Source organism: Gymnoscopelus microlampas, assembly GCF_963454915.1.
Source record: "Gymnoscopelus microlampas genome assembly, chromosome: 22".
Lineage (NCBI taxonomy): Eukaryota > Metazoa > Chordata > Actinopteri > Myctophiformes > Myctophidae > Gymnoscopelus > Gymnoscopelus microlampas.
The window spans coordinates 15,508,302-15,645,123 of record NC_139959.1 but is presented as its reverse complement, the minus strand read 5'-3'; the positions used below and the strand labels follow the sequence as shown (position 1 = coordinate 15,645,123).

General features: G+C 42.1%; 1 protein-coding gene across 1 annotated transcript; it reads right to left on the bottom strand.

Annotated features, from left to right (window-relative positions):
• Positions 1-38,565: 38,565 nt before the first annotated feature.
• On the bottom strand, positions 38,566-134,645 carry dok6 (docking protein 6). Its single transcript, XM_084048940.1, has 8 exons — positions 134,562-134,645; positions 94,933-95,040; positions 83,934-84,048; positions 73,158-73,277; positions 60,914-61,103; positions 60,027-60,165; positions 54,521-54,626; positions 38,566-38,735 (listed from the first exon to the last, which is right to left on the bottom strand). Exons 1-8 carry the CDS (start codon positions 134,625-134,627, stop codon positions 38,581-38,583), a joined length of 999 nt encoding a protein of 332 aa, XP_083905066.1. The 5' UTR covers positions 134,628-134,645; the 3' UTR covers positions 38,566-38,580.
• Between the last annotated feature and the right edge of the window lie 2,177 nt (positions 134,646-136,822).

Here is a 136,822-nt window from a genome sequence, read left to right as displayed (position 1 = left end):
TCAAGCATTTGTGTCCACAGTAAGATTAATTATAAAAGGTGTGAATGGAGTTTTTAGGTGAAAGCGTTGTTTGAGGTGCCAAAACTTTTAGAGGAGTACATTTCTAAACCTATGAAACTTTTCAAAGATTTGTTTTCAGGCAAACATTGTTCACAGTAAGATGAACATTTTAAAGTTTGAATGGGGTTTCTAGGTGTAAGTATGTAGGACTAATAGCCTGCCAAAGTTTGTACTTTTCCCCCTAAAATCTATAAAAGCAGTGATTGTCAATGGCAAAATGGACCTCAAAAAAACACTTTCACCTAGAAACTCTTGTCCATTTTATTAGTCCTACATACTTACACCGAGAAACCCCATTCAAACTTTAAAATGTTCATCTTACTGTGAACAATGTTTGCCTGAAAACAAATGAAATGAAATGTTTCATTGGTTTGTTGGAAATGTACTCCTCTAAAAGTGTTGGCACCTCAAACAACGCTTTCACCTAGAAACTCCATTCACACTTGTTATAATTCATCTTACTGTGGACACAAATGCTTGAACTTTTTACTTTGAAATGTTTTGTAGTTTTTGAGATATTTAACTTTAAGCGCCCAATGCATTGTCAATGGCAATGGATATAGAGCACCGAAGTCTTACGTCACTGCCAGTAGAGGGCGCTGTTCCAGGGTTACTGTGGACATGTATGCTTGAGATTGACACAGTGGTTCTTGCTTATCATGTTCACTTGCGTGCTATTCACTGAAAGATTAGATAAAGGTAAAAGCGGCAGGTAAAAGTTGGAGAAAAGATCTGGCTGGAATTGAACCGGGATCCTTCTGGTTGCAAGCCCTGTATCTAAACCACTGCACCACAACGGTTCATGCTCGTGTTGTTCACTTGCGTGCTGTTCACTGAAATGTTAGATAAAGGTAAAAGCCCCAGGTAAAAGTTGGAAAGATGTCCTTGCGGGATTTGAACTCAGGACCTTCTGTATACAAGGCCTGTATCTTAACCACTGCTCCACCATGGTTCATGCTTTCTCTGGTCTCTTGCACGCTCTTAACTGAAAGATCAGATAAAGGTGCAAGAGTCTGGTAAAAGTTGGAAAACTGTCCTTGCAGGATTTGAACTCAGGCCCTTCTATGACTGATCTGTAAGCACTAAAAGACAAATCTGGGGTCGAGCAGGAAAGTTATATAATGAAGCTTTAAATAATAGAGTATTTCAGTGTGAGTGTTGAGTGTTGCTGTGGCGGTCTAATGGTCTGACTTCATGAGTGACAGTGGCTCAGGGGCAGAGTGGCCGGTAGAGCAGCAGGATGGCAACAGTGAGGTTCCCAGTTTGATCCCGGTCTCCCCCGGAGTTAGTGTCAAAGTGTCCTTGAGCAAGACGCTGAACCCATAATTGCTCTCTATGAGCAGGTTGGTGCCTTGCATTGTTTTCTCCACCATCGGTGGGTGAATGTAATGCACATTCTATGTAAAACTCTTTGCATAAAAGCGCTATATAAATGCACCATTTACTTTCAGCATGCAGCATAATGCAGCTTTAAAGGAGAATTCCGTTCATTTTAAGTGTTATGTTTGATGTGCGTCAAATCACTTACCAACGTAGAAATGAAAATCGCGTGACTCGACAGATCCCCCTATCGACCCCCACCGTTGGCATGATAGTAGGATGCTGGATAGCCCAAATTCGCCTATTTTAACAAATGCAAAGTCTGTTTTTTTGCTTCTAGTACTCATTGTTGAGTCCCATGATAATGTAACAGGCGCTAAAACTCCGAGAAGCTAACGGCTAATAACAGAACGAGCTAATGCTGGGGCTGCTTATCTCTCTGCATGGCAGCCCCAGGTTGCCAGGTCGGGAGAGAAACCGGCAACCAGCATTAGCTCGTTCTGTTATTAGCCGTTAGCTTCTCGGAGTTTTAGCGCCTGTTACATTATCATGGGACTCAACAATGAGTACTAGAAGCAAAAAAACAGACTTTGCATTTGTTAAAATAGGCGAATTTGGGCTATCCAGCATCCTACTATCGTGCCAACGGTGGGGGTCGATAGGGGGATCTGTCGAGTCACGCGATTTTCATTTCTACGTTGGTAAGTGATTTGACGCACATCAAACATAACAGTTAAAATGAACGGAATTCTCCTTTAAATGCTGAAGTATTTCAACAGAGATTCCATGTTCAAATCAGCATTTCAATGTAACTTTACCAACTAAAGGCTTATATACAAAATAATGCTTCAACGGTATTAAAACACATTTGCTGAGTGGTGGTGAAGTGGTCTAATCCAGTGGCGCCGGAGCCTGTTTAATTAAAGGACAATTTGTCCCCCCAACTTTTCAGTCCAGCCCAAAAAAAAAAAAAAAAGTTTTTTTTAAATTATTTTTTATAAATAATAAAATCAGTCCAGTCCCCCGCACCTCGCGACCACCGCGCGCGCGAGGCGAACCGAATTAACCGAAATAACCGCATTATCCCCCCCCAAAATCAACAAATCCACCCGAAATAACCGCAAAATTTTCGCGCGCTTCGCGCGCACGCGCCCGTGGTCCACATGCACGCGCGCTTCGTGTCCCGGATTTGTCCCCCCATCTCATATTCCGTTCCGGCGCCCATGGTCTAATCTCAGCAAAGAGATTCTATGTTCAAATCCCAGTCCTCCTGTACAGTAGATCTATGCTGGAATATTAGAACTTAACTTTACTAACTGCTGGCTAACATACAAAAGAACGCCTCAAGAGTACTAAGAGACACAAGCTGTGAGAGACTCAGTGGTAGTGTAGTGGTGTAATGATCAGACTCTTCCATGTTCAAATTCCTGCCCTCAGCCCTCCTATAGTTCAATGCTCGAATTTTCATGGCTAAAATACAAAAGAATGCTTCAATAGTCCTAAGAGACAAGAGCTGTGAGTGCCTTGCAGGGTGGTAGTGTAATGGTCTAATGTACTGACTTTCATCACAGAGGTTTCATGTTCAAATCCTTGTCCTCCTATAGTTCAATGTTGGAGTACTTTGGAATTTTCAAGGCTAAAATACTAAATATCAACTCAAAAGCATTAGAAGACACCTGCTGAGGGCCCAACGATGCCTTGGTGCAATGGTGTGATGTGCTTGATCGGTTGCCTCTGCAGTTTGCAGGTTTAAGTCCCGTTTCCATCAAGGTACTGGAGGACCACCGCACATATCCCCCTGTTTCCTTAGAAGTAACGGTGGGCGGTTATGTTTGAAAGAACTCTGTCCAGTGGACTTGTTATGGAAATAAATGATTATTGATTATATTTTGTACCACCGACCGCATAAGTGAAAAATGATTCCAGATTTATTCGACAAGCTGCTTGTTAACTTATCTTCTAACATCAAAGACAAGTGTCCCAATGGGGTTTTGAACCTAGGTTTAAAATTTCACTGGCAGTTGCACTAGTAGTTGGCTAAAGCACCAGGCCCACTAGGGAGCAGACATGCAGCTATTGGTCATTTATACCAAGCTCATGCAATGTCATTGGGCATCCAGGTGTCAATCAACTCTAGTCAACATAGCAGGTTCTGAGAGGGGGTGGACCTAAAAAAAAAAAGCAGGAAGGAAGACAGTCTGAGAGAGAGAGAGAGAAACAGGTGAAAACAGAGATGTTTATACATTCAATAATCTTGTAGATGAAGAGCTAGGGATTAATATCAGTCATCAGCATGTTTATGTGTTTGGAGCTGGGTTTTCACTCCAGCTGACAATAATAACTACAAGATGGACTTGTGGCTGGTCAACTAACACACTAGCCTGGAGGAGAAGAGAGAGTGTGAGACATTTCAACACGTTTCTGAGTGAGTATGGACGCTATCTGAGAACTGTAATGACATGGACATTTAGTTAAAGTATAGGACCTTTAGAGCCCTAGAAGGCTCTGACAGACAGACATGTGGGGTACTGGGTTCTCCAGCACACAGACAGACAGACAGACAGACAGACAGTAAAAGTACGAAAGTATTGGTATCAAAATGTGTTTAAAGTACCAAAAGTAAAAGTACTAAAATGTTTGAAAATAGCAGATCTACAAGCTCAGGACGCGTTTTGAGCTTGTAGATCTGCTATTTTCAAGTAGCCTAGGTTTAAAATGGGCTGAAGTGGTTAATGTATGTTTTATAATGTAATCATTTATATCTGCATTTCTGCAATGTAACTAACAACTAAAGTTTTCAAATAATTGTAGTGGACTAAAAGTACAATATTTGCCTCTGAGATGTAGTGGAGTAGAAGTAAAAGTATAGACAATTGGAATTACTCCAGTAAAGTCAAAGTACCTCAAAATTGTACTTAGGTACTGATAAAGTAGATAAAAGAGCTGATAAGGGTCGTAAATCCTGCTCTATGTTAATTAAAACTATTTGTAGTTAAACAGCTGAAAAACCCAGTGTAAAAAGGATGAGACGAAATCAAAGACAGACACAGGCCGGTTCTCAAATTAAAAGGTTGACATTGTATTAAGAGAAAGAATCAATCCACGAGGCACCGTACAGCAAAAATATCTCTCTGACTAAACAGTCAATGATCACAACAGTTATACACAAAGTAAGTTGTTATCAGCTCTGACGATGACATCTAGCCATGAGGAGCCTTGCTCGTAGGTTGAGACTTTGGCGAGACCTTGGCTCTGACCGGCGTCGCTGGAGGTGTTGTGGCTTTGTCATGTTAACTCCAAGGAGCTGTTATTTTGTTCCTCCAGAGATAATCAGTGACCTTGGCTGGGCCTGTGCGCTGTGCAACTCAAAACACATGCAGTCTCTAGAGGAAAGGAGAGAACTAATACTAGGATTAGTTCCAGACCACCTTGAACTTAATAAAATCATAGCATTGGTAGGCAAACTTGAGTTATGCAGAGATGGCACATTAAAATAGGATATAATGGCATATATATCAATATTGTCGACAAAATACATAGTTTTATACCTATCAGGTACAGTACTTGAGTAAATGTACTTAGTTACTTTACACCACTGACTATGAGTACAGACAATATGACGATTACTGTTTAAAATGTTTCCTTTGGACTGGATGGTCCTTCATGTTAGAATCTTTTGGGGGGTCCTTGACATGAAAACGTTTCATGTCAACATACGTTTTTTTCAAAAACTGATTTAGAAGACATTTGTCGAATCCCCAGAAGCAAATAATTGAGTTACAAATGTTCCCCTTAAAAATAAACATTGAATATATATATATATATATATATATATATATATATATATATATATATAGTTTTTTTTTTTTTCAAGGATTCGCACAAATGTCATGATTTTTTCAAAAATATTTTTGAATACAAGTATACAATAATGGTTAAAGTGGTGACACAGATGTGTTCCCGGTCTTAATGGATTAATGTTAGTTGTTAACTTCTTTGAACACAGTTGCACATTAGAGGTGCAATCTGAATCACTCACAAAGGGCCGTAGTTGACCCAACATACCACAGGCGGGCGCTAAACTATAATAACCTTCCCCACCACCCCACAAGCCCCAGTGTGACCCCTCTGGCTGCTCTGTCTATGGCTGTAGGATCTGATCATTATTCTACTGTTGCAAAAGAGCAACAGTGAAATGAGTGGATTATAAATATCACTGTGTGCATCGGTTTGTGACCTATGACCTTTGTGTTTGACCTCAGTGTGGATCCATTGTTGAGGGAGTGGATTAGGATCCTGATGCAGAGAACTCCACCTTCTATAGACCATAGTATATTATTTTTTGTGGATTATTGGTGTCATTAATTTATTCTTATATTTAAATTATTTGCCATATGCAATTTTTGTTTACAAAGCCTAAAAGCTAAACATAAATGTAATTTATACATTCCAATGTTCACAGAAAAAAAGACAATACAATTGTTAATCTCAATTATTTGTAAGACAATTAATGGTCAAGTGGAATTGCATGATCATGATAGTTAATGATCTAGGATCTGATCCTTATACTCCTTACTATTGGTTGATTGTAACAGTTGTAAACACTCTGTTTCTCTCTCCACCCCCTGCCACTCAGGTTGAAGAGCCTCGCTGCATGTCTGGCTGACATCTCACAGTGGATGTCTTGTCTTTTCACCACCTTAAGCTGAACCCAGACAGGACCGAGCTTCTCTTCTTCCTAGGTAAGTCCTGCCCCATGCAGGATCTCACTATTTCCATAGACCAGTGGTTCTCAACCAGTGGTCCTTGGGGGGGGTACCAGGGGGTCAATCATTTTAACCACTTAGCTTTAGCTATTCAAGAATAGCAGATATACAAGCTCATAGTGCGGCACAGACTGCCCCGCTATGAGCTTGTAAATCTGCTATTTTTGAAAAAATGAAAATGTTTGCTAATTTTTGAATATATATTTTTAAGCACATTTGTAATTCAAATCTTTGCTTCTGGGGGTCCCTGGCACAAAAACAATTCAGATGGGTGTCCGTGGCCAAATGTATATCAATTTAGGGGTCGTTGGCATGAAAAAGGTTGAAAACCCCTGCCATAGACAACTCCCTGGTGGCCTCTGTTGGTGTTGTACTGGACAGTCAGCTCTCATTCAGAACCTTTGTGTTGTCCTGGACAGTCAGCTGTAATTCAAGGCACACATTGCAGCGGCCACTCCATCCTGTAGGTTTACACTCTATAACATTGGAAGGATCAGACCCTTCCTCACCCAGGAGTCAGCCCAGCTCCTTATCCTGGCTTCAGTCATATCAAAACTTGACTACTGTAACTCGCTCCTTACTGGCCTCCCGGCATGTGGACTTAAGCCCCATCAAATAAAGCGTGCCTGGTCTTCAACTAGCTAACTAGTTTTCAGGTCTCCCTCCATTGGCTCCCAGTTGCTGCCTGCACCGAGTACAAAACACTGATGCTGGCCTACAAAGCAACCAAAGTCATAGTCCCCCCCATACCTTCATAAAGCCTGATCCAACCCTACAACCCCTCCCTGCTCACTCAGATCAGCTAGCACAGGGAAGCTGTCAGAACCTTCTCTAAAACATCCGGGACAACGCTCCACACGTCCCAGACTCTTCTCCCTTCTGGCTCCCAAGCTGTGGAATGAACTCCCCATTGCAGTTAGAACTGCAGACTCACTTCCAATGTTCCGTCATAATCTGAAGACTCACCTCTTCAGACTGAGCCTCAGCCCTTATAGCACTTCACTTTCCCCATACTCCTTCAGTCATTATTTCCACCATAACCAGCTTACATTAGTAACTACAAAGTGGGCTGTGGCTGGTCGACTAACACAGTGGTTCTCGGGGTCCCCAGCTAGTTTAATACCTGCAAAAAAAGAAAGAAAGAAAAAGACCATTACTCCATCAAAAACAAACTATACTATGAAAACTTGTCAAACATTGGCCAAATTGTCAAATAATATAAGAAAGAAGTAACTCCTACAATTCCAAAGGGTGGGGGAGGTTTGTTACTTAGGCTTGTTTTTTCTTGACCACAATGTTAAAAATGTTAATTTAGATAGCATGATATTTAGACAGATACTAGGTTCATTGTTTACCTGGTATCCTATAGTTTCAATGTACAGATAAAATTGTGTGGCAGATCAAACTTTCTCATAGATTTCACAGATAGCTTCATAGACTTGTTTGACAGCACTGTCATCAGTGTTGTGTTGCATTCATGTTAATGTATTAGTGTATTTTCAATACTTACAAAACTTGACAGTTTGGCTCTGTGCTGCTCATTTTCCCCTCTACACCAAATGTCTGGGATGCGTTGTGAGCTTGTAGATTGGCTATTTTACGGCGAATGTTTCGACCAGAATAGGGATGCTAAATAGGGTTCAAGTGGTTAACCCATTAAAACCGTGAAAAGCATCTGTGTCATTTTAGATGTTGCTATGTACTGTATGTACATAGCAACAGGATGTTTGTTTTAATTTTTGGGAAAATTAGGAAGATTTTCTGAAAATGTAGGTTAGGATTTAGAAGGCGTTTTTAGCGTTGTGTGTGTGTGTGTGTGTGTGTGTGTGTGTGTGTGTGTGTGTGTGTGTGTGTGTGTGTGTGTGTGTGTGTGTGTGTGTGTGTGTGTGTGTGTGTGTGTGTGTGTGTGTGTGTGTGTGTGTGCGTGCGTGCGTGAGACATGTGTATGAGGTGTGTGTGTGTGTGTGTGTGTGTGTGTGTGTGTGTGTGTGTGTGTGTGTGTGTGTGTGTGTGTGTGTGTGTGTGTGTGTGTGTGTGTGTGTGTGTGTGTGTGTGTGTGTGCGTGCGTGCGTGCGTGCGTGCGTGCGTGCGTGCGTGCGCACGCACGCACACTTAACCCTTAACCCTTTTAGACCGGGAACACATCTGTGTCATTTTAAGATTTCTTTGGCTATTCAAAAATAGCAGATATACAAGCTCATAGAGCGGCACCGAGTGCCGCGCTATGAGCTTGTAGATCTGCTATTTTTTTTAAATCGTGAAAATGTGTGCAAATCTTTGTATATATATATATATATATATTATTTTTTTTAAGGGGAACATTTGTAACTCAAATATTTGCTTCTGGGGGATTCGACTAATGTCTTCTAAATCCTAACAGTGAAACGTATGTTGACATGAAACCTTTTCATGTCAAGGTCCCCCAAAATGATATGTATTTGGCCGCAGACCCCCATCTCAAAATACGTTGTTCCACAGACCCCCCCCCCCCCCCCCGAAGCAAAGATTTGAGTTAAAATGTTCGCTTTAAAAAAAAATATATATATATACATTCAAAGATTTGCACAAATTTCACGATTTTTCACAAATATTTTTGAATATCCAAAGTATAAAATAATGGTTAAAGTGGTTACACAGAATTGTTCCTGGTCGTAATGGATTAATGTTAGTTGTTAACTTCTTTGAACACAGTTGTACATTAGAGGTGCAATCTGAATCACCCACAAAGGGCCGTAGTTGACCCAGCATACCACAGTTGGGCGCTAAACTATAATAATCTTCCTTTTTTTTTTTTTTGTAATGATATTCGAACTGTGGTGCCACTATATATGTATATGAATTGAATACCAAGGCCCTCATTGGAAACAAGTCCGCAAGGACTTTTATGAACGGACCTGTTAGACAAAGCATTTTAAATGTAACTGTGCTGTTTTACATTTTTTTTGCCTAATAAAATATTCAATCAATCAATCCCCACCACCCCACAGGCCCCAGTGTGACCGCTCTGGCTGCTCTGTCTATGGCTGTAGGTCAGGATCTGATCATTATTCTACTGTTGTAAAAGAGCAACAGTGAAATTAATTGATTGTAAATATCACTGTGTGCATCGGTTTGTGACCTACTGTATGACCTTTGTGTTTGACCTCAGTGTGGATCCATTGTTGAGGGAGTGGATTAGGATCCTGATGCAGGGAACTCCACCTTCTATAGACCATGCACACCCTGGTTGAATGCTACCAGAGGGTAAGAATTTAACCCTAGCACCACAAGAATATACCCTGACACCACCCTATATAACACCACACCCTGCCAGAATGTTACCAGAGGGTAAGAATTTAACCCAAACACCACACCCTGCCTGAGTGTTATCAAAGGATAAGACACCACAAAACGACACTATTTGAGATTAAAAACAGGTTCTATACACCCATATTGTTAAATGTAGGGTATGTGGCTTACTTTGGTTAAAATAAGTGTTACATAGCTCTATATTGTGATAGTACTCATTCCTATAGAGTGTTTGTTCAGCAAAAGGAGTCTCTCCCATGTCTCTCCAGCTCTTTATTAAACAGAAAATGCCTTTTCAGTGCTCTCTCCTGATTGGCTTACATTTTGTCACCTACCTGAAAATGTGCTATATTCTGTTATATATATATATATATATATATATATATTCTATAAGCTCACAACACATCGCAATGCGACACGTTGTGAGCTTGTAGATCGGCTATTTCCACTACTTTAAAAAAAAAAAAAAGAGAAAATGATTAAATAGGGCCTATTTTGGCCATAGTATATTATTTATTTTGATTATTGGTATCATTCATTTCTTTGTATATTTAAGTTATATGCCATATGCAATTTCTGTTTGCAAAGCCTAAAAGCTAAACATACATTAACGTAATTTATATATTCCAATGTTCACAGAAAAAAGACAATTAAATTGTTGATCACAATTATTTGTAAGACAATTAATCGTCAAGTGGAATTTCATGATAGTCACTGATCTAGGATCTGATCCTTAGGCCTATACTCCTTACTATTGGTTGATTGTAACAGTTGTAAATACTCTGTTTCTCTCTCCACCCCCTGCCACTCAGGTTGAAGAGTGCATCGCTGCATGTCTGGCTGACATCTCACAGTGGATGTCTTCTCACCACCTTAAGCTGAACCCAGACAAGACCAAGGTTCTCTTCTTCCCAGGTAAGTCCTGCCCCATGTAGGATCTCACTATTTCCATAGACAAACTCCCTGGTGGCTTCTGTTGGTGTTGTCCTGGACAGTCTCATTCAAGGCACACATGCAGCGGCCACTTGATCCTGTAGGTTTACACTCTATATAACATTCGAAGGATCAGACCCTTCCCTACCCAGGAATCAGCCCAGCTCCTTATCCTGGCTTCAGTCATCTCAAAACTTGTAACTCGCTCCTTACTGGCCTCCCGGTATGTGCACTTAAGCCCCATCAAATAAAGCATGCCTGTTCTTCAACTAGCCAAAGTTTTCAGGTCTCCCCCCTTTTCAGCTCCCTCCATTGGCTCCCAGTTGTTGCCTGCACCGAGTACAAAACACTGATGCTGGCCTACAAAGCAACCAAAGTCATAGCCCCCCCCCCCCCCCATACCTTCACAAAGCCTGATCCAACCCTGCAACCCCTCCCGCTCACTCAGATTAGCTAACACAGGGAAGCTGTCAGAACCTTCCCTAAAACATCCGGGACAACGCTCCACACGTCCCAGACTCTTCTCCCTTCTGGCTCCCAAACTGTGGAATGAACTCCCCATTGCAGTTAGAACTGCAGACTCACTTCCAATATTCCGTCGTAATCTGAAGACTCAACTCTTCAGACTGAACCTCAGCCCTTAGCACTTCACTCTGTGGGACCCCACATGATTTTGGGGGGGTCCCCAGCTAGTTTAATACCTAAAAAAGTAAAGAAAGAAAAGAAAAAGACCCTTACTCCATCAAAATTAATCAACAAACTATACTATAAAAACTGGTCAAACATTGGCCAAATTGGCAAATAATATAAGAAAGAAGCAAACATTTTGAAAATAGCCGATCTACAAGCTCACAACGCCTCAGTTGCGAGTGTGAGGCGTTGTGAGCTTGTAAATCTGCTATTTTCACAATATTTATCTGTGGAACCAAGTCAAACTAAATGTCATGCCTCAACTCCTACAATTCCAAATGCTTATCAGGGTGGTGGGGTCCCCAGTTCAAATATAATTATTTTGGGCGGTCACGGCCTGAAAAGGTTCCTATCACACAAAGATTTGGTGGCCCCCCTGTAGTAACTCTGAGGACCCCTTTGGGTCCCGGACCCCCTGTTGAAGACCCATGGTTTAGACTGATGCTAGGTTCTTGGTTTACCTGTGATCCTAGTGTACTGAGGCACTACACTGTCTCACTGCATTCTACAGTATGTACTGTATGTGTTTATCTTGCTTAATGTGAGTCGCTCTGGATAAGAGAGTCTGTCACTGATCTAGGATTTGATCCTTACTCCTTCCTATTGGATGATTGTCATCAGTGGAGTGTTCTACCGTGTTACGTTGTATACGTCATATACCGTGCAGATCTTTGGGGAAAAAAGTGTATATTGTCTAGTTTCTACTAACCATTTCATCCATTGAAAACGCGCTAGCGTATACCCACGACCATGCGCATGTGGTCGTGGGTATATGCATTAAATAATTATCGTATACCCCCCTCAGTGCAGGCTGTGTGTGTGTGTGTGTGTGTGTGTGTGTGTGTGTGTGTGTGTGTGTGTGTGTGTGTGTGTGTGTGTGTGTGTGTGTGTGTGTGTGTGTGTGTGTGTGTGCGTGTGCGTGCGTGCGTGCGTGCGTGCGCACTTAATGTTACTTGTTAACTTCTTTGAACACAGTTGTACATTAGAGGTGAATTCTGAGTCACTCACAAAGGGCAGTAGTTGACCCAACATACCACAGGTGGACGCTAAACTATAATAACCTTCCACACCACCCCACAGGCCCCAGTGCGACGCTCTGGCTGCTCTGTCTATGGCTGTAGGATCTGATCATTATTCTACTGTTGTAAAAGAGCAACAGTGAAATTAATGGATTATAAATATCACTGTGTGCATCGGTTTGTGACCTGTATGACCTTTGTGTTTGACCTCAGTGTGGATCCATTTTGAGGGAGTTGATCAGGATCCTTATGCAGAGAACTCCACCTTCTATATAGACCATGCACACCCTGGTTGAATGCTACCAGAGGGTAAGAATTTAACCCTAGCACCACAAGAATATACCCTGACACCATCCTAACACCACACCCTGCCTGAGTGTTATCAAAGGACAAGACACCCATATTATTAATATTATTTTGGTTGGTTAATTGGAAATTGTATTAATTAATGTATTATTTATTTTTGTTTTTCTGTAATAATCACACACACACACACACACACACACACACACACACACACACACACACACACACACACACACACACACACACACACACACACACACACACACACACACACACACACACACACACTGATGTTTATTCATATGCATTTGTGTCAATAAAGATGTCTTGAAATCAAAACCCATCTTTTCATGGTTTTTGACGACATAGGGTTAGTTAGGTTCATGTTCATGTTTTTTGACAGTATTGTATTACAGTATGTTGTCATGGGATACTATGTGTGTCCTATGACATGAGTTATTTTTACTATATTGATGGTTATATTGAACATAGCATAGTATAAACATGAGGTTTTTATGTTGTAACAAAGACATTGAATGGAAGTGGTTGGCATCAATTCAATGTAAATTTCAAGTCAAACAGGCAGAATGCTGTCTAAAATCAGTTAAAAACAAAATGTAGTTGATAACTATAGGTTACTGACGTAACCCCGGTTTTATGATAATATAAGCGAGATGTCTCGCTATGGGAGAGCGCCCTCCGGCGTGATCACACAGAAGTACACCTTCATAAACTTCCAGACAATCCTATTGGCTGGACTGACCTTCCTCTGACTGGAGGTCCCGCCCTCCTCCTATATCAGTCAGTGGATGGGTCATTTTCCCTAATTCAAGATAACCTTTCTCTTCTCGTTCGTAAACAAGAAGGGTGTCTTTCGAGACATCTCGCTTATATTATCATAAAACCGGGGTTACGTCAGTAACCTATAGTTTTATTTCAAATATTTCACTCGATGTCTCGCTATGGGAGATATAGTACACTCCCTGATTGTTATCTCGAAGTCCAGAGCAACCAGCCTAGGGACTTGATCCCCGTGTCTGGAGGCTACACTAAGGACCGTACTGTATGCGCCACAGGGGCTGCAGTTACGTCCAAACTGTAGAACCTGGCAAATGTCAAGGCCTAAACCCAACATGCCACACTGCAGACATCTCAGATGGAGACCCCCCCGAAGAGGGCCCATGATGTCTCTATTTCCCTCGTAGAATGTGCCCTCCGTTTTACTGGGGCAGCATCCCACCACTGGAATTGGCTACTGAATAGCCTCTACAATCCAGTGGGAAAGTGTCTGTTATGCAATGGGCTAGCCCACTATCCGTGGAGCCCATGACACAAATAGCTGATCTGACTTTCTCAAAGCCTTTAGATCTGCCAATGCACATTTCCAAAGCCCGAACCGGACAAAGGCAATGTAACCTTTCATCCTCCTAAGAGGCGAAAAATAGGCGGGTGCAACGCACCCAAGGTCACAAGGACACTTGGTACCAAGGGGTTCTCTGGCCCACACCCAGGTTTGGGTCTGACAACCACCCCTGTAGCCCCTTCCTTGAACTGCGTACACTCAGCGTGTACTTGACAGTGCATGAAGATCACTGAGCTCTACAGTAGTCACCGAAGCCATCAGTAACATAGTCTTGATTGACAGTTGTTCTGTCAATCTGACACAGAGGCTCGAAAAGTGTTGGACAGGAGTCCAACACCCGGCTCAAATCCCAGGGCGAGACCGGGGACTTTTGACTCGGGAAGAGACGTTCTGTCCCTTCCATGAACCGACAAACCAGGCGGTGCTGACCCACCGTCTCGGCCCCAAGTAATATGGCAGGCTGAGATAGCCGCCAAGCAGACTTTATTGAGGAAAAAGCTCTGCCCCTATCCATCAGGTCCTGTAGAAGGACTCAATGGACTTTGGTATGGAACGGCACAGTGCGAGACGTCTCGCATCATGTCTCAAACCATTCTGGGGTGACCCCACGGCACTCAGATTCATCCCCTCATGGGCTGAGCCCAGAGAGTCAGATGTACTGGTCAGGGACAAAATAACTCGCCCCCTGCTAGCGTTAGCATGTTTCTGCGTAACGGAAGCAGCCATGAGCGGTCGTACAGGAGAGGTTTGACTGATACCCAGTGACCCCTTCTGGGGCCACCAGTATCACCATCAGCCCCTGGTCCCTCACTCTCACGAGTGTGGGAGCTAACAGGGACAGGCGCAGAGACCAGTCGTCTGAGATGAATCACAGATTCCTCCAGCGACACAGCGCTGACACACATTTCTCTGTGACCAACACACGACCGCAACTGCCCAGCCTGTCTTAGCGATACGGCTGAGGCCCTCATACCTGATATTCTCATGCACATTTTGAAGGAGACCCTCCGGCCCGTGCAAAATTGTGCCAGGCAGGACAAAAAGGACTGATCCTTTTCAGTGGCGGACTGGCTTTGAACAATAGTGAGTTCAGAGTCCTGCCTATGAAATTCGCTGTTTGTGCAGGCACCAACACGCAGTTGATCCTGAAAACTTGATTTCAGTAGGTGAGACACCACTTTCCGAGTATGCTGCCTTGCCGCTGATTTTTGAGTCGGCTTGTAGCAGCCCATCATTCTATGTAAGACGTTATGCGAGTGCCTTCTCTCCTCAGAGGGCCAATCGCAACCTGCGTGAATTCGACAAATACTCTGGGGCTGAGGACGTTACAAACGGTAGCACCGTGTATTCGTAATTTAACCTCAGAACCCTAACAACAGAGATTTCTGTGTGGTGGGTAAAAAAGGAGCATAGAATTAGGCGTCTTTTAGGTCTATCGATGTGAACCAGTCTCTCTGACGCACCATGCGGAGAGAACGGATTTGATAATATCCTGAATTTGAACACCTTTAGATACTGATTGAGGGCTCTTAGGTCCAGTATCGGACGCAGCCCCCCCCCCCCTTCTTTTTGACCAGGAATAGCACGAATAGAGCCCGCTGTTAGCTTGGTCTCTTGGTATTTCCTGTACAGTTCGTTTTCCTAACAGGGAGAATTATCTTCCTGTAGAAAGTCGCCCGCCTGTCCCCTGCTTATGAGAAGATCGCTTCCACTAGCTTGGGGAGGTCTCGAGGCGAACTGTAGTATACATCCCTGGATATAGAGTGCAGCACCTACTGTGGTGTGTTGCACCTTATCCATTCCGATATCATACAGTGGGGTTCCTACAACACTGGTTAGGCTCGATTGTGGTGCCATGGCGCCATATAGTGGTTGAACAGAGTCGACCGTGAGCCGTTCCCTTGGGGACAGGGCGTAATCGCCATCTCTTCATGGCGAGTATTCGCCCCGCTACCCTGAAGTGTCTGTGAGACCTCTGCGGTAGCGAGCGTGTGTCCCTTATGTTCTGGTTTTGTCCTGTTTCATTTCTTTTTGCCGTGCCCCTGAAATTCAGGCTGTAACGGTTTGAATTTTATTGGAGAAACAGGTAGAGAGGGTTCAATTTCCAATAACCACTCTGATGTCTTGCCAAGGAGACATCGTGGTCATAGTATCATCGAACCGGGGTTACAGTCGTAACTCATGTTTATATTCACACAACATTATCCACATAATGTATAGTGTGTAAAGTTATTCTCTCTTCCATCGGGCGGCGGAGCGTGTTCGCCTCGCCCACCAGGCCATCCGAACTCCAGGACCACCAGAGAGAGAGGGGGAGGCGGTGTCCACCGTCTCCTCCTGACATAGTCCCAGCCATGTCCCTCTCCTTTCTGTATTTCACTCTTGTAGAGTAGCTACCCGAGGCCTGCCTCTGGCTGGCTAGGGTGCTCCTCCTGGCCTGTAAGCTGCAAGCGAGAACGCCTGCCATTTAGGCGATGCGTGCTTCGCAATGGATTTGGGCTCTCGTGTCAGAGCCGTGGCTTCTGACGTGAGGTGTGTGGCCACCCCTTCTTCCACGGGTAGCGGAAGAGTAGGGCTCAGCCCAGGACACGTCAACTGTTGTCCCAGTGCTGGTTGCCAACAGGAGTAGGCATTAAAACCGTTCTCTCATACTGGCCGCGGCTCGTGGCTATAGGCTACGCCGCTGGCAACTCGAGGTCGAGTATGAGTCGTGGGGAGAGGCTCGTTTTACTGGCCAGTCGCCTGCTCAATGACCTGGTTATAGGGGACATAATCTGTACCCCGGAGTAACTTTTGGGCCTCGTCCATGTCCTCTTCCTAACTTGGTGTAGAAGGGACTGGAAATGTTTGGCCCGCTTTTCTGACGAACCTAGGTTCGGTTAGTCCACATACTTATGCGGAACGGACCTTCCTCACACGGCCCTCGGGCTGCGTGGGTTGGTCCCAGGCAAATAACACATGAGTTGTGTTCATCGTGACCCGACATTCTATTCCCGCAGACCCCGCACTCTTTCGAGGGACAGGGGTCCCTTCGTTGCTGGACTGCAGCGGTCATTGTTCACAACACGCGTGGAGCTTGTTTGTGGCAAGGTCTGTAAACAGGGGAGTCGTGTATGGGAGAAAAACTTTCTAAGCTTTTATTGTCCCAGAGAAACAACACGATGTCGGTTTTAGCGTGTAGCTAACTGTAGCCTGCCCAGCTGGTAGTTTATGATGCTAGCTGGTGGCTTGCAGAGCTGAAAGAGAAACACTAGGAGCGTTTAACGCTAGTGTGTTTGCTCGGTTTTAGCTCGTGGCTACGAGGCCACTTTAGAGACGAAAACACGATGTGAAGCAGTGATGCTGTCATGTTTTACTCAGTGATAGCACGTCGTGTGCAAAACGTGTTGCTAGTGGGAGCTTTAAGCTCACCGATGGCAACGTGCTAAGCAAGCCGGTAGCATATTATGCTAGCTGGCGGCGTACAGGACTGTCTCTGAAGGAATACAGTAGGAGCGTACTACGCTGGTGTTTGCCCGGTGTTTAGTTTGTGGCTAAAACCCCTTCTGGGAGAAAACACGATGTGAAGCAGGTTATGCTGTCGTGTTTACTCTGTGTTAGCACGCAGTGTGTAACGTGTTGCTGGTAGGAGCTTGTTTTAAGCTTCACCGATGGCAACGCACTAAGCTAGCTGGCAGCGTATTAAGCTGGTCAGAGAAAAGACACATTTAAGAGTGTAAACGCTGGTGTGTTTGTTCAGTGTTTTAGCTCTTGGCTAAGAAACACCTCGGAGAAAAACCACGATGTAAAGCAGGGACGCTGTCGTGTTTGCTATAGCTTGCCAGACGTGTTGTTAGTGGGAGTTTATTAAGCTCACTGGTGACAACATGCTAAAAACTAGCTGGTGTCTTATGGCGCTAGCTGGTGGCGTGCAGAGCTGACCCGGAGAAAGCACACTAAGAGCGGACGACGCTGGTGTTTTTACTCGGTGTTAGCTTGTGGGTGAGAAGTCACCCCGGAGAAAAACACGATGTTAAGGTGTCGTGTTTACCCTGTGTTAGCATGGTAGCCTGCAAGAAGTGTCGCTAGTGGGAGCTTGTTAAGCTCTCGGTGACGACATGCTACGCTAGCCGGTAGTATTATGATACTACTACCCGGTGGCGTCCCACACTCTTTTCTGCGGGACCGGGGCTCTTGGACCCGGTCCTGCTCCTCAGAGTTGTGGAGGCCACGTTCACGTTAAGCGTTTTAAGCTTTAGGGAACAGAACAGGGAGGAGGGAAAAAACGAAAACACAGGGGTTGAGCGGACTATGCTCACATGTTTGTTTTTCCCTAGCTAGCTCATGGCTAACTGTGGCTAGCAGTCTGTGGGGCTGAGGAGAGCTCAGGGCTCTCCCTCTGGCAACCTGCTGCTAGGCTTGAAAGAAACAAACACTGGGGCCGAGTATATTATACTGGCGTGTTGTTCTTTACAGCTAGCTCAGGGCTAGCTGTGGCTAGTAATCAGGGTGAGACTAGGGAGAGTGTATTAAACTTGTCCTTCGAATCACGATTACTATGTAAGCAGACTATGCTTTCTTTTTAGCTTAATAAGCTTGGCTATGGAACGTATTAAGTTCCTAGCAGGGCAACTTGCGATATTATCACAGGTTTTGTAAAGAAAGTCAACACCTACCATCAGTAGCGTCTCGCGGTCCGGGATATTATCCTGTCCTGTTGAGACTTTCGCCGTACTGACTTCATAAGGTGGACTGAGAAGGTGCTTCCTCGATCGCGAACGAGAAGAGAAACTGAATTAGGGAAAATGACCCATCCACTGACTGATATAGGAGGAGGGCGGGACCTCCAGTCAGAGGAAGGTCAGTCCAGCCAATAGGATTGTCTGGAAGTTTATGAAGGTGTACTTCTGTGTGATCACGCCGGAGGGCGCTCTCCCATAGCGAGACATCGAGTGAAATATTTGAAATAAAACTATGTGGCTCAGCTTATAATTAATTGTTCATTAAGGTGACATGCTGCATGCCATGAGTGATATATACATATTTTCAGTTAAACTCATTTCAGATAATCAGAGAGAAGTTTACGTATGGGTGTAATGCCACACTGTCTGACAACCTTATAGCCGCTAATTATTTTTAATGTAAGCTAATGTGTTTGATTAGAAAATAACTTGAAAAGTTTTGGTCATCTAAAACTAATAATCAAATGACTTAAATATGACGAAAAAACTAAACACCACATTAATAAATATAATATTAATATGGAAATATTTAAACATTTGAATATTTGTATCTTTTGACCTGCCATCTCTGCCTTCAATGTCAAATATCACCTAAAATATTAGTTTAATGTGAAAGGCTTGGTGGCGTGAAGGTGTAGCACAGGATTTGTGTGCAGAAGGTTGGGGGTTTGAATCCTGGCTATAGCAGTTCTGGATTTTGTGTTCATAAGAAGGAGGATGGATTTAGCCCGCCTTCCTCGGGTTGTAGAGGGAGGGGCTTAATTTAAAAAAATAAAATAAACTTTTTTCCCTTTTTCTTACTCAACTTCCTGCCTCCTTTCATCTCTGCCATCTTGAGCCGTGCCTCCTTTCATCTCTGCCATCTTGAGCCGTGCCTCCTTTCATCTCCGCCATCTTGAGCCGTGCCTCCTTTCATCTCCGCCATCTTGAGCCGTGCCTCCTTTCATCTCCGCCATCTTGAGCCGTGTCTCCTTTCATCTCTGCCGTCTTGAGCCGTTGCTGTGGGAATCTCGTTCGTATCATTTCTCTCACTGGTCGTCACCATGGTCCGAGTCTCTCTTTTACCATCTTTCTCAGTTTCGCTTTTACCATCTTTCGGGATTTCTCTTTTACCATCTTTCGGGGTTTCTCTTTCACCATCTTTCGGGGTTTCTCTTTCACCATCTTTCGGGATTTCTCTTTCATCATCTGTGAGGTTTGAACTCACAGTCTTTGCACTCCGAGGCGTTGATCTTAACCACTCTGCCACAGTGGTTCATACTTAATCTGTTCTCTTGCTTGTTAAGTGAAGGATTAGAGGTACAGGTACAAGAGCCAAATACAAACTTGGAAAAATGTCCTGGCTGGGTTTGAACAGGGAACCTTCTGGTTATAAGTCCTATGTCTAAACCGCTATACCACAGTGGTTCTTGCCAACTCTATTCCCTTGCGTGGGTGGTATTTACTGAAAGATTAGATAAAGGTGCAAGAGTCAGGTAAAAGTTGGGAAAATGTCCTAGTTGGATTTGAACTGGGAACCTTCTGGTTACAAGTCCTGTATTTAAACCACTACACCACAGTGGTTCTTGCTAACTCTGTTCACTTGCGTGGGTGGTATTCACTGAAAGATTAGATGAAGGTGCAAGAGTCAGGTAAAAGTTGGAAAAATGTCCTAGCTGGATTTGAACTGGGAACCTTCTGGTTACAAGTCCTGTATTTAAACCACTACACCACAGTGGTTCTTGCTAACTCTGTTCACTTGTGTGGGTGGTATTCACTGAAAGATTAGATAAAGGTGCAAGAGTCAGGTAAAAGTTGGAAAAATGTCCTAGCTGGATTTGAACTGGGAACCTTATAGTTAAAAGTCTTGTATCTAAAGCACTGCACTACAGTAGTTCTTCCTTATTCTGTTCACTTGCTCGGTCTTGACTGGAAGATTAGATAAAGGCGCCAGGTAAAAGTTGGGGAACAAAATATGCTAGCCGAATTTGAACTGGGAACCTCCTGCTTGCAAGGCCTGTATCTAAACCACTGCACTACAGTGGTTCTTACTTATTCTGTTCACTTGCGTGGGTCGTATTCACTGAAAGATTAGATAAAAGTGCAAGAGTCAGGTAAAAGTTGGAAAAATGTCCTAGCTGGATTTGAACTGGGAACCTTCTAGTTACAAGTCCTGTATTTAAACAACTACACCACAGTGGTTCTTGCTAACTCTGTTCACTTGCGTGGGTGGTATTCACTGAAAGATTAGATAAAGGTGCAAGAGTCAGGTAAAAGTTGAAAAAATGTCCTGGCTGGGTTTGAACTGGGAACCTTCTAGTTACAAGTCCTGTATTTAAACCACTACACCACAGTGGTTCTTGCTAACTCTGTTCACTTGCGTGGGTGGTATTCACTGAAAGATTAGATAAAGGTGCAAGAGTCAGGTAAAAGTTGAAAAAATGTCCTGGCTGGGTTTGAACTGGGAACCTTCTGGTTACAAGTCCTGTATTTAAACCACTACACCACAGTGGTTCTTGCTAACTCTGTTCACTTGTGTGGGTCGTATTCACTGAAAGATTAGATAAAGGTGCAAGAGTCAGGTAAAAGTTGAAAAAATGTCCTGGCTGGGTTTGAACTGGGAATCTTCTGGTTACAAGTCCTGTATTTAAACCACTACACCACAGTTGTTCTTGCTAACTCTGTTCACTTGCGTGGGTGGTATTCACTGAAAGATTAGATGAAGGTGCAAGAGTCAGGTAAAAGTTGGAAAAATGTCCTAGCTGGATTTGAACTGGGAACCTTCTGGTTACAAGTCCTGTATTTAAACCACTACACCACAGTGGTTCTTGCTAACTCTGTTCACTTGTGTGGGTGGGATTCACTGAAAGATTAGATAAAGGTGCAAGAGTCAGGTAAAAGTTGGAAAAATGTCCTAGCTGGATTTGAACTGGGAACCTTATAGTTAAAAGTCTTGTATCTAAAGCACTGCACTACAGTAGTTCTTCCTTATTCTGTTCACTTGCTCGGTCTTGACTGGAAGATTAGATAAAGGAGCCAAGTAAAAGTTGGGGAACAAAATATGCTAGCCGAATTTGAACTGGGAACCTCCTGCTTGCAAGGCCTGTATCTAAACCACTGCACTACAGTGGTTCTTACTTATTCTGTTCACTTGCGTGGGTCGTATTCACTGAAAGATTAGATAAAAGTGCAAGAGTCAGGTAAAAGTTGGAAAAATGTCCTAGCTGGATTTGAACTGGGAACCTTCTAGTTACAAGTCCTGTATTTAAACAACTACACCACAGTGGTTCTTGCTAACTCTGTTCACTTGCGTGGGTGGTATTCACTGAAAGATTAGATAAAGGTGCAAGAGTCAGGTAAAAGTTGAAAAAATGTCCTGGCTGGGTTTGAACTGGGAACCTTCTAGTTACAAGTCCTGTATTTAAACCACTACACCACAGTGGTTCTTGCTAACTCTGTTCACTTGCGTGGGTGGTATTCACTGAAAGATTAGATAAAGGTGCAAGAGTCAGGTAAAAGTTGAAAAAATGTCCTGGCTGGGTTTGAACTGGGAACCTTCTGGTTACAAGTCCTGTATTTAAACCACTACACCACAGTGGTTCTTGCTAACTCTGTTCACTTGTGTGGGTCGTATTCACTGAAAGATTAGATAAAGGTGCAAGAGTCAGGTAAAAGTTGAAAAAATGTCCTGGCTGGGTTTGAACTGGGAATCTTCTGGTTACAAGTCCTGTATTTAAACCACTACACCACAGTTGTTCTTGCTAACTCTGTTCACTTGCGTGGGTGGTATTCACTGAAAGATTAGATGAAGGTGCAAGAGTCAGGTAAAAGTTGGAAAAATGTCCTAGCTGGATTTGAACTGGGAACCTTCTGGTTACAAGTCCTGTATTTAAACCACTACACCACAGTGGTTCTTGCTAACTCTGTTCACTTGTGTGGGTGGGATTCACTGAAAGATTAGATAAAGGTGCAAGAGTCAGGTAAAAGTTGGAAAAATGTCCTAGCTGGATTTGAACTGGGAACCTTATAGTTAAAAGTCTTGTATCTAAAGCACTGCACTACAGTAGTTCTTCCTTATTCTGTTCACTTGCTCGGTCTTGACTGGAAGATTAGATAAAGGAGCCAAGTAAAAGTTGGGGAACAAAATATGCTAGCCGAATTTGAACTGGGAACCTCCTGCTTGCAAGGCCTGTATCTAAACCACTGCACTACAGTGGTTCTTACTTATTCTGTTCACTTGCGTGGGTCGTATTCACTGAAAGATTAGATAAAAGTGCAAGAGTCAGGTAAAAGTTGGAAAAATGTCCTAGCTGGATTTGAACTGGGAACCTTCTAGTTACAAGTCCTGTATTTAAACAACTACACCACAGTGGTTCTTGCTAACTCTGTTCACTTGCGTGGGTGGTATTCACTGAAAGATTAGATAAAGGTGCAAGAGTCAGGTAAAAGTTGAAAAAATGTCCTGGCTGGGTTTGAACTGGGAACCTTCTAGTTACAAGTCCTGTATTCAGTGCCGGCTGCAGACAGTAATAAGCAGGGGGGCATTAATTATCCTAGGGGGGGCACCTGCCTGTCCCTCACGCACGCGCGCGCAGCGCGCGTGCGTGATGGACCCGTGCGCGCCGGCGCGAAGCGCCGGCGCGCGATTTTTTTCGGTTATTGGATGGATATTTTACTTTTTTGGGGTGTTTTGTAACTCTATTTCGGTTAATTCGGTTCATTTACCTTGCCCCTATATGCACCAACAACAAATACAATTACAGCATTAGGCCTATAATGTCTTTAATGTAATGTCGGCATTGCATCTCCACAGGCACAGACTCCACAGCGGGAGAAAAAAAAGGCAGGCTATACTGCGCTGCGCTGCGCTGCGCTGCTTGAAAAAAAAAATAATAATAAAAACATCTGGCCAATCTGAACTGGGGGGGCACAAAGTCTAATCTGGGGGGGCATTGCCCCCCAATGCCCCCCCATAGGGCCGACACTGCCTGTATTTAAACCACTACACCACAGTGGTTCTTGCTAACTCTGTTCACTTGCATGGGTGGTATTCACTGAAAGGTTAGATAAAGGTGCAAGAGTCAGGTAAAAGTTGAAAAAATGTCCTGGCTGGGTTTGAACTGGGAACCTTCTGGTTACAAGTCCTGTATTTAAACCACTACACCACAGTGGTTCTTGCTAACTCTGTTCACTTGTGTGGGTCGTATTCACTGAAAGATTAGATAAAGGTGCAAGAGTCAGGTAAAAGTTGAAAAAATGTCCTGGCTGGGTTTGAACTGGGAATCTTCTGGTTACAAGTCCTGTATTTAAACCACTAGACCACAGTTGTTCTTGCTAACTCTGTTCACTTGCGTGGGTGGTATTCACTGAAAGATTAGATGAAGGTGCAAGAGTCAGGTAAAAGTTGGAAAAATGTCCTAGCTGGATTTGAACTGGGAACCTTCTGGTTACAAGTCCTGTATTTAAACCACTACACCACAGTGGTTCTTGCTAACACTGTTCACTTGTGTGGGTGGTATTCACTGAAAGATTAGATAAAGGTGCAAGAGTCAGGTAAAAGTTGGAAAAATGTCCTAGCTGGATTTGAACTGGGAACCTTATAGTTAAAAGTCTTGTATCTAAAGCACTGCACTACAGTAGTTCTTCCTTATTCTGTTCACTTGCTCGGTCTTGACTGGAAGATTAGATAAAGGCGCCAGGTAAAAGTTGGGGAACAAAATATGCTAGCCGAATTTGAACTGGGAACCTCCTGCTTGCAAGGCCTGTATCTAAACCACTGCACTACAGTGGTTCTTACTTATTCTGTTCACTTGCGTGGGTCGTATTCACTGAAAGATTAGATAAAAGTGCAAGAGTCAGGTAAAAGTTGGAAAAATGTCCTAGCTGGATTTGAACTGGGAACCTTCTAGTTACAAGTCCTGTATTTAAACAACTACACCACAGTGGTTCTTGCTAACTCTGTTCACTTGCGTGGGTGGTATTCACTGAAAGATTAGATAAAGGTGCAAGAGTCAGGTAAAAGTTGAAAAAATGTCCTGGCTGGGTTTGAACTGGGAACCTTCTGGTTACAAGTCCTGTATTTAAACCACTACACCACAGTGGTTCTTGCTAACTCTGTTCACTTGTGTGGGTCGTATTCACTGAAAGATTAGATAAAGGTGCAAGAGTCAGGTAAAAGTTGAAAAAATGTCCTGGCTGGGTTTGAACTGGGAATCTTCTGGTTACAAGTCCTGTATTTAAACCACTACACCACAGTTGTTCTTGCTAACTCTGTTCACTTGCGTGGGTGGTATTCACTGAAAGATTAGATAAAGGTGCAAGAGTCAGGTAAAAGTTGGAAAAATGTCCTAGCTGGATTTGAACTGGGAACCTTATAGTTAAAAGTCTTGTATCTAAAGCACTGCACTACAGTAGTTCTTCCTTATTCTGTTCACTTGCTCGGTCTTGACTGGAAGATTAGATAAAGGCGCCAGGTAAAAGTTGGGGAACAAAATATGCTAGCCGAATTTGAACTGGGAACCTCCTGCTTGCAAGGCCTGTATCTAAACCACTACACAGTGGTTCTTACTTATTCTGTTCACTTGCGTGGGTCGTATTCACTGAAAGATTAGATAAAAGTGCAAGAGTCAGGTAAAAGTTGGAAAAATGTCCTAGCTGGATTTGAACTGGGAACCTTCTAGTTACAAGTCCTGTATTTAAACCACTACACCACAGTGGTTCTTGCTAACTCTGTTCACTTGCGTGGGTGGTATTCACTGAAAGATTAGATAAAGGTGCAAGAGTCAGGTAAAAGTCGGAAAAATGTCCTAGTTGGATTTGAACTGGGAACCTTCTGGTTATAAGTCCTGTATCTAAACCGCTGCATCACAGTGGTTCTTTCTCATTCTGTTCAGTTGCGTGGTATTCACTGAAAGATTAAATAAAGGTGCAAGAGTCAGGTAAGATTTGTCCTAGTTGGATTTGAACTGGGAACCTACTGGTTACAAGTCAACTTTTGTAAAATTAAATGTCCCCCTCTCGGGTATCCAGCAATACGGCAGAAGAACAAGACTCAAGGGTCCAGCGATGGCAGCAATAATCACCTAGAAATTATCTCTGTAAAACTTTAGCTGGGAAGAGGTCTTTCAGACATAACCCCCCACCTTTAACTATCAGGAAACCGGGGAGGGACGCAGTCTCCCCGATGGTCCTCCGTGTACATTGATGGCATGGGACTTGAACCTGCAAACTGTCTGTAGCAGAGGCAACCGATCAAGATAAACCAAACCCTACCAATGCGCCAACGCACCTTTGGGCCCTCAGCAGGTGTCTTCTAGTGCTTTTGACTTGCTTTTTTTGTATTTTAGCCTTGAAAACGTCAAAGTACTACAACATTGAAATATGGGACAACTGGGATTTCAACATGGAACCTCTGTGCTGAGAGTCTGATCACTAAAGGTGCAGGAGTCAGGTAAAAGTTTGAAAAGTGTCCTTATCGGATTTGAACAAGCGACCTTCTGATTATGAACCCTGTATCTAAACCACTGCACCACAGCAGTTCCTACTTATTCTGTTAACTTGCGTGGTATTCACTAAAATATTAGATAGAGGTAAAAGCCTTGGCATCATATTCACTTGCAATTTATTTTTAAAAAGGACAAACTTTGGCAGGCTACTAGTCCTACATACTTGCCCCTAGAACCCCCCTTCAAACCTTAAATGTTTATCTTAATAACATGACATGTTTGTCTGAAAAGGAATCTTTGAAATGTTTCTTAGTTTTAGAATTGTACTCCTTTAAAAGTTCAGAGATTTATAATGGAGGCCGATGGAAGATTTTGGAACCTCAAAAAAACACTTTCACCTAGAAACTCCACTCCAACTCCAATGTCTTGCTCAGTGACGCCGCAACATGTGTCCTGGCCTGGAATCGAACCAGGGGCCTATTACACGAAAGGAGAATTAAATAAGCCTGTATTTAAGTCAAATCCAGGTTTGACAAAGTCTGGTCCGTACAGCCTGGTTTATTCCGTTTCATGAACGCCAAGCCAGGCTGAAAAGGAGCGACTTTGTCGAGCTAGACCTTGTCTAGCCCCTAGCCACTTGTTGAGTCCCAAGACTCAAGACCCAAAAGAGTCTTGAATCAAGACCGAGGATCCCGGGGAGACATCAAATTTCTCTTTTGGGTCTTGAGTCCCAACTCAAGACCCAAAAGAGAAATTTGATGTCTCCCCGGGATCCTCTGTCTTGACTCAAGACCCAAAATAGAAATTTTATGTCATACGAGGAAGTAAAATGTATAATAAGCAAGAAAGGAAACCCGGCTGCAATAAATTGATCCAGGGAGAAAGCGTGGCAGAGTATTGCCGACAAATTAAATGCACAAGTCGTCCAAAAATATATACAATTTATATACAAGTCCATAAATATATAATTCAGTTAGGCTTAAACATGAGGAGTGTATAGTGAATGTTGGAATTATCGCCTACTAATCTACAATGCGATAGCCTATTATGCGCCATGCATCCAACCAATATGTCTGAGTCTGTGCTCAGGATCAGGAATGTGTCAAAAACAAAAAAAATCTCTGTGAATTCAAGGCTTCATGGAGTGTGTAAAACAAAAAATCACACCTGTGTGAAGGTAGCGGCGCCTTTGATATATTTTGTCATATGTGTTTCTACTAGAGAAACAATATTAAAAGGCTTCCAGTGGCACTAAATAGTGCCATTGGAAGCGAATCACCAAATGCATTCCAAGGTAAGTGGCAAAAACTGATCTGTCATAGCTGATAGAGTGGGTACCTAAAAAATAAACTTTAGGTACCCACTCTATCAGCTTCTATCTTCGTAGCTTTTTGTAGCAGATATACCTTTAGGTATAGAGCGGATATTAGCCCTCTATACCTGGCTTTTGCGTCAACGTTCTGATTGGTCAGGCTCGCCAAGGTTCTGATTGGTCAGGTCCGTCAACGTTCTGATTGGTCAGGTCCGTCAACGTTCTGATTGGTCACTATTCATGACATCACTATGTTACTATTCATGACATCACTATGATGTCATGAATAGTGACCAATCAGAACGTTGACGGACCTGACCAATCAGAACGTTGACGGACCTGACCAATCAGAACCTTGGCGAGCCTGACCAATCAGAACGTTGACGGACCTGACCAATCAGAACCTTGGCGAGCCTGACCAATCAGAACGTTGACGGACCTGACCAATCAGAACCTTGACGCAAAAGCCAGGTATAGACGGCTAATATCCGCTCTATACCTAAAGGTATCGAGCGGCTAGCGCCGCTAAAAATAAAGAAAGATTTGTATAAAACTTTAAAAAAGTGCCTTGCCAATGTGAAAAAAAATGTTCCCCCCAAATTTGTCGATACTTTCACACAATCTCAGGTATAGGAATCAAACCTATAACATTCTGGTTCACAGGCTTGGGACTCAAGACCCAAAAGAGAAATTTGATGTATCCCCGGGAGCCGGGACCCAAGCCTCAAGACTCTTGAGCTAAAAAGTTTGTGAACCACTGCCATTTAGAACAGTGGTTTTCAACCTTTTTCATGCCAAGGACCCCTAAATTGATATACATTTGGCTGGGGACCCTCTTCTGAAAATGTTTTGAGCCAGGGACCCCCAGAAGCAAAGATTTGAGTTAAAAATGTTCGCTTTAAAAATGTATATATATTTCAAAGATATGCACACATTTTCAAGATTTTTGAATAGCCAAAGCTAAGTGGTTAAAAATGATTGTGACGCTATCAGTGGCGTACCCACCGTAGAGGCAGGAACTAAAATCTCGCCTCCCCTAGAAAATGAAGTAAAAGACTGACTGAAAGACAGGCAGTGAAAAAATCCAAACAGAATAGTAGCCGTCAGACCATTAGCCCGCCTCCTCGTCCATTCACGCGGGCAGGCAGCTAATCACCACCGTATCCATTCAGCAGAGCGACCCTCGCCTATACACGAATCCACGGAGCGCTGCCCTGTAGGTGGCGCCGCCATCGCTGCGGTGTCAAACTCAGTCAGCTGCTGCTGCGGTTCTGTCCGTCTGTTCACGTTACTCTTTACCTGCTTGGCTGTTGGAGCAGCCATAAACTACGCAGGTTCGTCCCGATTTTCTGTACATCTTTGTAAAGTTAGTGTTAGTAAAAGTTAGTAAAAAGCAGGTAAAAGAGTAAACGTGAGCAGCCAGTGACTGCAGCTGACTGACACCGCGCAGCAGCAGCTGATCGAGTCTGACACCGCAGCAATGGCGGCGCCACCTACAGGGCAGCGCTCCATGGATTCGTGTATATAGTGATGCAAATGTATGCCTTTGTCTTCATGGGGTACCAGGAGTGCCAGGGTGGGGGGGGGGGGGGGGGGGGGGTCTGGGCCATCACCTACACTCACCTGGCATAAAAGGGGCTCTGAGAGAAGCTTGAGCCATTCATTACTAAACTACAAAAAAGAGTCAGGTAAAAGTAGCCACTTCATCTGTCTCTCTCCGCCCCCTTCCTTTGTCTAGCTCCGCCCCTCCTCTCTCACTCCGCCCCTTCCTCTGTCAAGCTCCGCCCCCTTCCTCTCTCTTTCTCCACCCCTTCCTCTCTAGCTCCACCCTTTTCCTCCCTCTCTCTGTAATATTTCAGCTGCCCGTTAATATTTTTTCTATAACCCCTCTTCTTTATTGTCTGGAAACCACAGGGGAATAATCCCCCACGCCCAGCCCACTCACGCATGGATGAGATGATCTTCGGTACCCGACACTGGCACGTCTTATTTCGACTAGTCCTGGCAATGCCAGTCAATGCCAGTCTAGTCCGGGAGTCAAAGGGTGATTTTTGGCTGAACGTGGTTTCGTTGGTTAAAGTTTTTTTCTCAACTGATTCTTGCTGCTGGGGGTCCCCTCTTAAGGATTCAAGAGGGTGCCCAGTGAAATTCCTTGGGCATTTTTTATTATTAACCCCTTAATGCCCAAAACACTAAAAAATCACCCAAAATAGACTTCTATGGTATTTCATGCAAAATACTTGATCTAAATGCTTAAATTTGGTTTCTACAGTGTGTATCCATGTAAGTGGATGTGTACAGTGCATTAGATTTAATATATATGCATTTTTTAATATTAACCCCTTCCTGCCCAGAACAACTTAATCTTTAAACTGTGATATTGTGAAATAGAACATGCACAGAAATCAAATCAAATGCATCAGATCTGCTTTCTACTAAGTCTAATAGTGGAACTGGTCATGTTTCCTTTTGGATGAATGCATATTAACCCTTTGAGGCCAACCATCTTTTAGTCATTAACCCTTAAATGCCCAAAACAAAAAAACTTTTTTTATGGCATTTTATGCAAACATATTGATTTAGCGCATCAAATTTGATTTCTACAGTGTTTATCAATGAACGTGGATGTGTAAAATTTTGTTTTTTGATTTCACATTAGAACATTTCATAGATATTAACTCCTTCACACCCGAAGCACCAAAATCCATTAAAAATGTTGATTTATGACATGTTATGCACAGTAAATCAATTTTAAAAAATGGCCAAGGGATTTCACTGGGCACCCTCTTGAATCCTTAAGAGGGGACCCCCAGCAGCAAGAATCAGTTGAGAAAAAAACTTTAACCGACGAAACCACGTGAAGCCCCATGACTCCCGGACTAGTCCTTGTGACTTGAATTTAGTCCGCTAGGCCATCAGTACCGGTTGAAATTCACTGATTTCTGTGTTGCTTTTAAGGGTTTCTGGTAGGGGTGTGCCGATATATCGTCCCGCGATATATCGCGATACGTTTTTGTGACGATATGTATCGTTTTGGGGAAAAAAATTATCGTTTTGAAAAAAAAAAAACAATCATAATAATCAGGCTTGCAAACAGCCCCGAGGTGAAAAGGGTGACAACATGTTTTTTTTTCTGGTCAGGTGTCACACTATTGCCCTATTTGGATTCAAAACGGCTATTGTAGCTGAAAAGCTACAAGTTTGCATGTCTGAATAATGCAAAAACAGAATTATTTGTTTGCATTTGCTTTTTTTCTCCCCCCTATATATTTTCATAATAAAAAAAGTGCGTATCGTATCGTATCGAAATCGTATCGAAGTTGTGAGCCCAATATCGTATCGTATCGTAATTAGTGAAATTAGTGTATCGGGCGGCACACCCCTAGTTTCTGGGTGTGTGAGTTCAAACCTCACTCACTGCTTACCCTGAACCTCTTCTGTAAAGGAAAGATTCAGGGTAAAGAGTGAGTGAGGTTTGAACCCACGATCTCTGGATATATAGGCAGTGTTTCAACACACTGAGCCACCAGCTGCCTTGCTGTGTACAGGTCTTCATGTGTACAGGTCTTCATTCCTATTTCAGGAACAACACACAACAATACAATACATTTTCTGTCATTATCCATTGGCCTTAATCTTAAGGCGAGGTACAGTGGTTCACTGGGCTAAGAGCCTGCCTCGGAACTAGTAGATTACAGGTTTGATGCTCGCCAGTGACAAAGATTTTTTTCTCTAAAAACGTTGAATACTTTTTAAAAGTTTTTAAATATAAATCTTTCTTATCGGGGCCCCTGGCACTACATCTTTATACATAATAGCCAAATACATATCAATTTGTGGATCCTTGACATGAACATTTGTGAGAGCCATTGTGTTGATAGAGAGGGAAGCCATGGCCTTAGCTCAATGGGTGAAGTGACTGCTGGTAAACAAAAGGTAGCAAGGTCAAATCCCAGCTCTGACAATGTGTCATTTTTGGGCATGAGGTTTCCACACGACAGAGACCTTTTCTTCCATCTGTATTTGTCTGGGCTGACTGATGCATCTCCAAACAACTTAGGAACTTATGCCAAAAAAACTAAAAAGAAGTATACACCCAATTCCATGCAATGACCCAATGACACAGAAAGCAGTGAGATTCAGCCGGTACTAATGGCCTAGCGGACTAAGTCAGGGTCACAAGGACCTGCCATGGCTAGGACTAGTTGAACTAAGTTGCGCAGTCCCAGTGTCGGTACCGAAGATCATCTCATCCATGCGTGCGCGGGGGGCCGTGTCCCCCGTGGTTTCCGACAGACAATAAAGCGGAGAGGTTATAGAAATAATATAAACGGGCAGCTGAAATATTATTGAGAGGGAGGAAGAGGCGGAGTTAGATAGAAGGGGAGGGGCTAGATTGAGGAAGGGGCAGAGTTAGATAGGGGAGGGGCTAGATATATATAGAGAGAGATGAGAACAATATGAGAGAGAACACAATATATAAGAACAATATGATAGAGATACATATGACAGAGAGAACACAATGAGAGAGAGAGAGAACACAATATGTAAGAACAAAGAGAATATGAGAGAGAACACAATATAAGAACTGATAGAGAGAACACTATATCTATATTACAATAATATATATTCTATATTACAAGAATATATATGATATCTATATTACAATAATAGAACACTATGATATATATAGAACTCTATAGGGATATATGATAGAGAGTTATAGATATCATAGTGTTCTCCCCTGTATTGGAGGATACTATTATACAGTGTCTTTACTTTCTATTGGAGGATACTATTATACAAGCCTTTCTATTGGAGGATAGTAGAGTGTCATACAAACCATGTTGGAACCACTGTTAAAATATATCGTTGTTGAAAAATTTCTTCCAAGGTTTGCAGGAGTGCTCCGTGTTGAACAAAATGCCTCAAATTATGAACACAGCGTGAAATTATGCAGGCACATTACCACTATGGCGAGAAAGAAATGCCACTTGAACATTTTCAAATCAGCCTCATGGTGGCGCTATAACAGGCCCGATTCGTGCTTTTACCTATACCTGCACCGACTTATGTAAAACAATTGTTTTTATATTACTCCTTCCCATTTTATCCAAATTCCACGCAAATCGGTACACATGATCTCTATAGTCATGTGATCAAGACGGATCTGTTTGACTTTTCATATTTTCTTTTTAGCTTTATAAAATCTTTTTTAATGTATTTTTTTCCCTACATTTTAAAAAGGGGATATTTACACCTGCATGACCGAAAAATGTGTCGCGACCGACCCATATTGTTTGGGAACCACCGGTGGAAAAGGACACGCCCACCACGCCTCATAATGTACAGCTGGTCTGTGATGGGAGGAACTTGTGGACGCCCCCGTTGATAGAACATTCAATTTATTCTCTCATCAAAAACATTACATATGTACATTTAGTGAGTGGAAACTGTAATCCTACACTCCTTGTGTTGAAAGTGCCATTAACATATAGTACGACTTTTAACAGAACACAAAACAAATGACTGACCATTTTACATGTCGACACAAAAAACACGATCGTATACAGTAGGATAGAAATCATAAAATGATCAGAATTGCATACCTACGTTAGATTCAAACAATGTTTACTGTATATGGCTAGCATAAAGTTTAACACAAAGTGAAGGAAGGAACTGGCAACTTATTAAACATTGTGAACTAGAACCGTGGTTCTCAACATTCTTTTTTTCCCCCTCAATCAATTAAGTTCCTATTTATCGGTATCGCAATGAAATGCTGTCGGGTGGAAACCTCACATGTCCAAAACTGTTACTTTTCAGAATTCAAATTCAAAAATAGCAGATCTATAAGCTCAAAGCGCATAGCAGTTTTTTTTCCCCTGGGCGATTCGTCTGGTTTCCAGGCTACTGTACTGTGGCAAAGTTGGGCATCAGAGATGCGCAGATGGGGTTTATCGTCACCCAAATCCTTGTATACATGTTCATTATCCACCCGCCATCAAACCGCATTAATTATCCTATCTTATTTCTAGATCCGCACCAGCCGCATCAAATTATTATTTTCCTGACGTTAGTTTTCTTATAAACAATGTTACTCACCACTGTTGCGATGTAGTGACTGTATACAATCCATATCTATGGTAACAACAAGACGGAGCTTCATTCACTTTACGATTTCCATTGCCATGTCTGCTTTTTATAAGCGCCCTTTGGGCTAATTTGGCGCTTGTTTTGGGATTGTTTTCATAGACCTGGCTGCTTATTTCTCTCGCAAGATCTGGCAACACCGGCTGCATGCTGTACACTGTTGTTGGCAACGTGCAGTAGGCGGCTAATTTGTGCCTGATGTAATATTAAAATACTACAAACGCACGCACGGCGAGATTTTGTGCTTTTTAAAAGCTATAATAGGCCTATAGATTGATATCATTAATTTAATTCCCGCATTATTTCACCCGCGGTTTATCCAATATTAATTAATAATTATATTTGATTGGCCCAAATCCACCCAAACTGCGGTTAACTGTGGCAACCGCGGCCCGCGCATCTCTATTGGGCATTCATTTACGAAATATGGAGAAAAGAGGTTTCTGCCCGACAACGATGTACTGTATGTTATTATCAAAATCATAGTGTTTTGCCAATTATTTGAGGGGCCCACTTGCAGTATCCTCGCGGGCCGCCAGTGGGCCCCTGCCCACAGGTTGAGAACCGCTGAACTAGAACATTGTGTAGTCCTCTCTCAGTCGTGCGGTACTAACATTTCAGATGTAGGCTACTGCCAACCATTTAACATTTATAAACAACACATCAGCTAGTATGTGTTAAGACTAGAGACAAATAGGGCAGAATTAATGACAAGAAATGTCAAACATTTTTTTCTTTCTGCAATAGTTAGATACTTAACAGATCCTGCTATCCTGTCACAGAAGGGCACTTTTCTTTGTTAATCAAATCAATATTATGGTTCAGTTATTTCACATGCAATGGATTAAATGAACTTAACTAGTTGTGCACAACTTCAACATAAAACAGTAGTGGCTGCATGGTCATCATCTCTAGTTCTACTAGAAACGATCTATTTCCAAACGTTTTAACAAAACATTAACAGCAGCAACGACGACAACGTAGAATACATCAACACAACAAAGGGAGGGGTTGAGGTCCAGGGTTAATTAGACTAATTTGCTACTTCCAGCTGATTGTCTTTTTAAAGTCCTGTTTGACTTAAAGGACCACATCCACCATTTCCAACCGATCTTCATATAATTGGTCCTCACTAATGCTCATAATATGGTACCATTTATGTCTACTCACTCTTGTCTCAGAGGAGGCCTGTGGACAGTTCAGAAACCTGCCTACCAGTGACATCATCGGTAGGCAGCTTTGGTAAACAAGATTGATAAAAATATATATGTTTTCAGAACTAGCGATAAAGAACTTCCGCACACCCAGTAAGTTTAAAAGCAGGTGCATCATAGAGTAATAATATATCTAGAGGGCGGACTGCCCCGCCCCCAGCTATTCATTTCAATGAGAGTTGCTCAGTGGCGTTTGAAGCACCTGGAAGAACGCTCTACTTCCGCATTTGGGCACCAAAATGCGGAAGTCTTGAGCACCAAGCAGGCGCAGTAGGGTTTCAAACAGTAGAAGCATGCGCAGTGGCGTTTTAAATGCGAAAGTATTGCATTCTACGATTTGACCACCAGGGCGACGGCAGCTTCACTGTTCAACTGTGGCTCTGGGGGCTTGAGGTGCATACTGTAGGCGACAAACAGTAGGTGAGATCAATCTTGAAAGATATACCCGCACACTGCCACTTGAGAACTTGAACGTGCAAGTGGCTGTGTGCGGGTATATCTTTAAAGATTGATGTCATTAATGAGAACAAAAGCTTCTATATAACATGCTAACTTTCCAGGAAGAGAAAGCCTGACGTTTCTATTAGCTTTGATTCCCCATCGCTGATGTCACTGGTAGGCGGGTTTCTGAACTGTCCACAGCCTCTGAGACGCAGACCGAATAGACAAAAATGGTGCCATATTACTGTGAGCATTAGTGAGGACCTATTATATGAAGATGGGTTGAAAACGGGTGTTTCAGTGATTTCTGTCTTTGTAAGTATCATACATTCCTTTGAACCGCTTCGTAGGGCAGGTGTTATGGCACAACGGAAACCGTCAAAGGGAAAGTCCACCTTTACATTATCCGAAAAGAGATCTATAGCTTCTTCAGAGTATCTGATTATGTTACATTGACTATGAGCGAGTGCCTACAAGTTACACAACTCATCCTCGCTTGCTTCAGGATGTCTGGTCAGCGTTGCCAAGTACCCCAGGTGTAGCGGGGCGTTAGGGTCTATTAGAAAAACTGAAAACGTTTTGAAGGTAGACAAAAGTCTATTCCATTTCACAATGATGAACTCGAGGGCCAAAGACGTAGCTTTGGTCAAGGGCTTAAGCTTAAATTATACTCATCGTACGACCACCTTCGCTTGAAGAAGAAGAGGAAAAAAATAATATTTTCAAGTTATTTTCAGCGAGCGGTGTGGTTTACCGTATACAACAAAGTATAAATTCGGGTTTATTACACTCTGCAGTCAGTGTCGGAAGGCACTTCATACTGTAGGAGGAAAACGTGAGAGAGGGACCATTATCTCACAGCATGGGGGCCACGGGTGTGTGCACTGCAGTGGCATGTTTCACCTAAAGAGAAACGTTTCAGTGTTTTCCACCAATATTTCTGTTTGTTGTGGGCATAAGGAACCCTCAAAGCGTTTACCTTCTAGTTGATACTCAGGCTAGCGGATGTGGAAATGAGGTCACATCAGGTATCAGGGTGTTTAATGAGGACAAAATAAGGGCGAGTCAGTGATGCCACAGAACTCATAAACCCAGGTGCAGTGATGCTCTCTTGCTCAGTGGAATTATCTCTGGAATTATCTCTTGTTGGCTTATTTCCCCCCCTATTATACAGAGTGCATGTCTAGGCAATTTCTTTTACCCATGGTATTACTGTATAACGTCACTGTCGGGGTGAAACCTTGTATGTCCAAAACTTTAGGACATACAACAAAACTACTTGAAAACAAATTGAAAACAGAACCGGTGTTCAAGTGTTATTTAGTCACAAGCTCTTGTTAATACCTTTCATTGATTCAAAGTGTATAAAACCCACAGACTTCACTTTCGCTTAATTTGTTTTCCTCCAAACTAGCAGATCTACAGGATCACAACTTGTCGCGACACGTTGTGAGCTTGTAGATCGGCCATTTTTGCTACTTTTTTTGCGACACTATTATACGACAAAGTAGGGCATTCATTTACAAATAATAAATAAATATGGAGATACAAGGTTTCTGCCCGACAATGGCAATAGGCCACTGAAGCTGCCTCCTGCATGAAAAACCACTAACAAGCTTGAACTTACATTTTCAAGGCAATTTAGTTGTTTCATCCTGGCAGTGCTTCTCAAACTCTTTCATGTCAAGGACCCGCAAATTAAAATAGCAGATATACAAGCTCATAGCGGCCTGCTATTTTTTTTAATCGTGGAAAATGTGCAAATCTTTGAATATATATATATCTTTTTTTTAAGCAGACATTTGTAACTCAAATCTTTGCTTCTGTGGATTCTACAAATGTATTCTAAATCCTAACAGTTTTTTTTTTAAAACAGTTATGTTGCTATAATAAGTGGTTCTCAAACTTTTTTCATGTCCAGGGACCCCCAGAAGCACAGATCAGAGTTAAACATGTTTGCTTTAAAACACACATATATATTCAAAGATTTGCAGCAATTTTCACGATTTTTCAAAAACAGAAGATCTACAAGCTTGTAGATCTGCTATTGTTGAATAGCCAAAGACATTTTTAAAATGACACAGATGCGTTCCCGGATTGAATGGGTTAATATGTATTGGCACGTCGGACCCTCATCTGAAAATATTTTTGTGCCCGGGACCCCCCCATATAAGATATGGTTTGTTAAAATGTTTCAAAAAATATTTACAAAAAGTCACATTGTGATTCGGTGTGAGCTTGTAGATCGGCTATTTTCAAATAGCCAAAATATAGGGGTTAAAGTTGTTAAAGCTGGTTTAGGTGCTATATTAAATGATTTAGCTGGGAAGCCCCTCAAGGACCCCTGGGGGTCCCCGGACCCCACAGTTTGAGAATCACTGCTGTAGAGAACATCAAGTCTCTACAGAGCAGACAGCTCACCTCTCTCTCTCCTTCAGATAGTGTGTGAGGCTGGGCTGGCTGAGAGAGAGAGAGAGCAAGGCGGCCGCCTTAAATTGCTTTGCTAATGTAACGTTAGATCAGTGACAGGTTGGAAGCAGAGGCTGTGAAGGCTTTGTATCCTGTCTGTAACCTTGGAGTTAATCTGAATGACACAGGTTTTTTTTCCTGCTGCACTCAAAAGGGATCAAAAATATAAATTGTCGCTGTCGGGTGTAAACCTTTTACAGTAAGTCCAAAACCATTCTTTTTTAATAAATATTATTTTAAAAAACACTTAAAATTGTGAAAATATCAGATCTACAAGCTCAGAGCTTGTACATCTGCTATTTTCACTACATTTGTGAAAATGTAGTGATGTACTCTTGTATGGTGAAATACGGCATTGATTTACGAATAAATATATAGTTGAAACATGGAGATACAAGGTTCCTGCCCGACAGCAACACATTTCCAATGGACCAAAGTCCATTGTTTATCTCTAAGGTTTAGATTGAATCAAATGTTTGCGTTCTTAATTTTTCTATGAATTAACCTCTTGGACCCCCCAGCATCCATATTCTGGGGGGAACAACAGCCAAAAATATCAGATCTGAGTATCAGAGTTTTGGCGAAGAGATTTGCTGAAGAGCGGGAAAAAAAGAGCGTACCAAGTACAGTCGCAACTCGGGTCGCTTTTGCTAAGTATAGAGAGGGTTTAAGTGGTTAAACGTGACTTCACATTAATGGAGTGAGTTCAGTGTGACAGCAAATATGTTTTGTCTTGTATCTTCCTACCTTAACCTTTTGGATGGTGTAGTGCAGTGATTGAAAATGTTGACTTGCCAGCATGATGACCACATACAACGTTCTTTTGAAAGAAAAAAAAAGCTATAAGAGAAGGATTTTTGGTGCAATTATTTTTAGGCTACTGCTGTTGTCTGACAACAGGTACAAAAAGAAAAAAAAGTTAGATCCTTTCAGGAGTTTTACATGTACCACTCGCCCTACAGTTTAACACTACCGTTAAGTACTGACATAAAATGGTATATTACACATGTCACTATACATCTTCTCTATGTTCTCTCTAAAGTGATGGAGTTAAGTGTCCAAGTGTTTTGTTTTGGTTGGGGGAGAGGAGGGGGGGTATTGTCATTGGTGAGGTCCTGGGCTGCAACTGGATTCATAGCCACTAGAGGGGGATAGCGCTTCTTCCTGGTGCTGGGACTGCTCTTCGCCTCGCTCATCTGACAGGAAGCTGGAGAACGTCTGTGCTCGTGGGATGAGGGTCATTGTAAGGCTGCTTCCTGGAAAAGACGAGCGAGAAATTCAAAGGATCAGTTCAATGTTAAAGCTGACAGAAAGGTGTGTTTTTCTGTCAGTGGTGGAAAGTAACTAAGTACATTTACTCAAGTACTGTAAATTTAAGAACAATTTAGAGGTGCTTTTTCAATGCTTTATACTTGGTAAATGGTAAACGGTGCATTTATATAGCACTTTTATCCAAAGCGCTTTACAAAGACTATGCATTACATTCACACACACATTCATACACCGATGGCGGAGGAAACCATGCAAAGCACAAACCTGCTCATCAGGAGCAATTAGGGGTTCAGCGTCTTGCTCAAGGACACTTCAACACTAACTCTGGTGGAGCCCCCCAGCCCAGGATCGAACTGGGAACCTTACGGTTTCCAGTTCACTCTACCCCTGAGCCACACTTCTACTCCACGACATCAGAGGCAAATATTGCACTTTTTACTCGACTACAGTACATTTATTTGAAAACTTACAGAGAGATTAGATTATTACAAAACCTACATTAACCAGTTAAAACCTATTATATATTTAGGATAGGAAAAAAATTTGAAAGATTTTGAAAATAATGCACTTGAAGTGCATGTTAATTTTTATGTCTATTTTCTTACTATTACTGAAGTAAATTTTGAATACAGTACTTAACTTCCACTACTGTTTTTAGTTTTCTCTCTTAGCATGTAATCGTGGGTTATGTCCAAAACTTAGGACTCAGGATTCAGGATTCAAATGAAAAAATATAAAAAATAGCAGATCTACTGTACAAGCTCAAGATTACTTAACTTGTAGATTTGCTATTTTTGCTACATTTGTGTTAAACGGTAGTATGGCAAAGTAGGGCATTCATTTACGGAGAAAAAATATAAAAAGTACAACTTTTTACTTGATTTGTTGTCTTAAAATGACTCAAACATAATAATACAAGTGATATTTTGAACCTCATCCTATGATTGTACTTTAACTGCTGCTTAAACAGTGCATGCTGAAATCTGCACAATAAAAAAGAAAACAAGGATTTTGTTCAAAGCAGGATTCTTTTTTTTAATGGATGTTATTGGTAAACCGTGTCAGATAGTCAATAGACAGTACTCTGGTGTTGGACAGGTGACAGTAAGCTGCTGCATGCCAGTTCTGTGGTGACACAAAACAACCTTGCCTTGATTGAATCCAGAAGTGTCATTTCAGAAAAGGTGGGTGGCAAAAAGAAAAAAAGACTAATGAATATATGGTTGCAGACAAGACAACAACAGTCTGTATTTATAAGTAAACAAAATAATAAAACCTATTTTCACACTGAACAACAAAGGCTATAGAATACACATACTCGGTTACAAGACGCACGCACGCACGCGCACACACACACACACACACACACACACACACACACACACACACACACACACACACACACACACACACACACACACACACACACACACACACACACACACACACACACACACACACACACACACACACACACACACACACACACACACACAGTGAAAGACCATCAACTCATCCAATACAAAGTACATGAGTCAAATTTTCTGAGGTGGCAAAAACATGCATGAAAAAAGTGTACTCCTCTGAGCACAGGTCTACTGTCTCCACCAGGCCCCAGAAACTTTGGAAAGCAGCCATAGCCAATTGGAATGGGAGTAGTAGCACAAAGTGGGCACAAATGGCCTATATGTTGCGTCATGATCCAACCTTACGGGTGTACAACCTACGGTTCAAGAGTTACAGAACAAAATGTGAAGTGGGCTGTTGTAGCGCCACATTGAGGGTGGTTTGAACTATTTCGAATCTATTAGGAATCAAATAGATTTGATTTGACACACATTTCTTTTATTTACCCAGGGCACCAGCTGAGCACAAGTGCTAATTTTCAGCAACGCCCTGCACACAGACACGCACTATGTATGCAGTATCCAGATTCCAGACTGGTTTTGACATCATGTTACACTTATACCAAGCTCATGGACCCAATGTCATTGGGGAGCCAGGTGTCAATCAATTGTAGTGAACCTACCAGGTTCTGAGAGGGGTGGGACTAATAGAGGAAGAGAGGCGCCTGGAATCAATACAATTTTCGGGTTTCTGATCCGGTCGCAGCAGAAATAACTTTACGTCATCAGGTGGCCAGAACCAACCACCGGTCCCATGCATCTCCAAAATGATTCCGCTAGTTTAAAACTTGTTTAGTTTGGTATAATCGTTCCGTCTCTTTTGGTATAATAATGGTTTGGTATGTCCATTGGTATGTCCAACTTGTAGTGCGACAAGCAAGATTAAACTAATTGATTCTTATTATGTGGGGAACAAAAACAATGCGACGCCAACCGGAACCAACCACCGAGCCACAATTAATTTTTTTCTAGACCGGATCACACTGCTAGTTTTAGAACGAATACCAGGCTTTCCTCCGTGGTGGAAAGGCTGGTGACGCAAGGTTAGGAAGAGAGAGAGTGAGAGAAACGGGTGAAAATAGTGATGTTTAAGTGTTGGCAAGTTTAATAATCTGGTAAATGTCACCAAATTAAGAGCCAGGGTGAGGATAGCGTGAAACCCTAGCCTTATTGTCAAAAACAATAAAGGTTACCGTGTCTGGATCTGGGTTTTCACTCAGTATTTCTACAAGCTGGCATTAATAACTACAAGGTGGGTGGCTGGTGAACTACTAACACACTAGCCTGGAGGGGAAGAGAGCGTGAGGCATCTCAACAAGTTTCTGAGTGAGTATGGATGCTATCTGAGAAGTGTAATGACAAGGACATTTATAGTAGTTGAAGGATAGGACGTTTAATAGTGTTCTGGATAGTGTGCGTCAGGACCCTGATACCAAAGCTGTTGCAGTAGAGGTGCTCAAGACTGCCGTGCATACCAGAGGATCCAGGTGCTCACAGACAGGTGGGGTGCTGGGTTCTCTAACACACACAAACAGGTAGGGTGCTGGGTTCTCCAGCACACAGACAGACAGGTGGGGTGCTGGGTTCTCCAGCACACAGACAGACAGGTGGGGTGCTGGGTTCTCTAGCACTCCACTCATAATTATATTGGGAAACTGGTTGCAGAAGCGTTCTGAAGTTTTCAAAGGAACTGTGAGTACAGACAATATACTTTCCTTGATAATTTCAAATGAGCTCCAACAAGCATGTCAACTAAATTGGTACCATAGAGCCAACCGTTTCAAAACCCCATGTATTTGTTTTATTTGGGCCAGCATGACAGATTTTATAGGAATGATTCACATGGTTATGGAATAAATACCTTTCTGGTATAACAGTCTTTGGATGAATTGGGATATTCTTGTTCGATAGTCATGTGGTAAAACAAATATGTTTAAATATATGCCTGGGGGGTTTTAAGCTCACAATATTGTACAGCTATACAATAAGCTAACCAGGCCTTTATGTAGAATCGATCGATTTGATTAGGATTCAAACAGACACTTCAAATACTTATTTCCAAACATTACCAAAAAAAATACAATAAATATATCAACAAAGCTGAACCTAAAAACAAAATTAAACCTAATTAAACACAACTAAAGCAATAAAACAAGCACTAACAACAGTCTACATGTATTGCACTGCATTCCGTAAGCCTGCAGAGCAGTGTACAACCAGGAGCTCCTCACCACTGCTGTGGGGTCCTGCTCTCATGGTGAGTCACACACACACACCCTGTACGCATAAGATAATTGTGTAATGAGGACTTTTTTTTTTAGCTGCGCTTGTTCCACTATATTTATTAGCCATCGATGGATAATATCAATTGCGAATAAGGTAATATCAATGGGGATAACAGAAGGTGTGTGTGATCACATGGCGGTCATCATCTGTAGCTGCAAGGTTTAACTGCTTTAATAAATCTGAGACTCCTTCCACCATTTCATTCACTCATCTCTACATCACAGCGTATTGCTCTCAGGAGAACCTGTTCCCCTGTTATCAGCCTCCAGCACAGAGGTACTCCCAGTCAAGGAGACGGCCAGTGTATAACTGACAGCTCAGTCTCATTGTCTGATGTGACTTTACTGTGTGAATGTACATAAGTGTGAATGTTAGCACATTCCCTGCCATTGAAGGAAATCTCCGTCATTTCAAATCCAACCGTTGACCGCCATTGATGGAGATCTCCGTCAATAAAAAAAACTAAAACGTAGGAATGATCCCTTGACTCTGAGAGAAGGAATGGACGGATGTGACGTCATCCCAAAAACGGCACTTCCGTCCACTCCTATGTTATGAGTTGTAGAAAAACACATCTAGTCGGATTTCTTATTTTTTTGGTGAAAACGAGCCTTATGCAACGGCCGAAAGAAACAAAATGGCCGATCGCAGTTACAACATTTTTTTGTTGTTTAAACAAAATGCCATGCAGTACTGTTGTTAAACAAAGTTATACAATGCCATAATACTTTGTACTTGTTTGCCTAAATTGTTCAGAGCACAGCTATTTGTTTCTGTATTTTATTCTTGGATTGGTGTTTGTTACATTTAATACATGAAAGGAAATAGAAGTGGTTGAATTCAATTTACGTAATTTGTTATCCCTGAGTCACTAGAATACCGGTAGTTCAAAACAAAACAGAATGCAGTTCACAGGTATGGGGCTCAGCATATAATTGATTGGATTGATATTCTGCATGCCACGAGTGTAAAGGGGTATTTTCTCAAACTTAATTCAGCTAATCAAAGAGAACTGTTTGAGAAACTAGTTTAAAACTTTATAGCCATATTGTTTATGTAATAGACCAAAGTGAGAACAGCAACAACTGCTATAGTTAATATATTTTATTGATGGCTGTTTTAGCTATTATTGAGGTATTTTAAGCAGTTTTTTTTAAGCACACCAGTTTGATGCTTGAGGAGAAAAAAAACTCAACCCCGGTTTTGAACCATGAACCTTATGGTTACTAAACACTGACTTTTCCCCTGAACCACAGACACATGATACTGTAGATGAATGTGACAACGATGGTAATTACTTAGCCTTATCAGATCTACAGCAGAGTGAAGACCTTACAAAAGGGGTATTTGAACCAACCGCCTTCACAGTTCCTGCTCTCCCAGCTCTGTATCTTAACCACTGTACAGGTGCTAATGATTTACTTAGCCTAATAGAATTTAGACCACACCTTGCCCACTATTGAATTTTACAAAATTGCCTGAATTTGTAGTCACCGGCTTCGAATGGTATCAATGCATTGAATGGCACATTATCACGTTTTATCAGACCAAACTTAACTTACGGTATATAAGTCATCTCCGTCGGTAGGTCAGCATGTCCTGATAACACCCAATGAATGGTCTGATGAATTGCGGGTAGGTCAGTATGTCGCCTACTTTGCCCATTCAATGGTCTGATAAAACGTGATAATGTCCCATTCAATGCATTGATAGCATCCGAATGGGGTGTTGTAGTCTCTACTAAGCTTTCGGAAATACTAAATAGTAATCTGGCATACTAAATAGTACGTATGTTAGAATGCAATTCCGGACGGTCCGTAGTGTCCACAGCTGTTGAATACTACAAAATGTTCTGAATTTAGTATAAATCTCACATACTATGTAGTAGCTACTAAGCTTTCGGACTCGGACGGGGCCACAGTCTCTGCTCTTCAAGTTCTGTATCTTACCACTGTACCACTGTGGTTCATACTGAAACAATACTCTTACACGTTCTTCAGTGAAAGATTATAGCGAAGTACAACCTTAATTTATATTTTTAACTCATCCTTGGTTTTGAACCAAGAACCTTCTGATTATAAAGCACTGATTTATCTCCTGCACCACAGAAGCATGTTCTGTGGTCCAGGAGATAAATCAGTGAGGATATTTGAGACAACTCATTACTTAGCATTTAGATTTACTTAGTGAAACTGTTCCAAAAGGTGGATTTGAACCAGGGACCTTCTGCTTATATCATTTAATAATTTTATAATTGTGTTTCCTTTGCTTGACTTTTTGTATACTGTAAAGCACATTGAATTGCCTTGTTGTTGATATACAAATAAAATTGCCTTGCCTTATAAAACTCGTATATCCTGCACAACACAGAGACATGGAATATTTGTGACAATTATGTTAAATAATTCATTTAATTAATTTAGATGCAGTGTCTAATATTTAAAAAAAATGATTTGAGTTTTGAACTCAGTCTCTTCACTTTATGTCTAGTATCTTACCACTGTACCACTGTGATTCATACTGAATCAATTCTCTTGCACGCTCTCCAGTGAAAGATTAGAGCCAGGTACAATAAACACATTCTTGGTTTTGAACCAAGAACCTTCTATTTACAACGCAATGATTTATCTCCTTCACCACAGAGGCATGCAAGATATTTGTGACAACTAATTGCTTAGCATTTAGATACATGGTGAAAACGTTCCAAAAGGTAGATTTGAACGAGGGACCTTCTGCTTATAAAACACTTCCATATCCTGAACCACACAGACAAATGGAAGACATTTGTGACATGACACTGTCATGATACTGACCATGATACTGACCATGATACTATGATATCATGACCAATTGTAGCCAATCAGGATAGAATATGACAAATCTGACCGATAGGCCATGATCACATGACTATAGAGATCATGTGTACTTAGCCCGTAGCACTTGACCTAGCCTTGACGACCATGCAGTCTTATGCAAAGGTTAAAATATAGTTTCAATGTTTTTTTATTTTATTTATTTGATGCTAGGTGGTTTACCTATGATAGATTACTGAGGCACTACACTGTCTCTATGCGTTTGATGTATGAGTGGTATATGTGTTTACCTTGGTTACTGCAAATCGCTCTGGATTAAGAGCGTCTGCTAAATTCGTAAATGGTAAAATGTAAATCACGCCAAAAAAATTGTGAGTTTGGACAAAATTTGTAAGAGTAATATAAAAGAATATCTGTTTATCAAAAAACTGCCTCCTGGTGGCGCTATAACAGGCCCATGTGAAATATTTGGGGCAGAGGTTCTTTCTTGGCCTCCTGGGAGTGTGTGTGATAAGTTTCACGCCGATCGGTCCAACGGCGCCGGAGATTACACGACATAAGGGCGGACGTCCGGCATGGCGGAGATACAGAATTGTATGCATGAATTTTAGGTTAAACGTAAACACTAGGGGTTGGCAACTACCATCCCCTAGGAACAAAAATTACACGCCTGATTGAATCACGTTGCCCAACCCACTTGGATTATCTGCTTAACATAACCTCAGAGTCTCTTTCTCTCTCCCTGTCTTGTCTCTGCCTGGCTCTCTCCACCGTTATCCAAATTAATCATCCCATTTGTTCTTCAGTTCATAGTAGATAACTGAGGGGAGAAGCAGTAATGGATACTTGCGGTGGTGGGATGGAGGAGTGGCTGTGTGACCATCAATAATACATTAGATGGCTGTTTGTAGATGTGTGCAGTGTGAGGTAAGCTGAGGATAGGGGGGGCCGGCAGGGCTGCTGATCTTGCACTCAACAAGGAGGACGTGGCCTGTGATCAATATTTCAGGAGGTGCAAAACCTCGCACAACACTGTAATCAACCCTAACCCTGGACCTGCTCCGGGCCATTAGCCCTTCCCCACCATTCCAACTAGCCAAGAAATGCAGTTTGCATGTCAGCGACTTTTTAATTATCGTTATTCTTTTTATCCATTCAGCTGAGGAGGTTAATTGAAATTTGATTAACAAATTAATATTGAGATTGTTTCTTCCTCTGGACCATTTTATTTCAAATGGAGGACAACTTCAAATTGACAAGGCGATCACTTCTCTTCTCTGTCCTTGATGCTAGAAGCTGCTGATCAGCACACACACACACACACACACACACACAGATTTCAATGTGGTAATCAGGCAGCCTACAGTATAGCCTGAGAGTACGAATAAATTATGTCTACGCTTTACAGTATTGTGTGTGTGCGCGCGTACGTGCTCACAGGGTCAGGTTTCTGAAGAAAAAGTAACAGTACACCTCTGCCCTGCTACTTAACGCTCTACAGTGAAGTTGGAACTAGCTGACTGACTTGTGACACACACACACACACACACACACACACACACACACACACACACACACACACACACACACACACACACACACACACACACACACACAGTGTCCTGTGGTGTGGAGCCAGCAATCATGATGCCATCAAAGTGCCCTGTGGGGTAAAGACTGTGTCACGCTGCCAACTCCCCACTACAGGAAACATAAAACACAAGCCGGTGGTGCTTGGTGACCGCTGTCAACCTGTCTGTGTACAACGTCTGTGTGTGACAGACGGACAACGAGGTGTGTGTGTGTGTGTGTGTGTGTGTGTGTGTGTGTGTGTGTGTGTGTGTGTGTGTGTACAGTATATAGGGAAACCATGAAAACACGTGTCCACGTGTGTCTTTGTTCTACAACCGCTCCCTGAAGTAAAGAAACAATGTTGTCTCCGGTTTGGGGAATATTCAATTCTTTTGGGAAATCGTTGATGATTTTCCAGCCTGTAATGACATGCCCAAAAATAGAGACGGCAGGTTACTTGAAAGTGGTTGAAAGGATTTGAAATGAACAACTAGTTTAGGTGGCACTCACTGGCTGCTGTCCATGCTTCACAAATAAACAAAACAAAATAACAGTCAAGACACTAAGGCTGTGCAGGTTTAATAAAGGGGACACTACCCCCGCAGAACCCCCCCCCCCCCCCCCCCCCCCCCCCCCCCATTTTTGTCCTTAACCCATTAAACCCCGGAGATAGTAACATTACGTTTTTCAGAAAAAAAAGCATTTAGAACAGTGGTTCTCAAAAATAGCAGATATTCAAGCTCACAGCGTGTCACTTTGTGCCATGCTGCAAGTTTGTACATCTGATATTTTTCTATAAAAACTAAATTTAAAATCTTGATCTTCATATTTACACAAATCTTCCCTTCTGGGGGTCCGTGGCACAAAACATTTTCAGATGGGGGTCCGCGGCCAAATATATACAGTATCATTATGGGGGTCCTTGGCACGACAAGGTTTGAGAACTACTGATTTAGAAGGCATTTGTAGAACGGGCCTGAGGTCTTAATGGGTTAATAGATTGCTGAAACGCTTGGTGCACAACCAGGCATATCCTTCTCACATCTTTGCCAAGACAATCCCTTTTTTTAAGCTCGGCCAATTTGGCCTGGAAGCAGAGGCTCATGGGAGCCGCAGCAGATCTAATCATCTCTGTGGTCATAAACAGCAGTGTTTGAATGGTGGGACACCCTGCTGCCTGAAGAGGACCATAGTACACACACACACACACACACACACACACACACACACACACACACACACACACACACACACACACACACACACACACACACACACACACACACACACACACACACGTTAATGTTCATACTGTAATAATGTACACATAGTACATGCTACACACACCACAGGAAAGATGGTGGCAGCATGTCTCCTATCCCTCCCTCTTCCCTTCCCCTCTCCTTCTCTCCTCTGTTTTGCTCCCCTCTCCCTTTCAGAAGCAGACAGTGATTTGTCAGTGCCTTTTCATTACTAGGGAAGGTCGTGTCATCCTATCTAGCCTGGGGTGGCAGCTGCTGGACTGGAGCAGCCTGAGTAAGGGCTGGAAGGGCACGCACACACACGCACACACACACACACACACACACACACACACACACACACACACACACACACACACACACACACACACACACCTGTCTACATCTGCCTCACTGTGTGTGATAACCCAGATGGCCTCCTAGTAACACCTGTAACTGGAGAGCGAGAGGCTACTAGTACCACGAGTCCAGGCTTATGTAAGAGTGCTGACAGTTGGCTTTGTATGCAAAACCAAGCCAGCCAGCCAGAGAATTATATATTACATGCACCGGGGTAGAGGAAAGTTCAGTCCAAAGCCACCAAAATAATTGAGTTCATTTGACTGAAATAATTCATGGCTGTGGTTGTGGTTAAAGTCATCCCTTTTGTGAGTCTGTGGGTCCTCTGGAAAGAAACCAGCCTCAATTGTTCTCAATTGTTCCTGGCATGTATACATTTTTCATGGGGTTCAGTCTCTACGTACAGTATTTCTTGTCACCTGTTGCAGATAAGGCAGTGTTATCGTCCAAAACACGTATCTTTGTCCCCATGCCTTTGATCGTTCATTCCCTCCATAAAAGCCTTGCATATCACTCCTAGCGGATCAAACGAACGCAGCGCTCCGTGCCATTAGAATTGCTAATGCCAACTGCACGATAAAATAAGAGAGTGGGAGGGAAAAAAAGTAAAGTGAGAACTTGTGTGAAATGACACAGAATTGTTCAGAAATGGGCCTATTTAAAAAATGAAAATGTGCTTTTCCATTCCAATCTTAGAGCTAGTAATTGAAGCATTTTTGCTAGACGAGGAGCTTTTTCAACTTCAAAACTTAAAGTGCACTTATTCTATGCCTCAGCAAACTTTATAAAACACAAGTGCCTATTCAGTGAGCCGTACAACCTGCATAACATTAGAAACCCGGTGTTAAGTGTCAGGGAAAGACATTTAATATAAAACATTTATTGGTGTATTTACAGCAAATTTGGTAGATTGCACGAGGCAGCATCGCGCAACAGTGGACGATAATAATAAACATGTAAACTGCCAATAAAACAGAAATGTAGTGGAGTCAAAAGTTCAATAATTCTACACATCTGACCATTTAACGTTATGTGGTCAGATGGATATGGACAGAACACATCTCCATGTTTTTACCATTACATATTCCATTATGTGTTTCTATAAAAGTGAGTATATACTGATAGAGCTCCAGCTCAGCATTTGCTGCTGTAAAAGTAACACCCTTTAAAAACCCTAATAAACATGTGGCGAATAAGTTTATGAGGAGTTTCAGTTCAAACAAAAGTGGCTGTGCTGCGTATTGAGATGAAGGAGCTAATTCACTGCCAGCTCCCCAGTTAAGTGTGGAAAAAGAAATAAACAAATAGCGGCAAACCTCAATAGGACAGGCAACAGTGTTCCTTAATTATTCCCCGGACCCACGGGGTATTTGAACGCAACCCGACCATGACTCAGCAAATTGACTGTGCTGATTGGATATTCATCATGCATGCCGTGATAAACCGAAGGAGCAAGCCAGCTAGGTTGCGTGGTCAAAATGCTCCATTTCTCACCACCTCTCACTGCATTCAACTCTTTCCCACACATTAGGAGGAGATATTGGTGTTCATGAGAGATATAGTGGTAAAATAAAATATATAATTTTTAAAACGAGGCAAAAACATTTAACTCTAATTGCCAAGACAGACGAGGAGAACAATTTGCAGTGTAAACTTAACAAAACTGACTCTTATGGATATGAAGCATCAACTGACGGTGAGAAAACGCTAATGTTACTTCTGCCGAATGAGTTAAATTTTCACCAGAAACAGACTGTATAAAATATGAGTGGCTGCCTATCATAAACAATACATAGCCACCTCCCTGACAATATCGCCGAGACAGTTTGTTTATTTTTGATTCTAAGGTGACCCAATGTTATTCTCCACAGAGAAATTACTTACGACCTAGGGGATGAACAAGAGACGTCAGGACTTCTGTGCTCTATTGGTCCTCAACTAATACTCAATATAAGATGACACCATTTCTGTCTACTCACTCTAATGTCTCAGAGGAGGGCTGTCGGCAGTTCAGAATCCTGCCCACCAGTGACATCATTGGTGGGCAGGTTTGGTAATTTCAAAGAAGATTAAAAAAAAGAAATGTTTTAAATGCAAAAACAAAGGCTTTGATTTCACCATGCTAACTTTTCATGAAGAGAAATGCAGCAGTTTCCATTTGATTTGATTTATTTGATTTATACAACAGAATATATATACATGCATAATATACTAGTTCTTTCCTGGGAAAGATGACAGATAGTTGTTGTGCCGGTGAGGTAAGAAACCCTAGGGGGGCTTACGTATAAGAGAACCTCACCGTTTACATTACATACAATTTGCATTTATTAATCTTAGGTTTCTCAACTGTCCACAGCCCAACAATGAGATGGAAATTGTGTCATCTTATTATGAAAATACCGTATTATCATGAAACTCACGTTAAGCCTCGCACTTGTTAGCATTAGTGTAGCCTATGGACTTTGATTATAAACAACATGGTTGACATGGTACTGTAGGTAGTATTTCACAAACAAAAGGTTGGGTGGGCAGAGTCTATCCTCCACTAACTGTAAATATGTGAGATATTTATAAATAGTTATATCTATAAATAAGCATGCATTGCATGTGTCCAAAATACATGCACTAAAACTAAAGCATGGCCGAAATCAAACTGTCGTCTCGTCTTTGCAGCACAGAGGAACAGGAGATCTATAAGACTTCTACGTTTTTTCTGGATCAGAGGGCCCACTTGGAAATCTCAAAAGTGTTCACGGCCCACTCATTTGACCACTTAAAGGGACTACACCATGAATTTGAACTTTTTCTTCTTCTTTGTGTGTTTTTGGTCTCCCCTACCTCTCTTCTATCCCCAAAAATACCCCAGTTTGAACACTCAGGCTTTCACAGCAAATCTGGGGTTTTCTGTAAATTGGTCTCAAAACAGGCCAAACTGATTTGGACCCTCTGAAGTGACGTCACGTCAGGGTACAATCCCTCCCGTTTTTCAGTTCCAACCAAAAGAAAAAAAAAAGTTTTATTATTTTTTTCTTATTTTTATTTTTTACTTTTTCCACAGAACCAGGAGATAACATGCATACAAAATGTCTCAATAGCGCCCCGTGCCAAACAGGACAATGTGGTATTGCAGGTGAAAGTGCTTTATAAGCCAGAGAGAAGTTAGTTGGAATGAGTATATCTGAGGCTTGATTTAGGCTCAAACCTTTTGAAAAACGTTTGAGGGACATAAACAATATGATATTACCGTAAATATATGTATTTATTTTTAAATTCATGGTGTAGATCCTTTAACACGGGCAGCCTAATTCAGATGTGTGGGGCTGCATGCATTTTCAGAGCATGTTTATTTTAATGATCAATCAATCGACCGTGCTCCGTTTTGGAACATATTATACCGTATGTACTTTTTAGTTCCTATTTATCGGTACATTACGGAAAAAATTAAATCCACTTTTTTATATTAATGTTATGTTAAGAATAATGTGTTTGTGTTTGCCAATTATTTGAGGGGCCTACTTGCACTACCCTCACGGCCCACCAGTGGGGCCCCGGCCCACAGGTTGGGAATCACTTGCTCTGGTCTATGCCAATGACGAATCAATGCCTTGATAAGGCCGACGCTGATCCAAGAAACGCCTGTGGCCACATTAACCCATTCAATCCGGGAAAGCATCTGTGTCATTTTAGATTTCTTTGGCTATTCAAAAATAGCAGATATACAAGCTCATAGAGCCTGGGTGGTCCTTGACATGTTGCTATATCAGTGGTTCTCAAACTCTTTTTTTTTTTTTTACCGTTAGGATTTAGAAGACATTTGTAGAATCCCCAGAAGCAAAGATTTGAGTTAAAAATGTTTGCTTTAAAAAATATATATATTCAAAGATTTGCACACATTTTCAAGATAAAAAAAAAAAAAGCAGATCTACAAGCTCATAGCGTGGCACTCGGTGCCACGCTATGAGCTTGTATATCTGCTATTTTTGAATAGCCCAAAGTATAAAAAATAATGGTTAAAGTGGCTACACAGATGCATTCCCCGGGTTTTAACGGGATAAAATCTACGACGGCAGCTCGTCTCTCTGAGGAGCCTTCTCTTCTGATAAATCTGTCTTCTATGGTCACGTGGCTTCCCTCACATCACGGCAGGGAATGGGATTTCTGTCACCCCCCCCCACCCCACCCCCACCCCCCACCACACCCCACCCCCAGAATCACCTTGTGCCTCTGCTGCTGCTTTGCCTGGTGAGACCTTTTGGCCGTGTCCTCAAACACACTGAAGCATTCAATTTATTCATGGAGGGGGGAAAAAACAAGGAGATAATGGCAAACGCTGAATTCATATGAGCGAGGAGGTAGAGGGGAGCTGTTTTTTCTTTTACTCCACTACAGTTATTTGCCAGCTTTAGATACTAGTTACTTTGCAGATTTAGATGTATTAATACAGAGCATATACACAAAGCAACTAACCCCTATTTTATACATTTTGAAACATTTGAGTCTTTTTATTGCTACTTTCACGTTAAGTAGTACATAAGTAAAACGATGCGAGTTGCGATGCATTGAGAGCTTGTAGATCTGCTATTTTTACTATTTCGGAACGATTCTGTTCCATTTCCTGGTGACATACGAGGTTTCCACCCGACAGCTACGGAATAATGATCCATGGGTAAAATGATTCAATTTGGTCCGTATTGATACTCGGGACTTGAATGAACACTGAGGATGCAAGTCTCTTTTCCTTTTGTTTTTGTACTTCTTTCTTTATCTTTTTTATAAGAGATTTTATCCAACACTTTTACAGGCATGCTAATTTGTGTAATAAAAGACTCACAATTGCTTTTGAGCTTATCGGGCCACAATTAAGTGATAAACAAAGGAACAAAAAGAAATGCAAGCCGCAATATTTCTAAAAGTGTGATGTAACATCGTCTTTCATCTTTGCCTGGCTTCTTCTAATTTGTTTTATCAGTGAAAGCCAAAAGGACTCTAATCCTCAGATAAAGTCTACTAATCAACTAATACCATGGACACGGCATAATCTCATCAGTGCACTAATCACCTCCCTGCCTCTGTGTACGTTTAGACACATGCACACGTGTGTGTGTGTGTGTGTGTATACTGTATATGTACATGCGCGCACGCACGCACGCACGCACGCACGCACGCACGCACGCACGCACGCACGCACGCACACACACACACACACACACACACACACACACACACACACACACACACACACACACACACACACACACACACACACACACACACACACACACACACACACACACACACACGGCTTCCTCAGCCATGTCTCTTGACACACGTTATACTTGTGAGCACATCAAAAATGTAGGACAATGATTCTGCTTTTAATCATAATAACCCTAAGGCCAAAAATAGCAAAAGTTCACAACGCAACTAAGTATTAAATCAGGCATACTGTAACTCTAACCATATCCCCCTAAACCAAGCTCTAAATGTCTAATCCTAACCCTAAACCCAACCTGAATCTTTTCCTAATTGTAAAATCCTAAACTATGTTTAAACCATAAAAACTATTTATTTTGTGAAGGACCAGGAAGATTGTCCTCACAATATCCATTTCTCAAACTGTACTTGTGGGGACATTTGGCCCTCACAAGTATAATAATACGCACGCACGCACGCACACACACACACACACACACACACACACACACACACACGCACACGCGTGCACACACACGGACGGACGCACGCACACACAGCTGTACCCGCTGTCACGGATTAAACCACTGCTTAATGATATTGTCGATATGGCAGCATCTCTCCCACACACACACACATGCACAAAAACACTTCCCTCTCAAAGAAATACGCAAACCTCTCTCTCTCTCTCTCTCCCTCAGTTCTTTGTTTCTCCCTCTCTCCTCCCTGCCCGCCCTCCCTCCCTCCCTCTGCCCCTCATCCCTTGCTGTGCCTCCACTGCACCCAATATGGTCCACACACATAGCAATTTACACCAGCGGGGGGAAGGGGGGGGGGTAAGAAGGGGGATAACAGCAATACTGTGTGCATATGATAATTAGTAGCAGCGTGTCCGTACCTTGGTAACTGTAGAGATCTCCCACGCTGTTCTGGCGCGTGATGTGCTGCCAGTAGGCACTGCGTGGCAGCGAGATGGACTTGGTTAGCATCTCTCTGGAGTGGATCTGAAAAGCGGACAGAGAGAGAAAAAAGCCCTTTTACAGTTTCTCCTCCTCATGCCCAGGCTACTCATAAGCCACACGCACAGCGAGGAGGATATGGCTCTTTTTGGAAGTAAACAAGAGTCAGAGGGGAAAAAGAGCCTTCGCGCACTACCGCATTTCCAGACCCATTTAACCGGGAACGTATCTGTGGAACCACTTTAACCCTTATTTTATACTTTGGCTATTCAAAAATAGCAGATATACAAGTGAAAATGTGTTAAAATATTTGAATATATATGCAGTATATATTTATAACTCAAATCTTTGCTTCTGGGGGGTCCCTGGAACAACATATTTTGAGATGGGGGTCCGCGGTCAAATACATATAATTTTGTCCTTTTTTTTTGGTACATTTGTAGAATCCCCAGAAGCAAAGATTTGAATTACACATGTTCACTTTAAAAAATATAATTATGTTCAAAGATTTGCACAAATGTTCATGATTTAAAAAAAAAAAAAGCAGAGCAAAGCTCATAGCACGGCACTATGAGCTTGTATAGACAAATCCACAGAACGGCAATCATAACTGCGGTGTCAAGCGGCTGCCGCTCCGCACCGCGACACCGCAGTTATGATTGCCTACAGTCAGCGCGTCTGTGGATTCGTATATATCTGCTATTTTTGAATAGTATAAGATAATGGTTAAAGTGGTTAAAATTTAAAATGACAGATGCTTTCCCGGTCCTAATGGGTTAAGTGCCAATTTAATTCAGAATGCGTGAGGAGGAAGATGTATTCTAGTGACGTTCAGTGCATCATATCAGAATGTACCCTACTGACCCGGACCGCTGGCGTAGTGGTCAGGGGACCAAGGGTACAATGTAGCCTGACGGCCTTTGCTGCGTGTCACTCTCCATCTCTCTCCCCATTTCCAGCCTACTGTCCTATCCATGATAAAGGCATAAAAGCCCAAAAATAAGTCCTTACTTTTTTTAAAACTACTTTTTAAAATATCGTTGCTGTCAGGTAGAAACCTCTTATCTTCATACTTTTTTTTTTGTTTTGGTAAATGAATGGCCTACTTCGCCATAATACAGTGTCACACAAAAGTAACCAAAAATGGCAGATCTAAAAGCTCAAAACCTTTTGAGCTCGTAGATCTGCGGATCATTTTTTTTTATCCAGTTTTGGACAATATGAGGTTTCCGCCCAACAGCAACGATATTATACTTTTATAGTTTACCATTAAAAGGAGTGGTCTCAGAGCCATGGCACCACTTTAGCTGCTGTCGACAAATTTGCAACGTGTGTAATGAATTTAACAAGAAAATGGGGGAGGGGGGGGGGGGGGCATTAAACAGAATCTACTTAATAGTAAACATGATATTCCCCAGAGCCATGATGTAAGTGTAAGTGGTCAGTGTTCTGCAGCTATCCCTGTGATTTATAGCGCCGAGGCTAAACGCTGCGTTTGGAACGCGTCCCAAATGGCGGGGTCCAGGAGCATGGCCATATGGTCAAGGCTCATCAAGCTCTAGGCAGGCTTACATAAATAAAGAATACAGATGATGGCAAAAGAGGGATGGAGGGAGAGAATGGAAGGAACGGAAGGAACGGAGGCGAAAACCGCGGGGCGTCGCATGGTTTCCGCTCCAATGAGGTACTCTTGGCGAGAGACCAGGCAACACTGGCGGCTCCCCACTGTGAAATGTGTGTGTATGTTTTGATTGGTGTGTGTGTGTGTGTGTGTGTGTGTGTGTGTGTGTGTGTGTGTGTGTGTGTGTGTGTGTGTGTGTGTGTGTGTGTGTGTGTGTGTGTGTGTGTGTGTGTGTGTGTGTGCGTGTGTGTGTGTGCGTGTGCGTGTGCGCGTGTGTGTGTGTGTGTGTGTGTTCAACATCTTGCGCGTGAAAATGATGATTTATATTATCCATGTTCACTGATTCCTAAAAAGCAATGCTGGACACAGTAGCAGCTGCGAGGGTCTAACTGGCCTAAATCAAAACACGCAGCGTTAGAGCTTTCTGTGGAGTCTAATTCATTCATTCAGTCTAATTAGTGTGCTCACTGGAAGCTGGCAGAGTAGCACACTCGTGTTATCTTTGTTTTTTCTTCAGTTATTCTTCCAAATGTTGTTTGTGTCTCTAACTAAGTACAGACAGTCAGGCCAAGCACCAGATTAAATAAATAGGAGAGGCATTTGATTTTCATGAAGGGGCACACAAAATCACCACACGTCAAAACATTAATTGCATGTGCCCACTTGAAAAGTGCTAATAATAATTTAACAACAAAGACTGTGTGCAATAAGCACTGATGCACAAATACTCAAAGAGGGGGCAGAGCACTCTCGAGGGAGCATTCTGGTATTCCGTCATAAAAACAAATCCAAGTAAACTTGTCACTCTGGAGTGCAGGAAAAACGAAAACGGGTTTCAAGTCGTGACGCCATGGACAAACCAAGGACAGCACAAGTCACTCTACATGCATCGATTTGCGAATGTTTCAGCACCACTGTTGATGGACAGCGACAGGTCATGTGCTGTGACCCAGAACCATGCCTTTTTTACACAGATAAAACACCCAAGAGAACATAGCAGCATACAGAGCTGCAGCCTGGCTGTCTGAGTCTCCACAGAGGCAGTGTGTTTGTAGTTAAGCCGATACAACACTACAGCGACACATGCAAAGATCTATGACGCACAACGATGGAATGTCAAGTGGTTGAAATTGAAAAGGACTAGTGATTTTTCATGATTCATATAGAGATTCAAGAGGGGTTTATTCGTCATTCTCTCAAACAGGTACAAGCAGCAAAGCGATGGTGTGATGCGATCAAATGCAAATGACTCATTTCTCACCAACAAAGCTGTCTTTGAACTCTAAACATTAAAAGACCATGTACAACATTAAAAGGCCTATTCAAACTAGACAGCTGCGCTTAGCTTGATAAGCATCACAGCTACAAATCCATTCCAGGATATAATGACATATAATTAGATGTTCTATAGTGTTAAAGAACGTTTTTCTTCAGTCAGTACATCATCATTGAAAAACGTTAATAACGGGCGCTCGGGTGGCCCCACCACCACAGAGTCCGGGGGTTCGAATCCATCATGGTGCATCCGGCTTTGTTGAGTGTCTATACAAACACAATTGCCCCGTGTTTGGGGAGGGAAGCCGGGCAGGGAGGGTGATATTTGTCATTGCACGGCATCTGTCAGTGTGTTGGGCGGGAGAAGTAAGACGCTCCACGTCCTCCCGGTGGGGGCTCCTCACTGGCAGGTGAGCCAGTAAGATACAACAGCAGTGACAACACACAGAAATGTGTGTGGGGAGGAATTAATAGGCATAACGACTACATTGGTGAGAAAAAGGGTAAAACGCATAAAGGATTTTTTTTTTAATGAAACAAAAACCAAAGTAAGCTGTGGAGTCTCTCACATCCTTTGCCCAATGGTATTTCTGCCTCCGCTACTGCCAATTCAATGAGGAGAAATCAAGTCGAAAAGAATAGCAGAATTACAAAGAGATACAGATTTTTGGCGACTAGACTAGAAAGGTACTGTATCGTTTGGAGAAAACGTCCCCTGGAGTCTAGATGCTGGTTGTGGTGGCGGCGATGTTGTAAAGTCAAGAGAGGAAGAGGATTCACTGACTGGTTTTAGCATTTATTCAGTGGTTGAGAATATGAAACAATGTTGAAGTCAATAATAAAAGCATAAGTGAGTTTTTCAAACCAAAGCAGTCCAAAAGAAAAAACAGTTAGTGAAATTGGATCAGTGGGTAATGAGAAAAATCAAGAGGAGAATGCTTCTGTTTCTGAGAAAGCCATGGATAATCACAAGTCTGGCCATGCTGAGGCGGAACTAACTGTGGGAAATCGTCAGGAAGGCTGTTTTGATCAGACGGACATGTGACTTGCCAGTGACTGCTGCTTGGAGATGCAAAAGGGAGAGCCTGTTGCTTTACCTTGAACAACAAAGGAGACCTACAGTATGCAGGTGAACGACTGGACTTGAGTTACAACTGTACTCTAACCGCTTTTTTCGTCAATGTACACAAAATCTCTTCGCCCAAAAAAACAGCCGAACCATTTCGAATAATGGCCCGAACATTCCCCCAGAATAGGCATGCCGGGCTTGCATCAGACACACATCACTGACTTTGATTCTTATCACTTATAGCGTTGACATCAAGGGTCTCCATTAAAGGGACACAGGCAGGCAGGCAGGCAGGCAGGCAGGCAGGCAGACAGACAGAGATATCTCCATATATGGGCATAAAAGGGACAGACGGGTACAATGGGTATTCTAAATGCTTCCGTCACACTCATACACACTGTAGTATGACACATAGGCGCCGATCCCGTGGGACGGGCGACGGCGAGCACCCACTGGGAATGTGCTGGTCCGGTCTGACAGTTAAAACGATTTGTAACGTGTGCATGCACTGTGCAAGATGCACTAGTCTTTTACCGCACGTAATTCTGAAAGGGATTTCTGTCATTCAAACTATCTCTCTCTGTAATCTTCAAAGTCTGATTATTAATTCCTTGTGTCAGTTGTTATCATCCGCCAATAATCCAATTTGAGCACCCACCGGAAAAATCGCCGCCCCTGGTATGACCGAAGCATTTGAACATTGTGGGAGGCAGCAGTCTGGCTCGAGAGACGCTGCACACTATCACTGCTGATTATTCAATCTCTCTCCTTTGTAGCAACTCCATCGTCGCTGATCACTGGTGGTTATTAACTAAACGACCAACCTAATGTATCTTTTAACGTCTGTCCACTGTTAGATCTGTATGAGTCACTTCTTGTGAGCGACTTTTACTCAGCCCGGTGGTGACGCAGGCGTTTAGCCCATTCAATCCTGGAACGCATAGCTGCGTCATTTTTGTTTTTTTGCAACAGTATAACCATTATCTTATACTTTGGGCTATTCAAAAATAGCAGATCCACGCTACGAGCTTGTAGATCTGCTATTTATTTTTTAAATCGTGTCATTTTTTGCAAATCTTTGAATATATATATATTTTTATAGCGATCATTTTTTACTCAAATCTTTGCTTCTGGGGATTATACAAATGTCTTCTAAATCCTAACAGTTTTTTTTTTTTTTTTTAAAGCTTATGTTGCTATAATGTCCTATAAGGTTCTCAAACTTTTTCATGTCAAGGACAATCAAAAATGATATGTATTTGTCCGGGGACACCCCACATTTCAAAATATTTTGTTCCTTAGACCCTCAGAAGCAAAGAGTAAACAATTTATATATTCAAAGAAATTGTCACGATTCTCAAAAATAGCCAAAGAAATCTAAAATGACAGATGCGTTCCCGGTCTTAATGGGTTAAGCCTCACTGGCCTCTCTGGATCAGAGGGCTGGATAACAGCTCTAGAAGTTCATGAGCATGCGCACCTGGGAGCTCTTCTCCATCTCCTCCAACATCCTCTCATGTTGCTGGGCGATGGACAGTGTGGCAGAGTGGACCCGCTGGTAGATCATCTCTCCTTCCCTCGTCTGGAACGTGAACAAACCCTCGCCTGTGTCACACATCCTGAAACAGAGAGAGAGATAACAGAGAGAGATGACATGTTATTTAGACAGACGCTAGCCTTGACAACCTTGCAGGATTATGCAAAGGCTAAAATGTACAGTATCTTAGATAGCATGTTATGTAGATAGATGCCAGGTTGTGTGTATAGTTCCAATGTAGGCTGATGATAGGCGCTTGGTTTACGTATGTATTAGTTATTATTAGATTATTGTTTTACTTATGTATTACTTTATTATTAGATTACTATTTCTATGCATTTGATGTATTATTAATGTATTATCTTGTGTCTCTGCTTACTGTAAATCACTCTGGATTAAGAGCGTCTGCTAAATGCCAAAACTGTAAACTGTTAATTGTGTACTTGGTATCCTATAGTTTCAATGTACAGATTATTATTTTGATAGTATATTGTTTAGACTGATGCTAGGTTCTTGGTTTACCTGTGATCCTAGTTTACTGAGGCACTACACTGACTCTCTGCATTGGTGCGCAAACGCACACGCACAAATAGACACCTGCCACTTCATTGCCTCGAGGACTGTGTGACTAACGTTGATATCCTGGGATGTTGTGGAATTTCAAAGTTGCTTTGTGAAAGTATTTTTGTTTTGTTTTGTCCCCCCCTTGACATTTTGTTTCCCAAAGTTGTTTCACTCTTGCCACCACTCCATGTATGAATGCATGCACACACACACATGCACACACATGCACGCACATGTACACTCGCACACACACACACCTACTGTACCTTCCGGACTCAAACGTGAACCAGGTGGAGTCTCGTCCGTATCTGCGGAGGGAGCTCAGTGGCCACATGACCAGCTTGACGCGTGCGTTGTGGATGTCCCACAGGTAGATGTTCTCGTGGGTGATCTGCATGGTACACTCCCCGTAGATGTCCAGGTTAGGGGTGGGCATCAGGTACACGTTGAAACGCTCTGGAAGCATTCAGACACACACACGGTTCATCACGGTTCATCATCAGGGACGACGATAACGGAGCAAATGCTCTGTAACCGTTCAGACAAGCAGACAGACAGACAGACAGACAGGGTTGTTGTTGTTGTTGTTATCAGATGATAAAGAGACCAAAGGCAGAGGAGACACGATCGGTGACAGAGAAAGTGCATTTTGCGGCTGAAGATTATTTTTGGATTGTCACTCCAAAGCAAGACTGAAATGACTGAATACATTTCCATGTTTTGGCGGTGGCATATTACAAATGGGTTGCACAAAGTTTGCATAAATGCGATTATAGTCCTAATAGAGCCGTATACAGAAAGGTGTTCCTTTAACACGAACACAGAAATGGACCTGTAATAGGGTAGGATTTTACTGTGTAATACCAGTATACTCAATAGTGAAATTACCTCATGATCTGATCAAGTGTTTACCTTACACAGATATAGACACATTTATAGTGCTGTTATGAATGTCAAATAGTCTACGGTCGCTTTTGACAATTGTGTCATTCCAGTTAAGTAACTTCTCCATGGATCAGTACAGAAGTTATTTCAGTTGACTGTGTTTGCACTCAGAACTGGAAATTATCATTCCTACCAGCTTGCATGAGCATGAAATTTCACAAATTGCAAAGATAAAACGGACAGCTCATTTGACGAAAAGGCAGGCGAGGGAGACAAAAGAAGCAATAAGAAAGTCAGGAGACATCTAAATTCAATAGTTTTGGAGACGACCTGCTGCTCATCCTAAACAGGGTTATGTAAGGTACTGATTAACGTGAAGGAAGGGCAGTTATTTCTCCCTGGCTTCTTCTGCTCTCCCCAGAGAGAGAGAGAGAGAGAGAGATGGAGAGAGAGAGAGAGAGAGAGAGAGAGAGAGAGAGAGAGAGAGAGAGAGAGAGAGAGAGAGAGAGAGAGAGAGAGAGAGAGAGAGAGAGAGAGAGAGAGAGACCCCTATTCTGGGCGGAACATTTGCCAGAAATAGACGATCTGCAAGCTTCACAACACATCGCGTTCTGGCGAAGAGCTTCGGCGTAGAAGGAAACAACAGCAGAATTACAGTTGCAACTCCGTTTCCCTAAGAATAGAGGTTAACTGCATCAGACAAATTAGAAATATTTCCCTATAGGACTGTTAAATATGTCCGGCACTCATTACATTGTCTCATGTGATACACCCCCACCCCCTCCTGTCTGTTAACAAAGTAAATCATTATTTGTGCACACAGATTTGACCCTGGCCACCCAGGGTCCTGGCCCCCAGCTCTAGCACCAAAGCGTCATAAGGTCCAATTACTTTAATCCCTCTAATACCTCTAATTATTAGTGTAACAGACTTGAGTTACAACTGTAGTCGGACTGCTTTTGTCCATCTGCACCAAATCTCTTCGCCAGAAACAGACGATCTACAACCTCAAAACGTGTCACACCGGGTAGAAGCTTGCCCCCAGAATAGTGATGCTGGGGTTCATGTGGTTAAAGGACCACAGAGAGAGAGAGAGAGAACGAGAGAGAGGGGGCTCCATAATGTGTATTAGCACTTTATAATTATGCCTAATGATTCAAAATAAACCATGCGTCTACTGTGGGGAGGAGATGGCTATGTCATCACTTGGAAGCTCTATTTTTAGGAGCAGTTCAAATGAACTCTGATCTAATTATCGGGCTCCGACGTTTGGGGAGGATTACTAATTGAAACGTGAGCGGCACTGAGCCACTCGTTTCGCTCCGAGCGACAAAGGAACGAACGGCGCCGTCCAAAGATTGTCTCCACATGCCTCACGACACACACTCGACACCATTTGATGAAAACTGACTGGCAGGATTTTTCTTTGCCGTTTAGCCCTTTTTCTCCCCAATTTAGTCGTTATGCCAATTGATTCCTTCCCTCACATATTTCCGTGTGTTGTCACTGCTGTCATGTCCTACTGGGTCACCTGCCAGTGAGGAGCCCCCACCGGGAGGATGTAGAGCCTTTTCTCCTGCTCTTCCCGCCCAACACTCGCTGCTGACAGCTAGTGCCCCAGCTCATAGGATTATATGCAGTGACAATTACAATTATCGTCCTCCCCGCATGGCTTCCCTCCCCCAAACACAGGACAATTGTGTTTGTGTAGATACTCGTCAAAGCCGGACGCACCGCGGTGGATTCGAATCCACAGACTTTACTTTACCACTGCCTACAATCACTTTCAGAAACGGATTGTTCCAGGCCTATCCTCAATAAAACCGGTTTGAAATCTGCAATTATAAGCAACATAATAAAGACATGCATTTCAATATCCACAGAACTCTGCTCAGCTACTGAGGAGGAATGGGAAAAAAACATGTAAAATACTATGGGAATCAACATGTTCAAACATATGGAGAGAATTCAATTGGAAAAATCATATACAGTATTTCATCACACCCCTGCAAAAAAGATACAGAGGTACTGGGGTAAGCTGTTGGAATCAACATCCCTTTCCGGTTCGATACTTTATACCTGGGCAACATATGACTTACTAGATAATAACGATTAGAGTCTAATTCTGATCCTTCTGGTAGCAAGTAAGAAGGCTATCACAACAAAATGGTTACAGCCAAAGTCACCCACAGTGTAGGAATGGATCGAAATAATTCATGACATTTATAGAATGGAAAAACTGTCTTTCTCTCTCAGAACTCAGGAAGAAAACATATTTTGGATTTGGACTAGATGGACTGAGTATGTAAAACCAATTCGCTCAGATTTCTGCTGAATAACAAAAACAAAAAGGTGAAAGGGTTGTATTTGTGTCTTGTTGACTATTGTCATAATGTGAGTGTAATTATGTTACATAATTATTATGTAACTTTTTTCTTAAAGCTGCCCTGCTGTTGGTTTTTATTTTGTTTAGTTTTTTGATCGCATAAAAACTGTAAAAATGTTGGTCATCACTGAGAACTGAAAAATAGGATTGGAAAATGAATGAATGCATGGACGAGGGCAAATGTACATGTGGGTATGCATTTATATGTGAAGAGTCTATATGATTCTATATGAGTGTTGAACTTGAAATAGTTGCAACATACACTGTATTTTAGGATGACAAAGCTGTCTGTGTACACGATACAACTCTGCTCAGCTGTTTCCAATGCTCATTTGTTAATTGCATGGTCTTCTTTCTCTCAAGTTCAGTCTATTATGTTTCTATATGGCTTATTGCGCATATTGCATATAGCTTTTTTCATATTGAATTTTGCATTGCTTGGCCCCCGTATTGCTGCTTGCAGCTACATACATATATATATTTTTTACTGTTTTAACTGGGATGTCTATGATTTTCATATTGTCATATTTGGTAACCTTTTTAGAAAAGTAATGAACACAGAACGGAGGGCTTTCTATGGGTTTCTTACGCCTCTTATTGTAAAATCCACAGTACAGTATACCACGGACTCTTGTGGCTTTGTCTATTCAACCTCGTGTCCCTTTTTTGGGCATGCCATAATAGGCTTTCTTTTGTTGCTGTTGCAAAAACAAAAAAAACAGATCTACAAGCTCACATCGGGTCTCGAAAAAGTGAGTGATAGTTTTGCACAAACACAGTTTTGACCCTATTGTGCTGAAGAAAACAATCGCACACTAAACGTTACGAACGGACGAGAAGCACATTCTCTTGCCACAGATTCTTTTCAATTACTCGCCCCCTCTTTTTTTAGAACTTTAAACCGTCCGTCCTCCTCGCCTGTTGCTTTTTCTATTTCCTTGGCGAGTCTACAAATGACACGGGAAGGGAAAAGGGAAGGGGCGCTGCTGTGATGATAGCCTGTCGTCCTGCTTCGCGTCTCCCAGTTCCATTTCCTGCTAGTGGAATTATGTGGGGAAGCACATTCATTTCACATGGCTTTAGGAGCCATAATCTCATCCATCTCTGTGACAAGCTTCATTATGAGGGAAGCCAGTGATGCACTGCACTTCTCATTAGGCCTGGAAAAGAGCCCTAGCCGCACAGCCTGTGACCTGTGCTCCAACACGCACGCACACACACACACACACACACACACACACACACACACACACACACACACACACACACACACACACACACACACACACACACACACACACACACACACACACAAGCACACACATATACGCACACGTTTGTATTACTATACTTGTGAGGACATCAACATTTTAGGACAGCATTAAAAATAGCTAAAAATAGACGAAATAGACCCCTAAACCCCAACAGGAATCTTTTCTTACACTCAAAAAAATCTTTTAACCATAAATCAAAAAAGAAAATCTTGTCAGGACCAGGAAAATGGTCGTCGTGAAGTCTTGCTTCTGAAATTCTACTATACTTATGGGGACACTTTGGCCCTCAATGTACAATAATACAAGTACACACACCACAGACACACACACACACACAAGCACTTAGATGACTCAACATGAAGCTACATCCACCAGTGTAACCAGTGTTGTTGCGTACATTGTCAGATATCGACAAAAATGCCCCCCATTAACTGGGCCTAATTGGACAACAGTGGCGCTTTGGGCTCCCCTAGCTGGCCCTCTGAGGGCTTCGCTAGTTCAGTGGTGCACAAAGTATATACTCAAGTAAAAATACTCAAGTATTCAAAAAAGTACAAAATACGAAGTACAATTTATTTTTAATATCAATGCATTGCTGTGTTTAGATGAAGAACACAAAATAAATCCGAAAAATAAAAAGAAATTGTAAAAAATAGCCGATCTACAAGCTCACAACACGTCGCACGCGGTGCATTTTGAGCATGTAGATCGGCTAATTTCACTATCCTATATTAAAATTGGCGGTAGCACTTTACAATAATGACCCGTTATAAAGCATTTATAAACGTTTATAAGTAGTTTGTAGACTATTAACAAATCATTAACAACCTGTTTGTTGACATTCGTAAATGATTACTAACACCTTTATAACTACAGTTACAAATAATTTATAAAGTATTAGTAAGTAGTGAACTATTCATGAATAAGCCATTTATATACATCTGTAAAAGATTATTAAATAATTTGTAACGACCCATTCTAAAGCATCTATAAACGTTTATAAGCAGTTTGTAGACTATTAACAAATCATTAACAACCTGTTTATTGACATTCGTAAATGATTACTAAAACCTTTATAACTACGGTTACAAATCATCTATAAAGGTATTTTATGACTATTCATGAATAAGACATGTATAATACATCTGTAAATGATTATTAAATCCTTTGTAACTGATGTTACATAATATATACAAGCTATTGGTAGCTTGTTCATGTTTAACATATGCTTTGTTAAACATTCCTAAAGTATCTATAAATCCTTAATACATGTTATTATGTGCCCTATAGTAAAGTGAAGACAGTTCATCATTTACAACTGTCTGTTAATGTGTTTGTTCATGTTTAACATGCTTTGTAAAACATTCCTAAAATATCTAAGACTATGCATTATTATACTCTACCAGGAAGGCTGTACTTGTCAGCCATCTGTTAGCTCAATGGGTTGAGACGCAGTATTCATGATCCAGAGGCCATGAGTTCAAATCCCACTGATGTCTTTCCTATGATTCTTTCCTTTGCAGACTGGCTTCCAGAAGATCAACTGAAAACTACCAGGAAGGCTTTACTTGTCAGCCATCTGTTAGCTCAATGGGTTGAGACGCAGTATTCATGATCCAGAGGCCATGAGTTCAAATCCCATTGATGTCTTTCCTATGATTCTCTCCTTTGCAGACTGGCTTCCAGAAGATCAATTGAAAACTACCAGGAAGGCTGTACTTGTCAGCCATCTGTTAGCTCAATGGGTTGAGACGCAGTATACATGATCCAGAGGCCATGAGTTCAAATCCCACTGGTGTCTTTACTGTGATGCTTTCCTTTGCAGACTAACTTCTAGAAAAACAAGTTAAAACCACCAGGAAACCTGTAACTCTCAGCCAACAGCTTAGCTCAACTGGTAGAGCGTCTGTCCAATAACATGACTTGACTTGACTTGACTTGACTTGAGTGGGTTCGATTCCCACTCGAGTCAAGTGTCCCCGGTAACTTGGGGCAACGGATAAATTGACTGATATCCTTAGTGATGCTTCCCTTTGCAGACTAACTTCTAGAAAAACAAGTTAAAACCACCAGGAAACCTGTAACTCTCAGCCGACAGCATAGCTCGACTGGTAGAGCGTCTGTCCAGTAACATGACTTGACTTGACTTGAGTGGGTTCGATTCCCACTCGAGTCAAGTGTCCCCGGTAACTTGGGGCAACGGATAAATTGACTGATATCCTTAGTGATGCTTCCCTTTGCAGACTAACTTCTAGAAAACAAGTTAAAACCACCAGGAAACCTGTAACTCTCAGCCAACAGCATAGCTCGACTGGTAGAGCGTCTGTCCAATAACATGACTTGACTTGACTTGAGTGGGTTCGATTCCCACTCGAGTCAAGTGTCCCAGGTAACTTGAGGCAACGGATAAATTGACTGATATCCGTAGAATAACTTGTGGGAGTGTGCTGGTTCAAATCCAGTCACCACCTTAGTAACTGAAACCAAATCTGGCCAATTCGGTCTCAGTTACTGAGATAGATAGAGGGTGTGTAGAGTAGGCGGAGTAGAGTAGTGAGTAGAGTAGGGGTAGAGTAAAGAGGGAATATAGTCGGGGAGTAGGAGTAGGTCCCAGAAGGGCCCAAGTAGGAGTAGGGCCCAGAGTAGGGGGAGGAGTAGGGCCCTAGGGGTAGGAATATAGGGCTATTCCTACCCCTACTCCTCCCCCTACTCTGGGCCCTACTCCTCCCCCTACTCCTACTCCTCCCCCTACTCCTACTCTGGGCCCTACTCCCACTCCTCCCCCTACTCCTACCCCTACTCTGGGCCCTACTCCCCCCCCTATTCCTACTCCTCCCCCTACTCTGGGCCCTTCTGGGACCTACTCCTACTCCTCCCCCTACTCCCCGACTATATTCCCTCTTTACTCTACTCACTACTCTACTCCGCCTACTCTACACACCCTCTATCTATCTCAGTAACGAAGACCGAATTGGCCAGATTCGGTTTCAGTTACTAAGGTGGTGACTGGATTTGAACCAGGACACTCCTACAAGTTATTCTACGGATATCAGTCAATTTATCCGCTGCTCCAATTTACCGGGGACTTGACGTTAGTGGGAATCAAACCCAGGACTGCTCGGTCCTGGGTTGAACTGGATTTGAACCAGCACACTCCTACAAGTTATTCTACGGATATCAGTCAATTTATCCGTTGCCCCAAGTTACCGGGGACACTTGCCTCGAGTGGGAATCGAACCCACTCAAGTCAAGTCAAGTCATGTTATTGGACAGACGCTCTACCAGTTGAGCTATGCTGTTGGCTGAGAGTTACAGGTTTCCTGGTGGTTTTAACTTGTTTTTCTAGAAGTTATTCTGCAAAGGGAAGCATCACGAAGAATATCAGTCAATTTATCCGTTGCCCCAAGTTACCGGGGACACATGACTCGGAGTGGGAATCGAACCCACTCAAGGAAAGACTCATAGGAAAGACATCAATGGGATTTGAACTCATGGCCTCTGGATCATGAATACTGCATCTCAACCCATTGAGCTAACAGATGGCTGACAAGTACAGCCTTCCTGGTAGTTTTCAGTTGATCTTCTGGAAGCCAGTCTGCAAAGGAAAGACATCAATGGGATTTGAACTCATGGCCTCTGGATCATGAATACTGCGTCTCAACCCATTGAGCTAACAGATGGCTGACAAGTACAGCCTTCCTGGTAGTTTTCAGTTGATCTTCTGGAAGCCAGTCTGCAAAGGAAAGAATCATAGGAAAGACATCAATGGGATTTGAACTCATGGCCTCTGGATCATGTATACTGCGTCTCAACCCATTGAGCTAACAGTTGGATGACAAATATAGCCTTCCTGGTAGTTTTCAGTTGATCTTCTGGAAGCCAGTTTGCAAAGGAAAGAATCATAGGAATGACATCAATGGGATTTGAACTCATGGCCTCAGGATCATGAATACTGCGTCTCAACCCATTGAGCTAACAGATGGCTGACAAGTACAGCCTTCCTGGTAGAGTATAATAATGCATAGTCTTAGATATTTTAGGAATGTTTTACAAAGCATGTTAAACATGAACAAACACATTAACAGACAGTTGTAAATGATGAACTGTCTTCACTTTACTATAGGGCACATAATAACATGTATTAAGGATTTATAGATACTTTAGGAATGTTTAACAAAGCATATGTTAAACATGAACAAGCTACCAATAGCTTGTATATATTATGTAACATCAGTTACAAAGGATTTAATAATCATTTACAGATGTATTATACATGTCTTATTCATGAATAGTCATAAAATACCTTTATAGATGATTTGTAACCGTAGTTATAAAGGTTTTAGTAATCATTTACGAATGTCAATAAACAGGTTGTTAATGATTTGTTAATAGTCTACAAACTGCTTATAAACGTTTATAGATGCTTTAAAAGGGTCGTTACAAATGATTTAATAATCTTTTACAGATGTATATAAATGGCTTATTCATGAATAGTTCACTACTTACTAATACTTTATAAATGATTTGTAACTGTAGTTATAAAGGTTTTAGTAATCATTTACGAATGTCAACAAACAGGTTGTTAATGATTTGTTAACCCTTTCACGCATGAATTATGATAACCTGAGAAAAAAAATGTTACTAAGTGTTTTTATGTGTCTTTAGACATAAATATAACAACTGCACTTTATTTTTTTTAAAACAATAATTTTTTAAGGAGTTATTGATCTGTCCACTCAGGAGGACAGCATGCGTTTGTGTTTTTAACTGAAAAGAATAAGGATAAAATAGAACCAATGAATAAAATGATAAAAATCTAATAATATCAAATCAAATATATTTGTAATGCTGTAAAACAACATTTTTCACATTTCTAACATATTCTAATACTATTTATTAACTTTCTCTTGACTCCTTGGCTCAACAAACACAAAACGCATAAATAATAGTGCTTCTACTGTCAAGTGAAAACCAAAATAACTCTAAATTGAACACCAACATGAGTGCTTACTGTCTAGTGAAAACCAGTCTAGTGTGATGGCTGATGGCTGATTGAAGTTAGCCTGGCATGGCCAGACTAGTCCAGGCTAGATTGAAATAGTCGCACCTGGCCTGAGTCAAACTAAATTGACTAAGCACCTAGGGCACAAAGCCTGCAAGCATTTTATGCAGATGTACTTGAATGTTCTTGTGCATGCAACATCATGGCATCTGTTTGCATTGTTTTGTGTCTGTATGCTGGGGCCAGTGGTTTCCAGGGGCAAACCTGGTCTCAGGGGTGCATTGGACACTGCAATGTGTTTCACAATGTTCATACAAGATGGACTTGGTGAAGCGATATAGTACAGGATATAGGTCAGTAAAACTGAAGAGACTTTATTACTGAAATACATCTGAAAGAGAGTGTTGGGAGAGTTACTCACAATGACCTCTGTTATTTTTGTAGAAAATGTTCATCAAAAAAATGGTGGCGGCTGGTGGTGATTTTGGGTGGGGGGCTAAGAAATCTATTATACTAAATAAGCTACCTATATAGTTTACCCTGCAGCAACAGGGTCACATTCCAGATACCAGGTTACAGTAATGACACTACTATAGGCCTATACTTTGTTATAGCAAGAGCTCCACTCCACAACAACACAAGTAGGCTACCCACAATAATAGCCTGATGATGCAAAAAATAAACACACACACACACACACACACACACACACACACACACACACACACACACACACACACACACACACACACACACACACACACACACACACACACACACACACAAAATAATATTTCTTTCTCTGTGCATTTTAGCAAAAAGGATTATACGCCAAAATGATTGGATAGGCAACATGTTATGTGATCCAACAGTAATGACTGCTGATAACCTACTGCAACAGTTTTTATTACAACTGCAATAATTTCAAATAGCTCCATGGGGATTGTTTTTGTTTGTGTGGGATGGGGGATGGCTTGTTGAAGTAGTCTGACCTGGCCTGAGTCAAACTAATTGGACTAATTGGACTCAGAGTTAGGCACTGTGAGTCCAATTAGTTTGACTCAGGCCAGGTGAGACTACTTCAATCAACCATATCACCCATCACACAGTTAGGTTTTTGCTCAAGTCTGACCACTTGGGTCAAAACTGAATTTCCCTTGTAGGTTCAAATAGGTTATTATTATTATTATTATTAGTAGTAGTAGTAGTAGTAGTAGTAGTATTTGTATTATCATCATCATTCAGCTTCACTGTCACTGCTAATCATATTTGCTTATCCTTCTTTTTCTGGCAGCCATTGATCACCACTGGCCACTAGCATCATCCTCACTTTAGTCATATAATAGTTACTCCACTATCCTGTAGGCCTAGGTCTATAATGAGCTGCACATGACCTCTACAAAATATAGAAAAAAAATAGACACAAATGTACTCACATAATGTAAAAAAAATATGCACAAAATATAATTCTTTATACAAACAATGCAGGTTACTTTCTAATAACATGAATACATTGATTTATATCCAAAAAGGTTACTGCAGATGAAGCATTTTCAAGAGCAAACTGTGGCAGCAAAAGTATGAATTGTAGTTGAAATAGAGCCAGTGATGCATGCAGTCCAATTTAGTGGACAGATGATCAATCATAATTTCCTCCCAATATAAAATCAATACTTGGAATTTTTCACAACTATAGTGCTTATTAGATGTTACTTGATGTAAAAATATTTTTTTTACCTGCAGGGGTCTCCTACTTTAGAAGGAACGGATAGATATTCCTGAGCTGTTGGGCTTGTTTACATTTTTGTCAGCCATCTTGGATGTTGAAAAAATTATGTTGCAGTTAAAACACCTGGCCACTGGATGGCAGTATTGAGGTGATGCTCTAGCGTCCCCTGTATAGGCTAGTATGCAACTCTGACATCAAAACCTATTCTTATAATAGAAAATGACATTTTAATAGTTGTCCACTGTAGTGACCGTTATGCGTGAAAGGGTTAATAGTCTACAAACTACTTATAAACGTTTATAAATGCTTTATAACGGGTCATTATTGTAAAGTGCTACCAAATTGGCTTAAGGGAGGACGGACCTCTGACGTCACGCTCATGTCACCATGACTCAGCCACCATATAAGGAGTTCCCAACGCAGCTACGCCCAAATATGGAGTGTGTTGTCTAACCTCAATGTGTCGTCATGGCATCAGGCGCAAATTAATCTCTCAAGACAGATTCAGAGCTCCGCAGCCGAATCTGTCGGGAGCTCCTGTTATAACGTGTATAGTTAGGAATGTTAGGAATGTACACAAAGACACGTGGACCGGAAGTGGAGGGCTGAGGGCGGACCTTATGGCCAACATCCTGTTATCCACATTCTATTGAGAGGTCCCCCCAGAGTCAAATTCAAAGGAAAACAACAGCAGAGGGCACTGTTTTTTCCTTTTTTTAGACTATGGGTGCCCAGATTGGGCGCAAATGAATTAGTCAGCTCCATATATGGGCACAAAAGGAGGCATGCGCATATATGGGGCATATACTGATCACATCAGGGCTCTCCATATATGGGCTTAAAAGGGACATGGACTGATAAATACAGAGATCTCCATATATGGACATATCAGTCGGATCGGCGGTGCGACGTAGGTGTGAGGGCCCTCTAGTACTTGAAATAGGGCTTAAGTGGTTAATTCATAATAGATTTCTGTAAGTTTGGGTCCTAAGAGTCCCTTCCTAGAGTGAAAGTCATGCGCTTGTAAAAAGAAAAAACACAAAAATTTACTTAATTACAGTAGTACTCAAGTAAATGTACTTAGTTACTGTCCACCACAGCACATGACAGGCAGGGGACTTGGAGCTACAGTATAGCCGCTATAAGTGCTTGGTGGTGGCCTGGCGGGTGGGCTAAGAGAGAGAGATTGACCCGGAGCGTGTGTCTGTGTTAGCGGGACTAATTGGGCACTCACCATTCTGCTCCCGCTGCACCCCCGCTGCTAACAGGTCTGGCTCGCCCAGGCTGATGTCGTTCAGACGGCTGCCCAGGCACTCCACGCACAGCAGCTTGCACCACTCCTCTGCATCCAGCTCTGCACACATGCACACAGACATGCACACAAAAAGACAAAAGGCACGTTGAGATGTGATATATTTACATTGGAAATACAAATGCCTTTTAAAGAGGTGGTGCCATGGTTTTGCACTTTTTCTGTTTTTCATGTGTCTATGAGGTTGATAGAACTTCATTAGACCCCCTGGTGGTGTTGTTATGTGCAATGATGTCTTCCCTGACTTTTTGGGGTTTCTTCCTGTAAGCTGAAACCTTGAGAGTCAAAAGTGCCAATCCAAAAACAGCGATTTACTGACGCACTAAAATCATACCCTACAACAACACAACAGGTGTGGGCTTGGCTAAGGAAAAAAACATGTGTAGAAACAGAAGGGGGAGGGACAAGAACGTGGAACAAAGTAAACAGAGAGAGCGAGAGAGCGAGAGGGAGGAGGGCAAAAGCAGCAAAATTATTCATGAGACTCACCACTACTGCAATGGATGATTGAAAGATCAGTACTTCCATATTGCATGGTGTTCACGTTGGTAAAAAGGTTAATATGAGCGATCCAAATTCACGTAATCCATTGATTCATCTCCCCAGCAGTAGTGACAAGTAGCCAATTAACTATCAGACTTCCTATAGCTTTTGGCTTTTCAAAATAAGACTCACTGAATATTATCATAAGAGAAAACAATGTTATATGGTTACTCAATACAGGTTTTAATTTGTTCATACTGGTAAGTTCCTTTCTTTCTCTTACTTTCAGTCCGTAAAGAACAAATAAAACAAATCCATTCTATTCTCAATAATAAATAAATAAATGCATTTGTGCAACTCAGAGCAAAAAGATTGATAGTAAGGAACCAAATATGTACATTGCCTACATATCTGTAACTCTGAGAGTGTACAATTTACATTTATTTCCAACTAAAAATATGATGTATTATATTTTTCCAAGCTTTGCTGTTGTAGATGTCCAGTGCCATATAAAACAATCTATAAAGACTGTGGCTACCCAGCTGTCAGAGCTGTTCTAGACCAGTTGTTCTCAAACCTTTTCATGTCAAGTACCCCCAAATTAAAATGTAGTTATGAGTCATTTTAAAAAATACAAAAACATATGTTTTGAAAACAGAAAAAGCTAAATCAGTATAACCAGTTTAAACCTACGTATATGCATTGGCTATTTGAAAATAGCAGATCTACAAGCTCACAACGTGTTGCAATACGCCACACTGTGAGCTTGTATATCTGCTATTTTTCTGGAACCCCCTCAACGACTCTGGGGGTCCCCAGACCCCAGCTTGACAACCACTGAGCTAGAGCATTTTATAAACAACTGGGAAGGGCCATGGGCAGTCCTTTCATGAGGAGGAGGAGGGACTAGGACAGGTGGGTGGTCTTGTAGGAGGAAGCGGAGGGACTGGTTCAGGTGGGAGGTGCTAAGGTGAGAACCAGGTATACTTAATGAATTGGAGGCGTGTTCTCATAAGAACATATTTTTAACACTTTCTGTACACTTTTTTGAAAAAAATCTTCCTCCTAGTATAATCATAATACCTGATGATCATGGTTTTTTTTTTGGGGGGGGGGGGGGGGGGGGGGTCACGGCACCCCGTCTTTAAGGACTTAAACCCTCTAGACTTAGAAAACTGGACTTGAATCGGCTCTGTACTTGGACCACTTTTTTTCCGTCAACACACCAAATCACCCAAAAATAGCCAATCTACAAGCTCACACCGCTCACACCGTGTCGTTGGGAGCTTGTAGATCGGCTATTTTGGACAGATTTCTCACATGGGCCTGTTTTAGCGCCACCAGGAGGCAGATTTTTGCAAAACACATTGTTCAACTGTATATTACTCCTACAGATTTTGTCCAAACATCACGCAAATTGGTACACATTATCTTTATAGTCATGTGATCAAGACCGATCTGTAATATTTTTCGTAATATTCCATCCTGATTGGCTAAGATTGGCTTCTAAAGTTTGCAGGAGTGGCCTGTTTGGAATAAACTGCCTCAAATCACAAAGGCAGCTGTTGATTGAAAAAATGTATTCACTAGGCATGTAACTCCCGATACGAATCACGATACTAGGTTCACGATACGATTTTCCACAATTGAAAAAAATAATAATCTTTTTTTTTTATTATTTCTCTTACACAAATTCAATATTTTCTTCTCTTTTATTTTTTGTACAATACTGTGTTTTCTCTTATCCTCTTTCAATACACTAGCAAATAACGGAAAACTCTTTTTTTTAATCAATTCTCTTACATAGATCCTGTATTTTCTTCACTTTATTTTTACATGCCCTCTGCTGTTTGCATCACGATAATTTTCTTTATTAAATCAATTCAAATTGTCACCAGTTTTAATCGATTTTAATCAATTTACGATAAATTGTTAAATGCCCAGTATACACTATTAAACCTGTGTACACACAATACATGCACAAACCTCTTCCATATCTGTGTCTGAGCGATACAGTTAGACACGGATACGCACACATAGAAGGTACATACAAACAGGCACCGCATACATGTGCGCGCACACACGTTTGTATTACTACACTTGTTAATCATAAAACCACCATTTCTCTTTCTCCAGGAAAATGGTCCTCACAACGTCTATTTCTCACATTCTACTATACAGTACTGCACTTGTGGGTACATTTAGCCCTCACATGTATATTAATACAAATACATACATACATGCAAGCGCACACACACACACACACACACACACACACACACACACACACACGGTTTCGTTGCTGTCGGACAGAAACCTCTTATGTTCTTTCGTAAATGAATAGCCTACTTCATCATACAACAGTGTCACACAAAAGCAGTGAAAATAGCCTATCTACAAGTTCACAACGGGTTGCGTTGCATCGCGTTGTGAGCTTGTAGATCTGCTATTTTCACCATTTATTTTTTATGAAAATAAAATAATAATTTTGCAAAGGAACGGTTTTGGACATACCAGGTTTCCACCCGACAACAACAATTTGTAAGTAAAAACCCTGGGGTTACAGGTCAGGAGCACAGGTAACGGTAAACTGCGAGGGAAAAAAATCAATGTGATCGATTCGATGCTGATGAAAAGAGGCGGCAGGTTCAACAACACCCCCCCCCCACCCACAGCCAAGACCCCCCCCCCACACACACACACACACACACACACACACCCCTCCTGCTCTGCAACACAATTCCTAGCCAGTTAAAATACAGTAACACTAGCGAGAACAATGAAGCCAGAATGTGATCTGAGGAGGCCTGGCGATCGGCTATCCAGACAATCAATAGGCCATTATCCTAATTGAAGGGGGGCTTTTGGCTTCTCCTTAGAGTGAGAACATTAATTGAAAGGGGGGGGGGGGTATGATAGGAGCCGAGTAGTCATTACCCTTAGCAAGATGCTGTCAAGAGTTATTATTTGTCATATTTTTAGAAAGTTAACACGTTCTGATTTTAACCACTTAAACCCTATACACAGTACTTTGTTGTATGTAAAATAGGGGGAAAATTGCCTCTCTACAAGCAATATTGGAAAAAAAATCTTTAAAGATTTCGCTGGCACAAAATATTTTCAGATTGGGGTCCGTGGCCAAATACCTATTAATGTGGGGGTTTGACATGTCAATGAAAATATCAAAATGTCTCAAATTTGGGGACCTGCAACTGTGTTGGGGAGGCTGTGTAGAGCTTGTAGATCTGCTATTTCTGAATAACCAAAGAAATCTAAAATGACAGATCAAATTGAATTGGTTATGGACAGTTATGATTATGGACAGCAGTAACCTGGGGTTTGGGGCAGTGGTTCTCAAAGTGGGGTCCGGGGACCCCCAGGGGTCCTTGATGGGGTTCAAGGGGTTTCCCAGCTAAATGAGTTCATACATAGCATCAAAATCAGTTTAACCACTTTAACTCTATACATTGGCTCTTTGAAAACGCCAGATCTATAAGCTTGTAGTTTTGCAATATTGAAAGAAGATTTCACTGGCACAAAATATTTGTGCCATGTGGGGGGTCATTGACATAAAAACAATCTTAAATTTGGGGACCTGCAGCCGTGTTGGGGAGGCTGTGTTGGGTCTGTGTACACTTGGTGGCCATGGCACTTAAAGGGAGGACATTTAGCGCTACAGTATGATTAAATTGTTTAATTAGAAGCTAAGTGGATACCGATGAATCCATGAATCAAATTCTCAAGCGTGAGCGGCAGACAGTTGTTCAGTGAGCACCAATTTTCTTCCCTGTTAAGTTGGGGGGTGGGGGGTCGGGTGGTGGTGGGGGGTGGTAGTAGTGTTTACAGGGGGAACGGAGTCTTGTGTGAGCTGGTGGTGTGAGTTACTGGAGGATGAAATGAGACCAGGACGGGAGGTGGTTTATCTTCGCACTGTTCCCTTCACTCAAGGCCAATGGAATTCTGGGATACGGAACCGTGGCCACTGATGTATACAGAAGTCACATGTGGAGGTGAAGCCGTGCTGCTGCGTGTCTGTGTTGTCCTGTGTGCCTGCGCGTGTGTGTGCGTGCGTGCGTGCGTGCGTGCGTGTGACTTAGGGGTGGATTAGCCTGGTTCCAGACGAATCTACCATTGCAAAAAAAGATTTCTCTCCCTCCGAAGTTGTGAGGGACCAATCAGGGCCCAGTATGCAAATATGGCACGGGGTTATCACCAGAGGCATTTTTTTTATTTGCCCCTCGGAAATGCAGGTTCCACACAGAGATTCCAGACTAATATCTACTCAGTGATATTAGTCTGGCCATGCCAGGCTAGTGGTGGATAATATGAGGTTAACATTTTATTGTGGTATTTTCCTCTGTCTGGTCAATAATGCATGCACATAAAACATTTAAATAAATAAAAAACACAACCCCTTCAAGAGCTAACAAATGAGGAAAAAGTCTGAGTATACTTAGTTTGAGAAATACAGTACATGAATCGCTCAAGCCTCATATTTGATACTATATTCAAAATGTGCTCTTTGAAAAAGAAAAGAAAAGAAAAAATGCATTACTTAATAACTTAGAATTCTCTTTGAGCTGCAGCAATTGGTATTGATTAACTAATGTACTGATTAAAGACCTAGTGCCACGAATCAATGTGGTTAAATGTTACCATTTGTTGTCCAAATGTTAAAACAGGCCATTTCAGCAAAGGAGCGGCAATGCTGGTCAGTGAGGTAGCAAATCTGCCAGCAGATGCAATTTCTATGTAATCTTGCTTATCCTGAAATGTTTTCGTCAACTAAATAAAAACTAAGCTATGATGACTAAAACTAAATATTGACAATTTCTTAGACAAAAATGTCACTAAATGACAAGTAATTTTATGTTTGGTTGCGCTCGGGTGTTGTGCTCTGAAAATAGCCGATCTATATATAGCCGAGCCAAGCTCACAACACGTCGCTGCGACGCGCTGTGAGCTTGTAGATCGGCTATTTTCAGCATGCAACCAAGTGTAAAATCAGCCATTACGACGCCATCAAGGCCCGCCAAAATCCATTTTAGTCGACTAAATGAACTGTAGATTTAGTCGACTATAATCTCATATTTAGTCGACTAAAACTAGACAAAAACTAAAAGATTTCAGATGACTAAAACATGAATAAAACTAAATGGAATTTTATTTAAAAGACTATGACTAAAACGAAATAAAACATTGCTGTCAAAATCAACACAGCCCTAACCCCACAGCTGCATCCACGTCTCCTTTGGAGCTGCAATAAATTAGACCTGTTTTTTGTTACTGTTTGGTTGGTTTACTGTTTCTTCCTCACCTCCCTCCTTCAGAATGGCGGCTGTGGCCTTTTAAGTGAGTCTAAACTCCCACTCTTTAATGCTGCTGAGTGGAAAATCACCTAAACAAACAGTTCATCAGCAGCGCGGGCGGCAGCCTCGCTATGTGTCATGCATGATGAAACAGTGTGTGTGTGCGTGTGCGTGTGCGTGTGTGTGTGTGTGTGTGTGTGTGCGCGCGTTTGCATGTGTGTGCATGCGTGCTTGTATTACTATCCTTGTGAGGGCCAAATGTGCGAAAGAGACCTTGTGGATACCATTTTCCTTGTCCTCGCAAGAGAAATGATTGTTTTATGGTTAACATTGTTTTTTTTTTATTCAGGCTTGATTTATACTTCTTTTGTGTGCTGCTGTCGCACACCCAAAATAGCCGATCTACAAGCACGCCGCAGCAGCCCAGCAAGGCTCGTAGATTGGCTATTTTGGGGGTGCGACACACCATCACATGATTATAATTCTGTTGTGCACATAAAGCACAACAGAAATTGCTTCCTAGCTGCATTCAGAAATTGTTCCAAATGAAAGAAAACCGGTATGAGCTGAGGGGTATACTTCGAAATGATTACAGCTAGAACAAACATTAAAAGGAGATGTACATCGGTTATGGCAAGAGAAATATGGAATAGTTAATATAACAACCTACATGTTTAAAGATAATATAGTATGTAAATATAAAACTTCATCATGAACCATAAAATATTATTTCTATTTTTTTTATGTGAAAAGACCCATTTTTGTCTTATATATTATAAGGGTAGGCATTATAAGCTATGGCTTCAGCCTACACCTTTTCGGTCCAAGTATTGTTTTTTTGTAATGTTTGCTGTGACTAACTCTGCACATGGCTTAAGACTGAAATAAACTATTCATTCATTCATAATTAAACTCAGGCTTCAGGCTTAGGGTAACATGGTGAGGATGGCATTTATAAAATAAACCTCCTAAAATGTCCTCACAAGTGTAGTGATACAAACCTGTGTGTGCCTGCATGCGTACGTGAGGGGATGGTGTTACATTTTAAGTGTGAGTGCTGTGTGAGGGAGGGAGGGAGAAGAACCATGGAGAGGGGTATGCAGAAGGAGGAGAGAAAGTGAGAGAAAAAGGTGTGAGAATCAAAGCGGGAGGCACAGTCAGGATCCTTCCCTCTTTCCACCCTTTTTGCCCTGCGTTTCACATTGACTGGCTTTGAGCCTTATTAACATGGAGAGATGTTACATAGAGGAGAGGAGATGAGCTATTCCACAGCTGATTCTAAAGGACTTGGGGAGAAGTAATGCATCCTTTCCAGGTGCCATTGAAACTTCGGCAATGTGAGGTACAATGGTAACCCAGCCCCAGCCAGTAGGGTGGAAAGCTTGTATGTTCAAAATGTACGTAAATACTTGTAATACTTGTGATGTAAATACTACATCATACTTGTCAATATTTACAAAACCCACAGACACTCAACAACTTTTTTTGTATCTACAAACTTGTATATCAGCTATTTTTGCCACTTTTGTGTGATACTGTAATATGACGAAGAGCATGAATTTATGAAAAAGTTGAAATATGGAGATACAAGGTTTCAGCAAAGACTTTAGACATACACTTTAGTGAATGCTTGTCGTTGAAAGCGCCTCATGGCATCATTGGTGAAGTCCAGAAAGTGAAAGTATATATATATACTGTATATATATATTTTTTTAATAGTGTAAATAGAGAATTGTAGATCTGCTATTTTCACTATAGCATAGCCATACGCTACTTGTCGTACGCCAAATACAGTAAGGTCTTAAGTGGTTAATAAGGAAACCCAATGACATAATGTTGGTATATTTCTTGATAAATTGGGTCATCCATGCATGAAACCCCCCGTGCTGGTTGGGGCGCGGAGGGGGCGACGAGGAGGCGGAAGGAAGTAAAGGACATTGGAAGGTCAGTGGGGTGAAAATGACCTCCATATGGTGGTGCAGGGAGGCGGGGCGGGGTGGGGTGGGGGGGGGGACATGGAAATGAGCCTCCGTATAGAAAGACAGAGATGGTGGAGAGATAACTAGAGAGAGAGAGAGAGAGTTTGCTGCACTAAGGCCAATAATCTTTCCCCTGAGGTTTTCCCACTACATCTCACCATCAGCAGGTATTTGATTGCGCACGCGCACACACACACACGCACGCACGCACGCAGTGGTGGAAAAAGTACTCAAATGTTTTACTTAAGTAAAAGTATCAATACTGCAGTGTTGAATTACTCCGCTCCTCTCGTCTGCCTGCTTAGACAGTAACATTTATATTCTCTCAACATGTCGCTGGCGGGTATAATCAGCTATTTTTTGCTATTTTGGAAATGTTTTGAAAGTGAAAGCGGTTAAGTGTGTCTGAGGCGTTATTGAACCAATGAACAGTATTAACAAGAGCCTGTGACTAAATAATAACTACACTGTATCCGTTGGAACGCAGGTTCTTTTTAATTTATTTTTTATTCATCCTGAAAAGTAACAGTTTCGGCCATACAAGGTTTCTGCCCGACAACAACAACAATCACCACCCTTACTCAGTGAAAAAAAAAAACTTTTACACTGAGTATTGTACCGTGCAGCTCCAGCTCACCTCCCTCCAGTGGTGTAAGGTAACTAACTAGTAAGTACATTTACTCAAGTACTGTACTTAAAAACATTTTTTATGTATTTTTACTTTACTGGAGTGATTTCCAACTGTTAGTATTTTACTTCTACTCCACTACATCTCAGAGGAAAATATTGTACTTTTAACATACATTAACCACAACTATATACATTTCGGCCATTTGAAAATAGCAGATCTACAAGCTCTCTGAGCTTGTAGATCTGCTTTTTTCAAAATATTTTTACACATTTGAAAACTTGTGAAATGGGACATTCTGCACAATGAGTACTTTCTACTTTTAGTACTTTAGGTACATTTTGATACCAATACTTTTGTACTTTCACTCAAGTAAACTTTGAATTCCGGACTTTTACTTGCAAACACAGTATTTCTACATTGCAGTATTGATACTTTTACTCGAGTAAAACATTTGAGTACTTTTTTCCACCCCTGCCTCCCTCCCTCCAGCCCCTCCAGCTCTGTTCATTTGCAAAGCTTACATCGGACCATTGCACCCCAACCAACCGAGCGAGAGAGAGACAGCGAGAGAGAGAGAGAGAGAGGGGGGCCATTCTCCCCTCAGCGATTCTGGCTTCCTGCCCGCGTGCGAGCAGGAGCAATCACTGTTGTTGCAGTCCATAATTGGGTTGAAATACATTGCAAATGAATACCAAAATACCTGCGATAGGAGGATCAATACATTTGATAGCGTGGCCTCCCACTTCTTAATACAGCGTCAAATGAGCAGGCACTTGGCTAAAGTCCAGTTTCTGCTCTCTCTCTCTCTCCCTCTCTCTCGCTCTCTCTCTCTCTCGCCACCCCCTCTAAACCTCTCCCTCTCTCTCTCTGGCCTCTAACCTCTGCCACCTCCCTCTTCCTTCCATTTCTCCTTAATCTTGTCTTTCTTCTCTTCTTTGCACTTTTCTTTTGGCTGCCTCGCACAGTTCGCCCAGCCCTCCAGTGCTTGCCTGCCCACCTCCTCTCCCTCTCTCGCCCCCCATCCCCTCTCTCTCTCTCTCTCTCTCTCTCGCTCTCAAGTGACCCGCCCTCCACCCCAGTGCTGGAAAGTACAGTTATGAAGTACATGTACTCAAGTACTATACTTGAGTATAGTATAGTTGACTTTTATTTTACTTGGGAGTATTTCAGTTATTTCGAAACTTCTACTCCACAACATCACAGAGGCAAATATTGCATTTTTACTCCACTACAGTTACTTGAAAACGTTACTTTGTAGATTTAGATTATTATTACAAAACACCTATTCATCTATGAAGCCCTATTCTATTCTTTGTCTATTCGAAAATAGCCAATCTAGCTGTGATCTGCTGTGATCTGCAAAATTTTGAAAAAAGGTTTGACAATTGTTTTAAATGTACGCACTTTTTACTTTGGTACTTTTAGTATATTCTGATGTCAATACTTTTGTACTTTTACTCAAGTAAAGTTTTGAACACAGACCTTTTAACAACCCTACATTGTGGTATCGACACTTTTACTTAAAAGGGCCATTTCGCCAATTTGGCACCAAAACCCTATTTTTATGAAGTCTAGAATCCAAAAAAACGTTGATCCTGAGGTCTTTTTTATGTTTAATCTGTATTTTTAGATTTGTATCCATGTCACCTGCGATTATGACCAGTGTTGCAATGCTGAATTGGAACTTGGTTGCACTCAATTTTAATGGCGTGACGCGCACGTCGCTTAACACCTACACTACAGGTCACACAATGGACAATTGATATGCATCTAGGCTCATTCCATATGTTAATCCACCTGGCGTGAGTCGGGAGCCTTTGTAAACTTTGTTGAGGTGTGAATTTAAAGTTGTTTTAAAGCTATGCGTGTGCCTGTGCGTGCTGCTGGTCAAATGAGCAATGCAACCCTGATTAAGACGCAATTTGACACGCAGTGAGCGGTCTCACTTTATTTCCGCACAACAGGCTCTCCTTTAATCCCAGTCAGACCAACCCCCCACAGACAGTCCACGGGGGTGTCTTCCCAAGAGTTCAGTCAAACCCTAGTCAAACACACAGACTTCATTATTTTTCAAATTTTGCAGCTGTTATCTACTACAAATACTATTAGCATTAAGTGACTGCAGTTTATTCCAGTGGTGAAATGCCCCTTTAAGTAAGGCAGGGGGGGTTGGAGTACATCTTCCACCCCCCCTGCCTCCCCCTCCCTCCCTCCCTCCCTCCCTCCCTGGGCTCTGCCGTGAGTCACAGGGTAGAGGCAAGGCGATGGTTTGCTTTGAATGGAGGGAACCACTTACCTGACTCACAGGCAAATGTCTTGGATGTGTCATCGTAGAAGATGACAGCCACGGCATGTTTCTTGGTCTCCCGCGGCATCCGGGTGATGTTCTTGATGCTGTGGAGCTCAGTGACCTGAGGAGACAGACAGACAGGTGCTCTTTAAGGGTGTTTTTTGAATGAGGATATAGGTCACATGATCACAGGGTTTTACAGGTGTAAATCAGTGGGCGTAATTAGTCTTTGTGCAATCTCCATCATTTTGTTGTTTTAAGGAAAGAAAACAAAAGGGGGCGTGAGCACGGACAAAAACATCAAAAGAAACATCAAAGAAAGATCTAAGATACAGTATCTACATATACACACATAGCATAAAAAAGCAGCAGGTATGTACATGAGGTTGGATATAAGGTGCAAAAGAGTGGCCAACGCATCGGTCGGTCCACATACTGTAGCTGTTTGGTATTGTAATGAATGCAACACTGGCTCTTTTCAATGCAGATGCAAGCAGCAGGGATTAGAAATAAGAATCTACATCACGCAATTTCACTGCAGTGTACTGCAACAATACATTTATATATGGTCGCTGTCGTGCAGAAACCTTGCATCTCCATATTTCTGTTTTTTTCGTCACTTAATGCCCTACTTGTGATGCGTCGTGTGCTTGTAGTTCGGCCATTTTCACAATTTCTGAACATTTTCGTTCCATTTCCTGAAAAGCAACAGTTTGGGACATGCAAGGTATTTCCACCCGACAGCGATGATATATTATATTCAAGATATTGTATAGGAAGACTAAATTGGCTGTGTATGTCCAGTGAGCAGTAATAAAACAACGCAATATTTCTCACACTGAAGTACATGAACAAGTATCTAATATTACATATATTATGCAGATCTTCATTTCTCTTCCTCTATAAAAGGGTCTTTGAGGCTTCCTCACTAGTCTGTCGTGCACGTGCGCGCACACACACACACACACACGCACGCACGTGCACACGCACACACGCGCACAATGTTTGTTCTCTTACTTTTTACCTGTGCCAGTGTCTTTGGCTGCTCTGTAAAGCAGTTTAAAATGAATGTATTTTTTGTTCTGAGGTGTGTTGGAGAAGATTTAAATACATTTTTACTCAACTGACACAATCCTTGAATCCCACTGCTGGTGTATGCCTCCCACCACCGCCCCAGTGTTACGGTCAATACAGAGAGACACAATGAGAAGCCTCTAAATCATTTTACCACCAGATTGATTGGGAATGTATAAAAAACGGGAAGATTACATTTAATTGAATATCAGCCGCATTTACAGACCATTTTATTCAACAATCCCCTCTCTGTTCCCTCTCCCGGGGAGATAAGGCTCATTACATTATTGTAGTCCATTCTGGGCTAACTGCGGGCCCCTGGCCAGGCTGTTGGGAATGAATTAGATGGGCTCACTGCCCGCATTGTAAAACTTCACTGTTAACCCGTTAAAACCGGGAAAGCATCCATGTAATTTTTTATTTCAGCTATATGAATGTGTGTGTCACGATTTTAAAAAATAGCAGATATACAAGCTCATAGTTTGTAGATCTGCTATTTTTTTTTTACAATCAGGAACATTTGTGCAAGTCTTATATATTATATATATATATTTTTATAGCGAACATTTTTAACTAAAATCTTTGCTTCTGGAACCAGATACTTTTGGTCCACAGCCAAATACATTATACTTTTGGGGGTCCTTTAAATTTGAGCACCACTGACATAGAAACATTTGTTTTTTAATAAACCGTTTTAGAATACATTTGTAGAATCGGCCTCAGGTCTCAATGGGTTAAAGCTAAGGGAGCAGCCACGATAACACTCGCAACGTATGTGAACCTCAGATTACAGCGTTCGATAGCGGTACGCGCAATACCGTTTCCACTTCTCGTCAGTTATGCTCCGCTCAGCATTTAAAGCTTTTAAACAGTTGGGAAAGATTGGAAAGGGGTTCAGGGAGTACATAGGGGGCAGACTGAATATTAGAACAGTGGAAGTAGAACAGAAAAAATATCACTAATAGCTATTTCTATCGCATTGTTAAGTATTTCTACATTGAACAGCCTTATAAAGTTTTCATATAGACTTCAATTCCCTTGGATAATGAATTGGCTATATGTATAACGTTTCATTTGGCTTGTGATGCCTGGGTACTCAAGAGATTTGCTCATGCCGTTTACAGTCAGACAGGGGGAGCACCCAGCAAACGTTCTTCATTCAACAGTGATGGGCAGTGGATCACCTGCCACGAGCACATATCACACGAATATGGCTATAGTGCTGGGTTCAAATTACATTTTTGCAGTTTTACTTTTTCTTTTGTTTTGACTTTTTGTTTTCAAATTTAGTTTCAGTTTAGTTTTAAGTAGTTTATTAAAGTCCATTTGCTAGTTCAGTTTTTTAAAAGTTTAGTTTATATTCGTTTTAGTGTAAGTTTCAGTTTCTTCAGGGAGCCGAGATTCAAAAAGCTAAAAATGAATAAATATAAAAAAATAGTCGATCTACAAGCTCACAACGCATTGCATCATGACGTCCACATCTCCGCTTGTATTTTTGCTCTTTCTGAAGATTGTCAAAGAGTCCTTGAACAAGACACTTGTCTTAACTCATAACTGCTACTGATGAGCATGGTTGGTGCCTTGCGTGGTTGTCTCTGCCGTCAGTGTGTGAACGGGTGAATGCAACGTGCTTTGGATAAAGGCGCTGTATAAATGCACCATTTATCTCAACTGTAAGCTCTCAATTCATTTTGTTCGCAGGGATTACACACAATCACTGAGGGGGGTTTATCCAAGGTGAAGAGAGTCCACCCTCTTCAAGAAGCTCAATAGACCATTAGGTAATGATGGCTAGATGTCTAGCAGGAGGGGCCCTCAGATTTTAAAGGTACCCCTACCTGAGTTGGAACAAAACACAAAATCAATGATTTTTCTTATCTTCAGGTTCTCCCATTCATGAAATGGATTGTTGTGGAAATTTATCTTAAGGCAAAAGTGGTGAAATCAATAGATAAGGTGAATCACCCCATAAACTGATAATAAGCAGAGAGAGAGAGATCTTGCTGGAGGGTGGAAGGGCCACATAAATGCTGTGAAGCTTTTCAAGGCAAGTTCTGATCCTGCTCAACGTGTGTGTGTGTGTGTGTGTGTGTGTGTGTGTGTGTGTGTGTGTGTGTGTGTGTGTGTCAGGTACCTTTGTGCCAACAAAATATATAGTAATTGATTTCACTTCACTGTACTGCAAGCCTCCAAACACAGTGATAGAATAAGCGGAAATTATATAAATGAATTTCCATGGGGCAACAACGTTTTTTTGTTGTTGTTTTTTACCAGATCGTTTTTTCAGTCAAAATCCTTCTCGCTTAATATTTTATAACCCTGCCCCAATCCACATTGACATCTAAAGTTAATATGGATATGGATATGAGGAAAATACAGAACATGTTCTACCAATCAGTGGTGGCCAGTGCAGTAAGGTATGCAGTGGTATGTTGGGGGGGGGGGGGGGGGGGGGTAATATCAAGGAAGGCGACAGCAGGAGGTTGAATAGGCTTATCAAGAAAGCTGGTTCTGTCCTCGGTACCACCTTGCATAGTGTGGAGGAGGTGGCCAATAGCAGGATGAAGACTAAACTCCTGGACCATCATGGACAATCCCTCTCGCCCCGTACATGACACTGTGGCAGGGCAGAAAAGCTCCTTTAGCAACAGACTGTTACACACAAGTTGCAAGAAAGAGAGCTATACTGCAGTGGTTCTCAAACCTTTTCATGTCAAGGACCCCCAAATTGACACTTATTAGCCCGCGGACCCCCATTTGAAAAGATACGCCAGGGACTCCCCATAAGAGAAGATTTTTACAGCTCTAGCAGTGATTCTCAACCATTTTAATTTCAAGGACCCCGTGTTTGACATGCATCAGGCTATGGACCCCCATTTATTGGCATTTTTATCTCTGGGACCTCAATTCATATCGTAAAATCAATGTTAATTTAACTCTAAGAGTGTACAAATGGAACCAAATGGACCCGTTAGGGTCCATTTGGTTCCATTTGTACACTCTCAGAGTTACAGACCCATACGGGTCCATTTGGTTCCTATCCATCATTTAGCTGGGGACCCCCTGGAACCCCCTCAAGTACCCCTGGGGGTCCCCGGACCCCAATTTGAGAACCAATGAGCTATAGGATATTTTCAGCCTGCAGCAATATGACTGTACAACTCCTCATCTGGTTGGCTTCATCAGGCTGATCAGGATGGGGGATGGGGGATGCAAGCCATCGGACTCTTTACTGTAATTTATTTTTATATTGTAGGTTGACTATGCTTAGACGCCTATTTTAGATGTTTTTTTATTATAATGTATTTTTATTGATGTCTCTATGAGAGCTGCTGTAACACCTTAATTTCCCCTCGGGGATGAATAAAGTACGTACTGTACAGTGCCTACCTACCATATTCAACCCGACTCAAAAACTGGTCTTTGAATGTTTCTCCCTCAGCACCAGATGGTCATAAACACCAATGAGATAGAGATGTGGGCAGAGGTCTCTATGTGCTCAGGGAAGGACTGGTACCGTACCACTAAAATGTTTTTTTTTTTTTTTGTGCCTCACCTTTGTTCCCCACGGGAGGAAACCACTCACTGTAAACCTGTTCTCAACCATGGAAGTATTCAAAGCTTTCAACTGAGATGACTTACCCGACAGTCGGTGGTACAGTATTAGTGACGGTGGTGTGACGGAGGTGTGGACATTTTTTCCATCTTACCTACAGTGCTGTAATCATCCTGTCACTCAAGTTAAACATAGCGCTATAGCTGCCTCTGCTGGAAGGCGTTTCAGTGCAAATGGATTTATCTTCAGCTTAAGCCATTCAATCCGGGAACGCATCTGTGTTATTTTAAGATTTATTTGGCTATTTTTGAAAAATCTTGAAAATTGGAGCAAATCTTTGAATATATATAATTTTTAAAAGCAAACATGTGTAACTCAAATCTTTGCTTCATGGGGGTCCCTGGGACAAAACATTTTGAGATGGGGGTCTGCGGCCAAATACATCTAAAAAAAAATGAAATCCTAACAGTATGTTTTTGCATTTTGCACTTTTGCATGTCAAGGACCCCCAAAATGATATGTATTTCGCCGCGGACCCTCATCTCAAAATATGTTGTTCCAGGGACCCCCCAGAAGCACAGATCAGAGTTAAAAATGCGCGCTTTAAAACATATATTATATATATTCAAAGATTTGCACACATTTTCCAGGATTTAAAAAAATAATAGCAGATCTACAAACTCATACAGTAGCACGGCACACGGCCGCACTATGAGCTTGTATATCTGCAATTTTTGAATAGCCAAAGAAATCTTAAAATTACACAGATGCGCTCCCGGTCCTAATGGATTAAGAAAGGGAAGAATTAATTGACACAACTTCAAAAACGGCTTCAACTGAGTGCATGTATTTAAAGAAGACAAGAAATGTTGTCCTGTATAATTAATACTGACAAGATTTAAAGTAATAGTACAAAAAAACATTTTGTTCTAGTCCTGTAAATGGTATTGTGATTTAATATCTGGAGAAAGCACTACTTTACAGAAAGTACTGTACTGGCTAAAGCATTGGTTCTCAAAGTGGGGTCCGGGGACCCCCAGGGGTACTTGAGGGGGTTCCAGCTAAATGATGGATAGGAATGATGGATAGGAACCAAATGGACCCTTATGGGTCTGTAACTCTCAGAGTTACATTAACATTGGTTTTACAATGTGAATTGGGGTCCCAGAGGTATAAATGCCATTAAATGGGGGTCCGTAGCCTAATGCATGTCAAATTGGGGGTCCTTGAAATTAAAATGGTTGAGAATCACTGCTATAGAGCCGTAAAAACCTTCTCTTATTGGGGTCCCTGGCTTATCTTTTAAAATTGGGGTCCGCGGGGTAATAAGTGTCAATTAGGGGGTCCTTGACATGAAAAAGTTTGAGAACCACGAAGTTCTTGATTTTTTTTTTAATTATTCATTTCAGTGTGACTTCACCAATTTTCAATGTATCTTCATATAATTGGTCCTCACTAATGGTCATTATAATATGGTACAATTTTTGTCTACTCAGTCTGTGTCTCAGGGGAGGGCTGTGGACAGTTCAGAAAGCTACCAGTGACATCATCGATGGGGATTCCAAGCTAATAGATACTGCAGGCTTTCTATTTCCTGGAAAGGTATCATGCTATAATGGAAGCCATTGTTCTCTCGATAATAAAAATCCAAATTTAAAAAATGAAATCTTGTTTGAAAAGAGAGAAATCCTGCCTACGATGATGTCACTGGTAGGCAGGTTTCTGAAGTGTCCACAGCCCTCCTATGAGACACGGACCGAGTAGGAAAACATGGTATCATGAGCATTAGTGAGGACCAATTCGTTCGACCAAGTCGTCCTTAAGTAAAGATTTGTACCAAAGCATTAGTGTAATCTCAGAGGCGGTAACGGAAAGTAGCAAATGTACATAAGGAAGCTAGAGTTGTGAGATAACATAGATTTCACATATAGTTTTCCTTATCGTCTCTGTTGGGCTGAAACCTTGTATGTCCAAAACTGTTACTTTTCAGGATTCGAATTCAATAGCATCAAAAGTAGCAGATATACACACTAAAAACTGCTACTTTTGATGCTTTTGTGTGACGCTGTAGTATGATGAAGGGCGTTAATTTACGGGGGGAAACAACTCAAAACGTTACAATATTGGAGATAAGAGTTTTCTTATCCACCACTATGATAGCATCTCAATGTTTCCTATCAGTCCAGTATGGTGAGTATGGATTTGTAATGATACACATTTTGTCCTCAGGTGGCCAATTCATATAGATATAACAGAGAGAACATCAACACTGGGATTTTCATGGCTGTGTGTTCAGCAAGCCTTGTATCCTCTCTCTGTGTGTGTGTGTGTGTGTGTGTGTGTGTGTGTGTGTGTGTGTGTGTGTGTGTGTGTGTGTGTGTGTGTGTGTGTGTGTGTGTGTGTGCGTGCGTGCGTGCGTGCGTGCGTGCGTGCGTGCGTGCGTGCGTGCGTGCGTGCGTGCGTGCGTGCGTGCGTGCGTGCGTGCGTGCGTGCGTGCGTGCGTGCGTGCGTGCGTGCGTGCGTGTGTATTACTATACTTGCGAGGACCAAGAATTTGAAGAAATATACATTGTGAGGACCGTTTTCCTCGTCCTCACAAGACAAATGGTTGTTTTATAGTTTAAGAAAACCTTTTTTAGAGATACGTTTACAATTAGAAAAACATTCAGGTCAGGATTAGACATTTAGGTGTCTTAGAAACGTGTGTGTGTGTGTGTGTGTGTGTGTGTGTGTGTGTGTGTGTGTGTGTGTGTGTGTGTGTGTGTGTGTGTGTGTGTGTGTGTGTGTGTGTGCGTGCGTGCGTGCGTGCGTGCGTGCGTGCGTGCGTGCGTGCGTGCGTGCGTGCGTGCGTGCGTGCGTGCGTGCGTGCGTGCGTGCGTGCGTGTGTAGTGTGCAACTGTGCATGTATTCATTGTATGTGTGTGAGGCTGTGTGTGTCTACGCAGGTCTTTCCAGCCTAAGGGGGTGGTGTTGAGCAAAGTGAATCATTCCTGATGAGACCTATTCCCCGTCTCCCCTCCTGTCTATGCTCCTTCTCTCTCTCGTTCTCCAGTTTCTACTCTCTCAAGCTCATGCTAAACCCTCTATTAAAATGCACTGCTCAACAGATTAGTTGTTTACACTTGCATATGCACATATTTATGTACTTTACCCCATGTTTTTTTAGGCTGCCTTTGGAGACAGAGAGAGAGAGAGGGAGAGGGAGGGAGGGAGGGAGGGAGGGAGGGAGGGAGGGAGGGAGGGAGAGAGAGAGAGAGAGAGAGAGAGGGAGAGAGGGGAGAGGGGGAGGAAGAGAGCGAAAGAGAGAGAGATAATGGGGTAGATAGAAACAAAGGCAGCCCAACCAACAACAAAAAAAAAAACAGCAGGTCTTGATGAAATATTCTGAATTTATTCAACTGTGCAGAATAGCGTTCTTCAGAAGAAAAAAAAAAGGATCCAATTCCCCTCTTTGTTGGTTCTGTAAATCAGCCACCAGTGCAGCCTATTTCCTTCCAAAGCGCCGCAGCGTTGAATGAAGCCTTCAGACAGGACCTTTCCTGATCTCTGTGGCGATGCATTACCGGGCGCACTGATGCATGTGTGCAGTCATCGCTCACGTCCAGCCCTGGATGTATCAGGCTTCAAAGCCGCACAGGACGCACCGTGTGTGACAGCATGATGTAGTGCGCCGAGCGCCGCTTTGTTCACAGCACACATGGCTGATCATGCTAGCTAATGCAGCACACACCTACCCAACAGGTACTGTAGCTACCTAATTGCCTATCAGGTCCAATCGTGTCAAGTATTTGGGGGTAGGGGTGGGCAATGTACATCGCTATTATATTGAAATCGTGATATGAGACTAGATCATCATCTGGGATTTTGGTTATCGTATCATGATGTTGATCCTTTTCTTTTTTCCTATGGAAATAACGATGGGAACGAATTTCACCCACTTTTTTACTTCTGTAAACCTGTGTTGTGACGATAAAGCTGATTCTGTGAAGTAAGTGTAATCTTTTCCTGGTTTGACCCTTAATTTATACTTTTAAAAAATCTTCTGGGCGCCCGCTGGCCTAGCGGTCCAGGCGCATACCACACAGGCTGGTAATTCAGCTTGACAGTGTGTCGCGGGTTCAATTCCCGATTCCGACAACCTTTGCTGCGTGTCACCCCCCCCCCCATCTCTCTCCCCATTTCCTGTTAGCCTACTTTCCTATCAATAAAGGCAGACAAAGGCCAAATAATATATAATAAAATAAAAAAAAGCAAATCATCAGTTTCCATCTGGTTCTGTCCTCCTCGGTGACTCCCTGCCACCTGCATCTCTTACCATCCATAAACCTCCTCTTCTCCTCTTACTTGGCCGTTCCATCTTCAGCATCCTTCTCCCAATGTACCCCTCATCCCTCCGTTTACCATGTCTAAACCATCTCAACCTCGCCTCTCTTGCCTTATCCCCAGACCTTCTAAACAGGGCTGATCCTCTAATGTAGTCATTTCTGATTCATGTCCTTCCTTGTGACTCCTAAATGACAATCGTAGCATCCTCAATTCTGCCACCTCCAGCTCCATGTCTTTTCGTCAGTGCCACGGTTACCAAGCCGTACAGCATGGCTGGTCTTACGAGTCACTACAGTCTTACACATCTTCTCACTGACTTCTACTGTATATATATAGAAAAAAATGCCAATCTACAAGCTCAACGTGTCGCAACACTATGTGGTGTGACCTTGCTGATCGACATTTTGGAAAATCTTTGAAAACATACATATATTATCGTCACAATATCGATATTGAGGTATTTGGTCAAAAATAATAATGTGTGTAATATTGTGATATTCTGCCCTATTTACAGTAGGCAATCTAGGCATTCCTGAAGTTGGTACCTCCAAATGGGATGAAAAGTCCTCACCAGGTCTCCATTGGTAATCACATGGTAATACACAACAGCTTGTTAGCTCTCATACTGTGGCCAGCGCAAGGCCTCCATGTGTTCCGCTGCCATCTCCTCTCATTACCATAGAGTGCTGTGTAGCCATGTAACTCGTTTAAGATCTTCTGCCATTCCCCGTGATAATGACCCGTAATTAGGGAATTTTCAATGGGCTTAAGAGGCGGAGAGAAAGATATCATAGTCGGGATTATCCCCGTCAAAAAGGAGGGAAGAGGGGCTTCAAAAGGACGCAGATAAAGCTGGAAAATGTCGCTTAATGGATTCTTAACTAACTGTGTTATCTGTTGCTGATGCACAGCTCTTTCATATGAGGACTGAAAGCCAGTTTCTCAGGGGAATGGCGTTAACACAGGTTGAGTGTTCCTGCCTAACTGTAGCATAAGTGGTGCTCACTAATAACGTTACATCTCATAGCTTGAAGATCTGCTATTTTTGAATAGCCAAAGAAAACTAAAATGACAGAGATGCGTTCCCGGTTTGAATGGGTTAAAGATTCATTCCTGCAGTGCAGAGGTTGCAGTGAAAAGCGTCGTGACTAGACTTTGAAGGGCGGACGTCAATGAAATGGGCCAAACAATGTGACCTACGAATACACATCTGTCAGACTTTGAGAGGTGTCAAAATTAAGTGTGCTCTCATTTTCACAAACTGAGATCGTACGACTGCAGGGATCTATAGCAAAACTCCACAAACATAAAAACCCAGATCAATGACTTTTGATTTTCTCTCAGACTGAGTTGTGTGTGTTCATGGTAGAAGTGCAACATTTAATCTAACTAATCGATTTATTTGATAATAAAACATTCTGACACTTAATAACTGACTAAGCTATGGTCGTATAATGTGCTGTTCCTCTGCGCTTATAATGTATTATGACCACTATATAATACTAAACCTTGTTATAAGTGGTTTATGCATAATTATAATATAAACCTTTATAATGAGTGTTATGATGCTTTATAAGTATTATAAATGCATTTATAATGCATTATAGACCCGATGTTTAAGAAAAGTGTTACCATCGAGTATGCTTTTTTTTTATATGAAAATGATTTTGTGCCCGGACCGAGGAACGCTGGCCTAGCGGTGCATCGCAGGTTCGACTCCCGTTTCCGACGATCTTTATTACATGTCTCTCCCCATCTCTCATATCTCATCTTGTAATCTATCAATTAAAGGCAGAAAAGCCCAACAATATATCTTTTAAAAAAAAATAGCGCCAAAAGTTCATATACACGCTCACAACGCATTGTAAGTTTGTAGATGTGCTATTTTCGCACCCTATAAAAAAACTTCTGCAGCGATTTGTTTATATATAAAAAAGAAATGATCAACGAAAAGGTGATCTCAATTATTTGATTTGATCAATTAATTATCCTTAGCGAATAATCGCTAGGGAAATAATGGATGGTTGCAGCCATAGTAGTTCACTGTACCTTGTGGAAGCTCCTGAAATAGGCCGCCTTCTCGTCTGGGTACTTCTCTAACCGTCTGGGTCCTTTGCTGGACGCTTTCTTGAACACCAGCCAACACCTTCGGAAGATCTGAACAACACAGAAGGATGGTAGACCCATTAAAAACTGTAGAAAAACGAATAAAATCTGCACACCAGTATTATGCTCCCATGTTGTGTTATTTATTTAGTAATGTTTCGAGCCAGGAGACTCTTCCTCAGACCTTAATAATACTCAGTGCAGACACAGACACAAATTCAGTGTGTGATGATCCCCTGAATGGCCATTCATTCAGCCATCGATCAGTCCTTAGTTATGACATAGTCATAGATCATGGGTATTCAACAGGGGGTCCATGACCCCTAGGGGGCCCTCAGGGTCATTGCAGGGTGTCCGCCATATTATTGTTTGATAGTAAAGTTTACTCTGTAAATTTGTTTCAATTATTTAATTGTAAATTGTAAATAAACATTTAATTTACACAACTCAAAAGTGGACTAACAGCGCTTGTAAAGGCTGTGGCTTCAGAAGTGCTGAATTAGTGCTGAATTGTCAGATGTTATAGAGTTGGTGATGAAAGCTGTCAATATTGTCAAGAAGAGTGCTTTTCAAACCCATCTCTTCTCTCTCCGTCTGTGCTGCCGCAGGAGTTACGCACGTCTACAGAACAGTGGCGTTTCTAGCCATTCAGGCACCCTAGGCACGATGACAAGAACTGTCATGCTGTGTGGCGAGTGGTCAGCCCTTTGCTTTTGTTGAGATGTAGGAAAGCTGTTTTTAGAATTGCTTGAAAAATAACATTAGAACTTTTTTCTAAGCCATCAGTAAAACCAGAGACAGACAAATCAAATGCCATAAAAACATACCTCTATACTTTTCACAGGAGGAAACCACTCACAATACCCGCTATCAAATCAACAATGGATGCATTAAACGCTCATACTGTAACTTAAAGACTAACCTTGCAGTCGGCGGTAGGTGTGACAGACTTGTGGACGTTACATCTACCTAGCTGTGATCATCACGTGGCGGAAGTTGAACATAGCGCTATACCTGCCTCTGCAGCCTGTGAAAGGCTTTTAGTGCATCTGGATTGATTCAGCTCAAGAAGGGGGGAAATGATGGCACTCCGGTGGCACAGGGGCCTGTCCACCACCGGTCAGGGGGTTCCACCATAATGCAGTCGGTTTGGCTGAACGTCTATACAAACACAATTGGCCATGTTCGGGGGAGGGAAGCTGGACAGGGAGGGTATTACGGGGGCTGAGACAGGGCCTGTCTGCGGGTAATATTAAATGGGAGGATTAGGACGGAGGCGCATCGTCCTCCCGGTGGGGGCTCCTCACTGACAGGTGAGCTAGTAGGATATAACAGCACAGAGATGTGTATAGGCAGGAGTTCATTGGCATAACGGGGGTAAACATTTTTGGCAACTCTAATTTAAATAAGAAAGACCTTGAAAACAGCTTTTGCTGAAGTTAAATAAGGTCTTCTTCAAGCTTGATTAGTTTGACCAGGCTGAGAATTCAACCACCTATCATCACTAGAAACCTGTTTTATCTCATTGATATGGACAGTACGGTCAGTGTATGTCATTGTAGAGTTACGGGGTTCTGTAAATGCATTGTGAAAACAATACAGCAAAGCGTTAATATTATGAACAAATTTTACTTCAGAATAGCTTTTTTATTTTCTAAATCTGCAACTTTGACAGGTAGTGGAGTAATATTTGACCAGGAGTATCTATACTTTGACTCAAGTAATTGGGTTGTGTACTTTGTCCAGCACTGCCAGCAGTGCAATCACCCACTGTCCGCACCTGTCAATATACTGTCACATTTCAGTGTTGAGGAGGCCTATGATCGCAAGAAACTGCGCTACACAGAGCTGGCAGCAGATGCAATTCAGCGTGGCTGGAACGCAAAAGTCTGTCCAGTTGAAGTGGGATGCAGAGGATTTGTGGCTTCTTCCACCATCAGATTGCTGAAGGAACTTGGAATCCATGGACAGGCTCTGCGGCAGACCATCAGAGCAGTTTCTCAAGCAGCTGAAAAAGGCAGCCAGTGGCTATGGATCAAACGGAAGGACCCTTGCTGGGCTCTAAGAACATGACCCCCCCCCCCCACCTGAGAACCCAATTCAAACCCCTCCAACTTAAGGAGGGCATATGAGGTATGCGGTCAGCTTTAGGGTTGGCTCAGGGAAGAGGACGCCCCTGCCTTGCACAGTCCCTTGGGATGTCTGCCATTTAACAACTAGGCAAATCTTAATGATTGGGCATGGGACACAAGCTAGGGCTTGATCACCCTGTAGCTGGCCACCTTTGATGAGGGTGTATAGTGTTTGAAGGCCGAAACACCCCCTGATTCAAAGGCACACTACTGAGGATGTGTCCCAAAATTGACATCTTACCCCAGTCTAAGAAAGACACCTCCCATGCCACTCTCGTAACATCAAGGCAAATCTCATGTGAGTGCACACCATCTATTGGCACAAATCACGTCCCGTGTTTTATGATTCTTATGATATCCGGGTCACAAAATTTGCATAGTAGAGTAGTTTCTCAACTACTTAACAGTTCTATGCAAGACCACAATACACATGTCATCAAGCTGTATGACAGAATGAAAGGCTTAGAAACAACATCACCTCAAAGCATCAAGAAAATGATTGATGACTCACAGGCTGCTGCCCGATCTGACAAGTCAACCCTGGCCGAACATCAATGTGTGTGTGTGTGTGTGTGTGGGGGGGGGGGGGGGGGGTTGCAGTCAGAGCAAGATAAATTAAATATCAGCTCAAGTGATCACAGGCCAATAAAAAAACATTCATCCCCACCTATAACCAAATCAAATTAACAAATCCAGCAGTGGTGGAAAAGTACTCAAATGTTGTACTTAAAGTCTGACCAATCAGAGCGTTGACGGGTCTGACCAATCAGAGCATTGACGGGTCTGACCAATCAGAGCGTTGACGGGTCTGACCAATCAGAGCGTTGACGGGTCTGACCAATCAGAACGTTGACGGACCTGACCAATCAGAACCTTGGCGGGCCTGACCAATCAGAACGTTGACAGACCTGACCAATCAGAACGTTGACGGAAAAGCCAGGTATAGAGCAGGACCGCTCTATACTATGTAAGTGTAACTGGTTGAATCCTTGTGTTGCAATCAGCAACAACATGTTGTCACGTGACACGTGACAACATATTGTCACGTGTCACGTGAAGCTTGACCAATCAGTCAAGGACGGACGGACGGACAGACGGATGGACGGACACACGGACGGACGGACACACGGACAAAGTCAGATATAGGAGTGGTTGGCACCACTCAAAAATAAAAGTATCAATACGGCAATGTAGAAATACTTCATTACAAGTAAAAGTCCGGAATTAAAAATGTACTTGAGTAAAAGTACAAAAATATTGGCATAAAAATGTACTTAAAGTACCAAAAGTTAAAGTATTCATTATGCAGAATGTCCCATTTCACAAGTTTAAAAAAAGAAGATCTTTTGAAAAAATCAGATCTACAAGCTCACAATGCGTCACATCCCGACTAATTGTGAGCTTGTAGATCTGCCATTTTCAAATGGCCAAAATATATAAAGGGCTGAAGTGGTTAGTGTATGTAAGTTTTCAAATAATTGTAGTGGAGTAAAAGTACAATATTTGCCTCTGAGATGTAGTGGAGTAGAAGTAAAAGTATTGAAAATTAGAAATACTCCAGTAAAGTAAAACTAAAAATACCTCAAAAGTGTACTTAAATACAGTACTTGAGTAAATGTACTTAGGTACTTTACACCACTGCAAACCAAGACATATTAACCCAGGTTAATCTCACATTAACAGACAAGAAACATCAACTCCAAAAAACCCATCAAAATAAAACGCTCCCTGTACATAATGTACCATAGACGTGTCAAATAGCCTCCCCTTCAATCCAATAGGTCATCCAACCTTTTTATGGATCAGGGCCCACTTGAAAATATCGAAAGCAGTTAAGTGGTTAGATGAAAGTTAAGTGGTTAGATGGGTTATTTGTATAGCACCTTTCATACATAAAATGCAGCCCAAACTGCTTCACATTAAGATAGCAAATAGAAGAATGCCAGAATAAAAATAAATAATAAATAGGAAAACAGAGACATAACTGAACAGTACAGCTTAAGCTAGGAGAGCAAGACAAAGTAGGGCAAAATAATACAAATCAATCAAATGAAAGAATAATAATTATTTAAAAAATTAAATAAAGTCATAAGATGTGAACACAAGAAAAAAAAACCCATAAAAATAGGACTTCAACTTACTCTTAAAACACCAAGAGAGCTCACCATTTTAAGTTCAAGTGGTAGTGTATTCTACAACACAGGGCCAGAGAAACAGAAGGCGGCCTGTTATATTATCATTAATATCTTAGTGTTTTGCCAATGATTTGGGGGCTCACCAGTGGGACCCACAGGTTGAGAATCGCTGCAATAGATCTTCAGTAATGGGCTCTATGCACAGCAGACATAATGGAAAGAAATTGGGCCTCGTCCTTGCTTCCTTCACCAATGATACTAATTAAAGCTCCGTTCCATTCTGGTGAAACAGAGTCAAGGTGCTGATATTGTGCATGTTGGCTCACAGGAAACGCTCTGCTACACCAGTGGGTCACCATGGTTCCTTGAGGGGGTTCCAAAAGTTATGGCGGTCCTTGAAATTAAAAAGTTTGAGAACCAAACTGTGCTACACTAAATGGAACAGAGCCTTCATTAGAATAATTCGTAGCACCTGCAATGTGTAAATTAACTGGGGTATTGCCTTACAAACACTGAAGCAAAAGGCCATGCTGATTGAATTATATGCTTCAAAACAAACAATGCTTGAAACGTGACCTGCTGAAGGGCATCATTTTTGTGTCAGTTCGTGTCAAATGTACCATTTTGTACACTTGGGAGTGGAGATTAAAACAAACACATTTCATGGATCAAAAAACCCTCTCCCTGCAAATCATTTTTATCCCTCTCTATCCCTTTCACAACGTTCCACTCCATCTCATTATTAATCTGTTTGGATAACAAACTGAGCTGATTGCCACGGCGGCTGCTGAATTATCAGATTAGCAGCTCTCAGGGAAAAAGCTGTACTTTTGGTCAACTGTGTCTCCAAGTGCTATTACTACCCGTGGAAGAAGTACTCAGATTGTTTTACTTAAGTCAAAGTAGCGATACCACAATGAAGAAATACTCTGTTACACGTAAAAATAGAAAAAAGCTTTAATAAATTAAAAGTACAGAGGTATTGGCAAGTAGCAAAGTTTAAAGATTTGTAGAAAATAGCAGATATACAAGCTCACAACGTGTCAAGATGTGACGTGTTCAGAGCTTGTAGATCAGCCACTTTCGAATATGTTTGTAATAATAATCTAAATCAACAAAGTAACTTGTCACTAAAGTTTTCAAATAATTGTGGAGTAAAAAAGTACAATATTTGCCTCTGAGATGTAGTGGAGTAGATCTATAAAGTACTGAAGAAATGTACATACTCATGTTAAGTAAAGTACCTAAAAACTGTACTTAAGTACAGTACTTGAGTAAATGTACTACTACTACTACTTTCCACCACTGGTGATTAGCTACAGTACTTATCTCTCTGGGTGTGTACAGTTTGGGCAGTAATGCTGCCATATTTACAAATACAGACAGGTGCACAGTGTAAGGGGGTCTTCAACAGGGGGTCCGGGACCCCTTGGGGGTCCTCAGAGTTACTACAGGAGGGCCGCCAAATCTGTGTGAAAATAGCCGATCTACAAGCTCACAACGTGTCTGCGACGTGTTGTGAGCTTGTAGATCGGCTATTTTCGTCAAAGTGGTTTGATATAGAGGGAAAGACGGCAGACCAAGCATAGAGCCAAAGGTCAAGTTTACTAAGTATTGAGGGTTTAAGCGGTAACAATAATGTAAAAATAATGTGTAAAGAAAGAAAAAAATCTCACCCTGTGTGAAGGAAGCGGTGCCTTTGGGGCGGGGCTTAACTATTTTCAGTTCGTCCCTATTGGTGGTCTGAGTCCACATACCAAATTTGGACTTGGTGGCATGCTGCAAACTGGACTTACGGCTGTTTAAAGCCCAGCCAATAAGAAGACAGAGGGGGCAGGGCTTAATTAATTTCAGTTTGTGCCTATTGGTGGTTTTAGTCCATGTACTAAATTTATACTCCATAGCATGCTGCAAACAGAAGTTATTGCTGGTTAAATGCCGTGCTCAAACGGACATAACATACGGACGGACATACGGACGTCAAGTGTGTGTGTGTGTGTGTGTGTGCGTGTGTTGGTGTGTGCAGTATTGGCGTGTGTGTGTGTGTGTGTGTGTGTGTGTGTGTGTGTGTGTGTGTGTGTGTGTGTGTGTGTGTGTGTGTGTGTGTGTGTTGAAGTGGCGCATGTGTTTTGCCGTGTTCAAGCATACGGACGGACATAACATACAGACGGACGGACGGACGGACGGGCACACACACACACACGGACAGAGTCAAATGTAGAGCGGTTGGCATCGCTAAAAAAACACAGATGATAGTCAAACAAGTCTATGAAGCCATCTATTAAATCTATGAAAAAGTTTAATCGGCAACACAATTTAATCCAAGTGGGGGTCCCTGCTTCATCTCTCTCTCAGCTAAAGGGTCCTTGGACTGAAAAACATTGAAGACCCCTGCCCTAACAAGTCTTGCGTTTATTTTCAAGCCGCGCTGTTTCAGCTGGGGGTAAAATCCCCATTCTAGCAGGGAGGCTGCCTAGAGGGCGGGACAAAGACTACAGCAGCCGTCCGTCACTGATCACATGATTTCCACACATCAGCCCTATAAAGGTATATAAACGGTTTAATGTTGAAAATGGGTGGTATTCCCCTTTAAGCCCTACTTTATACTAGCTGCTATTTTTGAAAAAGTTTGTTTGGGAGTACTTTTACTGTGGTACCGTAAGTATATTTTGATGCAAATTACTTTGAATTCTTCCACCGCTGAGTACAACTTGCTTCACAACCGACCAATCTAATGAATGGACCCGGTCAGAAAAATACCTTTAATTGATTCTATGTGTAGTTATTGTAATGTTCTGGCTAGATCCAAGCGAGAGAATTTGATGCCTAATTAGTTGGCATAACTAGTGTGTTTCACAAAGTCTGGGCATGTAAACTGAAGATTTAGAACAAACGCCGATGCAGAATTTAATTCCAACTTTTGTGTTTTGCAATTATTTCAATTTCCCAGATGACTTGTGTTTCCTGTGGCTTTCTGGGTAAACACTTTCCTGATGAACGACACAAGCCCACCGACACAAACTTAACTCCACAAACTTCATGACGTCAAACATGACTGTGAGCACACTGCCAGCGCGCACACACACGCACCCCGGCCCTCATTTATCAAGCTTGCGCAGACTGAAAAACATTCACTTTCAGGATTTTTGACTTTGACTTTAGCGTACAGTCCGCTCAAATCTCACGTCTGGTCTCAGGTCGTGATGTAGGCTTAGGCTACACCAGTTTGTTCCATTGTAGACATGCGGTGCAGCAGTGTCTATTTTGACAGGCATCTGGACACAGGTATCCACTCCAAAATGCATAGCTAATACACATTAATAAAAAAATCCCTGTGAAAAATATAAGTGACAATTATAAGCAATTAAAATCAAGCGATGAAAACAATCTAGCATATTTGCAATGCTATAAGTTAGGTGCTTAATCATTCACCCATTTAAACAAGTGCTTAAACAGTCATTCAGATTACAGATCTGGCTCAGACCTATAGGCTATAGAGCGCTTACATGCGAGAGGATTTTCTGCAGTCGGGCCCGTCGCCGTTGTAATCTTTTCATGGACAGTGAGGTCTCCAAACTATATACTGTACAGTAGCTACGTCCTCTGGAGTTATGTGCGACCTGGATTAAGGATAGAAACCTGACGCTCCGAACCTGTGCCCAGCGCAGGTGATGTTCACGCTGTGGTTTTGGGAAAACAGAGATAGGCAACCATCCCAGCACACACCAGCCATCATCCATTAATGTAATTGTGCATTCATCAATCAATCCATAAACGTTCAGATTATGATCGACTTGCCAGGCTATCTCTCATAAATGTGGTGTCACGGCGGCCCGTGACTCACAGGAAAAACATGACTGCTTTATTTTAGTGTAACTCGCACTGCTCGGTAATGGGTTAAATTAATATACATAACGAATTCTATTCATGACAATGTGATTGTGTCATTCATGTACTATTTGACAAAGATCAAATAAAATAATCAAATTATACCGTCACAGAATACATGGTATGGTAATCCCACTGCAAATACTGTAGAACTGCAGTTTCCACATTGTGCCAAAATGCACACACAGTTGAGCTTGCAAGTGTGTGTGTGTGTGTGTGTGTGTGTGTGTGTGTGTGTGTGTGTGTGTGTGTGTGTGTGTGTGTGTGTGTGTGTGTGTGTGTGTGTGTGTGTGTGTGTGTGTGTGTGTGTGTGTGTGGATGCGGAGATGACAGTCGGTAAGGTGTAAACGGGGCAAACTTTCCACATCGAAGAAGTTACTCTTTCGTATTCCAAACTTTTTTTGGTCGTATTCCAGTTTCCGTTTTCGAGCATATTTAAGGGCGTGTTATCTAAATGACGATCGGTTGCAGCCGCCAGATTTATCAACACACCGTCCATTCTCACGCTATGAGTGGCAGGATACGACCCTTTGATAAATCACACCTGAGCCCCGTCGTATGATTACTGGGCTCGAATTTAACCTGGTTTCTGAGTTCCGTTGATAAATGAGCCATTAGTGTTTCTTGGTTCTGTGTTTTTCAAAGGTGTTGTTTTGTGGAGTGTATTGATTAGTGCAGAGGTTCTTAAAGTGGGGTCTGCATAGTTCAGAGCTAAATGGACCCTGTAACTCTGACAGTGTACAAATGGAACCAAATTGACCGGTTGGGTTCCATTTGTACGCCGTCAGAGTTATGGAGGGTCCGTGGTGAATTAGTAGACCACTGCATTAGTGGACCAAAAGTCTGGGAGCCCCTTCACCAAAACCAGCCCACCCCATCAAACCCCTGCTCGGGCCCACTTCCCAGAGTTTGACATGATGACACACACGCAACCCCCCCCCCCCCCCCACACACACACACAGACGTTTTCAAATATGTTAACCACTTAATTCCTGTATATTCTCAAACGATTAATAGCAAGAACTGCCGATCTACAAGCTCACAATGCGTCAAATCGTGACGCGCTGTGAGCTGGAAGATCTGCTATTTCTTAAACATTAGATGTTTTTTCTATATCAGTTGATTTTGTGCAACATGGGGGGCACAGACCCCAGGTTTTTTTCCAATAAAGTTGTTATATTTTCTTTTTTTTTCTCTTCCCCTGGCCCCCACACACACATGTAAAGCAACTTTGAGTTAGAAAAGCGCTATATAAATTCCAGGTATTATTATTATTAAACCTATCCTCTGAGTGCACACGGCACACACACGGTCACACACACACCCACCCGTGGTAAACTCTATCATCTTTTATAAGGCCGCCTCCAGAGTGTCATCCATTAGAAAATGGCAGCCATCCATGATATGGTGCATGCTTCATGTTTTATCACTTCTCTGACACGTTTAACTGGAAGACCTCTGCGGTGAAGCGCCACTCGTTATCACCCCAATATAACCGCTTTACAGCGTTTAAAAATTACCACACTTAAAAAACAGCAGCCGTCCCAACAAACATTTAACAGCCAATATGGACATGTTTAGACAGAACAGTAGAGCAGCGGTTCTCCAAGTGGGGTCCGGGGACCCCAGGGGTCCTGGGAGGGGGGTTCCAAGGGGTCCCCAGCAAAAATGAGCCAAGTTAACATAGCATCGCAATCATTTTAACCATTTAACCACTTTATCCATTTATATGTTGGCTATTCAATTTTTTAAAAGAAAATTCCCAGATTGGTGTGCCCATAAATATGGACTTAAAATTATACTTTGGAACACAATCAATTGTGTTGGAATGCCGATCCGCAACCACATAATGTATGCCATGTTGTTTACAGTAATCAATTATTTTGTATTTTGAATGCTTCAGTTGATGTAGCACTACCCGTTTTAAACTCTTACTGTACTATTTACATTATTATGTTACTAACTTGTAGCTGCACTTTAACAATTATCAATGGACTATTGTTGCCTATTATCACTAGCCTAGAATAGGGACACTATAGGATTAATGTGGTTTAATAGCGGGACCCTTCTATTTCCTGGTGAGGACAGCTTCTATCAGTCTGCCTGATGTATGATTATCTCGGGCCCACATTGTTTAGCGGGGGAGGCATGGATCTGTGATTAATTTGTTTACTCAGCTGGTGTACTTCATAAAAAAGGCCCAGCGAGCTGAACTTGGCACTTTGCAGTAATTGACTAGAGTGGATCCCCGGGTCCTTATCGGGCCCGCCTTGATGGACCTCTGTTGTAGTTAAGTGTTGACATTATAAACCCGGCAGAACCGCAGCGCAGCTTTCTAAATGCAGTGCTTCCCAAACGGTGTGCTGCTCTGTTACAAGTAAAAGTCCGGAATTAAGAATTTACTTGAGTAAAATTACAAGAGTATTGTTTTCAAAATGTACTTAAAGCTCACTATGCATCGCGATGCGACGCATCGTGAGCTTGTATCGGCTATTTTCAAATAAGTAAGTAATGTATATTTTGTAATAATAATCAAAATCTACTAAGTAATTAGTAACTTAAGTTTTCAAATAATTGTAGTGGAGTAAAAGTACAATATTTGCCTCTGAGATGTAGTGGAGTAGAAGTAAAAGTATTGAAAATTGCAAATACTCCAGTAAAGTAAAAAAAATACCTCAATTTTAGTTAAGTACAGACAGTACTTGAGTACATGTACTTAGTTACTTTACACCACTGCCAGGTCCAGATGTGCCTTGGGATTGTATGACAACCGCACGTTATTATTGCAATATATGCTATACTGTACAACTACTAATTCATTTGTTTGCGCACACTCATTTCCCAATAAAGAGTAAAATTATATACTTGTACCTTAAAAAATATTTATGCACTTTCAAACTTGCCGTCATATATATATATATATATATATATATATATATATATATATATATATATATATATATATATATATTTATTTATTTTCTCCAAAAATAAGAGTTTGAGAACCACTAGTCCAATTAAGTGTGGGTCATAGCGTGCGCCGTCTGCAAAGTGCTTTCAAGACATAAGGACACACAAAAAAGAAAAATGACTGATAAATCAACCGCCCAACATTGGCACTTAACAAAAACTATAATTCCACCGGAATGTCACGAGATGATGACAATGTGTTGACAGGGCACTCATCACTTCCGTTGCCACTCTAAAACGTAAGGTTGCCTTTAAATTCCCTTTCGGTGGCTTGAAACAAAAAAAAGTGACGCCGCCTGCCTGCCTTACGCACACAAAGTAATTCACCCCAGGAGTGCTCAGATTAAGTAATTATAGTCGCACAAAAGCAAGCTCAGTCAGATAGCTGGTGCATAATAAGAACTATGGGTATGAATGAAGAGGGCTTAATTTTGCCTGTTCCACAGTTGTCAAACGCATTGTCAGGGCTGTCCTATTCTCAGCGCGGTGGTGGGGTCCTATTCACAGACTCTTGCACTGATGTTAATTACATAGAAGTGAATGAGACTCTCTCTTGTTGCCGGCTTGGCGCAGCTCATCCTGAATGCCAGAGTGTTCTAGGGAGGGAGCGTTACCGGTGCACCATGCGACACCACCTTTGCTTCTTCCGTAAAAAAAAAAGACAAAGTAATTACAAAAGAGGACATAGAATCAGTGTAATTCTTGCTTTTAGCTCGTCCTGATTAGCGCTGTGTGAAAGCCAGTTTCCACCTACATCCACCCTCCTCAACGACTCCATCCCCGTGGTCAATTACTCCAATTGGGCACAACAAAAGCCTTCACTTCGGAGAGGTCAGGAAATAATGGTCCAAGCATAATGCTATATTTTTTCCCTTGCTCGTTGTAGTCACCCTGACGCATGTAATGGATGGAAATCCACAAAGAGGTTTTCCATCCTGCCACATAATAGCAGGGGTCACACATTGGCTGGCAGACCTATGAATTCGACGCGAAGGCCTTTTCATGGTTACATCAAACGAAAGCTGCACATTGAGGCTCTAAATTGACCTATTCAGCACTACAGAATACAATACTACATATGCAATCAACCATTTTCCACCCATTGCATCTTCCGCCTGATTCAAGCTTGGCCATTTCCAGTCTATCAGATACCTCCGCCTACCAACTGTCTGGATACATTTAAATTCATTGTTTGGGCTTGGAAGGCCTGTGAAGGCCGGTGGGGTCCTTGGCACAAAGGTATTTTTAAGTGGGGTCCTCTGCGCTTAATATGTATCAAATTGGGGATCCTTGAAATGAAAAGAGCACTCATTTGAAAATGTGTGTTCATTGGAATTCTAGGGGAGATGATGTACCCAGATGCGACTGGAATCCAAATGAAATTGGGTCATTAAAATTAATAACTTTTTATTAACACAATCTTAGAATGATTTATTCAGGACATTTCTACTGAAGTCAGCTGTCTCTGTGTGTTTGTCCTCTTCATGTATAATCAAATAAATGATCAAAACAGAAATAGGCAGACATTTGCTTGCCATTTGTGTGTGTGTGTGTGTGTGTGTGTGTGTGTGTGTGTGTGTGTGTGTGTGTGTGTGTGTGTGTGTGTGTGTGTGTGTGTGTGTGTGTGTGTGTGTGTGTATGTGTGTGTGTGTGTGTGTGTCAGTGCTATGTATCTGTGTGCGCAGGCATGCAGATTATTCTCGCATAGATGACATTTCATCCTAGCCTTTCCTTGCAGAAGGCCGCCAGCTGTGTGCATTTGAGAATCTCTGTGCGATTGCAATCTTGATGTGATTTTACAGTAACATCCAACCAGCTACGGTATTATTACACATCATCACGAAAGTATGTACGATATAAGGCGGCAGTGAAAGTGACGCAGTGGAGAGAACATATTGAGAGCGATCTCTTCACCTGTGAAGAGTTCACACAGGACGTGAAAGGCACCAACTATCTTTGGTGCCAACAACGACCGTCATTTTTGTATGCCACCATTGTACAACAAAGTATAATACAGGGCTAAGTGGTTAATCAGACTAATCGACCAAGTCGATTATAAAAAAAAACGTTTTTGTGTCGATTCACTGAAAAAAAATTGTTTAGTCGGTCATTGTTTTCTATATATTTTCGGTTAATTGCCAAGCCCTAGTGTGGAGGCACCTTGGCAGGCACCTGGCACCAGAGTGCATGCAGCAAGCTCATTAAATCCGTAATACACACAAATTCACATACTGTACAGTGATGCAGGCACATACACACACACACACACACACACACACACACACACACACACACACACACACACACACACACACACACACACACACACACACACTTTGTAGTATCGTGGGAGCCAAAGTTTGGAGCCAAAGTTTGTTAAGGGGAGAGGCAAAATGTTTAATAAGATGCAAATAAATTGCGTACGTTTTTAGCAGATTTGTGTACATAAGGGCATTTGAAAGAGATGGGCAGATGATGCTAATAAAATATCGATGGGTTTATCCGTGGGTGATATTGAACGCGCCACTGAACACTTAAAATTTCAACACAGAGTCCTTGAAAGGCAACATTGTCAGAATACATCATCCTTTAATGTGGAGAAGTCGGTGAAACCGAGAGAGGATCCTTGTAGGAAAGCTTGTCAACTCGCGGACCTCGTGATGAGTCATCTTTGAAGCCTCAGTCATTTTCTGTAAGAGGCCTCAAATACAAAGCCCATCCACTCTGCTGAACATTATGAAACTTTCTAGCGTTTATTGGCAATCTGTCGCAACTGTCGATAAAATAGCCGTTATTGCCCCGCAGGCGCATCACTCGCCGTTTGAATGAGCCGCGGAACTGAAAGACGTGAAAATGATTTCCGATGACGGCTGGCTTCAGGTAAATGACTAATCACGCAGCCTGAATTTAAAAAAAGAAAGCAGACTCTTAAGAGGCTCTGAAGCACTTGTTCCTGGTTAAAGTGCAATCACTCTACCACTGAAGCACATGTAGTGCTTCGGAGAGACGAGTCAAAAGTACAATATTTCATACATGTTACATTTAAAATGTAGGACAGTGAAATCAGCATGAAAAAAAAAACCTCCAAAAATGGACTTAAGTACTATTCCTCAGCATTTTAAGGTAAGAGAAAAAAGAAGGTCAAAAGTTGGATGGGTTTGTAACGATTCATGCATCCTAAAAAGTAAAAACTGATTGAAAAAACTGATTGCTGCTGCACTTACTGGCAGTGGCAAGACATGAGAGACCCTTCAATCAAGGCGTCTCAAAAATCAATCAAGAATGAAGAATCAAGAGGGTTTATTTGTCACTCACTATCAGGCGGCAAGGTTCCGTAGTTGGAAATGAAACCAGTGCGGAAGTAGTGAAAATGCTGCAGTTCTCATTAATGGACTAGATGGCGCTAATTCCTGCCATTGCAGAAAACATATAATCCTTCAAAGACAATGGAAATATGACTTGACTAAAGGTAAACCTTTTCATTTAGGTTTTCTTTATTTTTCTTTATGTTGAAAACATAAAGCCTGTTGACTTTGTTTTCAAATGATAGTCCTCTTTCACACAGCATAATATATATTTTTGTAAATTATGCTCCCATTCATTTTAAAGTTAGTCATGAAGGGGAGGCTTCTACTGGTTCTACTGAGCAATTTATGAAAAAACAAAAAGTTGAAATATGGAGATACAAGGTTTCTGCCTGACAACAACGGTGCTCCTTTGCCTCCAGCGTCTGGCTAGCAGCGGCAGCAGCTGTTCAGGACTCCTCCCAGTGTGTTCGTCCTCCCCGTCCGGCTCTCCATAAGGTCCAATGTTAGCTCCCCTGGTGATAATGAGGCCTGATGCACTATGACAGACCGGCCCGGCCCGCGCAGAGCGGCGCAATATCAGCTGCCGACAATCAATTTGAGCCGGGCGGGCGGGCGGCGCTTGGGCCCCGTGCCGCCGTGTCCGTCTTCATAATTTGATTTGTTATCCCGTCGGACAGTTGGTACAGCAATCATTGCGGCGATCACTCGCTACCACCACACCCCCTCAAACCCCAACCTCAGCCCTCCCCAAGGAGTCACCATCCTACATTTCCTACATTTCCATCCCAAATATGACGACTACACAAGTTTGACTTAATTGCTCGCGCACTCCCCCCCCCCCCACCAGCTGTCACCAATGACTCACACGACGCATACCCCCACCCACCACCGGGGTAATATCCCCCCCACCACCCGTGTCTTTTTCCTTTTTTTCAACATCCCATAATTTTGTAATTCACCCCCCGACTACAGCTGTTGGCGGGCCGGTGAGGCTGCCTGCCGCGCCCCAGTTAATCATAGATTACTTTATCTGGGCCATTCCAAATCCTCCTGTGTAATGCAGTGTGCTACCTCAGCGGCCGAGTAATCACTACACGCACACGCACACGCACACGCACACACACACACACACACACACACACACACACACACACCTTATTTTCTTTCACTCTCTGTCCTCACTTGATACTGTATGTCCCTTTATTCCTCTTCTTCCTTTCTCTCCCCCCCTCTCTCTCTCTCTTCTATAATTCCTGCTCTCCTCCCATTCCTCATCCCTCAGCGTCGCGGTAACACTCTTTTTCTCTATGCATGGCTGGACATTCTCATCAAACTTTCATGGGCCAAACGCGGTACAGAAATGTAATATCAGAGTATTAGTAACCCCATCGTTCATTGAGTAAAAGCTTTGGCTCTGGGCTTCGGAGGGGGGGTGGCATTACACATATACGATATACGTTATGCATGGCTGAAAACCATGTACTGTACCCTGGCTCACAACGTGACACGAAAAATATGAAGGACACAGCGGCTTCCAGCTGAGCCCCCCTACCAAAGCAACGCCTCTGCTTATTCAATATCACAAAAGGATATCATATCAGCAAGGACAGGTGATGTGGAAAAAAACTGTGATCGAGGGACTGAGGGAGAAATACATTAAAGGGAGAAAAAAATGAAATGAGAGAGAGGTGGTGGGTGGTGAGGGGGGGGGGGGGTGTACAGGGAAGCAGCACCAGGGAGAAAAGATGAAAGTTTGTTTGCAAGTTTGAAGAGTTGCGAAATGATGATGGCGAGAGGGGGGTGGCGGTGAGAGCAGCTGTTGACAAAGTGCAAGAGCGTTAGAATAGTCACACACACATAGTGAAGCGGGCTGGGCTGGCACACGCGAGCGAGGGCCAGAGCTAAAGACACAACACAGTTGGCTGCAGCACCTCCATGTAGGATTTCATGATAAATTACGCTTTTAAACAGGACTTGTAGTCAGGAGCACTGTGAATAGATTATAATGCTGAATGCAACAAAGCCTATCTCGGAATTGTGTTCAAAGGAAATCACCCCACCCCCTCCCTCCCCCCATTGCCCCAAATTTCAAACAGGACTTCAAACCACACTGCTTTCGTCAACACTGGACAGCCATAAAAGCAATAGCCCCTCTCGCCAAAAAAAAAAAAACCTTCAAAACTCCACAACGATTCTCATGCAAATAGCATTGCCGGGCACAAGCAAAGCTTTTACTCCTCTTGTTACTGTGGCGGAACCCGGGAAAATGTTTGACCCATGTTGGGCAGCTACAGCCTGGAGCGGGGGAACATTAGTTAAAATGTCAAGCTCGGTGTGGATCCAACCATCACAGCCTAGCGGAGCATACTTAAACGCCGGACGAAAATAGCGGCCAAATTATTCTGAAGGAGATGTAGGTCAATATTGAAGGTTTCTTTTCCTCTCAGGTGTGCAGAGGAATAGGACAGGGGTGAGAATGTGCTTTTTTGCTGGTGGAAACAGGCCTGCATATTGCTAAGACTAACCTGCTGTTTCGCCATGCAGCCTCTACCCTGGAGCATTGGGCCCTAGACGGCCCGCGCTGTCACAAAAGGCATGATTGATAGCCAAGTTGTTTCATTCAAAGGCAGCGTTATAGCGCGGTGGCTAGGCTACACAATATTGTGTTGTTGAGGTGCCGAGGGAACAGGGGAGGATTATTATTGCCCACAATCGTAATCACATTTTTGTTGCGTTTAATACGGTTTTGCTGCCGGTATTGTGGTGAGGTGAAGTTCTTCATCTGACACGTGTATATCCCACATGTTCCAGCTAGCTAATTAGCATAATAACACCCTCAACCTGGTCATGCACATATGAGGCTTGCTTGCTCGCGTGTCTCTGGACTCGGCGTAGGCATGTGTAAAACACTTTCGCACGGGGGACGATTCTGCTTTCAGTCATCATTATGACAATTGCCAGCTCTTTAAACCATCCCTTATCCAAGCCTCTCTCTGTATTACAGCTTTAGTCAGCAATCCCCCTGTGCATGTGCACACGTACACACGGCACACACACACACTCAGAGGGAAAGAGCGAGAGCAATTTCCATTTAATCTATCTACAAGGCTGAAGTCGCTGCGTTCACGGACAATAACACGCAGACAAAAAGGGATTTGACTATGCAAGAATACCCTTGCAGACAAGCCTATTCAGACCACCGTAGACACAAGCTGACAATACAGGGCCAAATTATTTTCTTTAAGAGATTGGAATGAGATGACCGCCATTGTTGCATCCGCCTGGCGGGAAACTGAGCTACGGTATATGCGGGAAGCAAGCAGATTATCGTCTGAATACACAATAGTCTATTTTAGGTCCAACTGTAATATCGGCAAAGCCTTATTATTCAAAGTGTTTTGGTGTTAGCATCTCCCAGCAGCTCCCAGATGAACCAAATAAGCATCTAGGCTAACGAGTGCGGGCTGTTTTAATGTGGAGACCAAAGTCCTTTCAGAGGTGACCGATAACCTCAAAGGCAAGAGAAGAGCTTAGATTAACAGGATGAAAAGGGGAATCTGAGTGTGGCCATACAATAGAATACACCGTGACGCAACTTCTACGCTAGACATGGTTAATTACCATTGGCTGATTACTTCATTATCATATCAATATGTGCTATGAAGTTGATTGAGGTTCAGACCACCACGTACACACAGTAAATTATTTGCATGTTGAGAGCAATATTGCCAAACAAAAGGAGTGTTTTGTTTTTTTGAGTGCAAGCGTCTGATATTTGAATATCAGAGCTCCCTAAAAAGCAGTAATCCTCATGCATCGGTTCAGTTCTTCCCCAAGGGATTACTTTGTATAGAGGCACTCGCTCTGTGGTGATGAGGTTTGAGGTGCTTCTCTGATACATTATCTGTGGAGGAGTGAGTGGTGAGAGAGGGATGGGGATCTGAAAGTTCTCCCCAGTGCCGCTCAACCAGCGTACAGAAAGGTTTGTGCAGAGCTGCAACCGACTTGATTCAGACACATTTAGGCTGCAAATCAAGTGACACAATGGAGAATAAACGTGCGCGCGTGTGTGCGCGTGCATGCGTGCATCTGTCTGTGTGTGTGCGCGCGCGAGGACGTACGCACGCATGTGCATGCATGCTTGCAGGGGGTTATTGTACGGGCACTTAGATGTCAAAGAATGTGGAGCTCAATGCAGTTTGTCATATTGTTTTTGTCTCATTTCCCCACAAAGAACACACTCCCTTGGGATAAGTAGGTTGTGATTCGGTATCACTGTGTGTCTCAGCATGAAGTCATTGAGGAATGCAATTATCACTATGGCTAACAGAAGTTTCTCTAAAGAGCAAGGAACACGCAAGGCTACAGGGGACAGGGGAGAGCTAGCCAGAAGAACAGGATTTTTTAGCACCGACTAACATTGACCCCACTGCTCAGAATTTCAAACGGTCTTGTCTTGTGTAGAAATTTACCAACTCCTAGCCAAAATACAGTACACAAAACAGGCACACAAAAGTATTTTCCATGGGTCAAACGTTTGCCAGCCACATTACCTGCCAGCCACATTACCTCCTCTTTCTTCTGTAATGTGCATACGTTTCAGTCTAAAACGTTGCCCAATAAGTCCTCGTTTGCCATTGTTTTATGACTGTTAAGAGTCATTATTTTGAATGAATTTTTTTTCATGGGCCCAAAATGATTCTCTCACAGTGCCAGGGCTGCTATTGTGTGCTCCACTTCCCTTGGCAGACCTTATTCAAAATGCATTACTTGTCTTGAACAATAATTCTTAGAGAAATATTAAAAGTGGTATGGGTTCATATCGCAGATGGGTTCCCCCCCACCACCACTTGAGGTCCCCTCAGCACAGGAAAGACCACATAGTTATCCAGAAAGGGGCACTCTGTGACTGCGGAGTGCATATCTCTGCCAGGCTGGGTGGCCTACTCAGGGCTGTGTAAAGTCGTGGGTTGCAGGACCCATGTAAGCTGCAGGGGGAAAACGTACAACATACAGCGCTTTTGAAAGTGCTCTCATTAACATGTTAAGTGCCCCTTAACATGTGATTCCAATGTGGGATTGATTGGACGTTGCAGTCATGATATGTAGTTTTTGTAAGAAATAGACCCCTCCAACTAATTGTGGAAGCCATTTACAGGCAAACAGCCTGGCATATCAGGAAACGGTTTGATGCTCATTGTCACATGATTCCTGAGATCATGTGTTATGTGTACCTACTATTTAATTTAGTGAAGGCTGGTAAAACCATGTTTCTGCAACAAACAGTGACATTTGTTGAATTTGTGCAACGGGTCTAAGTGAAATTTCTGAGGCTGATTTGAAAATGTATTTGGCCTAGTGGCAGTGTGCACAAAACGTCTGATGCTGTTCGGTCCAGCAGTTTGTGAGATTATCTCCAGAAACACAGAGAGAGTCATCAATATGTCCATACACGGACAAATGTGTCCATGGCAAATGTTAGATTTTGTTTTTACATAACATTATAATGTTCTTATTTTGACCATAAGACCTAATTACTGAATGTCTCAGTCTCCAGGTTTTCTTCAGAATATGTATGACACCGATTTACTATGACACTATGGCACATTAGGAGTCCATGGACAGTGGTTCTCTAACTTTTTATTTTCAAGGACCCCCATAACTCTGAGTGTGTACAAATGGAACCAAATGGGCATTTGTACTCAGAGTTACAGACCTGTAATGGTCAATTTGGACCACCTTCAAGCAACTCTGAGGGTCCCTCAACCCACTATGAGGACCACAGCACTAGTAGTATACATTTAGGGCTAGCTCTGTTTATGGTGATATTTGATGTCCATGGCAAAAATGTAATTTTGTCCACAAGTCGGCATGGCGATGAACCCTACACACAGAGAGGGGTATAAACATAATCTCAGTCCGTGCGCGGCCTTCGGCCTGGCGGAGATAAAAAGCACATACAGGTAGGGCACACCATGCCATTTCACATCAGTGTACTGTACTCAGCAGGACAGGTACCCCCAAATGTCACCCCTGTACTCACTGAGAGCTAAACTGTCACCACCCAAAGAACTCCCACGAGAAGGGAGAAGAGAGACAAGACAGAGGAGAGGAGGAAAGAGGGGAGGTGAGGTGAGGGGAGGGGGACAAACTTATCTCCAAACAAACAGAATCAAACATACAACACTCTCCCAGACAGCTGAGCTGACATCTCCAACCCACCCCAATGAAATAACCCACAGTCACCGTTTTAATATTAATAGAGGGCATATCTACACAACAGCGTTATGGACACGATCAAATATCACAATATTCTTTTGGATCAAATACCCTCAACCAAATACTGTACAGTTTAAGTGGTTTAAGTCCAGGAAAAAGACAACAACACTTACACAGTATCCATACACATTTAGATACTGTGGTAGATCAGTGGTTCTCAAAGAGGGGTCCGGGGACCCCAGGGGTCCTTGAGGGTGTTACAAGGGGTCCCAAGCTAAATTAGTTAATATAGCATCACAATCGGTTTAACCACTTTAACCCCATTTTATACTTCAGCTATTAAATTTTTTTTAATGTTTTTTTTTAGGGGAAACAAACACAAATCTTGTCCCCGGCGCAAAATATTTCCAGACCTATAAAACCTATTTAACACAAAAACAGAGCCGCTCTTTGGCTACATATGGAATACAGCTAGAGTATGTGCTTGGCAAGCAGACAGATGAAAGGTAACGGCAGGTCTCGGAGAGGATTTCATTATCAGATCCTGAACCAGATATAAAAAATTTAAAGAAATCAGCTCGTTTTTCTCTATTATGCTACAGATCTGATACCGCTACACAAACTCCAAGGGAACCGATTTGATCTTGATTCCTCTGGATCACAAAGCCCACCAAATTGAAATTTCTGAAGCTTTTGAGCAGGATAACAGATACGTTGTTGCAATTAGCCTAGTAGTGCACAGTCTGAACACACACTGAACACACCGACGGTAACAACACACTCATCTCAAAGGAGTTGCTGGGGTGCCTCTGTTTCCCGGTCCTCAGCATAACAGATATATGTGGGACAGAGCAACACATTCATGATTCACAAAGGAAACTGCCCGACATTTTTTGTCTTTGTGCACGCATGCATACTGTAGATATCTACTGTAACATACAGAACACACACACACACGTCCCATGTGAACTTCACTCACACAAGAATACCTGTGCAGTATATTATGCATGCATATGATAAGCACGCACGCTCTCTCGCGCGCACACACACACACACACACACACACACACACACACACACACACGTTATTACTATACTTGTGAGGACATGAAACATTGTCAACATGACATAGAAAATTGCTGAAAATAGCAGATCTACAAGCTCAAAATGCTTCGCGCTATCAGCTATTTTTTTGATCTGTGACATCGCCACACAACTAAGTATAAAATAGGGAAAACTCTTATCCTAAACCTGACCTCTAATCCTCCTAACCCCAACCTGAATCTTTTCCTAATTGTAAACTTAATTAGACCCTCCAGAAAAACTCGGGCAAAAATCATAAAAAGAAAAAAGCATAAAATTGATTATGCAGGCTAAAATCCTTGATTTTGCGATGAAATACGCTGGGTTTTTATGTGAATTTATGCGTTGAAATTGCGAAATGTGCGAAATACTGTATGTGCCGCATATTTGTGATGCGATGCGCACATTATGCAATGCGATCACAAAAAAGTGACCCCCGCATAATTATGCGTATAATCGAAGGAAAATGGTCCTCACAATGTCTATTTCTTGAATTCTACTACAGTATACTTGTGGGGACATTTGGCCCTCACAAGTATACAGTAGTAATATAATACAAGTACACACACGCACACACACACACACACACACACACACACACACACACACACACACACACACACACACACACACACACACACACACACACACACACACACACACACACACACACACACACACACACACACACACACACACACACACACACACACACACACACACACACACACACACACGCTACAATGAGAGAGGGAGAGCTTAGCTGCGGTGTTGAGCCCAGAGGGCCGGTCTACTGATTAATGAGGGGAGGAAGGCGAGGAGAGGAGGATAAAGCAGTAGTGTTAATGGAGCTATGATAGATTCCTCCAGGCTTGGAATTTTATAGGTGAATCTCCAGTGTATCTGCACAATATAAAAATACCACAGAGGATCATAAAAAACCCAAACCATGGTGTGGGAGGTGAAATATGCGGATCAGATGGTCTTGAGTATGCAATGAAATACGTTCTGCTAAAAAATCCCCCCGCCAAACCTTACATAATAATAAAGGGAGTGGATTTTGGTTGCGGGTGAACAGAGTTTAAATGTATGTCGCAATTGCTCGTTTACAGAGAACAAATTGGAAATGGTTGAATCATCAACAATGGCCTTCAAATTGCATTGAATCACAACACAGCTCTCCTCTGTCCTTCCAATAACCTCACAGGGAGACTCCACCCACCCTGTGTTGTGATCATGAGGTAAATGTATACACTGAAATATGGATGGTTTCACGTTGAGAGTGAAATAATTGACACATTTTTACACTCACAGCTGAATTCCAATACTAAAATTTCTGCCTCCTCGCTTCCTCCGTCATCTGTTCTCCAACATGTCTGTGTTATGGTGAAATTGGTGGCCTGCCGAAATATGCAGAGTTCAACCAAGCAGTATTTAGGCCACGTATTTAAAGACCTCCATGTAAGTTATGTGAAGTCACACATTTCGGCAGGTCACCAATTTCACCGTAACACCGCCTTGCTGGAGGACAGATGACGGAGGAAGCGAGGAGGCAGAAATTTTAGTATTGGAAATTGGCTTTAGAGCTATAGACCCCTTAACAGACGACGTCACACTGATAAGAACCAGTATGCGTGCAACCAGTATGCGCTAAATGAAACCCATTCTATCAGGTCTCGCCAGGACGTGCCACACTAGCCAACACACAAGAGGGGGTTGGGGTGTGCTGAAACTAGCGCACCCCGAAACAACAGGTTGGAAATTGATTGCGTGAAACAATCACCTGCGCATCCAGTCTCGATGTTAGTAAACAATTAATTGGTCTATATCAACACTCTCGTATTTTACAGGGCAGACATTCAACAACACATTTTCTATTCTATAACTGGTGGCATTACCATCGAATGAAACTCTATTACTTACTTACTTTACTTAGGCCTTTATATTCCTTTCGGAACATAGGCCATTGATGAATCGTTTCCACCCTCAAACTCTATTGTACTGTATTTTAAAGATCAAAGATTCTATTGAGTCAACAGGCTCCAGGTTTATAGTTTCTCTCTTTGTAACTTCACTTAGAGCATCATGTTCTTTGGCCTGCTGCAAAAGAGTATTGCTCATGTTCTCAAATATTGATTGAGCCGTCTAAGATCATAGCAATCCTGATTTCAAGAGCCGGCTACAGGGCACATAATTTATTCATGAGGAACAAATTGGAGGAAAGTATGTACCTGTAGGCCTCTCCCCCATAGTGTTCTACTGCATTTTGTTGGCCTTCCACTGAACTTAATAAATCTATTCACACGGATAATAAATGCATCAAAATTAGGAAACGGATTACACCTTTCTTAATGTCTCAAAAATATGTGTTGCGTGATATAACTATGAGAGTGACAACACTAGCGTAGACTCCCAGTGTAAGAATGGAATGCGGAAGTTCTGTTTCTCAATGAAGTTCCAATGTTTGGAACTACAGTACAGGAGGCAACATCCCACTTTTCGGCGAGATCAAAGCGTGACTTACTGTAACTCTCTCTCTCTATGGGTCTGAGTGTGTTCACACTGGATTTGACACAAAACCCATTGTTGGCGTAGCACACATTTGCACACAGGAACGGTGACACTGTCATCAAGTGATGTTTTGTGGTTGCCCCAAACAGCCATAGTGGGCCTCTTCCTTACTTCCTTCACATGTCTTACCAATTATACCAATTAAGGCTCTGTTCCATTTAGTGTAGCACAGGGTTATCAAACTTTTTAATGTCAAGGACCCCCTTAACTCTCAAGAGTTACACACCCGTAAGGTGCCATTTGGAACCCACTCAAGTAATCATGAGGGCACCTGGACCACACTTTGAGACCCACTGGTGTAGCAGAGTGTTTCCAGTAAGCCAATATACACAATATCAGTACCCCGATTCTGACATTGACCCTGACTGTTTGACCAGCATTTCCTTAATCCTCCTATAATTTGAGAAACCTCTGTCTGTTTGTAGTGCGCGGTGAGACCAAAACCGTTCTGCCCGGTTCTCCTCAGTGGCTGAAGCAATTGATCTGAATGCACACAGCCATTCACCATTACCATGTGCACGGAACAGCAAAGCCCGTTTTTCAATTTCACCAAATGTCAGCTGTTTATTAGCGTTTTTTGTGTTCGGTGGCTCCCGGGTTGCCAGATCATGTGCGCATATCCACCCACGGATATGGACTAGTTAGTATAATTGGTAAGACCTGTGAAGGAAGTAAGGAAGAGGCCCAATTCCTTTCAAATATGGCAAGAGTGCAAGTGCATAGAGCCTATTCTCTCTCTCCCTCTCTCCAGTACATTCACACAAGTGATGTAAACTGTAGCTCAGGGAATGCACACACAGCAACAACAACCCAACTGGGTCCTGCATTCAATTTGTGTGATCGAGCATATCACTCTATTTGCATCGGTTGGCACGTACAGTAGTTGCGACGCGTCGCTTGATATCACATCTTTACATTTACTTAATATTGAATCATGTTGCACACAAAAATTGCGTCACGTCCGTTTTAGCTGCATTTATTTAAAACATTTTCAGCATTCAATCAAGTGGCTAGATTGGTGTCGGGGTGTGGAGGGATTAGGAAAAAGGATGAAAGGCTAGAGTAATGGTTCGCAAAGTGGGGTCTGGGGAGTGGGGACCCTCAGGAGTGGGGGGGGGGGGGGGGGGGTTCCAGAGGGTACCCAGCCAGATGTGTTAATATAACATCAGATTAGAATCAGAATAACCACTTTAACCCTATATACATCGGCCATTTGGAAATAGCCGCACTACAAGCTTACAACGCGCCGCAATGCGACCTGAGCTTGTACATCCGCTAAATCTTGAAATATTTTAGAAACATTTCAACAACATGAATCTTGTATGGCATGAAGTATTTTCAAATGGGGGTCCTTGACATGGGGAGTATCTGAGCACCCTGCTGAGCTATGACTTCTCCAACCATAAGGATTAGTGAACTTTGCACTACAGAGCAGGTCATTAGAAAACACAAAGCCATTGATTCACTGCCCTTTTCTATTATTTTAATGTTTTATGCTTTTGCTTTTATTTTTTTGCTTTATTGTTAAATTATTTGTACTTTTTCTGTAACGCAATATGAGCTGCATTTCATGTCATGAACGGTGCTATACAAATAAAGTTTATTATTATTATTATTATTGTGGGCAACCATTGGCTTGATGTGTCTAGGGGCTTCAGAGCAAGAGACAGAATGAGCGAGAAATGGCAGCTAGAGATAGAAAGAGAGAGAGAGAGTAGATTGGGATTGAAAGAGGGGCCGGGTTTCAGGGTAGAGTCCTATACTTGACATTATGGGACTGTAAGCGAGTGTGATGAAGAGAGTGTATTAATGTTGAAGCATTGTGTGCCACGGCTCCTCTTATCCCCACGTTACTTAATCAGTTGAGTTTTAGACATTGCTAACTGTTAATAGCAACATTTGTCCCTGTTAACGACAGAAAGCTTTTTGATAATTAAGCGCAGTGGAGATCAATGATGTGAAATGTTCAACCGAGATCTGAGCAAAGATTTATTTATGAAACAAACTACATAATAGTGCCACATTTTTCACCGTGAATAACGGCTGTTGCGCAGTTGTTCCCATATCCTGCCGGAGAGACACCATTCATCAGAGCCAATAAGAGCGGGCGATTTGTCTTCAGGTCTTTGTCTGATAGGAGGAAGCTGATGAAAACCAAAGCAAATGGCCAAACGATGTATAGCCCTGCATATTTGTGAATTAATGCACTGAGCCTAGCGGCATCAATCACGAAGGCAACAGAAACTAGGCTACACGGCCCACAAGACACAGCTGAAACCATAAACAAAGTGAGGCGTATATAAAAAACAATATCACCCTCTGTCTGCTGTGGAATATGTACAGTATGCATTCGTAATTCGCTAAGACCAAAGGAGACCCCTTCAAGATGAGTTAAAAACACACAGCTCATTATGGATGGCGAAATCTCTGAGTCCACTGATTAGCTGATTCACTTCAGCTGATTTCCTCGTCTCATTAGCTAAAGCCCACATTGTCAGGGAGAGTGAGTCTCGGCTGACAACAGCCTAACTGTAGCTGACTGTGTCTTTTTTTGAGCTCCACACTGTCAAGTACAGTTCCTAGAGTGAAAAATTATCCCGAATGTCGCCCACCATTCAGGCCCAGTCCTGTCATCGTTAACAGCGAGTGCACAGAAGGGGCCAGATCCTGTCTTAAAGGGCCATGCCATCTCGGGACAATAGACACATTGTTCCCCAGCCACCCCACTCGCTTTGCCCGTGCCTTTGTGGGTCACTGTGCCGCCACCGACATGAGGAACATACCCATAGTATTTCAATACATGCCCTGCTCTCCATGGAAAAGGCCACTGGTCGCTGAGCACAAACCCCCACTTGTGAGTCCAAAACACCCGGGAGAGACAAAAGCAGAGCAGAACAGTAGGTTAATAACTCCACAGAGAGAGAGAGGCAGGCAGGCAGGAAGAGACAGGCAGGGGGTTTGTCACCCATTGAGAGGGGGGTGAATATGCAGTGGGAAGCACCTTGCTCTTGATTATGACTACATATTTAATGACCAGAGAGGGTCAGCAGTGGTTCATATATACCTTCATCAATGCGGATGTCTTCATCAATGCCCCGCCACACAATGCACACACGCACGCACGCACTAGGATTTATGGAATTCCACACAAGCACACAGATGGAGTGGGCACACAGACAGGTATACAGGGGTAACAGACTGACAAAGTCTGCACAGCTCTTCCCTTCCCAAGAGAACTCTTGGGTAGGGAGAAAGACATACACACACACACATCCTTGTGGTGAGGTACCACACAGGACGCTTAGCATCAGTCCATCACCCCAGTGTCCCTGATTAAGACACTTAACCCCTGATTGCTCCTAATGGTACCCACCACTATTCCTAATAGTTAGGATGGGTAAAATGCAGAGGAATATAATAATAATACTATTGTTATAAGTTTCAGCATACTTACAAACTGACTTTTCTGTAACAGTATTCTCTATTTGTCCCCCACTGCGAATGTGGAGGTGGGGCAATTAAACAGTGTCTGTGAGTGAGTGAGTGACTGTGTTTACTGTTTGTCCATTTCACACTGTGATGCTGACATTGTGCCACTAGTCAAGTCAAGGAGGATCTAATCAACAAGGCACAGGTGCAGGGAAACAGATAATATCACCCAACAAAGTTAAGAGGTGCGGAAACCCCAGAAGGGAGGATATTGAAGAATACAAACATCAATAAAATCTTGTTGAAACAGGAAAACAGATGGTATCACCAACAAGTTAAAGACAAGCTGAGACGGAAAATTCTTTTTTTCAGCCCCTTGATAATGGGGACATGGTTAACATAGATGCCCCAAGCAATTGAAGAAATAAAAAATGTCAATAATATTTTTTTTATAGAAAACAACATTGGGTCCAAAATATTTCCTGTAGTCTATGGTCAAATATACTGGCATAATACAGTATATACACTCACCCCGGTCAAATCCGGCGCCCTTGGAACAGTCAGCACCAGGTATTCCTAAACTTTACCTCAGTAAAACTATACCTAAACCTAACCTTATTCCTAACCTTAACCTCAGTAAAACTATGCCTAACCCTTCCCCAATTTTTGGTGCAGAGAATTTCGAGAAACAATTAAGTATACATAATATAACATCATGTATACATAATATTATATCTATCTATCTATCGAGAGAGAGAGAGAGAGAGAAATTGCTCAATACTGTCCACAACTCAGACATCGGATATACATTATCTCTGTATTCAAGTGATCAAGATGTATCTGCCTTACAAAGTTTGCAGGCCCTGGGTAGACAATGCAGTCTGGCGGAGACCTGCTCTCAGAGGAGTGTACTTTTCATTGTCTATTCATTGAAGTAACTTGCTCGTTATTTTTTGTTTTACGAGAGGAGAGAGCGAAAACTTAAGTCTTTAAAAATCACACCCTGTGTGAAGGAAGCGGTGCCTTTGGGGCGGGCCTTAACTCATTTCAGTTCGTCCCTATTGGTGGTCTGAGTCCACTTACCAAATTTGTACTTGGTAGCATGCTGCAAACTGGAATGATGGCTGTTTAAAGCCCAGCCAATGGGCAGACAGAGGGGGCGGGGCTTAAGTAATGACAGTTAGTCCCTATTGCTGGCTTTAGTCCATGTACAAAATTTGTACTCCATAGCATGCTGCGAACTTGAGTTATGGCTGTTTGAAGGCCAGCCAATGGGAAGACAGAGGGGGCGGGGCTTCAGCAATTCATGCTGGTCCCTATTGGTGGTCTAAGTCCACACACCAAATGTGGACTTGGTGGCATGGTGCAAACTGGAGTTATAGCTGTTTAAAATCCCGTGCTCATACGGGCGCTGGGGGTCCCTGGACCCCTCTTTGATAACGTCATCAATTCATGCTCGTCCCTATTGGTGGTCTAAGTCCACATACCAAATTTGGACTTGGTGGCATGCTGCAAACTGAAGTTATAGCTATTTGCTTCTTAGCCGTGCTCATCCCGTGCTCAAACAAACGGCCCGTGCTCAAACAAACGGACACGCAGACAGAGTCAAACGTAGAGTGGTTGGCACCGCTAAAAACTATGGTTATATTACTGTGCGCTACATATGGACGCTTCATAGCCAGGTCCATTTACACACTTGCGAGAAAAGCACAAAGGAGATGAAGGGGAGATGAGAGGAGAGGTGAGGATAGGGCTCTGTCTGCTGTATATGTTGTGCTACAAGCGCTTCATATCCAGTCAATGAACCATGTTGGGTAAACGAGAATGTGTGTGTCTACGATACTCGTTTGATCACTGATGGATGGATGGCTTACCTGAGAATGTCAGCACATTATAATAACAAGCACCCACTGGGTAGATGTCAACAATGAAACAAGCAATGCTGATTAGGGATTCAGGATTATCATTCTGCAAAGGGGAGAGAAAAATAGTCCCACAACTTACTACTCTGTAGTAAGACGGTGGCGCATTCCAAAAGGAAAAGATAAGCTATCATCGCATTGCAATGCATTGATACCTTGTAGACCTGTCCTTTTTGGTGAGCAACACCATTAAGTGATGGAGTATAAATTAATCTTAGCAAGGTCTGAGGAAGAGCCTGCCGGCTCGAAATGTCACCAATAAAAATACCCACGAGGGTAGCAGTATTCTGGTATGCGGATTTTATTGTTGTTTCATGTCTAAATGTATCTTAACATTATAGAAAGCACGGTCAATTAACAGGAATATACAAGGAAACATCTGTTAAATGAACAACCTTAAGAAGATCCATCTTGATTGTCAAATGTTTACTTCTGCTGGCTGGAGGCGGACCATACTAAACGTTGAGTAGGTGACGTCATCACCAACATCATACAGTACATGGACCCATCTATATGTGTAGACCAGTGGTTCTCAACCAGTGGTCCGGGGACCACCAGTGGTCCTTGAAGGGGTTCCAGGTGGTCCCCAGTTAAATAGTAGATAGTTAGGAACCAAATGGACCCTTATGGGTCTGTAACTCTGAGAGTGTACACATTTGTACCCTCTCAGAGTTAAATTAAGATTGTTTTTACAATATGAATTGGGGTCTCAGAGATCGAAATGTTATTAACACTCATTCAGTGCCAATGACGTCGGTCACCGACGTCACGTTTTTATAAGCCCAGGGTGCCAATGACGTCATTGGCACCCTGGGCTTATAAAAACGTGACGTCGGCGACGTCATTGGCATTTTAAAAACATGTTATTAATTAAATAAAATAAATTCAAAAGAAATGTTCAGAACCCAAGATATGATGATTTGCTGCTCCATTCACTTCTTGTTTAACATCTTACTGAAAAGGGCTGTATCTCGCTTCCTAAGTACTTTTTTTTTACAACGTATTTTGGCTCTGGCATTCAGAGCCAAACTGCCAGAAATAAGTCAGGCACTGAATGAGTTAAATGGGGGTCCGTAGCCTTAATGCATGTCAAACTGGGGGTCCTTGAAATTAAAATGGTTGAGAATCACTGGTGTAGACCATTGGGCCTTCAGCAGGGGGTCCGGGTCCTCCGGGACCCCTTGGTGGTCCTCAGAGTTACTACAGGAGGGCCGCCAATTCATACGCCTACTGGCAGCGTGCAACAAAAAGGTTTGGTGCCATTGGTCCAGCGGTTAATGAGATCAGCCATGAACACAGGCAGACAGACAGGGGTGAAAACATAACTTGATTTATTAATTTTGTTTGTTATAAATTTTCGAAATTTAAAAAAGGTGATAAAGGTCATCTTTTTTGTTTAATTTCATGACAATAATTTAATTTGTTTAAATTGGCTGGGTTTCCATTGACTGTATATAAAACTCATGTACAAGCCCACATCACAGAGCCTAAGTAAGACTGACGGGTCTGGCACGGCCGGAGGATTTACCCGCAGTAAACCTACAGTAGATGAACCATTCATAATTCATTTTTGAGCTTTAAAAGCCCCAAGAAAAGACAGAAATCAAAAATATTCAACAGCTGACCTTTTCTGTTTACCTCAGTGACCTAAAGCGGCAAAACACGGTCCTAGATGGAGAGACCGTCCGCCACACGAATTACTCAAAGGTCATGTTATTCAGCTTTTCAAGACAGCCAATCCCTCTGATAGCATCGGCCAATTTTTTTCTTCCGCCCACTGAAAGGAAGGCAGGGCCACACGCACAATGGCAATATCCTGCATCAGCGCTGTCATTCCTCCTACTGTAAGTCGGAGCGAGTTTAAGCACTTAAACCCTCTAGTCTTAGTGAAACAGACCTGAGGTGAAACTGTACTTGTAATACCCCCCCCCCCCCTCTACTGTACCTCATATCTCTTCGCCACAAAATAGCCGATCTACAAGCGTACTTGTAGATTGATTGCTTTATTGATGATTGATTGAATACTTTATTAACAGTTTGCAAAAACAAGCACAGGGAAGTACAGTTCAATACAAGGTCTGTTAAGAGGATTTTAAACCCAGGGAAGCACTATGGCTTGTTTCCATTGGGGTCCTTTGTACTCAATTCATCGAAAAATTATAGGGATGCTGGCGTTCAACCGGTTAATCTTATCTTCATACGGCGGCAATTCACTAGTAACCCCCGTCTGTACCGTAGACACACACATCCCACTGCAACGTTGTCTATCCATGTCTCCCATGAGCATGTGTACAGTGTGTCTTGACTCAGTATTATAATGGCGTACGGGTACAAAGCCACGGGATTAGAGGAATTAATTGAGGATTCGCAGATTTCGCACACTGTTCCCTGCCAGCAGACTGTTTACTTGTTTGTCGGCACATCCGTGCCGATTCTTCTATGTTGGACCGAACACGCGTGTGTGCGTGTGTGCGTGCATGCGTGCGTGCGTGCGTGCGCATGTGTGTGTGTGTGACGTGTGTGTGTGTGTGTGTGTGTGTGTGCGGAAACTGCACGTAGGGGTTATAGTAGAGGGTGCAGTGTAGGGGTGATGAATAGGATAGACTTGTGCTCTGTCTCTCAGCTGTCTGCAAACCAGTGAAGGACATAAAGGTGAGAGAGACACAGAAGAGAAGAGAGAGGGGGAGAGGTGGGGAGGGGGGGGGGTAAGGTGAAGGACATAGAATGGTAAAAAAGGGAGAGAGAGATAAAAGAAAAAAACGGGAGAGAGAAACTGAGAAGTTTGGGAGTGGAGGTGAGAAGTGGGAGAACATGAAGGTGAGAGAGAGGAGGAGAGGTGAGGAACAGAGGGAGGATTACAGAGAGCAGAGGGAAAGAAAGGACCACTTGTGCATTCGAGAACATTACACTGCTGCCTCTTCAGACAACAAAGCGACAAAAGGCAGCGGATAAAGCAGAAAAATCCCATCCATCCATGTGAAGAGGTGGAAGTACAATAACAACAACAACAACACCACCACCACCGCAAGAGTTCTTGGAAACCAACCGGGGCCGTGGGGAGGGGAGGGGTCGGGGGGGGGGTTGTTTTGACTATTCGGCAAGAATAGCGACGTGACCGCTCGCTACCGCCTCACCTTCACACATGATGGGGTTTGAAAATGAGCCAATCATATTGACTGATGCTGATGAGTTTGGTTGAAGCTGTTTGTTGTAGCCGCTGCGATTCAAAGCACGCAGAGGGAGCCACTCAACTGTACTATTTCATAATCGGCGATAAATAAAGAAAATGTATGAAACATCTTAAAATGGCAAAGCATTATAGGATCTAGACTGCAGGTTTAGGATTTGGAAGGTCAACTGTGATGGAACGCCGGCCCTTGACGTGTGATATTTTCACTCTCCATTAAAAGCGTAAAGTAGCATAATATGTATCACTGGATGAGGACAACACAGGGGACTTATACAGTAGCTGGACAGTGGCCAATTAATATAGCCTATAATATAGAATAATCGCTCTCCTCCACACAAATGTAGACCTGAAGGAATTGCCTAGTAACTGAAACAGGATAGACCCATAGAAAGATGTCACGGTAGCCGTTTTGGTCCTATGTGTCCCCCTGCATCCTATAACAGGAACCACAGGGGAGCTCTTTGAAGAGTTCTGAGTGCTCCCCCCCATCAAAATGAGGAATTCAAATTAATTTACCTAGTAATATTGTATTCACCAGAGGCCAGCACAGTGAGAATGTGTATAAGAATGACTATTCTGATCAAAGGTTTGCACTGTTATTAGTATAGACATGTACACAGCGGTTCTGTACGGAATCATATCTCACTGTGAAAATGAGTTGCTGGAGACAAAATTCTATTACATTTCCTAGTGTATAATGTATGTTGGACTATCTGGGTGTCTTTGACAAGACAGAGTTTGAGATAGGCGCCGTGAGGTAAAGAGATCCGGATTTCTATGTCCCATCTATCTTCCTGGTATGGCTGGGCGATATGGACAAAATTGTATATCACTATATTTTCGACTAATATTGAGACGATATTGTGCCATCATAAAATATTTACACAATGACATTTTCCGATCAGTAATGCCATTTTTCGATCAGTAATACCTATTCAATAACTGTTGAACAACAAATAACAGTACATCTAGAACAGTCGGGTAAGTTACGAAAATTGCATAACTTCACTGTACTGAAGCATAAATATATAACATTTATGCCATAACACAATTATTATATTAATGATAACCACAATCCCAGAACTATGTAGTATCATGGAGAGATCAACATGCACACTCATAAACATGTTTGTGTTGCTGGGAATGGGAGCAAAATCCCCTTAATAAAACTTTCACAAAAAACTGCAGACTGCAATACTTTTTAATCACTGTTTAGGTCAGGGACCTTCATCAGAAGGATAATGATAAAGATCCATGTTCCACCAAAACATTGACTAATAAAGCAGAGAAAATTGGGTGCGGGAGTATGCAGTTTCTTTGTGAAAGGTAATATCAAGTCTCATATCACGATATCAATGTTATTGGTTTTACTTTTTATCTGATATAATGTTTAGCTTTTTTTATTCTCTGAGGAAGACACCACAAAACAATTTGCAATCTTGCTTGCTGATTAAGTCATCTAAAAGAAGATTTGTGTGCTACAATGTCTTTCTCTGGGTTAAGCCTGAGTTATACCACCTAAAATAGTTGATCTACCAGTTCACAACACATTGCGCCGTGTTGTGAGCTTGTAGATCTGCCATTTTATTTTCGGACACCAGTGCCCGACTACGTATAAACCTCAGGCTTTAGTCCTTATACGGTGCAGTTAGAGTGGTGTTATTGATCCATTTGTCCATTACTGAGAGCAGAAAAGCGAGACTCTCTACATTTATAATATCGATATATTGCCCAGCTCTACTGGGTATGAATGTGGCTCTGTTGGTCTTTATATCCTGTATTACACTTTGTTTCTGTCCGCATGCTTCCCTGCCAAAACCCTGCTGTAAGTACCTTTCCACCCTCTGCCTGATATTGTGTGAACCAATCATGTGTTTTTTGGGAATTATTTGGAGTCCATTTTAATTGAGTCTACACATTGACTCGATGTCATGAAATGTTGATAGCTGCTCTCATTAAACTTTTGGGGAAGGGGGGAAAAGACTAAAGAAATCTAACCTCTGTTATAATTACTGAAAATAAGAAAACCCCGGAAATATTACACCTTTTTACACCAAAAACTTTCATTGTGTAAATATTTTGTGACAACACAAATAGTTATCCCCACCATATATCATAAATATTACATCTTTTTATACCACAGATAATACAGATTTTTGATCGGCTCGAAGAGGTGTCAGTTAATATTGATTGCCAGTTAAAATGCGTTATCTACGCACCTCAAACATAGTCACAGACAGTCAAGAGTTTAATTATAGTTCTAAAAGAAAAATCTATGCATATTGTCACGGCTGTTCCGCTACTACCTGCCCAGCAGGTGTCACTCTCCCCTCATGATTTACCCATCTATGTGTCATGCGTTACACCTGTGTCGATTGTCCATTGTGTTCACCTGTTTCCTGTTAACGTGTGTGTGTGTGTGTGTGTGTGTGTGTGTGTGTGTGTGTGTGTGTGTGTGTGTGTGTGTGTGTGTGTGTGTGTGTGTGTGTGTGTGTGTGTGTGTGTGTGTGTGTGTGTGTGTGTGTGTGTGTGTGTGTGTGTGCGCGTGTGTCCTTTTGTTAGTCTGTGCCTCATCATCTGTTTATTATGCGGTTAATAAGCCTGTGGAATCCTGCATGGTATTTGATGGTCCCTGTCTTCCTGCTTGTACTGTGCTTGTTTGTGTTCCTGTTTTCAGCCTGTTGTGAAAGTAAACTTGTTTTACCCCACTCTTGTCTTGCGTTATCATTTACATAAATTGTCATTACTTTTTTTTTTTGCACATACAGCAGGAACACCTTGGTTGGTTTTAACTCCCCAATTAAATGATATTCTATTCTATATTGACGTTAAGCACTTGAACCCTAGCATCCCTATTCTGGGGCTAACATTTGGCAAAAATAGCAGATCTACAAGCTTGTTGCATTGTGAGCTTGTAGATCAGCTATTTTCAGCAAAAAAAAATGTGTGTAGTAGAGCGAAAACCGGAGGAGGCCTAGTATAGAGTCCTTGGGAATCCGGTCAACTAAGTATACTAAGTGATTAACCACTTGAACCCCAGCATCCCCATTCGGAACATTCACCAAAAATAGCCGATCTATTAAGCTCACAGCGCATAGTGCGAGATTGTAGATCTGATATTTTTGGTGTAGATCGGAAAAACAGTACAGTGCAACTCAGGTCTGTTTTACTAAGACTAGAGGTCTAAGTAAAGTGGTTAACATAACACAATGTGCAGACACATTATGTAAATGAAAAGAAGGTCATAGGGTACATACATAGCATAAAATAAGTACAGAATCAAAACACAACAATGTGAGGTAGTGTATATCTGAGATATTTGTAATAGAGCTGTGCAAACAGCTTTGTAAACATGGCAGTATAGCAGAAAGACAGTCAATTAAAGGTAGGGTAAGTGATATTTTTTGGTTAAAACAAAAAGTATTTTGTTAAAAGGTTAAAGCACTATATTCTGATAGTAATCATTGCTATAGAGTGTTTGTTCAGTAACAGGAGTCTCCCCGTCTCTCCAGCTCTTTAATAAACAGAAAATACATTTTCCGGTAGGTGTCAAAATATCAGCCAATCAGGAGAAAGTACCCATTTTTAAGCTTAATTTTTATAGTGTTCCAGTTCCAATTTTGCCTGCTCATTTCTTAGCATCATCACTTCCGATTTCACTTGTTTAATCTATATCCTGATTGAGTTCTCTATCCTGATTGGATAACATTGGAAATGAAACTGAAACTGAAACGAAAATGCATTTTCTGTTTTATAAAGAGCTGGAGAGACAAGGAGACTCCTTTTACTGAACAAACACTCTATAGTAATGAGTACTAACAGAATATAGAGCTATTTAACACTTATTTTAACCAAAGAAAATCACTTACCCTACCTTTAAAGTGCAAAAACAGGGTGAGGATAATGATATATTATATTATGGGATAATAATTATATGCTGGTGCAATAATGTACCAAAATGAGCTGTGTGGTGGTGGAACAGGACCTTCTGAAAAGCATATAAATGTCTGACAGTTTTGGCGAATACTGTGACCAATACCGGGTCCATTATTTTAAAAAGTCGATTCAGAAATGGGATTGGATTTCAACACCCCCAGCCTAAAACCATGTTGTTGTCTATTTCTCCACACACACACACGGGGTCTCCCGAGGCCACCGTCCATCATACGGAGTCCCCCAGAGGCTGGACAACATACACAGACACAAGGAGCAGAACAAGCGCCGCTTTTCTATGATGAAATGGCAGCAGGCACATTTGGAAGGCTGAGGGAGTGGGCGAGCAGGACACAATAAACATACTGTTTTTTTCTCTCTCTCTCTCTCTCGCTCGCTCTCTCCAGCGCCTCGAACAGCAGGGACGAAGAGATCTAGAGCTGGCAGTGATAAGACATCCATACCTCCAGCACAGCCAACGCTGTGTGCCGTGCGTCTTCTCTCGCTTAGTAATGGGCTACACACGCTCTTCTCCTCCTCTATCTCAATATCTGGATGCATGCAGCTAATAGCATGTGAGGGAGTAAATAGACCAAGCCAACTTTATCCCATTCAATCCGGGAACACATACTGTGTCATCTTAGATTTCTTTTAGCTATAACCATTATGTTATACTTTGGGCTATTCAAAAATAGCTATGAGCTTGTAGATCTGCTATTTTTTTTGAAAAATCGTGAACATAAATGTTTTTTAAAGCGAACATTTTTAACTCAAATCTTTGCTTCTGGGGATTCTACAAATGTCCTCTAAATCCCAACAGCTTATGTTGCTATAATATCAGTGGTTCTCAAACTTCAAGCATCACCCAAAAAGATATGTACAGTATTTGGCCGTGGAACCCCATCTCAAAATATTTTGTTCCAGGGACCCCCAGAAGCAAAGATTTTAGTTAAAAATGTATGTGTGTGTGTGTGTGTGTGTGTGTGTGTGTGTGTGTGTGTGTGTGTGTGTATGTATATATATATATATATATATATATATATATATATATATATATATATATATGAGCTTGTACATGTATATCTGCCATTTTTGGAAAGCCAAAGAAATCTAAAATGACACAGATGCGTTCCCGGATTGAATGGGTTATACGAGCGAGCTAATTAGAATATGGGGGGGAGAAAGAAAACACATTGTTTTAATTTGCTAGTGTTGTGCACAAGGTTCAAAACTCCCTCATATCATGAGCAACAGCGGTATAACTTTTCTCAACGTCAGTCTATAAAGTAGAGCCCGACCCATGCATCGGTCTGACTTTTTTTACGACACCGGCGGTTGTTATTATAGTAACAGGTGTGACTCAATCATTAAGGGTTGCAACGCATTGTGAGCTTGTAGATCAGTCTTTTTTGTTTTAATACGGCTTAAGTGGTTATAAGCTTAACATTGCTTAATATATAAGTTCATTTTTTAGTTGGTTACATGCGTTTACTTAGATAGAATAGAACTTAGATAGAATAGAAACTTGAACCTAATCAAGGTTTTTACTAATTTGATTAGAAACCTTTTGCAATTTTTGCCAAAATATTGGTCAAAACGTTGGTAATCGGTGGTCTAGGAGGACTCTCCAAAATCGGGATCGGACCCAAAAACTCTGGCATCGGTCAGGGTCTATCCTCTAAAGGCGCCCCTATGATGCTTAAAGCAACAAAAGAGTGGTGTTGATGAAGCCAGGTGATGATATGAGAAAGCAGACATCATTAGCCACCATCATCACACCTCATCAGCAGCGAGTCTGCTCTGTTAGCCTTGTCAGTGTAATGAGCTGGAAGGATGGACAAAAGCAGATGGCTTCATGAGTCAGACAATAAGGCACTCATAATTGAATATAGACCATTATGTGGCAAGGAGGCTACAGTTCCCTGTACTGTATCTCAATGTTAATGCAGCATTTGAGGTATTTAACAGATGAAATACTAAACACTATTCAAAGCAAGTTGCATTTCGGTCTCTTCAGTGCTGAATGAGAGTTAAGTATGGAAGACCAACAAGGATGTGTTGTGACAATAAGTAATAATGTCGTACAGTGTGGTATTACTAATACAGTATGTCCTATAATAAGCCAAATAAGCCATTGTTGTCATGCCAAAATATTCCACAAACCATTAGCTGTTTTCTTGTCATATTATAGCCCAATACCTACGATATGTATTAGCAGCATGACATAACGTCGTAGTAATTATAGTCTACACTTATTTTGATATGACCAGAAAAAAAGGAAAAAAAACTTGAACATTTTAAACTTTGAGCGTCGGTAATAAAGTTGACATATAAATAAAACACTGGACATTAATAATTTACTGCAATGTGCGCATCAGCGGCAAGAGAAGAGCCTATCCAAACAACAAACCCTTTTAAGATTTAGCTGTGACAAACAACACACAAGCCAAAACAACTTGAATTCACCCCAATTGTGAACAGTGTTTACAGACAGTGTTTTCAGCAGCACTACAGTGTAAAGTGAAACCTAGTCATTATAGGAGAATAGACTCTATAATCCTGTTTTTCCTCTGGAAGCAGGGATCACTGCAGGACAGCCTCCCCATGGGGGCAAATAGAGACCTTTTTTTAAATCCAGCTTGCCCCTGATGCTGCTATAAACCCGCAAACAACTGGAGGAGAGGAGAGCCCCCCTCCTTTCCCTCCTCCACCACCTTCTCTACCTTCTCCAACCTCCTCCTCCTCCTCCGCGCTACAACAGCAAGTGCTACTGTTATTATATCCATACTCACCCCCAGTTTCTTGCTCCGTATCCTCACGTATCCCTGTTTCACTATGTCGTTGAAGTTGGAAGCCATGGCAAAGAAGCCAATTCCCCCTTATGGTTATTGTCCCCCCGTTCCGTCCCGATGTCGATATCGATAGATACCGAAGTCTCTCTTGCTTTAGAAAGGGTTGGAGGCGAAGGGGTGGGTGGGGTACGTGTCAGTCAGTCAGTCCGAGGTGGACCGCACCGCTCCAGGCAGGCTGAGGCAACCTGCTCCAGTGTCAGCAGCGCTCGGGCAGCCAGCCGGCTTCAGTGGCGCGTTCCATCCGGGAGGCAGCAGGGAGATACCATTCTCTACTAGCCTGGACTGTTAGTCAGCTGATTGAATTCAGCCGAGAGAGAGACAGAAAGGCTAGAGAGAGAGAGAGAGAGAGAGATGTGGTGGTGATGATGGTGCGTTCCATCCGGGAGGCAGCAGGGAGATACCATTCTCTAGCCTAGTGTTTCCCAAACACTGGGTCGAGACCCATTAGTGGGTCGCAGGACCAGTTTTTATGGGTCGCGAGTAGCTCTGGTCTGGACAATAGCGTTAGATAACGCTATGGACGCTATGATACTTTCGTGCCGTTGCCCGCACACCTGCGGGAGCGCAGCCTCTCGTCTGTAGTAAAAATAAGAAATGCACTTTCGCTACTCACCAAAACAAAGACGGTTTTAATGTGTTGAAAGACTACTTTCCTTAGTGGGAACACTCGCAGACCCCCGCCTCACGTCTAAAATACACTTTATGGACAGAAAATAAAATATTTCACCGGAAGGAAAAATCTGGTCAATAGAAAAATTCCATTGACCAGATCTGTAGGGGGCGCAGTAGATGAACTAATGTTTTTTTTCCTTCTGGTGAAATATTTTCTTTTCAGGCCAAAAAGTGTATTTTAGACGTGAGGTAGGGGGCTCCGAGTGTTCCCACTAAGAAAAGTAGGCTTTCAACATATTAAAACCATCTTTGCTTTGGTGAGTAGCGAAAGTGTATGTTTTATTTTTACTACAGACGAGAGGCTGCGAGGCCTGCGCTACCAGGGGTGTGCGGTCTACGGCTCCAAAGTACCATAGCGTTAAGGAGAGTTCCTCCTAAGAGCTAGGTCGCGAGTAAATATCCTCTTATTTTTCGTTTCTTACATTTTGTTTTTGATTATTATTTCAAAATATTTTCCAAAAATGCTACGAATTTCATGAATGACATAAAAGCAAAAAAAAATAAGGCTTCGAAGCCTGATAGGCTCTCGAAACCTTAAAAAAAACATGTTTTTCAAAAATAATTTCATGAATGAATAACAAAAAATCTAAGAAATACCATGAATTAGATAAACACATTTTAAGAAGTAGTGAAAAGAGCAGATCTACAAGCTCACAACTAATCTTGTCAATATGCGATGCGTTGTGTAGATCTGCTATTTCCACTAGCTTGGGTCCTCCCAGGGAGACATAACATTTCTCTGTAGTATCTCGGGCTAAAAAGTTTGGGAACCCCTGCTGCTTATGTAATCAGCTGATTGAATTCAGCCGAGAGAGAGATGAGAGCGATGTGGGGATGATGCATAGAGTAGGGGATGATGATGGTGCGTTCCAGTCCTCTGGAGATCATCCGCTGAGGGGATGGATGGATACAGGTCGAGTTTGTTAGATGTTTACAAATAACAGGACAAAATGCAGTTACAATACTGGAAAAATAAAATAAAGAAATACAAAATAAAATAAGCGAGGTTCAATACTTTAGGCAATAAATTCATCACAGATTCTTCTGGTTCTCATAGCTTTAGTGTTTGTACAATGTTTTAAGGTTTCTAATTATGACAATGATAAGGCTTTAAAAGCAACAATATTTGGACGTTGGTTAGCAAATTTGGTACAATGAATATGAAATTTTGCAAGAATTAAGAGAAGGTTGATAATATACATTTTGTCTACGCTTATTTTATCATTTTTTGAAAGTCCAAATAATACATGCTGAATATTCAATCTAATAGAAGGGTCAATTTTGGAATTCATGAAATTATTTAGATCAATCCAAGAGACATAACGGTAAGTGCAATCCCAAAATAAATTAGATATTGTTTTGTCAACATTTCCACAAAAAGAACAAAGTGTGCAGTTGGTACGATTTATACAATGGTGCTAAAAAGGGCTAACACAAAAAGCCCTAAGCCAAGGGCTTGTTTCTGGTCCTGTATATTCAATTCATTAAGACATTTAAATACATACAATAATATACAATAAAAAGACATC

Bases quoted from the DNA above. Each gene is read 5' to 3' on its own strand.
- dok6 (XM_084048940.1), bottom strand. From the start codon at position 134,627: ATGGCTTCCAACTTCAACGACATAGTGAAACAGGGATACGTGAGGATA. The intron at 73,278-83,933 runs GTAAGTGGTTCC...GCATGTGTGCAG, and splicing joins GACATTTGCCTGTGAGTCAG to AGCTGGATGCAGAGGAGTGG. The intron at 38,736-54,520 runs GTACGGACACGC...CGTCTTTTCCAG, and splicing joins AGATCTCTACAGTTACCAAG to GAAGCAGCCTTACAATGACC.